The following is a 119,312-nucleotide window of genomic DNA, read 5'->3' as shown; positions in this document are numbered from 1 at the left end:
AGTACATACAACATTTTGGTATACGTTACCGTTATGTGTATGCCAAACAACAATGTCTAAGAACCTTAGATGAGATCCTAGAAAAGTGTTCTAAAATGTGTTGCAAAATAGTAGATAGTAATATGACAGTTTCAATTATCAAACATTTTTTTGTAGTATCTGAAATCTGATTAATGTAATATGTATCTAGTCAGCGATGTATGCAACGGAGGGGAGAAAGGAATTGGCCACTCTTACTCATTACCTCCTGCTCTGATTGCCCCATGAGTGTTACTTGTAGGGTCCAAACCTGTTTTTGGACAGTTGACTAAATAATAGTTGATGGGTCCAGGCAGACAAGGGAACAAACCATAAATTTCGATACGTAGGATATCTCATTGGAATGTGAAGAAATATGTTCTAACTAAACTATATGACAACACATTATTCAAATGGTATCATTTACATCTGTAAACGAGCACAGATGGCAGAGCATTCCAAGATATAAATATATAGATGTGGCTTTTTCTCTTATCCGACTGGGCCCCACAATTTCAATTATTCAATTTGTTGCATAGACTTTACCAATGTACTACACACTAAATATGTAAGTGTATCTGTGTGTATAGGATTACCAGATGTTCTGGATTTCGCTTGACATGTCCTGCGTCCTGCCAGGGTTCGTAAAAATCAGAAATTGTCCTGCTTTTCTTTCTTGCCAATTCCCAATGGACAAAAGAGAGTAACTATTGAGTTGGGGTCCATTAGAGGAATTATGTTTGTAAAATCCTTGCTCAAACAAGTCGAGTCACCAGAGAAGTATTAACAATCCGAAAATTAAATAAGGTAAAAGCTAATTTAGAATCCGTATACTTCAATTCTATTCATGATAATAGTTTTGTATCAGTTTTATTATACAAAGACAAACAAATTACCTTATTATATAACAGAATGTAAAAAGACGTCACGTCAAGTATCAAGTTAGTCCATTATGCCCTGCTTTTATATGGCAAAATTCTTTTTCATTTAAAATGACCTGCTTTTAAATTGTTACAATCTGGTAACCCTAGTGCACATGTAGTGTATGTTAAACAGTGATATGATGGACCTTGTCAAAATTGCGTTGTTAAATGTATTATAAAATAGTATACTGTAATATAATAATTTGATCAGTTCCCTAGATATCACATGAAAATTTTATTGGGGGATTTCAATGCTAAAGTAGGACGGAGGATATTTTTAGACCAACTATTGGAAAAGAGAGCCTACACGCAATTAGTAGTGACAATGGAGTTAGATTAGTCAACTTTGCCACATCGAAAAATTTAATTGTCAAAAGTACAACATTCCCCCATAAGGATATACATAAATATACTCGGACTTCTCCAGATGGATTGACACACAACCAAATAGATCACATCTTGATAGATAAACGGAGACATACTAGTATAGTAGATATTCGAACTTTCAGGGGTGCAGACTGTAATTCTGACCATTATTTGGTGATTGGAGAATTAAGAGAAAGATTATCAGTAGCCAAGCGAGTAGAGCAACAAGTTAATATTACTAAATTCAATATTTTGAAATTAAAGGACGAGGAAGCTAAGCAAAATTATCAGGTCGAAATTTCGAATAGGTTTGCCACTTTAGAAAGTTCCGACGAAGTTGAGAAAGAATTAGATGTTAATAGCGTGTGGGAAAATATCAGAGATAGTATCAAAATTGCAGCTGAGCAGAGCATAGGTTATTATGAAACTAAGAAAAAGAAACCGTGGTTTGATGAAGATTGTTGCATGGTAGTAGAAAGAAGGAAACAGGCAAAATTGAAATTCTTACAGGATCCAGTTGAGGAGAAGAGAGATAATTATTTCAATGAAAGACGGGAAGCATGTCGTACACTTAGGAATAAAAAGAGAGGTTACTTGAAGGAAAAACTGAATGAGGTAGAAACAAATAGTAAGAATAAAAACATTCGAGATTTATATAAGGGTATAAAGGAATTTAAGAACGGAAATCAGCCAACGGTAAACGTGATCAAGGATGAGAATGGCGACTTGCTTGCAGACTCTCCATCAATCCTAAACAGATGGAAAAACTATTTTGCGCAATTACTAAATGTACATAGGCTAAATAGAAATGATCGGGACGAAATTGAAATACAAACTGCTGAGCCATTTATACCCGAACCCACGCTTTCAGAAGTCGAAATTTCGATAGAAAATCTGAAAAAGTACAAGTCTCCAGGTATCGATCAAATTCCAGCAGAATTAATACAAGATGGTGGAAGTGCATTATATAGCGAAATTTATAAACTTGTACTTGCTATTTGGGAAAAAGAAATTGTACCAGAACAATGGAAGGAGTCTATAATTGTACCTATTTTTAAAAAGGGGGACAAAACCAACTGTTGTAACTTTCGAGGAATATCACTTTTGTTGACGTCGTACAAAATTTTGTCCAATATTCTTTTGAGAAGATTAACTCCGTACGTAGATGAAATTATTGGGGATCATCAGTGCGGTTTTAGGCGTAATAGATCGACTATTGATCAGATTTTTTGTATTCGACAGATAATGGAGAAAAAATGGGAGTATAAGGGCACAGTACATCAGTTATTCATAGATTTCAAAAAGGCATATGACTCGGTTAAGAGGGAAGTATTATATGATATTCTTATTGAATTTGGTATTCCCAAGAAACTAGTTCGATTAATTAAAATGTGTCTCAGTGAAACATACAGCAGAGTCCGTGTAGGTCACTTTCTATCTGATGGTTTTCCAATTCACTACGGGCTAAAGCAGGGGGATGCACTATCACCTTTACTTTTTAACTTCGCGCTAGAATATGCCATTAGGAAAGTTCAGGATAACAGGCAGGGTTTGGAATTGAACGGGTTACATCAGCTTCTTGTCTATGCGGATGACGTGAATATGTTAGGAGAAAATACACAAACGATTAGGGAAAACACGGAAATTTTACTTGAAGCAAGTAGAGCGATCGGTTTGGAAGTAAATCCCGAAAAGACAAAGTATATGATTATGTCTCGTGACCAGAATATTGTACAAAATGGAAATATAAAAATTGGAGATTTATCCTTCGAAGAGGTGGAAAAATTCAAATATCTTGGAGCAACAGTAACAAATATAAATGACACTCGGGAGGAAATTAAACGCAGAATAAATATGGGAAATGCGTGTTATTATTCGGTTGAGAAGCTCTTATCATCCAGTCTGCTGTCCAAAAATCTGAAAGTTAGAATTTATAAAACAGTTATATTACCGGTTCTTCTGTATGGTTGTGAAACTTGGACTCTCACTCTGAGAGAGGACATAGGTTCAGGGTGTTTGAGAATAAGGTGCTTAGGAAAATATTTGGGGCTAAGCGGGATGAAGTTACAGGAGAATGGAGAAAGTTACACAACACAGAACTGCACGCATTGTATTCTTCACCTGACATAATTAGGAACATTAAATCCAGACGTTTGAGATGGGCAGGGCATGTAGCACGTATGGGCGAATCCGGAAATGCATATAGAGTGTTAGTTGGGAGACCGGAGGGAAAAAGACCTTTAGGGAGGCCGAGACGTAAATGGGAGTATAATATTAAAATGGATTTGAGGGAGGTGGGGTATGATGATAGAGACTGGATTAATCTTGCACAGGATAGGGACCGCTGGCGGGCTTATGTGAGGGCGGCAATGAACCTTCGGGTTCCTTAAAAGCCATTTGTAAGTAAGTAAGAAAGTAATATAATAATTTCAATTATGTAACTAGTTTTTGCAGACTTAAAGTGCACTATACACTATTACCTAAAGAATAAAATCCCAATTATCTAACCTTGTTTTCATTTATTTTCTGTCCCTGTTTGGCTGTATTTTAATTAGTTACATTATAAGGTAGTGTAAAATAGACCGTCTCTTCCAACTGTTGGCTCCAATAACAATTTTCAGAGAAAGATGATGTGAGGAATAAAAATTTTAAAGTTCTACTTTAAATTGAGGGGTTTGGGGCGGGGGGGAGGAATATTTACTGCATATAGTTCAACTTTTCGCCGCCAGGTGCGGTGCTAGATGCGCGGAGTAATTAGTTATTATTTTTGCAACTTGGGTGCGCTGCTGGATGCACGGAGTAGTTACTCTTTTCGCTACTTGGTGCGCTGCTAGATGTAATAACGCCTCTAACCGCATATAGATGGCAGCACGATCAACTTCTACAACAGCGCCTCCAGTATGTGTTACGGGAAACTCAGTAAGTTTCGCATCCTATTATATATTTAACCATGCCCAGGTCGTGGTCTCATGGCTTTACAATTCCTCTCCTGAAACCAGGAAAGGCTAGCGATAAGAGCGTGAATTATCGGCCTATAATATTATTTAATGTCCTGCGGAAAAGTTTTGAACAAATTCTTGCAATTCGTATATCCCATTATTTAGAAAGGATAGGAATGTGGCCACGTAACCAATACGGTTTTCGCGAAGGATTTAACACCAATTATAATTACTTCAGTTACTTACAGAAATAGATATGGCGTGGCATAAGAAACAAGTTCTTTTTACTGCATTCCTTGACAAAGCTTACGATCCAATTCAATTAGGGATCCTCAAAGAAAAAATGACACAACTATAACTTCCAGAAGAAATCATAGCTATAGTAGATCACCTATTCACAAACAGAATAGTAAATTTACACCCTCGTTTTAACAATCCCACACAGAGAATTACATCTATTGGCCTTGCGCAAGGTTTCCCACTCAGCCCTATTTTATTTATTATTTATATACACAAATTAAGCTTGATCCCCTTTCTCAAAAGCAACTTATTATTATTTGCAGACGACATGACGCTAATTGCAAGAACTCCACTGCAACAATTTATCACTCACCCAGAACACATCCAAGAAGATATATACACTCTGATCTCAACCCTTAATAAGTTAGGATTGACAGTAAACGGTCCTAGGAGTAAGGGTATATTGTTTAAAAAGGGAAAAGTGTACACAAACCCCCACTTTCTCATAGAGGGCGAATATTTTACGATGACAAACAAAACAAAGTTTTTAGGCATCTTTTTTTTATTTCAAATTAAATTAGGCAGAACACGCAAAACTAATTAATGCTAAATTGACAACTGAGAAACAATTATTTACTTATATAAGTGGCAAACGATGGGGAACACACCCGAGGGACCTCATGCATATTTACAATTCATTAATACAAGCCACAATAGATTACGGCGCCATCGTATTCTCTAAATTCACAAAATATTGGAATAATAAAATACAATCTCTCCTATACCAAATCCACAAAACGATCTTGGGAATAAGAGGCAAACCAGATAAACAAAAAGTAGCACAGGTTCTACATATGCAACCTTTTGGAGTACGGAAATATAAAGCAACCATAAATATTATAGGGAATCTTTGGAACTTCTCGGATAACCTATTATATCCGAAATTACAATTAGCCGCTAAACTTACCCCTCATACAACAAATACCAACATTACATATGAATACATCGGCATTTTTCAAAAGTTTCAGGAAACCACAAACGTCCAAAGATTCATGAAACCCCTCAATTTATTGTAAGAAATATGCTATTCGCATTACACCATGGGCGGCACTTGATAATTACTTCAATAAAAACGAATTAAATATACCACAAAAATGGAACGAACTGGTGGATTAACTCTTAGGTAAAAGGATGGACCCCACGATCGTAATTTTCACTGATGGATCGAAAAATAATCAGGGAGTGGGCGCGGGATTTTTTAACGCCACTTGGAATCAAGGTCAACAATTTAAAGTATCGCCTACTTGGTCAATATATTCCGCAGAAGTATTGGCGATTAGGCAGGCCCTGATAGCCTATCTCTTAAACATATCACACATCATACAATACTCATATGTTCTGATTCACAAAGTACTTTACACAATATTGGAACGGTAAAATTATCACCGAAACTAGGATGGCTAGAGATAAACTGCAAATATCATCTACATAAGCTAGACCAACAGCATAGGCCTAATCATATTCAATTCATTTGGACCCCGGGGCATTCGAACATACCCGGTAACGAAAAAGCAGACGCTCTAGCGAAAGATGCAATCAATTTACAAAATGAAAACAACTTCATAATTCCTTTGCAAGATATAATCAAGTTTTGGAAAACAAGAACACCACAACGGGCTTATACAAACACAACTTTTGATTATGCTACAGAAGCTCCCATTACCCAACCATGGTTTACCAAAAATTATAACGCTATACGAATGGAAATTGACATTATTCATAACATTTTATTTCAGCAAGCTCTTACACCGTGGCATCTTTATAGAATAAGAGCAGAAACAAACCTATGTACGTGTGGAGATGTGGGAGACATAGATCATATAATTTTAGGCTGTGCACGTAATAAAACCCAGATTACTAAATTTCTCAAAATAATATATACCGAAATTGGCCTCCAAGTAACTAGAAGCCTACTCACTAGTAACATACATTATGTAAAGTGTCGGCGCTGCGATGCAAGATTTCTCCGCTTGAAGCGCCACAAGCAAACCTCATTTCATGAAGACCTCTTATGGAAGCAGAGAAAATGATGACACGTTTGCGAATTATTCTTCTTTACCACTACGAGTCCATCTGTTTCTTGACGTCGAGAATTATAGTTCATGTCATAATCTTTATTTTACAATGACAAGAAAACTGTTCTGTTCATATTAATATATTATAAATAATGTAATGAAGAGACGAAGTGCGCGGGTTGTCCACTGAGCCTAATTAATAGGAATTGTCTTAACACTTTTCCTGGAGAGCTTCTTCTCTGAATTTTCTTTTCTTTTCGCAACATAGTCCCTGCGAAACTGGTCCGTCAAATTGTTGGTGAAATTAGTTATATATAGTCGCAGGAATTTTTGCAATATTAATTTGCTCAATATCTCTGAATGAACATCTTTACCACACTGCAAAAGCGGATTACGACTCTTATAAGGCAATAACATATCTGACAGTGTACGCAATATTCTTGGTTGACCAATCATTGATTTCAAAGCCTCATCAACTACACGTTCCAGTCTTGTTAGGAGCATTACGAATATGGGTTTCGGATGTCGTAAACCACCCCTATCTTTACCTTTTATTAGGGCCATTATTAGAGAAGGAGATTGTGCAATACTGACTCTGTTCACACAGTCGTCGATATCCTCCGATATAAGCAGCAGCAGTTGTTATTGAAACAGAAGGCAATTCTGTTGGTTCTTCTTCCATATATTTCAATTGTGCAAGCATTTGTGAATTTAACACTGGAACACAGACATCCTGGATTTCCTCGCTTACTGACTTACGTGTGGATGGCATCCAACTACTACAGGCGGAATCAAGTCTTACATTTCCAGGAAATGACGAACTAACAAGGCCAGTTACTAAAATTTTGTGGAGCGTCTGAGTAGCACTTCCTGCGTTTGTTTGGTCGTTACTGCCTGCAAGCTGCCTGATACAACTAAACAGACTTTCTATTTCGTCAGAAGAATATTTGCATGTGAGTACAAAATGGAAACCATTCTGGAGAAGGTACTTAATGCACTCAACAGCAGATTTGGTTGTGAGACAAGCTGCTTCAAATGTTTCACTGCTAATGAACTCGGCCTTTCTAGTTACTGACTTCTCCGACCATTCCAAATACGGTATGAAGTCATTTCTCAACCCGAAGAGTCTTGCGTCATCAACCTAAAAAAATTGCATTGCATCATCGTTCCTTTTGTGTACATAATGGTGAGTGTTTTCCACATTTAAAATGGCAAACCATTTGTTTACCATTTTCAGGAACTCGATCGTTCCTTCTGCATTTTTAAATTCGGAAATTCCGAATTCAGGTCAATGCTCCTTCAAAAATTGAAGAGCAGAAATTATATCTGTAGAGAATATATCTACTGCCCTGTCCACGTGCATTTTCTCGAAATTAATAGGATACACATGCTTGTGTGTAAGGCGCCTAATTAATTTCAAGTTTTTTTTTTCTCTCTGCAGTTCGTAGAGCCTCCTAACAAACCAGCCAGTGACAGGTTTCCCACAATTACTCAGCTCTCTTTTTACGTCCAGTAAAGCATTTCTCAGATTCTTCAGGATATGACATTGGTCATATGACAGAAAAACGTGACGAGAACTGTCCAGTGGGTGTGGCACTACAGGTTGGGGGGCGTTATCAACTGACAGAATCCGGAACAGCTTTACATTTGTGGCATGGTTGTCTGCTACAATCCGTAAAACAACGAGCGATGCATTTTCAACTTTTTCAATTACTTTAATTGTCAGTTGATGCAGCTCCTCTGCTTTCACGTCTTTTGTGAAGAAATAAGCAACCGGTATCTTGAAATGGGAAGCTAAGCCAACAAACACAAAACACAACAATTTTGTTGCAATCACTTTTCCCTAACCAAGGTTATTTTCAAGCCCATTCATTGAAACCAGTCCCAGAACTTCATCTGTCGCTTTACAATAAATCGAGCGTGGTTGTAAAGCCATTTCGTCTAATATAATGGAGCCACATATATTTATTCCTTCCGAACATTTTGCTTCCGCGTGTAGCCTCTTTTCAATTAGACTCGACACAATTACACCAGTAGTACTACCAACATACCTCGTTAAAGTAGATTTTGATGGTAAGCTTAATATATGCGCATTTTTTACAAATTTACATCCTGCCGGTGATTTGCTTTGCCACAAAATACAATATCTTATAGTTGCGTCGCTCCAGCGAGGTTTAATATGGGAGAAGACTCTCAGCTGCTCCAATACAAACATTGCCTTAATATTTTCTTCTTCACTTGAACTTTCCTTTTTATTGATGTTATAGTGAGCAACCTTTTGTTCTAATTCTTTAACTCTGTCTTTGAGCTTCTTCTGCTCTTTTTGTAGTTCAGATATCTTTTGTTTTGCACGCTGACGAAACCTTTGCAGCGTTTGAAGTCTTCTATTTTGCAACGAAATACTGCGTCCATTTATATTTAATTTTTTTTAACTCCAAAGTCATTTTTTAAGCTGATGTGAAGTATGGCTGTATTGGCAGGATTCGTTATTCATATTTCGATGATCTTCATCAAGATTATCATGGTTATTAGATTTTAAACGTTTTATTACAGCTCTTATGATTACTCTTCTCGTTTCATTCAATTTAATTCTTTTACTTGGAGGGTAATCTTGAAAAGCACTAGGAAGTGCATCGGGCTTCAATTTCCTTATCTTCAGACCAATTTTATAGTCCGTGGTAAGAAAATGATTACTGCATACCACAGAATGATCATTAGGCTGCCATAATTTATCCTTCGTATCACCTACATAAGAGATAAAATGAAAACTATTTAGATAGGAATTGAATATAAACATTTAATATATTTCTTTCAGGAACGTACATACATTGTCTGCTTATTGTTTTAATCTATGGTTGTCTAGTGGAATCTTGACTAGGGAATTCATGAAAACTTACGCCAGGAGCTTTATTTCGGGAGCCCTGTTTACAAAATGGCACGCAGCAATATACCATTTTTCACAATACACTACTAAACGCACAAGGAACTACAGCATAGTACCCGCTTTCGTCATGTACACATGCAATATCTATATATAACATAATACTGTAGCAGAAGCCGACACAAACTGCGCGAGGTAGAGTCACTGTATGTGAGGTTGTCTTGCAGCTCCTCTATCGGTGCTTTTAGGACGAGCAAGCCGACAAGGTGTTTACTGCTAGTGAGAGGGCTTTAAATCTCTTTGGAGGCTAAGCTTGGAATACCCGAGCATTATGCCATTCGAAAGAATGGTTTATAGCAAAAGAGTTAAGGAAACACGTAATACGATGTAAAATGAAAATATAAGACATACACGACTTCAAACTTTTAAACGACAATCCTTTTTCCTTGAATTACTGGCTACGCGGGAATGCCAAAATAGCCACCTTGCCAGCCAAGAGGCCCTTGCCCTACAGGGATCCTACGGGCTAATTCTGATTCTAATACACTACGTATATCCTCAATGTTTATATACTGAAAAACAAATGTACACGCAAAGCGCATCCCTCAAAGTACGCGTGCGCTATCTGTTGGTGCTAATTCAGGATATCCCTATTGTAATGTAATGTATATAAAATATAATGTATGCTTTTTTTTCTACAAAATTCATTATGATATTAACAGGTTTTTTCAATCCTTTCGACTCGACATGCCTCTTTTGTGCGATAAACTGTACGTGTTTGAAAGAGAGTGAGATAGAGATACTATACCTCACTCTTTCTTCTAACGGACATATTTCGGACACACCGGGGACTCCTCAACAATATTAATGCACAATTCATTTGTAACGAATCCCATTAAGTCTTCTTTTGTCTCACTGGGTTCCACAACACTTGTAGATGGGCCACTTATTTCTTCGGAGACTGATGCACTTACGGATAAAGGTTCCGCATTTGCATTTCCCGACAACAACAGAAGCCTAACGCGATTCCTTACTTCAAAGGGAGTTGGAGGTGCTATAAAAAACTCCCAACCCACGGACACGAGTTTTCTGAACAGTCTTGACTTAGTCTGGATTTTAACACGTAAGAAATCCCTTGTCCTTTTAACTTTTCAAAAAGTCCAAGTAAAGATTTAATCGAAATTACAAATCCTTTTTCAAAAGGCAATAAACTTGATCTCTTCCCCGCCCTTATGTGGATGATTATGTCCAGAAACCTTGTTAAGGTATTTTCATGACTACGGAGAAGCAGTCCATATCCACTTCTCAGTGGTGTTTTATCATCCCTGGGGAACCTTGAATTCATGACGTCGAAAACGTCGTTAACCAGCTCAATGAAACTGCTTTCCTTTTCTTTATTTAGAAAATATTTTACTGCCTGAGCAGTTCGCCGAGAAAACAACTGAGCGGCTAATCGTACACTTTGACGTGATCGTCCAGTTACACTGAGATGAGCATCAGTGATGTGATGCGTAATTCTCAAGTCACCACTTTGGTGTCCTAACAAGTTCTGTATGATTCCCTTATGAACCTCAGTGCCGTCATGCAAAACAAGACCTTCATCTAAGAAATGGTTGCGCAAAAGTTTTAGAAGATGAGGCACGTCACAAAACACCCACACTTTTCTTGAACTATCCACCGGATTATAGAAAAATGTTTTCTCCATATGCACATCTAATTCTTTCCACACTTTCGTGTTTTTTCCACCCATATCACACATTACGGCAACTACAGAAATATGACAGGCTTCAATGTTTGTAATAATATCCTGTAGTAGCCCTGATGTCATTGTTATATCAAAATCATAAAATATAGGCTGCTTCCATTGGGAAAACAGACCTCGAACCATGACAACTTGGACGTTACTGTGGGGACCCAGTATGATATCATCCGATATAACGTAACAAATGCGTGAATCGATATTCATTTCATCAAAGGTATGGACAGCGAATTTTTCTAATCCTTCAAATTTCACTGCCTTACACTTTAATAGACGGAGCACTTCCTTCAAAATGCCAGGTCTACATTTCAATTACCTTATCCATTTTTGTAAAGTTGAACGAGCAGGCAAAGGGATGTTTCGCTGTCTCAGATATTCATAAGCCCTCTTAGAAAGCGCTCTTAACGCAAGGGCATTTGCGATGTCTTCTGAGGACCATTTCACTCTTTTATTTCCACTTAGAAGACAACGAATCTGCCCCGGCGTGAAACATTTCGCAAGGACTTTATCCACTTCTTTCCTAACGTCATCTCGTTTTACTTTAGGCGGCGATGGTCGTCTTTCTTTAGACACGACAAACCGCGGACCCCTAATTTTTTTCAGAGCTGCATTTTTTTCATTTAGCGCCGCCAAAGTAACTGCATTTTTCTTTTCTAATACTTTAATTTTTTTTTTAGAATTTCTATTTCTTTGTCCTTATTATCTACAATTGGATCCGTTGTAGTTGACTGATCGAGCTTTCTTTTCTTTGGTGATAATGAGTCTTTATTGCTTGTTTTCTCACGTTTCTGGCTTCGTGTCTTACATCTCGAGTGGAAATCTCTAGAACGAGCAAAAACGTTAATATTAGTATAAAATATTCAATTACCCATAGGCCCTATTTGAATTCTAGAAAATATTAAGTAATTAAAGCGTCATTTAATATTATCGTACATTTAATATGAAAGTAAGGGATGAATAGCTGTGGTGTGGTTTCACTTGTGCTTGTGCTAGGATCCTCAGCAAACATCTTTCCGTGGCAATTCGGAATGAACTGCGAAGGCAAGGAGCGCTAATCAAATGCATACAGCCACTCTATAGTACTACAACTCGTTGGTAGCAATTCAAATTGAAACTACTGATAATTCACTTCTTCACTCTACAGTGACGAAGTTCCAAATATCGAAGAGGGACATAAGGAGCATTGGTATGAACAATAGCTCAGAAGAAAAATAGGGTTTCCTTAATCAACATGTGCGAAGAATGTCGCAGTAAATGTGCTTTAGGAGAGGGAACTATAGAGAGATTAACGGAAATTATTTTCCAGCTCCAAGCAAAAATTGATAACCTAGAGAACAACTTGAAGGAGTCAATAGTTCAAGAGATAAACCGGGTCCTATCAAAAACACAAACGATAATGGGCACAGACAGACTATGAGACAAGGCACCAAACATCAAGAAGCCAAGAAAACTAGAAAAGAAGAGTACCCATATATCACAGAGAAGCTGATCAATGAGAAGGCAACGGAGGACGAGGGAACACCTATGTCTACAAATACGGAAAACATGGAAAATATTAGGGCAAGTCAAGATCCACGACGCGAATTCACAAATGGAAACAAAGAAGACACTCTGACGAGAAGAGGGATCATGAGGTCTTCAGATGAGGCAGAGGACAATCACTGGCAATTGGTAGACCGGGGAAGAAATAGAAATTACCAGGCGACACAAAGAGGAGGAACAATAGGTAGAAAAGAGGGAAGTACACCCGTACAAGCAGCTGAAAGCTGCATATGGCTGCATGTGTCAAGGATAAAGTCACATGTAAAAGAGAGAGACATGGTAGACTATCTTCATGCAAACGGGGTGGAAGGCGACGTGAGCTGTCAAGAAATAAGTAGCTGGCCAACGAGCAAAGCATTTAAAGTTGGAATACTACTGCGATATAAGGAATTGGTGGAGGAATTCTGGCCAATTGTAATCGTATTCCGACCATTTCGTGCTCCCTGGAAGTACAGAGGAGGGAGATATGAGAATCGACAAGAATATTATAATGAAGGATTTCAATCCTGGCAGCACTAAGCAAATTATAAGAGTGCTCAACTGGAATGTAGGAGAGCTCAGAGGGGTAATAGAATTAACGCCCGAAGACTTGTTTAAAAATTCAATATTTGTATAGTGACAGAAACGTTTGTAAAAGAAGAATCAGATATCAGTGTAAAGGGATTCTATAATGTGCAAGCGTATGCAATACAAGAAGACAGGGGAAGACTGTCAGGAGGGGTAGCATGCATATTGAAACCAGAAATGGTCCCATTTGCTGTGTTGAAGAAGCAAGAAAATGTTGTAGCTGTAATGTCGACAGTGGGAGTGATAGTGGGCGTATACTTCCAACCGCAATTGAGTGCTGCAGATATAGTGGACGAACTGAATAGTGTAATCAATCTAATCCCAAAATCATCTAGAGTAATACTCGCAGGGGACTTCAAATGTGCCATAGATAAAGATACACTGAAAACAAGGCAAGTTGTGGACTATCTCAAGAGCGAAGTCCTGGAGTTAGTGAATAACCGACAGTGGACGTATATGTGCCACAACGGAGGTAGTGCATTGGATTTGGTATTTGTAAGAGGTTTCTATATCCAACAACAGGAAATGCTAGTAAAAATAGAAGCGTCGCTTATCAGAAAGCATAGCCCAGTCTCAGTGACGTTAGTAAATAATGCTCGGCGGTCCGATGATATTAACAAAGAAGACAAAAAAAAATTAAGGAAAACTCTGGACATGGCAAGAATGAGGGTAATAGCAGACAAAGTTACGAACATCAGGCAGGCAGCTCAGGAGGGGAGACTGGAGGAGGCAGCAGAAGGAATTGAAATGTGGATTAAGGATGCTACACCAATACGTGAAGAAAGGGTAAGGAAAGGGAAGAGATGGTTTGATAAAGAGTGCTACGAAATGAGGAGGACAATCACAGCCCTACACCAAGCCAGGGAATCCCAGAAGAGAACATTATTACTAGAATACAACACTATCGGAAGAAAATACAAAGATCTACTAAAACAGAAAAAGAAGTTTTCTCTAGAAGAACAACACAATAAGCTAATAGAAGATACTGAAAAGGACCCCTATAGAGCCTTAAGACCACGGCAGCCCAGATTCCCTGCATACATACCAATCCAGACCTGGGAAATGCACATGAGCGAAACAATATGCAACAGGGAGACAAGACTGCAGAAGATCAGTGGAAAGGAGATTGAAAAGTGTGACTTATTTACAGAGCAAGAACTAAGACGGGCGACCCTAAAGGCGAAAAACAACAGAGCACCTGGCCCAGATGGAATCCGAAATGAGCACCTGAAGCAGTCTATGCAGTACCTCTTGCCAGTTTGGGTAGCGCTGCTAAATAAATGTCTCACAACAGGAGACATACCTGCAGAATGGAGGAAGTCCACCATAAAACTTTTATACAAAGGAAAAGGAAACACAACTGATCTCAATGCCTACAGATGAATAGCGCTGGAAACGGTAGGACTCAAGTTATTAACAAGAACACTAACGATGCGATTAAGTGAAACCACATAACCATATTTACCTGAGGAGCAATTCGGATTTAGGCTAAAGAGATCTACGATAACAGCAGCAGGAAATCTCATTGCGGACATTCAGCAGACGCTGGAGGGTGCAAAGGGCAGCAAACTATATGTTGTGTTTGTGGATTATTCCAAAGCATTTGACATGATAAACCGCCAAACTGTGCTCCGAAAACTCGAATCGCTAGTGGGGATGAACTGGATGAGAAGGCTCATATCCAACATACTGGCAGAGAACTATGTACAAGTAGACAATAGCGTGGGGAAGACAAATTGGATTGAACAAAAGAATGGTGTACTTCAAGGAGATCCCCTCAGCCCCCTCCTGTTCAACGTATTGACACACGATGTAGGACTGAAGATAAAGCAAAACACACAGACACGAATATATATTTATGCAGATGATATGACTCTGGGGTCACAAAGTATAAACGACCTGCAAAAAGCAATCGACAATCTGTCACAGTGGGCAATAGAAAATGAAGTCAAAATCAATGAGGATAAGAGAGAACTTGTGGTGTTCAGAAGAGGTGGAAAAGTCTCCGAGAGAGATAAAGTGACATGCAATGGGAAAATTCTCAACATTAGAAGTCACTGCAAATACCTGGGGCTGACAATCCAGACGACGGGGAAGTCGTTCTCAATACATCTTAAGGACAGATTAATAGCGGCAGTTAGTGCAATCTATGACATTACATCTCCAACTCTGTTGTCGCTAAATACAGCTAAGAGGCTTTTTGAAGCGAAAGTGTGTCCTACACTCACGTATGGGCTAGAGCTTATATGGGATCATCTAACGTTAAGCCGAATGAGGGCAATGGAGGGTCTCAAGGCCAGGTTCCTGAAGAGGATAATGGGGATTTCAAAATTTGCACCATCGAGATTGACCTACACACTAGCCCGAGAGACATATCTAGTGGAGGATCTGAGGATCAACCTACAGCTGCCATCTACAGATTGCACCAAGAAGCTGCTAGAAGAATTGCGGAGGAAGAAGGATGAAGTATGGGAGGAGTTTTACACTACTGAGGCAATGACGCCACGTGAGTGGACTGAGACAAAGTTTCAGATGAGACACTTAGTAACAGGACTAGCTTTAATGGTTTCCATTTCAAAATGTGTGTGACAACAAGTTTTCATGATCCAAGGGATACATGTGTGTAAACTGTGTGCTTAACCGTGCGACAGATACCATATCACGAGATGTCCAGCAAGAATATGCTGCATCAGTGAACTTGTAATTGTTATATAACTCAAAGCACATTGTGCGGAATTTATTTCTATTATTATTAATCAAGAAACTTTATTTTACAAGTGAATTACCCTGGCTCAAAAACAATAAATTACCAACGGGTTTGATAATAAAGTAGTTTTGTCGATCCGTGGGTTGTTCAGAAGATATAAGATATTTAAAATTTTGTATTGTTAACACAGGAATTTTCTCTGGAAGCTCCGGTTCCCCTGTCACATCCAAACAAATCTCTATAATCAATTCATCTCATAGCGAATGTAGCGTAGAACAGCCTCCTATGGCGCACCCTGGGCAACGACTCTATCGGTAAATTAGTCTACATATGGGTGAATGACATTAGTCAAGTACACGCCATTAAAAAAAATGCTCTCTTTCTTCTCATATGGGTGGGATGATGGTTTCCCCAAATTGGCAGGCAGGCGATCTTGTACCATATTACGAGGATATCCAGTGTGTGTCTGTTGATCGTGAGTCAAGGTTGTTTCTATTCAGTGCAGTTTTATCGCAATGCCAAGATTATCCAACTCAGAACATCTTGATATCATTTAATTTAAGCGAAACGAGTTGTAATGCCCATATGAATAAAGGTAATGACCGCCGTTTATTTAGAAAACAAACTAATGACGATAACACAATATGGCTACAAAATATTGTGCAATCGGCAATTTCTCACAAATAAATGATGAAAATGCAATTAATCGTGTTTCCAATCATCCTGTCGTGTACGATATGAGCTCCAAAAATAGAGATAAAAAGGAAATATTGTGGAAGTTGAATTGCAGGCAAGATTGGTAAAGTATCTGTTATTCAACATAGGCTAATCCTCAATATATTAGACATACAATTAAAATATTGAAGTTTCTTAAAGACAGTGTTTATATAAAAATCTGAATTTAGTGTTGTTAGAACAGGGACGTACGTATATAGTGTGTCAAGGAACATCTTCTCCGAAATTGCAACTTTGAAGATGGCTATGATGTAATCAATGACCTTCCTCAGATTTTACTAAAATCGTAATGAAGTGTATTTTACAACTAGTATCAAGTTGTTTAACTTGGAGAATATAGTAACCTATATTATTTATAACGAAAGTTGTAACTCAGTCTTGTGAAAGAGGTCTGTCGCTCGGAAAATAATTTAAATACATCTCTATTTAAAGTAGCACAAATAGAACAATATATCTAATATAATTTAGCTCTTCATTATGCTCTAGAAAAATAAGCCCTAAATCTATTTCCAATTCAAACTGCTTAAGCATTATTAATGTCTTGAAATTAGTTAGGGTCCTCAAATTTTCTAATGGCATATACTTTCAATAACAAAAGGGGACTATGTTTGCTGTAAGGAAACCACTAAGCTGGTGTTAAACGCAGAGCTATCATCGCCAACACTATTCGTTCGGCAATGATCGCCACACAGGAATCAATGCCTTATACCTGAATGCGATCTACTTGTATGGTTGAGTTCATGAATTTTAAGATTTCTTTGTGTGAGAAACAATTACCACAAGAATCACAGCTCAATAGTATGTCGTCAATATGATTTGAGTGCAGCACTTAATAAACGTAACTTAAAAGAGAGAAACGTTTTAGACACGACTTTTAAAGGTTTCTTGCCTGTGCTAGCAGCCACGAAGATTTAGGTTGTAGATTTCAGAGAAAGACATAACACAGACATCGCATTACAAAATTTTCTCGTCAGTATGTTAGTGTAAATGTCTTCCAAGTCAAACAAGTTTCACAAAATACAGTTTGGAAAGGTTCTCGCCTGCAGGCGTTCATGACCTTTTAGGCAGGCAGACCACGTTTGTTAGCAAAATCTTTGAGTACTCAATTACTTTAGGCCAGAGAGCGAAACACTTTTAACAGACATTATATTTAAAAGGCTTTCCCCTGTATGGAGTTCATGCCTTTTTGTCTACTTTAACTCCGAGAAACACTCATCACGAACATCGCATTTGAAAGGTTCCTGGCCTGTGTCCCGGCGTCCATGTAATTTTAAGTTACAGGACTTGCGAGTGAATATCCAGAAACATCACATTTGAAAGGTTTCTCGCATGTGTGCAAACGTTCATGGTTTTTTAGATTACAAGATTTTGAGAAGCGCTTACCACAAACATCGCATTTGAAAGGCTTCTCGCCTGTGTGCCGTCGTTTATGGATTCTTAGATTACTCGATTGCGAGAAGCATGTGCCACATACATCACATTTGAAAGGTTTCTCGCCTGTGTGCAGGCGTTCATGAGTTTTTAGAACACTCGATTGCGAGAAACACATATCACAAACATTACACTTGAACGGTTTCTCGCCTGTATGCAGGCGTTCATGACGTTTTAAGTTACTTGGATTCGAAAAACACTTACCACAAACAACACATTTGAAAGGTTTCTCACCTGTGTGCCGGCGTTGATGGGATGCTAGATTACTCATCTGCGAGAAACACATACCACAAACACCACATTTGAAAGGTTTATCGCTTGAGTGGACACGCTCATGGCATATCAGTTCATTCGACTCCGAGAAACGTACGCCACAAACATCACATTTGAAAGGTTTGTGGCTTGAGTGGAGACGCTCATGGCATATCAGTTCATTCGACTCCGAGAAACGTACGCCACAAACATCACATTTGAAAGGTTTGTTGTTTGAGTGTAGGCGTTCATGGCATTTCAGTTCATTCGACTCCGAGAAACGTACACCACAATCATCACATTTGAAAGGTTTATCGTTTGTGTGGAGGAGTTCATGACGTTTTAGTTTATTCGACTCCGAGAAACACATAAAACAAAGATCGCATTTGAATGGTTTGTCGCGTGTGGTAAAGCATCCATGGGTTTTTAGACTTATCGATTTCGAGATACACTTACCACAAACATTACATTTGAAAGGTTTATGGCGCCGTTTATGGTTTCTTAGGTTACTCGATCGAGAGAAGCACTTACCACATACAACACATTTGAAAGGTTTCTCCCCTGTATGAATGCGTGAGTGCGTTTTTAAACTATAAGACTTTGAGAAATGCTTACCACATACATCACAATTAAAAGGTTTCTCACCTGTATGTTTGGATTCATGTCTTCTTAAGCTACTTGATTGCGAGAAACACATACCACAAACATTACACTTGAAAGGTTTCTCGCCTGAATGTAGGCGTTCATGAGGTTTTAAGTTACTCGGATTCGAAAAACACTTGCCACAAACATTACATTTGAAAGGTTTCTCGCCTGTGTGCTGGCGATGATGGGTTTTTAAGTTACCCAACTGCGAGAAACACTTACCACAAACGTCACATTTGAAAGGTTTCTCGCCTACGTGCATACGTAAATGCTTGTTTAGTTTTGCCGAATTCAAGATACATATTTTAGACACTCCTAATTTTAATTGCTTCTCATCTTCATGAATCTGCACAGATGTTACCGAGAAAACTGCATTCTTGGGAATTTCACACACAGTCTCCATCCCTTCATGTGCAATACTGCCAAATTCTGATGATATAGTCTTTTCATGTGTAGCTGGAATCCTGACGAAAATATTATCATAAGTCTATGAAATAGCCACAACAAATATAAATTCAATTACTGAAACTACAACAAACTTACTTCACCAGGGGGTACATTACCATTAGAAACACATCACTGTAAATAATTTAGAGAAATGTTGGAAGTATGAAAATTGTCTCAATATTTCGATCATCATCTACACAACAAATTTTATGAGGAAAGCATCATGTCTGTCAACTCTTAGTTGAATTCTATACTAAAGAAACTTCTCTGATCAAAGTCGTCTGGTATTTCGGCTGACATGGAAACAGTTACTATTTTTATATACATTATATTTATAATCAAGGGTAAAAGAAAAGTTTCAAACCACGTTACCGGAAAATGAAGGTGACTTTGGACACAACTATTTTATCAGGAACTGTATATTTAGAATTTTGGGGTAAAAATAATTATTAATGTGTCAAGGTTCTTAAAAGTAACTCAAATTACATTTTGATTTAGAAATTACATTCTCAATCTTAGGAACATTAAAACAAGTGTATCAAACTTCATCAGCACTACCTCAGGCGAAGCACATGCTATACAAAATTTTCGCTTTACGATTTTTGGACCTCATCGTATAATTTCGTGCGAACGTTTCCAAGTATGGATTGAAAATGTGGTATAATTTATTTTGAGCTTTACTGATATTGTATAAAATGTTTTTATACAGTTTGTTTATTTCTTCACTTTAAATTTATTAAAAATTGACAGTGGAACATTCGCTAATGAGCATACTTATTTACTTATGGCTTTAAAGGAGTCCGGAGGTGCACTGCCACCCTCACATAAGCCCGCCATCGGTCTCTATCCTGTGCAAGATTAATCTAGTCTCTATCTATCATCATATCCTTCCATCCTCAAATCCATTTAAATATTAACCTCCCATCTACGTCTCAGCATCCCGAAAGGTCTTTTTCCCTCTGGCCTCCGAACTAACACTCTATATGCGCTTCTGGCTTCTTCCATACGTGCTATATGCTCCGCCCATCTCAAAGTCTGGATTTAATGTTCCTAATTATTTCAGGTAAGCTTTTATCATCCAGTCTGCTGTCAAAAAATCTGAAAGTTAGAATTTATAAAACAGTTATATTACCGGTTGTCCTTTATGGTTGTGAAACTTGGAATCTCACTTTGAGAGAGGACCATAGGTTAAGGGTGTTTGAGAATAAGATGCTTAGGAAAATATTTGGGGCTAAAAGGGATGAAGTTACAGGAGAATGGAGAAAGTTACACAACACAGAACTGCACACGTTGTATTCTTCACCTGACATAATTAGGAACATTAAATCCAGACGTATGAGATGGGCAGGGCATGTAGCACGTATGGGCGAATCCAGAAATGCATATAGAGTGTTAGTTGGGAGGACGGAGGGAAAAAGATCTTTAGGGAGATCGAGACGTAGATGGGAAGATAATATTAAAATGGATTTGAGGGAGGTGGGATATGATGATAGAGAATGGATTAATCTTGCTCAGGATAGGGACCAATGGCGGGCTTATGTGAGGGCGGCAATGAACCTCCGGGTTTCTTAAAAGCCAGTAAGTAAGTAATTATTTCAGATAAAGAATACCGGTACAATGCGTCCAGTTCTGTGTTGTATAACTTTCTCCATTCTCATGTAACTTCATCCCTCTTACCCACAAATCTTTTGCTAAGAAACTTATTCTAAACACCATAAATCTCTTAATAATTTGAAGGGAAAAATTGTTCCGGGCCGGGTATCGATCCCAGGACCTTTGGCTTAGGACAGAAAGTCTCTACCGACTGAGCTACCCAGGAATTACACTCCACGCCGTTTCAACTTCTTCCTTTATATCCACTCACCTCCAGTGGGCTGACAAGACGACAGGAAACCAACCTTGAGTGCACACAAACTCTGTGTGACTTGAATTGTGGTTTTCTGTTAACGTACCTACAGTACCGTATATATTATGCAAATCTTCTTTCAGGAAATTATTCAAATCTGCTTCATTGGGACCTATACCTGAAAGCCAAATTAGCGTAATATATACATTGCTCTAAGTACATTACCAGAAAACCACAATTCAAGTCTCACAGACTGTGTGTGCGCAAGGAGTCGGGATTCTGGCATCTTGTCAACCCACTTGAGGTGTGTAGATATAAAGGGAAAAGTTGAGGCGGTGTCAAGTGTCATTCCTGGATAGCTCTGTCAGTACAGTCTTGGTCCGCTAAGCCAAAGGTACAGGAATCGATACCCAACTCTGGAACAATTTTTCCCTTGAAATTATTTAAATCTGCTTCATGGGAAGCTACACCTGAAAATCAGATTTACACCCTTAATCTCTGTTCCTCTCTCAAAGTGAGAGTCCAAATTTCACAACCATACAGAACGACTGGCAATACAACTGTTTCATAAATTCTAACTTTCAGATTTTTTGACAGCGGAAGAGACGACAAAAGCTTCTCATCTGAATAATAACAGGCAATTCCCATAATTATTCCGCGTTTATTTTCCTTCCGAGTGTCAATTATATTTGTTACTGTTGCTCTAAGATATTTGAATTTTTGCACACCTTCAAAGGACGAATTTTCAGTTTTTATATTTTCATTTCGTATAATATTCTCGTCACGAGACATAATCATATACTTTGCCTTTTCGGGATTTAATTCCAAACTTATCGCTTTACTTGCTTCAAGTAAAATTTCCGTGTCTTGTCTAATCGTTTAACGATTTTCTCCTAACATATTCACGTTATCTACAAAGACAAGCAACTCATGTAACCCATTCAATTCCAAACCCTGTCTGTTATCCTGAACTATCCTAAAGGCATATTCTAGAGCGAAGTTAAAAAGTAAAGTTGATAGTACAGCTCCTTGCTTTAGCCGCAAGTGAATGAAAAAGCATCCAACAGAAATTAGCCTATACGGACTCTGCTGTACATTTCACTGAGACACAGTTTAATTTAATCGAACCAGGTTCTTCAGAATAACAACTTTCTATAAGAATAATATATAAAACTTCCTTCTCAACACAGTCTTTTTGAAATCTATGAATAACTGATGTTCTGTGTCCTTATGTTCCCATTTTTTCTCCAATATCTGTCCAATACAAACAATCTGATCAATAGTCGAGCTATTACGCCTAAAACCGCACTGATGATCCCCAGGAATTTCATCTACATATGGGGTTAATCTTCTCAAAAGAATATTGGACCACGTCAACAAAGGTGATAGTTACTACATTATTTTGCTACCTTCTTAAAAATAGGTACAATTATGGACCCATTCCATTGTTCTGGTACAATTTCCTTTTCCCAAATAACAAGTACAAACATATATTTCACTAGATACCGTCAAATGGGCAAATTGGAACTGTGTTTTAACTTGGAATATTATCATAGAGTATTTTCGTTTTGTCACAGTAACACAAAACTGTAATAGAACCAATGTGCTGCACAACAAAGTAACAAGTGAGATTATGTTGCCACTGTGACAAAATGAAAATACTCTATCATAATGTTCCAAGTTAAAATACTGTTCCAAGTTGGCCCATTTGACGGCAATGAGCTTGCACCCTCTTGTATTAATTCTGCTGGAATTTGATCGATACCAGGGGCCTGTTTCTCAAAAATACTAGTTTAGTAGTTCACCAGTTACTAGTTACCAGAGTATATTTCACCAGCTCTAGTAGATTCTGTTTCTCAAACTATTTTACCAGTCTAGTAACTTGTGACAATTTTTCACTAGTCACATGATCTCTTTCACTAGTCAGCTGATTGAGTTCATTTGTTTATACCCATTGGTAGGTATTGTTATTTGAGGTTAGGAGGCTAAGTTGTTTGTGTTTTGGTTCTTACTTCTCTCTTCTCTTGAAATTCCATCAATTGAAAGCAAATTAACTATACTCAATATGATTAATGACTCAAAGGATATATCATTCGGTGCGTTTTCAAGCATAATAACAAAAATGATAAAGTAAATGACTGGACAAAAAAATTTGTAATAAGTGAGGCTATGGAACTGATACTTCAGAACAAAGATTATGCATACGTTAGGGACACTTACTGGCCCAACATTAAGAAAGCAACTTTGACGAGTACCAATTCAAGTTCATAGTATCATAATATGAACACATTATGCAAGTGAGTCTACTGGCGACATGGATGTCACTTATGACTTGAAAAAAATCGCTATTTTTTTTTTTTCAGTTTTAGGTTTGATCTATTCATAAATTAGTGTCGTTTTGTATTTAATTTGTAGGCTAAAGTTGACAATGTCAGAAGAACTGGCAGTGGAGGAGGAAAGCCAGCAAAAATTACTGCAGTTGATGAATTGGTATTAGATTATTAGGAAAAAAATCTGCATGTGTTGCTGGTCTAGGGCAGAAAAACCAGATGGCATTGGAAAATAATCAACATCCCGATTTGTATTTGTATTTGAAACTTTGCTGATAATGCATGACTTCTATTTGTTTGTCTTGTTATGGCAGGTCCCACTATATTTAACAACTCTCCAAGCTTTTCAGCACATTATTTAAACCGTTCATTATATTTAAACAATGCTCCCGTAAAGGAATAATAATTGTTCTTTCTCGATATAGTTTTAGCTCTTCTCACAACAACTTCTTTACTACTTCATTTGAAATCACTAAACCACATTTATTAAAAAAATAACTACAATATTTTGTTTTGATTATCTGAGAAAGATTGCCACTGGTAACTGATAATATAGAAATCACCGTCTTTAGAGTCTTGTAGGAATATTCCTGTTAAATACTAGTATAATCAACTACATTAGCATTTTGAGAAACAGAATCACTTTTGAACTGGTGAAATCGACCAATATTACTAGTCTGTGAACTGGTAACTACTACTTTACCCTTGTAGTTTCTAGAAACACAGACTTGTAAAATAAACTAATATTACTACTGTACAGACTAGTATTACTAGTCCGTGAGTTTTGAGAAACAGGCCCCAGGAGACTTGTACTTTTGTCAGATTTTGTATTGGAATTTCGACTTCAGAGAGTGTGGGTTCGGGTATAAATGACTCAGTAGTTTGTATTTGAATTTCGTCCTGATCATTTCTATTTGGCCTATGTACATTTAGTAGCTGTCCAAAATAATTTTTCCATTTATTCAGTAGTGAATGAGAGTCAGCAAGCAAGTCACCATTCTCATCCTTGATCACGTTTACCTTGCCTGATATCCATTCTTAAATTCCTTTCTATCTTATTCATCTTTTCCTTCAAGTAATCTCTTATTTTATTCCTAAGTGTACGACTTACTTCACATCCTTCATTGAAATAAATATCCCTACTCGCCTGGTCTGGGTAAGAATTTCAATTTTGCCTGTTTCCTTCTTTCTATTACCATGCAACAATTTTCATCAAACCAAGGTTTCTTTTTCTTAGTTCCATAATAACTTATTCTTTGCTCAACTGCAATTGTGATATTATCTCTGATCTTTTTTCAAATGCTTGAAATTTCGATCTGAGAATGTTGCTTAGTTTCCTCGTTTTCTAACCTTGAAATATTGAATCGCCTAATATTAACTTGTTCCTCTACTCACTTGGCTACTGATAGTCTTTCTCTCAATTCTCCAATTACCAAATAATGGTCTGAATTACAGTCTGCCCTCCCCCCTGAAAGTTCGAATGTCTACTATACTAGTATGTCTTTGTTTATCTATCAAGATGTGATCGATCTGGCTGTGTGTCGATCCATCTGGAAAATTCCAAGTATGTTTATGTATATCCTCATGAGGGAATGTTGTACTTTTGACAATTAAATTTTTTGATGTGGCAAAGTTGATAACCTAACGGCATTGTCATTACTAGTTATGTGTAGGGTCTCTTTTCTAATAGTCGGTTGAAACCGCAGTTATCGCATAAACTGGAAAGTAGGAAAAGTGAAGAAAATCATTGGCATGGATTAATACCGACCAGCCCAACTAAACAGATGTTAAGCAAAGATCGGAATTCGAACTGGGGCAAAATATACGTGACAGATGATGGACAGTCTGCTCAATCAGCAATTGTGGTGGAAAGTGATTATCAAAACAAGATCGTTGACCAGGTATGTGTAGACGACAGAGAATTAGCTGAATTGCAAATCACGCAGGAGGAAGCAAGACAGAACAAAGGAATGCTGAGATCAAGAATTCAGAAGAAGAAAACATATGCGAAGGCAATGAAGGTTAATGACACGAGTAAAAATACAAGTGATTTGGGAAGGGATTCAACCAGATTAGTGGGAAGGAAGGTCAGTGCTGAGAGGGGAAGTGAAAGTGTTTCTGTGAGTGCAAGATCTGAAATGGTGAGAAGTGAAGTGAAGAATAAGAATGACGAGTTTAATTCAGGACCCAGAACCAGCATTTGACAGCCGCCTGCACCTCTCTGTCGATCCCATGATACGACAAATGTTTCAATTCCTGTGGGCGATATGTTGAAAAATAGCTCAATAATTGCTGTATCCATTCCCATCAATTTTTCCAATGAAACTGTGTTTTCTTTCTGTTAATGGCTTCTGGTGAACTTATTTTTTATGGCCCTCGTAATTGTGATCGAGTGGCCAAAATTTGTATAAGCACTTCTTTTGACGCCATTAGGAAAGTTCAGGATAACACAGAGGGTTTGGAATTGAACGGGTTACATCAGCTTCTTGTCTATGCAGATGACGTGAATATGTTAGGAAAAAATCCATAAACGATTAGGGAAAACGCGGAAATTCTACTTGAAGCAAGTAAAGAGATAGGGCTGGAAGTAGATCCCGAAAAGACAAAGTATATGATTATGTCTCGTGATCAGAATATTGTACGAAATGGAACTATAAAAGTTGGAGATTTATCCTTCGAAGAGGTGGAAAAATTCAAATATCTTGGACCAACAGTAACAAATGTAAATGACACTCGGGAGGAAATGAAACGCAGAATAAATATGGGAAATGCCAGTTATTGTTCGGTTGAGAAGCTTCTGTCATCTAGTCTGCTGTCAAAAAATCTGAAAGTTAGAATTTATAAAACAGTTATATTACCGGTTGTTCTGTATGGCTGTGAAACTTGGACTCTCACTTTGAGAGAGGAACAGAGATTGAGGGTTTTTGAGAATAAGGTTCTTAGGAAAATATTTGGGGCTAAGAGGGATGAAGTTACAGGAGAATGGAGAAAGTTACACAACGCAGAGCTGCACGCATTGTATCCTTCACCTGACATAATTAGGAACATTAAATCCAGACGTTTGAGATGGGCAGGGCATGTGGCACGTATGGGCGAATCGAGAAATGCATATAGAGTATTAGTTGGGAGGCCAGAGGGGAAAAGACCTTTGGGGAGGCCGAGACGTAGATGGGAAGATAATATTAAAATGGATTTGAGGGAGGTGGGATATGATGGTAGGGACTGGATTAATCTTGCTCAGGATAGGGACAAATGGCGGGCTTATGTGAGGGCGGCAATGAACCTCCGGGTTCCTTAAAAGCCAGTAAGTAAGTACTTCTTTTGACATTATTAACATGGTGCAAGGAAAAAAATTAACATTTTTATCTGCCCCCATCAGAATGTTTGCTTGTGAGACATTTGTCATATCATGGGACCGACAGAAGGTGCACTCGGTTGTTAAACGTTGGTTCAGATCCCAGGCGGCTGACTTCTATGACACAATGATACAAAAATTGATCCCGAGTTACGACAAATGTCTCAATTCCAGTAGAGGATATGTTGAAAATAGCGCAACAATTGCTGTATCTGTTTCAATAAATCTTTCCATGCAAATGTGCTTTTTTCTGTAAATGGTCCCAGGGAAAATCACTTTCTCGACGGTCTCGTAATTGCGGTCGAATGGCCAAAATTTGTATGAGCACTTCTTATGACATTATTAACATGGTGGAAGAAAAAAAATTAACTCTTTTACCAGACCCCATCAGAATGTTTGCTTGTTAGTGAGAACACTTCTCCATTTAGATTTTAAGCCTCTCTAAGCATGCAACATGGAGGGACTGTGTAACATGTGTGGTATTAGGTAGCAAAAGTCAAAATATAGTATTTTGCTTCCAGGAAGATATCACTTGCAATGGCTGGCCAAGATGTCGCCAATTAAAATTTTTGGAATTTCTCTTGGCAAGGTTCTAAAATATTCTAATCTTATTCTGAAATAATATTCTTCGAACAGTTCAGTTCTAAACCAATCATTTCCAGACTGGATATACCTTGTTTCTTCAGGCCTCAGAGTAGTCCAGCTTCCATATAAGTATTCTACCTTAAAAACAGTGTATGAATGCAACCACTGACCAGAAGTAGTTTCTGAAAACATCACTGAATATGACAGCTTTGATGTGTCGATGATTTTCATTGGATGTTTAGAACATCTTTTACAGATTTTTTTTTTGTCTAGGATAATGTGTTAAGTTTATTTTCTGTGGTAATTTAATGATTGCAGTGAATTTGTAAATGTGATGAATAGTTCAGAGAAAAACAACTGAATGTATTCAAAATGGTAATTCATAATTTCCTAGGGAATTACAAAGATTTCAATAATTATAAAAAAATTTTTGAAAATATGTTGGAGTTTCAAAATCCTGGGCTGCAATATGAGTCTAAAGTTTCACTTCTTGCTTTCCCATGTAGATTATTTTCCTGAAAATCTAGACTTTTTAGTGAAGGATATGGAGCAAGATTTCAATGGGACATCATAGAAAAGGAAACTAGATACCGAGGGAAGAGGAATGTGAATATGATGACTGATTATTGCAGGATGATTTAAACAGACAGTCCTGAAGGTGCTTCTAGACAGTCAAGCAAATGGAAATTTCAAACACAATGAACTCTCTATGTGAAGACTCACACACCACACTTACCTTTCAGTGAAGACTTCGCTGTCGTCTGCCATTACTTCCAGCTTTGGCTCCTCCTTCACTGAGTCCAAGTCACTCTGCCCTTCCTAAAAATACAGAGCAAACAAAACATAAACATAGCACAATTTACATAAACAAAAGCTCATCGATTTTAGATGGCACAGAACTGCATTTAAATTGTACCTGGTCCTAGTAGAATTTTAACTAACAGAAGTCAGTTCTTCGGGCAGCTATTTCATGGGATACTTCTTTTCCTCAAAGAAGAGAGTTTTTCAACATTTTTCAACATATGGCGCACTGAAGGTGTAATTTAAAATCCCATGGAACTCTCATATAATCTAACGTTGTTTTGCCCAATCAGGAGGGAAATTTTTAGGGTTTTAGAAGCAAATGAGGTCTATAAAATACAAAATACTTACTTACTGGCTTTTAAGGAACCTGGGGGTTCATTGCGCCCTCACATAAGCCCGCCATTGGTCCCTATCCTGAGCAAGATTAATACAGTCTCTACCATCATATCCCACTTAACTCAAATCCATTTTAATATTATCTTCCCATCGACGTCTCGGCCTCCCCAAAGGTCTTTTCCCCTCTGGCCTCCCAACTAACACTCTATATGCATTTCTGGATTCGCCCATACGTGCTACATTCCCTGCCCATCTCAAACGTCTGGATTTAATGTTCCTAATTATGTCAGGTGAAGGTTGCAATGCGTGTAGCTCTGCATTGTGTAACTTTCTCCATTCTCCTGTAACTTCATCCCTCTTAGCCCCAAATATTTTCCGAAGAACCTTATTCTCAAAAACCCTCAATCTCTGTTCCTCTCTCAAAGTGAGAGTCCAAGTTTCATAGCCATACAGAACAACTGGTAATATAACTGTTTTATAAATTCTAACTTCCAGATTTTTTGACGGAAGACTAGATGACAAAAGCTTCTCAACTGAATAATAACAAGCATTTCCCATATTTATTCTGCGTTTAATTTCCTCTCGAGTGCCATTTATATTTGTTACTGTTGGTCCAAGATATTTGAATTTTTCCACCTCTTCGAAGGATAAATCTCCAACTTATATAGTTCCATTTCGTACAATATTCTGATCACGCGACATAATCATATACTTAGTCTTTTCGGGATTTACTTCTAACCCTATCTCTTTACTTGCTTCAAGTAGAATTTCCGCGTTTTCCCTAATCGTTGGTGGATTTTCTCCTAACATATTCACGTCATCCGCATAGACAAGAAGCTGATGTGTCCCATGCAATTCCAAACCCTCTGTGTTATCCTGAACTTTCCTAATGGCATATTCTAGAGCGAAGTTAAAAAGTAAAGGTGATAGTGCATCTCCCTGCTTTGCCCGCAGTGAATTGGAAAAGCATCAGATAGAAACTGGCCTATACGAACTCTGCTGTAAGTTTCACTAAGACACATTTTAATTAATCGAACTAGTTTCTTGGGAATACCAAATTCAATAAGAATGTTATATAAAACTTCTCTCTTAACTGAGTCATACGCCTTTTTTAAATCTACGAATAACTGATGTACTGTACCCTTATACTCCCATTTTTTCTCCAATAATCTGTCGAATACAAAAAATCTGATCAATAGTCGATCTATTACGCCTGAAACCACACTGATGATCCCCAATAACTTCATATACATATGGAGTTAATCATCTCAAAAGGATATTCGACAAAAATTTTGTACGACGTCAACAAAAGTGATATTCCCCGAAAGTTACTACAGTTAGTCTTGTCCCCCTTCTTAAAAACAGGTACAAAAATGGATTCCTTCCATTGTTCTGGTACAATTTATTTGTCCAAAATAGCAAGTACAAGCTTATAAATTTCGCTAGATAATACGCTTCCACCCTCTTGTAATAATTCTGCTGGAATTTGATCAATACCTGGAGACTTGTACTTTTTCAGATTTTCTATCGCAATTTCGACTTCAGAAAGTGTGGGTTCTGTTATAAATGGCTCAGCAGTTTGTATTTCAATTTCGTCCCGATCATTTCTACTTGGCCTATGTATATTTAATAGTTGCCCAAAATAGTTTTTCCATCTGTTAAGGATTAAATGAGAGTCTGCAAGCAAGTCACCATTCTCATCCTTGATTACGTTTACCCTTGCCTGATATCCATTTTTAAATTCCTTTATACCCTTATATATCGAATGTTTTTATTCTTACTATTTGTTTCTACGTCATTCAGTTTTTCCTTCAAATAATCTCTCTTTTTATTCCTAAGTGTACGACTTGCTTCCCGTCTTTCATTGAAATAATTATCTCTATTCTCCTCAATTGGATCCTGTAAGAATTTCAATTTTGCCTGTTTCCTTCTATCTACTGCAATGGAACAATCTTCATCAAACCATGGTTTCTTTTTCTTAGTTTCATGATAACCTATGCTCTGCTCACCTGCAATTTTGATATTATCTCGGATATTGTCCCACATGCTATTAACATCTAACTCTTCCTCAGCTTCGTCAGCAGTTGCTAAAGCAGCAAACCTATTTGAAATTTCAACCTGATAACGTTGCTTAATAAAATATAAAATACATTAAATAAATATAAATGCTTTAATATATATAATAAACTGTGGCGGATCTGTGCTTACGAAAACTACATTGGATATTAGATAATCAGTTTTACGATTCGAGTACCCACATTTTAATTTTATTTTATTTTAAACATTTGATTCCAAAGACTGTACAATGCAGCATAGGAAAATGTCATGATTTACAAGTAAGCAATAAGTTCATAAGTTACATACAATGAAATAATCACATTATAAAATATCATATGGACAATTCTCCCTGAAAGTTATACTACTATATAGAGTTAAAATGCTCACCAATATTATATAATGACAAGTCTATTAATTTATTTTTAATTTCTTTCTTAAAAAGCCTCAAGCTTAAATGTCTAATATTGCCGGGTAAAACATTATATAACTTTTTACAAATCTCTACAAAGCTGCTATTAGTAGTACTGCAGTTACATTGTCCTTTTCTTAAATCATTTTTATGCCTTGTAGAATAGCTATGTACTGAGCTATTTGTAGTAAAATTATTAATATTTGTTTGTACATACATTAAACAACTTAAAATATACAAAGACGGTACAGTTAAAATTTCAAGTCTCCGAAATAAAGGTTTACAATGTGTACGGTTATCAACATTACAAATTATTCTTACTGCCCTCTTTTGTAGTTTCAATAACTTTATTATTTTAGGATCATTACCCCAAACTATTATTCCATACGTCAGATGGCTATGGATATAAGCATAGTATATGGATTTTAGCACTTCAACACTAACATGTGTTTTTAATTTCCTTAACATAAAAATACCTTTGTTGAGTTTCTTAGATAGTATGTCAATATGACAGTCCCATTTAAGTGTAGATTGTATATGCACTCCTAAAAATTTGACAGAATCTTTACAATTGATTCTATTGTTTAAGGAAAACTCTAAGTTCTGTATCTTCTCTTTGTTTAAGCAAAGAGAATTAGCTGAACACCAATCTTCTATTTTTCGGTTGATTGTATCAAGATCATAAATAATTTTCAATCCATCATATCCAGTAATTGTTATAGCAAGATCATCCGCATATAAATATGACTTTATGTATTTGCCATCAATTGACTTTATGTATTTGCCATCAGGCGTTTGCTTATCATCTATTCTGTAACTTCGCATACGGAGCTGGTGACACAAATTGGCCTATAATGAAGGATCCTTTCTCAGTTTCTGCACTGGAATTACAATGGCAGAACGCCAAGAACATGAAAATACACACTCAGTCCAGATTCTGTTGTATATTGACAGAACAAAGGATTTTCCAGATGGCGGAAGATGGCGAAAAATGCGGTTATGGATGTTGTCAGGGCCAGGGGAGGTGTCAGGGGATGTGTCTAGTGCCACCTCCAGCTCCTGCGATGTAATGGTGCATTATACTCTTCAGTGTTATCAATTTTAAAATTTAGGTTCCGTTTATCTGCAACATCTTTGATTTTCAGAAATTCCGAATCATAATTCCGTGAGCTGCTTATTTGTTTAAGTTAGTCAGTGGGGTTTAAAAAGGGCGCGTCAGCGACTATGACTATGTCCACCCTTATCTAAAATCCTTCACAGAACAGAGACACAATACAATAATCAGAATTCTTAAAAGAACTAAAAATCGTTGTCACGGTTAAAATGAGGTTCACCAATGCAGTTTCAACAAGGTGATGCATAAATATCATAAAAGTGAGCACTTTTCAGACTCTAACTAGTATTTCAAAAGAAACAATAAAATAATAAAACAAATGCTACCAGAAATAAATTAGCTGGGGTATTTCTAAAATACTCCAATGTAAAAGGTCCGAATGCCAAGTTTGTTTATATATATATGCTAAATAACAACTGTAACCTCCGGATGTAAAGGCTCCGGAGCATAGGTAAAACGGGTCAAAAAAAAAAAAAAAGTAAATCACCCTGTCAAGTCCAGTACTCGATAAAAATCTCAGAACTGCATTTGTACAATTAAAATCATTTCCAAGAGCATCACATAGACTCGGCGAATTCCATATTGTTGACGGACACGGTCATATTTTCTACAATGCAATAAAAACTGTTCCACCCTAAGAGGAACACGGCATATATCACACTCTGGCTGAGGCACTCCACGTAGGAGATGGCCATGTGTCAGATGACAGTGGCCAATCCTCAACCAGGTGAGTAAAATTTCTTCGTGTCGTGACGCTCTTGTGGACGAATCCTAAACTCGAATACTATTCTTTATTCTTCGTAATTTGTTTCCCTTTTGTGCAGAAAGTTCTCCTTCCCATTGCCATCATATTCTACATTTCAAGTGATTTTGTAAGTCTTGCCACCTCTCGCGCCAATATACCAGAGTGCCATTTGTAGCACCATCTTTGGCTGCAACATGTATGGCCTCATTCCCTGGAATTGCGACATGGCCAGAAATTCACACTACTCCAATCTCGGAGTCAGAGATTAGGAGTGTGTGGAACAGCTGCTGAGTTCTTAACACAAGGGGATCATCTGAATAGAGAGACTGCAAAGACTGAATGGCACTTAAAGAGTCGGAGCAGATTAGATATCTGCCCCGAGGTTGTCTAATTAAAAACAATAAAGCTCTGTAAAAAAAAAAAGTATAATTCTGCAGTAAAAATACTGGTATATTCGCTGAGTTTATATTTAAATATCTGTACATTTGCATCAAAGGAGCAACCAACAGAATCATTTACCCAGGATCCGTCAGCAAAAACTAAAGAATAATTTGGAAAGCATGATAAACGTTCGCTAAAACGAAGTCTATAAACAAAAGCTGGTGTAAAATTCTTAAAACTTTGGCTCAGACTTACATCAAACATGGGACGTCGCATAATCCTCGATGCAGTGGTGGTATATTCCAGTGTGCGAACAGATGGTAGATGGATGTCGAGCTCAGAAAGAAGTTCACGAAATCCCACGCCTGCTGGACGAAGTCTCCGCGAGTTTTCACTGTATCGGCCATAAAGAGACGAATGATGGAAAGAGTCGTAAGAATTGTGCTCAGGCTGCGAGCGGAGCTTAACCGCATATGAGCACAACAGGACATTACGTCGCCAATACAGTGATGGTTTCCCTGCTTCACAATACAGGCTCTCTATCAACTTGTTCGGTAGGCTCCTGTAGTGAGTCGTATCCCATGATGATGGATAGTGTCTAAGAGAAATAGCTTAGATTTATTTGCTGAGCCATAACTAAAACAGCCATAATCCAGCTTTGAATGGATAAGGGCACGATAAAGACGTAAAAGCACTATGCGGTCTGTATCACAGCAAATCCCTGAGAAAGGGCGTAAAATATTTAACGATTTTTCACAAGGCCTTCTCAAGTCACGTATATGCGCCTCCCACATCAATTTGTAATCAAAGATAAGGCCCAAAATCCTCGCAGTGTCTGTATATTGCAACTCCACTCCATTAAGATGCAGTTCAGGATGTGGATGGAGTCCATGATGGTTGTAGAAGTGGACACACTGAGACTTTTCAGTGAAGATTTTAAAGCCATTGTGAACAGACCACTCTGACAGCATGTTGATGAACAGTTGCAAATGTCGACCGATGGATGGAGGTATCGGGAGGTTTAATATAAACCGAAGTCATCAATTAACAACCCACACTTTGGGTAATGCCATTGATCGCAATGCAGAAAAGAACGCTTAATACAGATACCTACGGAATGCCGTTTTGTTGGAGATGTTCGTTGGAAAGTGTGGTGCCTACTCGAACTCAGAAATACCGCTCTGCCATGAACTTTGTAATAAACGTTGGTACACTGCCATGAAGGTCCCAATCATGCAGAGTTTACAGAATCCCATACTGCCGTGTGGTATCGTAAGCCTTTTCTAGATCAAAGAAGACCACCACAAGATGCTCCTTCTTGAGGAAAGCATCTCTAATGGCCGTCTCCAGCCGAACAAGATGGTCTGCGGCAGATCTGTGCTTACGAAAACCACATTAGATATTAGATAATCGGTTATCCGATTCGAGTACTCACATCAGGCGTTTGCATATCATTTTTCCATAATCTTGCATACACAGCTGGTGAGACAAATTGGTCTATAATTGTCAGGTAAAAAAGGATCCTTTGCCGGTTTCTGGACTGGGATAACAATGGCGGAACGCCAAGCAGATGGAAATACACCCTCAGTACAGATTCTGTTGTATATAGACAGAAGAAAGGATTTTCCAGCTGGCGGAAGATGGCGAGGCATGCGGTTATGGATATTGTACGAGCCAGGGAAGGTGTCAGGGGATGTGTCTAGTGCCACCTCCAGCTCCTGGGATGTGAATGGTGCATTGTCGTCTTCAGTGTCATCAGATATAAAATATAGGCTCCGTTTGTCTGTAGCATATTCGATTTTCAGAAATTCCGGGTCATAATTCCTTGAGCTGCTTATTTGTTCAAAAGTTGTAGCAAATATATGACAAATTTCTATCGGACTGGTGGTCGTTACTCCATTGTTCAGAAGGTCCGGAGTTACAGAACTATGTTTCCCCATTATTCGAAGGACTTTGTCCCATACAATGTTAGCTGAGACGTTCTTTTTAAATGATGTGACGTAATTTGTCCAGAACGTCTTTGTGGCATCGCACACAGTGCGACGAGCTTTGGCTTGAAGACCTTTAAACTGGACAAAATTTTCTTGGGTCGGATGGTGCTCAAACTGGCGTCTGCTGTCTTTGATTGCATCTCTTCAGGCATCCGTCCACCAGGGGACAGAGAAGTATTTTGGCCTGCAGGACGACTGGGGGATAGATAATTCGGCTGACTTTTTAACCACATTTGAGAAATGTTCTACTATGGAGTCCACACTTTCAACTCCATTATCACTGAATGGTATGGACTGCGAAAATCCGAATCAGTCTGCTTTTTAATATCCCAGTTTGGATAGCGAGATTCTGCAGGGCGTAAAGCAGACATACGCATACGAATGGGGTAGTGGCACTGCCATGTTGGTCGTGAATCACAGACCATTCGAAATGCGTGGACAAAACTGTGCTACAAGTGGAGCTATCATGGAGTAACTACCATAAGCTAAGGAAATGTGTGTTGCTTCCCCTGAATTCAGGGTAATGGGATTTAGACGGGTACATAACTCTGCTATTTTATTTCCTCTGTCATCATAGGAATTTGAGCTCCAAGAGTGGTGGGATGCATTGAAATCCCCCAATAACAAATATGGAGGAGATACCTGCGAGAGAGTATGTTCAATTTCATGCACTGTGAAATGTGTATCTGGGGGCATATAAACGGAGAATATTGAAAACTGTATGGAAGGTAAAGTTACTCTAGTGGCTATGCATTGATGTGGGTGTTAATGTTGATAGCAGAGGAAAAGATACTTTGGCGGAGTAGGAAAGCACAACCTCCATTGGCACGAATACCGGCAAGGTGATCATACTGGTGAACGTAGTATCCCGAGATATTCAGGGAGTGTTCAGGTCGGATGTGTGTCTCCTGAAGACATAAAACATAAAATAGCAGGGTTCTCATGATGGATCAATTGCTTTAGTTCTGTATATCTGCTGCATACACCGCTCACATTCCACTGTACAATATCAGTCATAAAGAGGAGCTAAATAATGGTGGTGACTTCACTGGGGATCTTCTCTTCTTATCTTTTCTATGGTTTGGTGCCTTTCACTGAGACTGCTTAGCCCTCGGCAGAGGGGACTCACTCGCAGATCGTCGCACAACTGATCTTGATCTTAATCGAACACGGGATCGAGTGTGTGATCTCGACCCATCACCCAAACAAGGAGTGCGACGTCACGGCGCTCTACCAGGCCTTGAATCTTTGTCTGTCGCCATGGTAGTGATCTTTTTTGAACGCAAGGCCTGGTATCAAGACCACACGTGTTGTCTGACTCAGCAGTCTGAGTGGCAACGTCCACATACGTCTGGGTTGCGCTCTCAATACGCTTCCCAGGTATATTAGCAAGAGGTGGAGTTTGCGTGGATACATCTATTGCCTCTGCTGCATTCTGCAATACTGCTGCATAGAACTTTTTCGTAGCCTTTTTGTGTTGATCTAAAATACGCTTACGCGCCTCGAAAAATGTAATATTTTCCCGGACTCGGAGCTCTTGAATATCCTTCTTTACCATTTATTTCGGGCAATTTTTAGAATTAGCGGCGTGGTCACCAGAAAAAATTCACACAGTGCTCAGTTCCGGCACATGGGGAATCATCATGGTCAGCACTGTCGCACTTTGCACATATGATGTTGTTAGTGCAACGTTTTTGCGTATGTCCGAACCGTTGGCACCTAAACACCGCATTGGGTTGGGCACATACACAAGAACTGGGACACGCTGGTACCCGATAAGGATCTATTCTGGTAGGACAGGCTTTTCGAAGGTCAACAAAGACAGTGTTCAGGGGAAGTCTGTCCGTCCCGCTTACGTAATAAACGGTAAGCCTTGGACATGGACTGCTCCGCCAGTTCTAGTTGGATCTCTTATCAGACACACCGTCCAGAGAATCCGTATGCACTACTCCCCATGTGGTGTTCAGCGAGGAGTGCTGTTCGACTTTAATAGGGTAAGACCCCAGCATATTCGCTTTCAACAGCGTCTCACCCTGTTTTGAAGATATAGTCTCGACGAGGAGACTACTGTTGCGTAGTCAAGTTGCATTTTTGACATTCCCAACGAGTCCGTCGAGTGCGCATCCCACGTAAAATGGACTGATGTTTTTCATAGTCTTTCTGTTCCGTCAAAGGTGATACTAAAAATCTTTGGAGGCGGCACTTCATCAGTCACTGTCTCAGGGTCCAATTCCATTGCAATGTTTGCCATATGACCACCAGTCGTGTCTATTCCTGTCTTGTTTTTTTTATAATTTTTTTCTGATGGAGGGGGAGAAGAGCACGAGGACATTTAAACCCGCCCCTCCTACGGAACCGTCGGCATCAGCCTGCCACCGGGGGGGGGGGGCGAAAGAAAAAGATACCTAAAAAATTCTTAGCAGTCTGTGCCGGTTATGAGGACCCCCCCCCCCCACAGCCCGATCCCAAGCAACCCACCTCACGCAAGTTAACCTTCAAACTGGACATTACACACTTAATGGCAAGTCTTACACCAGAGGCATGTCGCAGATTTATGCTCTACTACGGGAATAATCGCCCGTGGCTTCCCACTCTACATTGAACACAACCGCCAGACCACTCGTCTAAAGCCGGAGCAATTAGGCACTGCACGCAGCTTCAGCGGACTTGTGGTTGACACCCATATGCCAGCTGTAACACGTTGGAGTGATATATTGATATATCTCCCTGGCAAGCAGAGTCGGTCACCAGGACATTTAAATCGCCCCGGACCCCCATTGGGGCTTTATGTGATTGTACTTGACCTCTGGTCCGGGCTCGGCACCTAAATTTGCATATAGGGGCATTGTGAATGGTCTACTAGTGCTCCGTTGCTGGGCGCCCTGATGGGCTACACAATTCGGAAGTCGCGCTCGAAACAGTAGGACAGGACCAAGGAGATAGGAGATGGCGAGACAGGAGTTATAAGCCTAAGAACCTTAACCTAAGAATGAATATAAATATCTAGAAGAGGAAGAAGTATGTGTCTCACCAGGCATTCGTAACAAGTCCCGTCATGTAGGCAGACATGGCAAAAATTAACAGCAGGGATGGAAAGGTGAAAATGGCTGAGATGACTGTGGGTGGTGTTCGGCATACAATGATGGCCAGCAGTGAGAAATATAGAGATGAAAAAGACGAGAGAGTGAAGGGTGGGTTATAGTAAAGTCGATAAATGGTCGAAAAGAAGAGCACGAGAGCCACCATTGCACCCCCCAGTCACCAACTTGGAGGAACCCACTTCGACTGGGAAAAGGAGTATGTTGCAAAAAAGATATGACAAGAGAACAAAATACATATTATGCACAAATTGAACTAACACAGTTTTTCTACTTTTATTTTATGTTTATGACAGAAATGTAAAATTTAATGACAGAAAATTATTCCTATAAAATATTTGCGTGATAATTATGGTATTATGCATGTTTACTTAATTTATTATTTAGGAAACATGAAAACACACTTTATATTACATGTTTTGCTAAGGTATTTAATGCACGATATATTCTCTCCCATAAAGACAAGTAAAATACGATATTTTTTAAGGGTGGCACAATATTCTAATTATACTGATCTGGCAAACCTAGCTGCGTATCAGTCATTCTCTTCTCTGCTGCTCCCACACCTGCACTGTGTTTACTGAAGGCTGACTTGTGCCATGTTCACTGAAAGTTGACTGCTGTGGACTCGCTTTTTCACTACTCTTTTCATTTTCACTTTTCCGATTTTGGCTACAACAATCTTTCCTGTTTTAATTTTTTCGCGGCACACCTGTGGATCATTTGAGTGTGCTGTGGCATGCTAGTGAAATATAGCTGTTATAGAATAACTACTTGACTGCAGTACTGAACCAAAAATTATTTATGCACGAATAATTCAATTTCTAGTCATGAATTTGGTGAATTTTTAAGTGGTTTATTTTAAGACACACTATCAGCTGCTAAAGTTATCTAGCATCTGAATGACCTGTAGGTCATAATGCTAGCAAAATGAGTCCTGGGTCCAGCGCCGAAAGTTACCCAGCATTTGCACTTATTGAGTTGAGGGACAATCATGAAAAAATCTCAACCAGGTAACGTGTACAAACCAGTGTTTGAAGCCGAGTCTGTTAGCTTCACAGTCAGACTGCTAATTGCAACTCCGTATCAGTGGACAAAGTTCGTGGAATCCACCTTTTTCTGACAATGTCTAATACTATTTCATTGCATGCCTACAAATTTTAACATTACTGGAAATATAATGGTCTCGTTTTTTTGGATTTTGACGGTATTTTTGCGCTCATAATCCAAGCAGTTAGCAAACTAATTCAGTTGATAATATAATTTTGCACACATGTGGATAGCAATGATGATAGTGACTAAATTATTCCAGTTTAGCTTCATAATTTCTGTCAGGCAAAATTATTAACTATATTATGATATGTACTAAAGCTCCAGTACACATTCTTTTCCTATGAATGTAATGATTATCATATCTGAGAGATAAAATTCGTTAGAAATTTCGTTGAACCATTTCGTCAACTTCAAAACTAGTCCTAGAATTTAAATTGAGTTGGAGTCTACCCATAATAAGGTCAAGGAAATTCAAACATTTCATACCATCTGTTTCGTTTTCCTTTCCAATTTCCGTCCTTTTTCCTTAATTTTACTGTACCCCCTAACAGAAGGCGCCCTAGACCATGGCCTAGTTGGCCTATTGGGAAATCCGGCCCTGGGCCCATGGATCCAGACATTTCTCTATCTGCATCGGAAATCTGTAGCACATCCAAGATTTCATCTGAATCTCCTTGTAATTATTTCAAATGATAGATGTAATAATGAGAGGATATATTTGAATGCTTAACATGCATGTTTGAATTCCTTTTATTGTTAATAAACGTACATAAATTAAAGAAATTGCTTCAAATATTTTACTGATTAACTATATAAAAAAATTAAGAATTAAATTTAATTACAAAAATTTAAGAGACACAAAGTTTTGGACATTTTTTTCTTCCATAAGTAGATTTTTGCATTTGTCTTTACAATAAAAAGTGTACAAAACTGTGTTTAGGAAATTCACTCCTCATATAGGTAACACCAATAAATTAAGAGATATTCAAGATGGTAACATGAGGGGCTTAACCCTATATAGCAAGATCTCATTCCTTGTCAAAAATAACTGTATTACTTAGACTTCAACAAACAAAATTTAATAACACAATCTCAAGGGAAAAAATGGAACTCTCTGCATCAAAATCCACAGTTAATTCCCGATTTACCACGAAAATCGTCTGTAGCTGCATTTAGATTGGCAACAGGCCATGATTGTTTGGCCAAACACATGCATTGAATTGGAATATATCAGTCCCCTAACTGTCCATTGTGCAACTCAAACCAAGAAATGGATTCGGAACATCTCAAAATCTGTGCTTCAGTGGCTGGTCATCATAATATCTTTGAAAAATATTGGAGTGCAAGAGATCAAATGACTTCATTGTCAAATGCCTGGCATTAGAAAACAACAACAACAGCGATTGAAAGAATTTTCTTCAAATCTTAAACGTAAGATCCATATCGCAATTCAAATTTAGGCTATTCTGAAATAAACAATCAATAGCATGCAGATAGCTTTACTGTCCCCACTGTCAACCAAAATTCGCTGTCACCATAGCTGTACAGAGAAGATTCTGTGACGAACAGAATACAAGCTAAACATTGGAAAGAAGACACAGCAAACTCAATTAGCTTCACTCACCTCAGCTTCACACTTCAGCACGGGACAGTTAATGGGCAATGTCATTTCTTCACATTTTATCTCTGTGTGATTATAGGTGTCGTCCAAGTATTCTTCCTTTATCTTCGTCACGTGTAGATCCAATAAATTCCCTTCCTGCAGAACACAGACACATTCTGAATGAGTAATATATAACAACATGACATAACCTGATCACAAGTGTTACAGATTGCACTCTGGGTCTGCATGCCAATGCTTCAATACTACTTATAGCACAGGCGAAACATTATGGAAAAATTGAAGGAAAATGGATAACACATTTTAAGAGCAGAATATGTCAGAGAGAAGGTAAGATTTCACGTATGAACGTGAATAAAATGGAGCCAAATCTGTAATGGGGTCCAGTTCACATTATGCCAACACAAGATAAAATATTGTCATTACAGTGACTAATTTTTTCTTATTCAATTTGAACATTTTATTTTGGGGTTAAACGAGCGCAGAGCGGATTCCGCCGATTTTGGAATAGACACCGACGCACTTAGGTTGGGTTAGGTTAGTTTAGGCTTTTATTATCCCGTCAAGATGAAGGTGAAAGCAATTGAGTGTGATTTTTTGTTTTCTATGTTGGCAGTTCAAGTACGTCGGTGTCTATTCCAAAATCGGCAGAATCCGCTCAACGCTCGTTTCATCTATTTTGGCACACAACTTGTCCTAAAAGTAAAGTTATAAAGTACATATCGACTGAAAAAAAATCTCAACACATGCTATTGGCGCTCAAGTGCAATTGGAGAAATATGACTTATTTGTGGCATATCAACGCAACATTTCATCAAGGCGCAGTGCATTTCATGACAATTAAGTTCGTGAAGATGCCACCGCGCGCTTACATTGGCAGCACGGTACAAACAGCTTGGTAAGGTTTCATAACCTTAAGTAGACCTACCTATGTATGTATGTATAAAATTGTATATTTTTAAGTGAATGAAAACCCGGAAGTCAATGCTGTCACTCAACATCATAACGCATTGCAAACAAATAAATAAAAATAAACAGTAATATAGGAATCAGGCAGTAGACAAGGGAGTTGAAAAATGGTCTTACATCTAGTGGAGGATTTTCCTCTTCTTTAATAGCGTCATCACATGGCTGTATTGCCAGAGGATCGACCTCATGTTCCGTCTTGATAGCATCCATTACAACTGAAAGAACAGTGTCAGAAAATTACCCCCTTGCTCTTAATACAGCTACATGTGTGATCTGCTAAACTTCAATAGCAATCAGTCTGAGACAGAAAAGTGATTAAGGTTACACATAAATTAATTTTGGACTGAAATCGTAATTGTCAAATGCGAGAATTGGCTACAAATTTTCTCTATTTCTAGCTCTATCGTTATTTCATAGTGACAAATACATGCACATTGTATATTCTATGTAGAAAAGAGTGAACCATTCGAAACGAGACATAATCTGCTGATATTCTGGTAATTTTTTTTGCATTTGCATTACAGTAACATTATAATACACAGCTACAGAAAGTAACACAATAGTGCATGCACTGGCTTGTTAATAGAAGATAATTAAGCTATGATATGATAACAATGATTTTACTATGAGCCACTAATAAGCCCGAACAATGTGTCCTGTGTTTCACAACACAGATACTGTATATTATTAAAGGCTAATTTTAGGACTATTATGACGATTACATTCAAAATCTGTTTGTTACGATATTAATGTTGTCGTAAATGTTATACTAGGCTACATTTCAAAGTCAATTGCGTAATATATCATAGTTCTGTTTCATACAGTTGAATACTCAAAATATTTAAATTTGTCTGCTTTCAGCACATTGTATTCCTCCTTCAATTCGCTGTGCTAACATGTTATATGTTTGAAGACGTCCATTTTCTTTTGGTGAACTAAAAAACTCGCCACTATACAAGCTAAACACTGCACTTCACTGCTGTAGTCAACTCTTAAACATTATAGCCACAAATTTTACTAGCGAATATCATTACTCTTTTGTTTAACATGGTTCGCTATGGACTGGTAATAAGTGATGAGCATAGTCAGCGCTGTTGTTATATATGATGATGTTCCTTTGTTCCGAGGGCATTACTTCTATATCTAGATTATACAACAAAAACAAAAGGGTATGCGGAATTGAAGTAGATATTTTTAAAAAGAAATATTTCTACTACTTTTTATCTCATCAATTCCGATATATTTTCGTATATCAAAAGCTACAGAAGTATTCATTCTTCAGTAAACGACTGCTGTAAAATTTCGTACTTGTGCCATTCATGCTCTTACTATTCTCAAGAAAAGTCTAAAAACTGAGAAGCGGCACATGCACATGCACGCAAAACTAACCTAACCTAACTTCTCACTAAAATCCTAAACTAACCCAACCTAACCTGCCACATATTTGCCTACACAAGGCATAACAAAAGCCTAAACTATCCTATCCTAACCTAACCTCTCACTAAAATCCTAAACTAACCCAACCTAACCTGTCACAGATTTGCCTACACAAGGCATAACAAAAGCCTAAACAATCCTAACCTAATCTGTTACAGTTTCGAATATGCAAACTACAATAAGTATAAATTAACCTAACCTAACCTAACCTGTCACTGAAACCCTAAACTAAAACCACCAATTCTGCCACAGATTTGCCTACACAAGGCATAACAAAACCCTAAACTATCCTAACCAAATCTGCCACAATTTCGTATATGAAACCATAAAAAACACTAACCTAACCTACCCTACCTAACGTAACCTGGCACTAAAATTCTAAACTAACCTAACCAAGCCTGTCACTAAAACTCTAAACTAACCTAACCTAATCTGTTACAGATAATTACGTAACGCATAATAAAAGTCCAAACTAACTTAACATGAAACTAAAATCCTAACCTAACCTGTCACTAGAACCCTAAACTAACCTCACCTAACCTGTCACAGATAATTACGTAACGCATAATAAAAATCTAAACTAACCTAATCTGTCACTAAAATCCCAAACTAACCTAACCTGTCACCAGAACCCTAAACTAATCTAAATTAACCTGTCACAGATAATTACGTAACGAATAATAAAATTCTACACTAACCTAATGTCACTAAAATCCCAAACTAACCTAAGCTGTCTAAAAAAACCCTAAACTAACCTAACTTGACCAGTCACAGATAATTACATAACGCATAATAATAAAGTATAAACTAACCTAACCTGTCACTAAAATCCTAACCCAACCTGTCACCAAAACCCTAAACTAACCTAACCTGCCACATATAATTACGCAACGCATCATAAAAGTCTAAACTAACCTAACCTGTCACTAAAATCCTAAACTAAACTAACCTAATCTAATCTAACCTAACCTGTCACTAAAATCCTAAACTAACCTAACCTATCAGTCACAGATAATTACCTAAGGCATAATAAAAGCCTAAACTAACCTAATCTGCCATAACACTTCATTTGCTTACCTCTACACACTTCCCTCAAGTATGAATACCAATCTGCGATCGTTGACTCCGCTACATCTGGTACATTCGTCTCATCGCACGAAAAGTTTACAGCAAAACCGTACATTATAAGAACAACTCTCATGGTTGACAATCTCGCACGACTGAAAAATGTGTTATTTGCAGCAGACAACTTAAATGTTCCATAAACCTCATGCCCGGCGTATTTATTTATTTATTTATTTTTTTTTTTTTTCACAAATAAAGAAACCGTATTTGACTCTCCTACGAAATTGAGGATACAGCAATTCCCCACAAAGTGGACACTCCATATTTGCGGGAAGCAGACCTTTCTCCCGGCACCACTGTTGCGCTTCACTTTCACTATTAAGAATGCTCAGCTTTCTAATATTAATACGATCACCTATTGCAGCCATTTCCACAACTACGAATATATATTTAAAATTCTCACTTTAACATTACAAACTAGCGCAAAACATTCGTAATGTCTTGGTATAACATGTAAGACAGCTGAAGGTGCATATCCGCAATAGGAACAGAAGTCTCTCAACGCTCCTCCCGGCACCATAGTTGCGCTTCATCTTCACTTTTAACAATGCTCAGCTTAGTAAGATTAAGACAACCACATACGGCAGTCATTTCGATAGCTATGAATATATACATTTTAAAATACCCGCTCAAACATCTCGCTGGAACATTGCAAACTATCGCGGAACTTTTGCCATGCAAACTAGAGCGAAGCGTTCGCAATGCCTTGTAAGTTATGTTGGTACGACATGTAAGACGGCTGAAAGTGCAGGAAGAGAAGTCTCTCAATCCTAGTTCAACCGAAATTTGTTTTAGAACCACGGCAAATAACCTTTCACCTCAATATAACTGCAACGATTTTTATTAATATTTGCTTGCAAAACCTGAGTTGCTGAATACAATATTTTTAACAAGTATAATTTGAAATTATCATTTGTTTCGTCTTTTAGTGTTAATTACTTTCATTTGGTATGTGTTTGTTTAAATTTAAACCAAATAAATACTGAATTTTATATAAACATTATGTCCCACTTTTTTACTGGACAGTTATTGAAATCGAACTTAAGGGCTATTACATCTCAAATCGATCGAAATATAGAGAAAATTGATCTTGCAATTTTTAAATACAATGAAACTTTTTCTGTCCGTTGACAACTGTGATACAATGCTTTGTGCAAATTTGAGGCATTAGAACTTCATAATGTTTAAATTTAAAATATTTAAATTTATCGTATTTTCATAAAATTAGCAACTTTAAACTGTTTTGGCTCCGAAACCCTTTTACCCAATGATCAAAATCATGGTTTATTTTGATGCTGAGAAATTATAGTTTATATTGACATGTAAACAGTTTTTCTTACCTTTTATGGAAATGGAGAAATTTAGATTTTTCTTCATTAAGACGCCTTTGCCCACGAAAAAATATTTTTACGGTCTTACTAATAAAAACTCTATATACAGACGTTTAACTGTCTTATACTTATACAATGAGTAGCTCGTTTATAAGTTGTGTGTAAATTTCTTACTAATAATCACTACATACGTCGTGTATAGCAGTATAACTGTTACACAGCTACGTCATAGTTTCGTCATTACTTCGTTACGAAAGGTAATAGAATATCAGAGATTCTCTATTGCATCCGATAGAGCGCTCTAGTGTGGCGTGTTAAATATCGATAGTACAACTGGCTCTAATCGATTACCACACTACATTTTGGTCAAAGAATACAAGCTACAGCAATATTATTCTAATAATTCTATGATCTTTGGTTTGTTATTCTGTAGTTACAATGTAACCATCATCATAAAATGACAGTCGATACGAACAGCTGTTAGAGGGGCGGCCATTTTTTTCGCTATATACAACGCTTAAACAAGGAGTTTCGTGTATATAACTACTGCAAAGCAATTCCCATTGTATAGTTACAGCCTGTTTACACGTCCATAGCTTATTCACGGTTTATTAGTAATGTTTTCTGTTTCAACTCTGCATAAATCTCGTATAAAAACTATACACGGTTTATTAGTAAGACCGTTAAAATATATGGTTAGATTCCGCATTGCAAGTACAAATAAACACATACAGTATTTTTTACTGGTGCACCGTTGATAAGAAAGTATTGAAAATATCAAATAAAGAAAATAAATAGTACGCGCGTGAACTAACCAGCTGACTGTAGGTAGTCGAGACAAGCAAGACCAGGAGACAAATACGTGATGTGTCGTCTAGCAGTCATGACTGGGCTAGCTTTATCACAAGTTTTCATAAACACAGGAGTAAAATGACGCCCAATGCTCGCTTATCTTCAGCTCTCGGCCATTGCGTGGGGTACTGCGCCGTTCAAGTCTAGGCGTGTTAAAATAATCTATTTAATACTCTCGAAACTTATTGCCGTGCCTGTAAGCAAACAATGCCGAATCCCTCTTAATAATGCAAGGTTTTTTCTCAATATTTTTTACATTTTTACAAATGGGCAAAAAGCCTAAAAGTAAGTAAAATCAGAGTATCTGTCTCTGTATACAATACAAATAAGTATTACTTCTTATCATAACCTACTAAATGTCAGCTTCAAAATGAGCTCCCGTTCAATGTTCTGCAGTAAATGGTTCCAGAGTTCTGAGCGCTGAAAGAGGCTTGTTTTTATAAAATACGCTAAATTTGTCGCTCAATAGTACGAAAGCCGTTTGACTTTCAATAGTATATTTTTGAAAATTCACTCTCCTTAGCACCTTGTATAAATATGGAAAAAATTAGAGTATTAAAAAAATGCGAGGTTTTTTACTGATCGATTTCATATGGAATAGCCCTTACACTCCAAGAAATTATAGTCATTCTACCCACTAATCTTGTTACAAACCTTGAAAATGACCGGAGTCTTCGGAAATTACCCAATTTAACATATACTTACCTTTGTGGAAAAATGTAATGGATTTATATAGCCTTATGTTTTTCACTGAAGCTTTAACAATTGCCAATACTAACACACAGTATTAGGAAGATTAATATTGCAACTTTAACTGCATAGTCAGAATGTGGCGATCAAGGAAGCCGAGATACCGGTTTACATTAAAGACTGTCACGCAATAATAAAAATAAAAAGGGCGCTTAAGGGATTTCGCAAAAAAAAAATGCATGATGGTTTTGTATAACTAGGCTGTTGTATATTAAATTATAGAGCTTTAAAGTGAGATATTGCAAAGACGTCTCTAGCTCGCTTCAATATTTATTTGCATCTATGGCTAATCAAAAACTGCACAAAGGTCCTTTTTTATACTGTTTTTTTTTATTATTATTATTATTTATAGAAGGGAAACTACTAAAGTCTGTGTGATGTATCTTGTCTCACTGAGAAAAGAGAGAAAAAGGACATATGTCTTACTTCGTCTGTATTGTTATGGCAATAGGGGAGTGAAGCGATGCCGTCCATCCATCCAGTGGCGGAAAGGACCAGTTGATATATTCTGTAGCGCAAAATAAAATTACAAACTATCTCTCTTCGTACTGTGTAGTTCCGTCACTGAGCTTGTCTTCTATGAAATTGATATCCGGTAGCCTGTACAATAACAAGGTTTTGAAAGGAATCCTGAAAATTTACAACCCTTCTATAATCTCCACCCTCATTTGAAGGGACTTGGTTTTATTGCTACTGAGACAAGATAAGCCTTACCAGTTATAGTGAAAGAAATCATAATAAAAAATTCAGGCTGTGCTTTTGTCGTCTATTCAAGAGACACAGAAGTCTTCACATCTACATACAAACTGGCTCCAATATGCACTATCTTTCAAGCTGAACTTTATGCCATTCAACAAGCAGTTATATGGTGCATAGAAAACAGAGCTGATTCACACATACATTCAGATTCTCAAGCAGCATTGCTCTCCATTAAAGATAAATTCAATTTAAATCCAATAGCCTCAGAAATAAGAACCAAAGTCTCAAGATATAATAACCATATTTGTCTCTCTTGGATAAAAGGACATGATGGTCACACTGGAAAGAGCTGATGAACTGGCGAAATTAGCAGCATCCAGCGAAGGTGATTTTTCATACAAAAAGTGTCCTTTATCTCGTGCAAAGGCTGAGTATATAAAACAAATAATAAATATGTGGAATTCACAGTGGAAGAATAGTAATAATGGCTCCACCACAAGAGATCTATTCTTCCCCGATGTACATAGCCGCTTAAAGTGCACATTATTTATACCTGATTTCATACTCACACAATTTGTATCCGGCCATGGTAAATTTCTTTCATATTTCAGGAGATTTCATATTAATGTAGAAAACGGAAATGAATGCATTTGTGGAAGTGAACAAACAGTAGAACATTTGTTATTTGATTGCCCACTTTATGGATATAGAAGATACAGCATTGAAATGCACCTAAATAAATGTAATATGAGCTACAATAAGCCATTTTACAACATTTTCAGTAGAAATTGTTGTCGCAAAATATTCATTAATATTTTTAACCACATCAATAGAAAATTGTAAGTGTCAATATTGTTCTTGTATTGTGTGTATTGCTATTTAAAATTTTTAACCCTAAAGTAATATGAATTGTCCATCTATGCTATGCTATAAAAGGGTGTGTGTAAATTACAAATTTACTTGTGTATGAAATATTTGTTTGTATGATTATGTCTGTATATTCCACATTGCTCTAGGACTCGGGACAACATCCTCTGTCGGCGATGCCACAGAGAGCCAGAAACACTTGCACATGTCCTGGGCTCTTGTCCGCACGGTGAAGTACTCCGTAACTCACGACACCATAGAATTCGTTCGATAATCGCCGAACAGTTTAGATCAATAAATTTTCAAGTGTTCGAAGAAGTTCACGGACTGGCAGACAATGGCAATACAAGAAGAATAGACATGATTGTCATCCTGCCAAATAACAACAATGGCTACATCATCGATCCCACCGTTAGATTTGAAAAACAAAAGAGCCAACCTGAAGATGTAAATAGGGAAAAAAAAACGACATCTATGTACGTACCGTTCCATATTTCATGGACAAATACGGTCTACAACAAATTGAAGTAATAGGCCTTATGGTTGGAGCGCGTGGAACTATTCCCGGTTTCTTCTTCCAGACCTGGCAACGTTTCGGCCTACAGAGGAAGGCAATTGATGACATCGTTCTTGCAGCTCTGAGAGGATCAATATTTATACTCCGCAACCATCAGTATGGTAAACAATGATCTTCAACTAATTAATTAGTAGCTACTTATTTATTCAGTCATTTCTTGTCATTGTTGTAAGACTCCGTTCAACTTAAATACATGTATATTATTTATACTTCCAACTGCCTATTGCTCAATATGCTCTGTCTTTGTGGCAGCCTGTTAATACAGGGAGCTGTTATCTTTTAGATAAATAAATAATTCATGCCAAATTTTATGTTATTGTTATTCAATTATGTTTTGTATTTACAGATATAATTTTTTTAATGTATTTTGTATAATTAAGCGCTTTTTTATGATTGATGTAGACTTCTCATGTTTTTGTGTTGCTAGTTGTAACTGTCGTAAAATTAAGTTTACATTTTTCTTATTCTTACATCGACAGAAAAAAAAAATGTTAAAAATATATTTATATTATATTATCTCAAATTCATTGAAAACTGTAACCCTAATACACTTATGTAAAATAGGGTTTTTATGTGGAAAATAAAAAAGGTCTTTTTTTGTACTTTTTTTTTATTTATAGAAGGGAAACCACTAGTGAAAGAAATCATAATAAAAAGTTCAGGATTTTTAATTATTATTTGTAACAACTTAAAAAGAAAGAAAAACTAAAATCTGAGAAATGAAGGTCCTTTCAAAATATTCTTCACTGAATGATTTGAAATGCAATCGGCCAATAGGTTGGTAGACAGAGAGGGAAACTGGCAACCAACGGACCGAGAGGACAGTACACATAGATATCATTATAAGATTGGATATGAAAAATGTATATACCGGTATATATTACTACTACTGTTTCAGTACCGTACATACCCGGTTTGTTGCTATGTGGTAACTGATGACAACATTGAAAACTATAGCAATCAAGACTTACAATTATAATAATAATACTGAAATAAACAAAATATGCATGAATTAACACATCACTTGTTGCAAAATTGAGTCACAGAAACTTCTTAGCCACCGGCGTAGCTATGTCGGCTAGGGTGCTTGCCTATTGAGCTGAAGTTGCTTTCGGGCGCGGGTTCGATTCCCGCTTGGGCTGATTACATGGTTGGGTTTTTTTTCCGAGGTTTTCCCCAACTGTAAGGTAAATGTCAGGTAATCTATGGCGAATCCTCGGTCTCATCTTGCCAAATACAATCCCGCGATCACCAATCCCATCGACGCTAAATAACTCCGTAGTTGATACAGTGTTGTTAAATAACCAAGTAAAAAGAGGATGTTCTTCTTGTGCACAGCCTAGCATGATATATTTCATATGCCTTCAGACAGAGTTCACAGATGCAGTCTTCTACTGGCTGGTGGTGGAAACCATGCACAGCGAAACGTGTCATCATTGTCTGAGCTCGTACCCTGCAGACATCCATTCTCTTGTCATCATCGCGTCTGTGCTGTAGAAGTCGATCCCGATTTGTCTTCTTTTTCGTTCAGGTCTGTCATAGCCTCTGCGAATGCCAGTGTGGATGGCAGTGGCGGCTGGTGGTTTGAAAATATGGTGGTGTGCAATGGATATCGAAGAGGAGTTAAACATACTTTAAAGTTTAAAACTGTGTATACCTGTGGGTGTATACATATAAAGCTAATTTATATACAATTAATAAGTAAAATGACTAAATGTAAGCATACCTATTTATACAGAAAGTCCAAAAGTGGAAGGGGTCATGGGCGGAGCTCTCTATATTGCGATTTACCCTCGTGAAAAACATTTGAGCACAAAATCGTCATCAGAATGCTACCAAGTACCAAGTGCAACGTTTTCGTTCATAAAATTCAAGTGCAGCTTTCGTAGGCTGTCGGGAGATAGCAGCACTTATTGTCAGAACGACAACTCTTAGAACTTTAAAGCAAAATACAAGCTCCTTTATGTATTGTGCCGTTTGTGAACACGTAGATTGAGAAAGTACCATAATATGCGAAATATGCGACTGTTCGTTGTACAAGCCGAATTAATAAATTTTTCATGCTTATTACTTCGGACAAATGTCTAGTTGAAACAGATACTTTCCCAGTGAATTTAGTTTCTTCTGCACTGACGTTGGTGTCCATGTCAGGGAGTGCGACAAACCGTTCGCAATGAGGAAAGGAGTAGACTACGCCTCTAATCCCCCTGTCCCCGCACTAGCCGAACATCTCTATAAACTACCTTCCCTAGGTTTTCAACATCTTTGCAAACCAAGAGGCTCAGACGCTCCTGCAGACATATAAAACATGACACCAGCTGCAGATAGTCATGAATGAAAATTGTAAAATTAAATTATATTTTTAATAGTAACAATGCCGGAACATTACTGGGGGGTGTACAAACCTGTAACCCCCTTGAGAAGCCGCCACTGGTGGATGGTAACTGTAGCTCGATCCGCAGTTCCTCTATGTAGAAGGGTTCCCTTAGTAGCAAGAAAGCAGTCTTGATGGGATGTATTTTGACACACACAGGACTCTCAGTGAAACATACAGCAGAGTTCGTATAGGTCAGTTTCTATGCGTTTCCAATTCACTGTGGGCTAAAGCAAGGAGATGCACTATCACCTTTACTTTTTAACTTTGCTCCAGAGTATGCCATTTGGAAAGTCCAGGATAACAGAGAGGGTTTGAAATTGAACGGGTTACATCAGCTGCTTGTCTATGCGGATGACGTGAATATGTTAGGAGAAAAATCCACAAACGATTAGGGAAAACACGGGAATTTTACTGGAAGCAAGTAAAGAGATAGGTTTGGAGATAAATCCCGAAAAGACAACGTATAGGATTATGTCTCGTGACGAGAATATTGTACGAAATGGAAATATAAAAATTGGATATTTATCTTTTGAAGAGGTGGAGAAGTTCAAATATCTTGGAGCAACAGTAACAAATATAAATGATACTCAGGAGGAAATTAAACACAGAATAAATATGGGAAATGCCTGTTATTATTCGGTTGAGAAGCTTTTATCATCTAGTTTGCTGTCAAAAAATCTGAAAGTTAGAATTTATAAAACAGTTATATCACCGGTTGTTCTTTATGGTTGTGAAACTTGGACTCTCACTTTGAGAAAGGAACATAGGTTAAGGGTGTTTGAGAATAAGGTGCTTAGGAAAATATTTGGGGGCTAAGAGGGATGAAGTTACAGGAGAATGGAGAAAGTTACACAACACGGAACTGCACGTATTGTATTCTTCACCTGACATAATTAAGAACATTAAATCCAGACGTTTGAGATGGGCGGGCATGTAGCACGTATGGGCGAATCCAGAAATACATATAGAGTGTTAGTTGGGAGGCTGGAGGGAAAAAGACCTTTAGGGAGACCGAGATGTAGATGGGAAGATAATATTAAAATGGATTTGAGGGAGGTGGGTTATGATGATAGAGAATGGATTAATCTTGCTCAGGATAGAGACCAATGGCAGGCTTGTGTGAAGGCGGCAATGAACCTCCGGGTTCCTTAAAAGTCAGTAAGTAAGTAAGTACAGGACTCTTTTTAGGTACGTTGCCTTCACTCTTTCCATGGCATTGAGATTTCTTCTTCTCAGATGCTCACATATGAGTTCTAGTGCGTATGTTATGATTGGGGCGATTTTTGCTTTTAATAACTTAATTGCTGTTTGTACTGAGATATGGTCCAACTGTTTGATATCGATCATAGCCTTCATCACGGCAATTGTTCTGTCCTTCACGTGAAGCATAAACATGTTTCCTGTACTCTGCAGCGTGATACCTAGGTATTTGAAGGGGTTCATTCTCTGCAGCAGTTCTCCTTCTAGCAAGATAACGTCATCTGCTGGTGGTCTACCTCCTTTGTGGAAGATCAATGACATGGTTTTCAGTAGGTTTAAGAGCATCTCGTTCGTACGAGCCTACAGCACAAGCCTGTCTAATGTGTTCTGCAGTTTTAATTTCGATGGTGACGTGACGACCATGTCTGTGTATACATACAAACTTATGTTCTCTGAAGGTAGAGATGTGACAATGTGAGCTGACGCCAAGTTGAATAACAACGGGCTCAAGGGGTCGCCCTGGAGTATGCCATTTGTCTGCTCAATCGGATCTGACTTATTTCTACTTGGTTGCTCTGCAGTACATTTCTGATGATTCGGGCGATGTATTGATTTCTTCCTATCATTGCTTCCATTTTTGTTGCCAAAATTTGCCTCTTGATGAGATCAAAAGCCTCGGTATAGTCGATAAATGCTGTATGCAACCTTCCTTTTGGACAGCTGAGCATGTCGGTGATGTCCTGCAGACATTTTATAGCTTGCATAGTTGATCTGCGATTTCTAAATCCGAATTGAAGTTCCAGAATTTTAGGTTTGACTAGGGCTGTGAGCCTCTCTTTCACTATTTTTCTGAATAGGCTACTTTGTATAGGATTACTTTGGAGATCTATACGTCTATAGCAGTTTGGGTCCCCCATGTCGCCTTTTCCTTTATACAGTATCTTCGTTTTGGACTTCCTCCAATTTTCAGGTATGCCCCCTCACAATTCAGACACTATAATGTCAACTAATCAAGATCGGCCGGCAGACCAACAAACATACAATTAAACAACTACCTGAAAATGTACATTACGGCATTTGTTATAGTTGGGTGAAAAGACATATTACATAGAAATATAAATTGGTATAATCTGTATTTCTTTATTTAACAAAAGTTTAAAATTTATGGAGACATATTAGCATCTGTGGAGAAATTCCCACAGTAATGTAAGTAGGCCCTACTGGTGATGAAAATTACACTTATATGGAATAGAATGTAGCAATATCCCATAAAGCTGTGGCTTTAAAGGTGTCATTAAAAAAAATGTCATATTTTGAGAAACCAAAGTTACTAAATATGGCAGAAAACACAAATTAGGTTTCTAAACCCAAATTTAAAAAGTTACAAAATCCAAATTTCACAAATAGCTAAAATCAGATAATTTGTAAAACAAAAAAATATAAGAGAAAAGAACAAGCAAAATATCTTCCTCTTAACAATGGTAACACAAATACTGGTACATTTTCTTATTTTGGTAATTCTGTATTTTAATATTACAAAATATCCACATGGTACTGACATGGACTATGATACTATGGACCTACAGACAGTGACATGCTACCAACTTAAGAAGATAGGTAGAAAAACAGAAAAACTTATGCTACAGACAATAATGTTCACAACTAAGAGAAAACTTTAATCGTACACAAGAAATTAAACAAGACTAATTCTACACTGAATAATTTTAACTGAGTGTAGTAATGAATTCCACAAAATATTCTGTTCTTGTAATGAGTTCCGGTAAACAAACTCATGCAGGTACAAAGGAAACAAACCTGCTAATGTAGAGGTAGTGGTGCAAATGTGGAAGCCTGCTGGTAAAGTGGAAACGTCGACTATATAGCTCAATAGGTGCTGCAGACTACCGGAAATCGTGGAAAACTATTCTTACAGTTCAAAATAACTACGGTAGAGTGTTAGCAGGCAGTTGTATTGTGTATTGTGAATGGAACATCACGCAACAATTTTCCAGCGTTTTAAAAACTTTTAGAGGTAAGTTTTAGCCCTCAAATTAAATAAGTTTATTTCATGCAATTAAATTAAACACTTGATATTTTTGGTTAACGGTTTAATTTAGCAGTTCTTTACGATTTTAAATCAAAGTTAAACATTTAAGTTTTAACCAATAACGACTCAGATTCCAATATGGCGCTGTGCTGGTAATGTGGAAATGTACAAGTGAGTCAACAGTGGAAGCGTTTCCACATTACCCACATCTAAAGCATTGTTTATAAAAATGCTATTTGCATGTTTTAGATGCCACGGACGCATATTGGACCTAAACCGAAGGCTGTTTTGAAGAAGTGGGATACCAATGACATGATAAAAGTGATAACGTCTGTAAGGGAAAAGAAAATGGGATTGAGGAAGGCTGTAAAGTTGTATAACGTGCCACAGACAACACTTCAAAGATTTGTTAATAATAATATGTCACCTGAGGAGTGTGTCAAGTTAAAAATAGGGCGTAAGACAGTTCTTCCAGCTGAACTAGAGAAACAATTGGTGGAATTTCTAGTCGAAATGGACAATCGTTTCTATGGGCTGACAAGAACAGATGTCAAAAGGATGGCATATCAACTAGCACAGGGGAATAACATTCCACATCCTTTTGGCTCTAACGTAACAGCAGGTAGAGCTTGGTTCGATCTTTCCATTAGGCGACACAAGAATAAACTCACCATCCATAAACCCATAGGAACCTCTTTCTCACGTGCTAATGGATTTAATAGAGAAGCAATAAACAAGTTCTTTGATATGCTGGAAGCAGAATATGATAAACACTCTTATCCTGCTGATCGGGTCTACAATGTGTACGAGACCGGACTCACTGTGGTTCAGAGCAAGATACCACACGTGATTGGACTAAAAGGTAAACGGCAAGTGGGTGCCATCACATCAGCAGAACGAGGATCTCTGGTGACTGTGATATGCTGCATGAGCGCTGGTGGTACGTTTGTACCACCAATGATGATTTTCCCCCGGAAAAACTGGACCGACACGCTGATGAAAGGAGCACCACCTGGAGCAATGGGCAGGTGCCACCCTTCTGGCTGGATTCAAACAGAGCTTTTCACAGAGTGGTTTGATCATTTTCTGAAAAAGACGAATCCAACCCAGGAGTCTCCTGTACTGTTGATACTTGATGGGCATAACAGCTATTCAAGAAACCTACATGTCATACAGCGCGCACGAGAGAAGTGTGTCACAATCGTGAGCATTCCTCCCCACACATCTCACAAAACTCAGCCCCTGGATAAGTCTTTTATGGGCACTCTTAAGACATACTATAGTGAGTATATCCGTCAATGGCTACATCTCCAGAACCGTCCTTTAGGACCATATGATGTTGCAGAAATTTTTGGGAAAGCATATCTTCAATGCCAGACAGCCTCTATTGCTTCCAAAGGATTCTTGGAGATAGCGATTTCATTGCTTCCACCCCTCCCCTGACTTCGCAATCTGCAGAAGACCCTCTGCTATCAAGTGATGAAAGTAGGTCTACTGTGCATAACTCAGTGATAGAAATGAATTCTGCCACGGCTAGTACAAGTCAGGCTACATTAGCTGTTGTGATTAAGCCATCTACGTCAAACGTCAATCAGCCTCGAACCGACCCACATCAACCAAGTGAAGTTGATTTACGAGAAGATGGTTGTTCCAAGTCTGCTAACAGTGACTCTCAAAAGGCATGCGTGTCTCCCAAAGACATAATGCCAGTACCTCAGCAGAAGAAGAAAACATCCAACAGAGGTCGTAAGCCAGGTTCATCAGCTGTCATTACATCTTCACCCTACAAAGCTAAACTCGAACAATCTCTAGTCAAGGCTAAAGGGATAATTGCTGTGAAACCTAAGCTCACAAAAAACAAGCCCAATAAAGGAAACAAGATTAATACATCTAAATCATGCAAAAGACGACTAATACTGGATCAGAAATCGGATGAAGAATCAACTCCATCAAACATTTCTTCAGGAGAATCAGAGTTGGACCTTCCAGTTGGCGAAACTGCTCCAACCGAAGAAGATGCCACTTGCATATTTTGTGGCAATGCTTTTTCGATCGATGTTCGAGGAGAACTTTGGATACAATGTTTAGTCTGTGAAATGTGGAGGCACTCAGAGTGTGCTGGAAGTGAAAATGAACATTACATATGTGATTTTTGTAAATAAACACAAAGAGACAAGTAGTTAAGTTATGTTCTCATAAAAGTACTGTCTTTGAGTTATACAGTGATTATTTGCTGTTATTGTATTTGTTTCATTGAAATGAGTTTTTTTTTCAGTAATGTTTAAGCGTTTCCATATTATCAGCACTTTTTAAAAATTCAAAAAAACCCAGACTTTTGTGTTTCAATTTTTTGTCAGCACCTATATATTATTATTGTGATTTTGAGTGCGGTTTTAGGTTAAGGATATATCAAAGTATGTTTGTGCAAATTTTCATATGCAAAGAGTCATATATAAATTTCCTGTGTAGAAAAAACAAACAGGGTTTCCACATTTGCACCACTATCTCTACCAAATTACCACTTAAGTTTCTGTTCGGCACGCATCCACATGTTTTCGACATTCTGTTTGTGCACATGTGCATTGTCTGAATCGACGAAGTTATTTTCATGTATGCTCACCAACAATCTGAAATTATGTGCCTTCTTCATAGAACATGCTCTTTAATTTTCTCCTCCACGGTGGCAGCATCTTGATTCTGTATTTGCAACTAAAAACACTTTTCACTCCCACTCTCAATGCTTCCGAAGACCCAATGACCCTCCCTCCACTGGTTCCTATGGTACTTCTTGTGAAAGTACTTATTTTCGTCAATTTCCACAACAATCTCTTTGGTGTGCTCGTCGAATCCCCCAGTCTCTTCAGGGTTACGTTCCAAAAAAGTCTCGCACTTTTCCATGCAAAAGTTGAAACAATGGTGTGGTCTTGGTCAACTTCTATCTATAGTAGGCAGAGTTGCCAGATTTTAGATCTACCAAAGAGGGACATTATTTTTTTTCGTCATAATATACAGTACTTACGTTTTGTTTTAAAGAACGAATGGTATGAATATGGGCAGAGTTGACATTTTCATGACTATAAATAAATAAATAAATAAATGAATAAATAAATGAATGAATAAATAAATAAATGAATAAATAAATGAATGAATAAACAAATAAATGAATAAATAAATGAATGAATGAATGAATAAATGAATGAATAAATAAATGAGTAAATAAATGAATAAATAAATGAATGAATAAATAAATGAATGAATAAATAAATGAATAAATAAATGAATAAATAAATGAATGAATAAATAAATGAATAAATAAATGACTAAATAAATAAATATCCCTTTACATACAGATGAAGAAACTAATATGAATCTCAAAATTGAAATTTTAATTTAAAAAAAACATATTGTAGATACATGTTTCCAATACAAAGCAATATTTATCTGGCTGTAAGTTGCATCATGTTTCTCTGACATCTTTCTGAAGGGCTTGTGGCAGTAATATGTTATGGCAAATTATTAACTTAATGGCTTAACAGTAGTTCTCACTCATACACAAACTGTTTTTTATTAATTGTAAAGCACAAATTCCAAAACATGGCACCAGATGTAACAAAATATTTAAATTTTAATGTTTATTAATTGATAACAATAATATAAAATTTACTGAAACCTCAATTCATATTTATTTTATGCCACCATAGGCCTATTACTGCTCGAAACCCATAATTTAACATACAGTGCAGTATACATTTTCACAGCTTCCTACATATATATTACTGGACTTTAGCATTTTCAACAAGCTTTCTTCCATTCTCTTTGCCATGAATTTGGGATGAACGTCTCTTTTTAAAGGTTTACAAATGTTACACTCACCACTGAATTAGCTGTTACAAACCTTACACTTACCAAAATATTCTTTTTTTTTTTTTTCATTTTTAAGAAAATTAATTTAAGTTTGTTGTAATTATTTAGGCCTAGGACAAAATAGTTACTAGGTAACGATACAATTATACAAGAGAAGTTAATTTTCTAAAGGAGGGACTTCTTGTGTCCCGCATCGAGCTGAAGCGGGACTCGGGACTCTTATATGAAAATCGGGACATGTCCCGCCAAATCGGGACATCTGGCAACCCTGATAGTAGGTTATTTTACGACTCTGTATCAACATCTTAGGTTATTTAGCGTCTGAATGAGATGAAGGTGATAATGCTGGTGAAATGACTCCGAGATCCAGCACAGATAGTTACCCAGCATTTGCTCATATTGGGTTGAGGGAAAACCCCGGGAAAACCTCAACCAGGATGCGAACCCGAGCCACCAGGTTTCGCGGCCAGACGCGCTAACCGTTACTCCACAGGTATGGACTGGTCAACTTCGGCTTCGTGTTCTCTTGAGGCATATCATACGACCAGAAGTACACAGTTATAATTTGTATCAGCAACAAATCACTATTGCTGAAAGGTTTTGATATGCCTTGCATATACGAATCTGTGGAGGATTTTCAAAGCCTGGTAATTTTTTTTTAGTGATGTTGTCGGTACTGGCCACCATAATGCAGTTTGCATTGTGTGTTGCTGTGTTTATTTAATTATTTTTTATGCCTCACTACTTTTGAATGGTTATTCAATTAATACAATTTTGCGTTCTTCACATTACATAGTATGTGTATCTCTGCGTTCCTTTCCTTTGCTATAGAGTGCGACAGTGAGACATGACGGTTTTTATAGCCCTGTTGTAGGACACTCAGGACAAATTAAAAGAAAACACATATACTGGAAGTGAGGACAGAATAGATAGGACTTTTGAAAGGTTATTAGCGAAGAAGAAGAGTGCTAAAAAGTGAGTGCAAGAAAGTTAGGAGTGGCAAAAGTGTAAGAAAAGGAACAGAGAAGAAAGTGTTAAGTGTAAGAAGATAGTGTAATAAGATAAGACTATCAGACAGTGAATACAAGAGAATTAAAGTGAAAAAAAAATCTGAACAAATGAGAAGTGGAATGAGAGAGAAATTGCAACTGTAATTAAGTGAATTAGATATTTCAGGTTTTTCAATGTTATGGGTTGGGAGTAGTATCAGGGGTACTATAACTGTAGGAGTAGTATAGAAATAAATATATGGAAAGAGATAATAAAATAGGAAATTTAGGAGTGAAGTGAAGAGAAAGAGATCAGTACATAAATAAACAGAGGATAGAAAAAAAAAGTGATGTAAGTGTTGTAAAATAGAGTAAACGGAAAAGTTAGCAAGTAATATAGGAGAAAATACCTGGAAAATAATGATTAAGAGTAGGTAGGATTTGAGGGTAGAGAAGAAAATAAATAAATAATGCAAATTATTAAGGAAGGAATATGCAATATTTAATAGGTGAGCGAGAAATGGAAGGGAGACAGCCTAGGTAGGAGGGAGAGAATAGAAGAGGATAGAGAGGGAAGGACATAGAGCAATTCAGTTATAACAGAACATTAGAAAGTAATCAAGAAATACTCGGCAAAGAACACATTAATAGAAAAGAGTTGTATGTATTAAAGGGATGGTGGATCGAAAAACAGAAATGTGAAGGTCCACCATAACTGTGAATTGTAAAATTCACTGACAAATAAATATATTAAATATTAAATATACTGGAAGTTATCTAGTACAATGCAAATTATTAATGTCTGATTACTTTTAAAAACTACATTTCGTAAGTAGCCTCCACAACGAATACATTCCTGCAATCTGCTATGAAAGTTCTGTATAACTCGCCTCAACAAAACAGGTTCGATGGCACTAATTTCGTTCCTTATGTTTTGTTTCAGCTGGATTATGGTGCGGGGCTTGTTGCGATACACCCTACTTTTGAGATAACCCCATAGGATGTAATCAGCACACACTGCTCATGGTTCAATGAAATGTGTGCGAAACATGTTTCCAGGACGAATAATTTCATGATTTGGAGAAAATGTCTGGCCGCCAAGATCTCCTGACCTGACTACAGCTGATTACTTCTTATGGGGTTATCTAAAAAATATGGTGTATTGCAACAAGCCTCACTCAATCATCCAGCTGAAATAAACATAAGGAACGAACTTAGTGGCATCGAACCTTTTTTGTTGGGGTGAGTTATGCAGAACTTTCATAGCAAAATTGCAGGAATGTATTCCTTACCATGGAGTTTACCTACGAAAAGTAGTTTTTAAAAAATTATCAGACATTAATAAATTGCATTGTACTAGTTTACTTCCAGTATATGTGTTTTCTTTTAATTCGCCCTGAGTGTCACACAACAGGGCTATAAAAACCGTCATATCCCACTGCCACACCCTATAGAAACCACAACGTTTGGACTTCCATTACCACGCACCTATCATTTCACACGTCTTTTATTATACTTCCGAACAATTTCCTTTTCTTAAAATATTTCCGTATTAAATCGTAAGTTTTCAAATCCAACTCTAGAATTAATTACTTGCCAACTTCAACCATTTTCACTTCCATAACCATCGGAATTATCTGAGCGCTAGTTCTTCCCTTAGGCTACTTGTAATACAGTGCAACATTTTCTGATGTATGTGAGAGAAAAATAATGTATTTACATACAGGTACGGTATCTGTTTTCAACATACAACAAAGATAGAGGGGTCCTGGTCTACTGTGCAGGGTATCAAAATTGGAATGGCAAGTCACGTCACATTGGTGAGCTGCAGACAATTCTGTAGTGTTTCTTAACAGGATGGTTACAAAGTCCCGTTACTCCCTACCAGTATCTATGTTATACAGTTTTTTGTAGTCTTAGGATGTTTATTGGTATGTGTAATATGTGTTTCAGATAATTAATACCCAGTATGGCCGATAGTACGTTCGCATTATTTTACTCGACTTGTGCTTGTATAACTACATAAATTTTTATTCGTGTTCTTCAAATATTAGTCTGTAAAAGTGAATCAGATTCTTTTGTTTCTGGCTAAGTGGAAGAGAAGGCCTGATGGCCTTAACTTCGCCAGAATAAATAAACAGATATATTATTATTATTATTATTATTATTATTATTATTATTATTACTACTATTATTACTATACAAGTGATTACACCATCGAAGATCGCATTATGGCAAGCAGTTGGGTTCGCCCATATCATGGTATGAAGAAGATTCTGCTCCACTCTTCTTACACCAGTACACCACTCTCCGGGACCGAGAGCTTCAATATGGCACACTCGTCACTATATATCACCTTACTCCGCTTTGGGATGGTGTCTAATGTTGTCAGCAGAGCTGCGCATGTATTCACCCTTCGCACTAAGTCAGTGTCCGATAATTCGTTCACACACATTGGTCCGTATGGGTGTAATTAGGTATGTTTTCATGTGCTTGAGCTTGACGTCTGAATTGCTGTTGGAAGTCTCTGCGCACCTCTTCTATCGTCTTTCCAGTTCATAGCATGCCGTGAGCCCAACTGCTTGCTATAATGCGTTCTTCGATGGTGTAGTCACTTGTATCGGCCATGTTGGGTATTAATTATCTGAAACACACATTAGACATACCAATAAACATATAAACGACTATAGACCAATAAGCATCCTGCCAGCCATATCAAAAGCACTGGAAAGAATCGTACACAGATAAATTACAAACTACATGAACGAACACAAACTATTCGGCAAGCATCAGTCAGGTTTCAGAGCTGAACACAACACAAGCCCTGCTCTACTTAAAGTGACCGAAGACAGTCGTGAAGCAATCGACTCTAATAAAGTAACAATACTAACACTTCTTGACCTTAGCAAAGCTTTCAACTGTGTAAATTTTGACCTGCTCATCCATAAATTGAGAAATCTGTATTTGTCAGAGACTGCTGTGAGTTGGTTCGAATCCTACTCATGGGAAAGACAACAATGCGTTGTATACGGGAATCGAAGCTTCTCCTGGCTTGACATAACATCAGGTATTCCACAGGGGTCGGTACTCGGACCATTGTTGTTCACAATATATGTCAATGATATTACATCTCTTATAAGGCATTGTAACTATCACTTGTATGCTGACGACCTTCAATCCTACATCTCTTCACACTTAGACCGAGTAAACGACGCAATAGACAAACTGAACGAAGACATTGACTCGATTGTGACATGGACAAAGAAATTCCATCTTAATATCAATCCTGGAAAGACACAAGCAATTATATTAGGACACAAACGGCAAACCAACGCTGTAAAGCACCTCGACATTTCCCCCGTTAAAGTACAGTAAGTACAGTGCATATCCCTCTCAGTTCTTCGGTTTGGCATTCACATGGATAATAATCTCAACTGGGACATGCAAATCACAGAAACCTGCAGAAAAGTATATTCTATTATCCATGTGCTAAAAAGGATAAATGTTCATCTTCCCTCTTGCTTAAAAAAGTCCCTTGTGCAGACGCTTGTATTTCCCTATTTTGACTATGCTGACATTTTACTGACTGACCTTTCCAGCGACAACAAAACGAAACTTCAACGTGGTCATAATTTGTGTGTACGTTTTGTAAGCAATTTTCGTAAATATGATCATATTACTCCATCCCTGGAAACAATAGGTTGCTTAAACTAGGTAAGAAAAGAAATTTACATTCACTTCTCCTTCTCTTCGAAATCCTGAACTCTTCTATTCTTCATACCTGTCGTTTCGCTTCACTTACCTTTCTTCCCACCACAATCTGAACACACGCTCTCGCCATGAAACAATACTAACAATACCATCCCATCGCACCTCCTCATACTCATCCTCTTTCACAATAGCCCTGCCAAGACTCTGCAATTCTTTACCTGCTAGCACCAGGGAAGGTCGAAATAAAATGGAATTCAAACGCAAACTTACTAGGCACTTGGTTAGTAATTGAGATTCGTTCAGACATGGTTTCTAGTAAATAGTTCTCTTAATCTACCACAAAATATTTCAATATCCGGTAATTTCATCACTATAGAATTTTGTTACTCTAGGTTTAATTTGTAATTCAGTAAATACAAAAATATTCTTTGTTCTTAACTTCTATGATAAAATGTTTAGCTTTCATTAATCAGGTAATCTTGTCGTACTTTAATTTTTATTGTAATTGTAATTGTAAATTTAATATTGATTGTAATTTTATTGTTCATATTAAAGTTGTAATCCCCTGGTAGAGGGGTAGAGAAGGCCTGACAGCCTTATCTCTACCAGGTTAAATAAATAAATACTACTAATACTTCTACTAAACATCATAAGACTACAAAAAACATGTATAACATAGATACTGGTAGGGGGTAATGGGACTTTGTAAACACTCTGTACTTGCGATCTTGCTTGTGATTCATTAATGAAATGTATTCAAAGTAAGATAATAAGTTATTATGTACCGATTATAGCCACAGTGGTGGCAAACTACTTCTGTTGCTATGGATGCAAGGAAAAATACCTGAAAGGAGGAAACATCATTTCATTCTGTAGTATCACACACACTTAACCCCACTTATAAATTTAATATTGAAGATTTAATTTCTAGTTCTCACGTAACTTAAATGATTTGTTACCCTTATATCCTTAATTTTTATAGTTCTCTAGAAATTTATTCCAGGATTTCTTTTTCATTTCCATGATGCTTTTCCATAACATTTATAATTTTTTCTTTTAGTTCCAATTCTTTTATGAGTTTCCTCCTGTTATTCTTCCTTGATCCCTACTTCTCCTTACGTCTTGTAATTTATAAGTTCAAAATGGACATTACTATGCATAGAGCACTTCCATTTTTAAACAAAAAAAAATAAATAAATAAAATATTTAAACCAACACAACTGTAGTTTCATTCCCAACACTGGATGAAGAATTCTACATGCCTATGTATTGTATGAATGCATTTCCTGATTGAATTTTTCTTTTCAAGTGATCCCAAAGGTTCTTTTTTTTATATACTCTTAAAATAATATTGATATACAAGTTACTCAGGAATGTTCCATATTAAGCATTGCTGCCACAATACATATCACTGCACTACATTTTGTGGAGCAAAAGGCTAAATTGTTTACTGAAAATGACTCATTGCATGACCAAGAATATACCGTAAGTTACAATAATCCATGATGCATGGAAGGAGAGGATTCACGCCTTTGAATAGGAACAAAGACAGAAATTGTATCGTTTATCAACAGTGTGTGCCTGATTCTGCTTGTTTTTCTTTAATATATTGCAAAAATTTCACTCGAAAATATATCATAACTAAATTGCTTTTCACTTGCATATACGAGTGCATGTTTTTATGAATTAATAATAATAATAATAATAATAATAATAATAATAATAATAATAGCTGGCAAAGTTAAGGCCATAAGGCCTTCTCTTCCACTCAACCAGCTAAAAGTAAACATACATATGTATGAACTTACACGCTACAAAGAATACAATTTGATTTAGATAAAAGTTAGGTGTATACAAGAGTTACTTATGAATTAAACAGTAAAATACTATGAACTATTAACTAGACAATGAAATACAAACTGTGTAGCAGAATTAAAGCAAAATACTTAGAATGTTAATATATTTCAAATAATGTTAGATAATAGGAAGAGATTAATGAGAGACAATTTTGAAAGTACAGCATTATCAGGATGCATGTCTAAAGAAAGAAGTTACCATATAGTCAGTATAATTAGAGTGAACTGGTAAAAAGGTTATTCTTCAAGCTATTTTTTAAAATGGTTATTGTCTTGCAGCCTCTAATACTTTGTGACAAGTTATCCCAATGTCTCGAGGTGGATACTGTAAAAGAAGATGAATAACAAGATGTTCTAAAGAGGTCATCATCATCATCAACCACAGGGATTAGGCCTATTGGCCTGTTCCGTCTTCAAAGTTTATGTCGTCTATCCATCTTGTTCTTGGTCTACCAACATTTCTGTGTCCTCTTGGTTCATAGTTCAGTATTACTTTAGGTAACCGGTCGTCATTCATTCTTCTTATATGTTGGTACCAATTATGTTTTTGTTGTTGTATTTTCTCAGTCAAATTAAAAATATTTAGTTGTTGTATATTTTTGTTCTTTTGATGATCTAAAAGAGTGAGACCAGCAACACTTCGAAGGAATTTCATTTCGCTGGATTCAGTTTTCTTTTTAGTTGCTCGGTTTATAGATCAATTTTCTGAACCATAGGTTAATAGTGGGACAGTTAATGTTGTATAAAATTTTAGTTGTGTTGAACGTTGTGTTTTATTTTTTAAGGTCCTTCGTATTGTTCCACACATCTGTTGGAATTTACTCATTTTATTTTTGACGTCTTGTTCTTTTAAGTATGATATATTGCAGCCTAAATAGTTAAATGAGGATACCTGTTCTATGATTTCATGATTTAAAACTATTTTACATCTTCTGTGATCAACTCCTTCAAATGCCATTGTTTTTGTTTTACGATTAGAAATGTTAAGATTATATTTTTCCATTATTAATTGTAGTTGATAAGCTGCCACCTGTAAGTCATCCTCCGATTCTGCCAACAAGATCTGATCGTCAGCAAAAAGCATGGACTTCAATAATGTCGTGCCTATATTTATGCCGGTTGTTATTTTATTCTGCCATTCTTCTGTGGCTTTATCTATGTATATATTGAATAATGTTGGAGATAATGGGCAGCCTTGTTTAACACCCTGATTTACAATTATTGTATCATCGTTTTGTTTCCTATTCTTACTGATATTCTTGTCTCGTATAAACTTTTAAACGTTTTCACTAGGTGTGTTGGATATCCTTCTTTGGACAATATATTCCATAACTTATTTCTTAAAACCTTGTCAAAGGCTTTTTCGTAATCCACGAACATTATGTATGTAGGGAGATTAAATTCTCTTCTTTTCCGGATTATTTGTTGCATCACAAACACACAATCGGCACAAGACTGTCCTTTCCTAAATCCACGTTGTATTTCGTCTAATTTTGTTTCACTAATGGTGTTCAAACGGCGAGTAATTATTTTAGCGTAGTTTGTAAGTGGAGTTCAATAGACTAATGCCTCGATAATTGTTGGGATTTCCGCGGTAACCTTTTTTATATATTGGGATTACTATTGCTTTTGACCATTCTTCTGGTATTTTATATGTTATCCAACAGATGTTTAATATATTCAGTAAGCGTTGTTTTATTCCCACTGGGGCATATTTCAAAAGTTCTATGTTCAGATCGTCGCTACCTGGAGATTTATTATTAGAGAAAGACTGTAGAATTTGTTCCATTTCTTCATATTCTATAAGATCAATATCACTTACAGGTACAGAAGTATCTTTGTCGACATGTAAATTTTCTTCATAATGTTGAGTTGTCCATAATTCTTTAAAATACCGAAGCCAGTGTTCTGTCCTTACATTATTCAATGCTACTGTGTCTCTCTCTTCTTTATTTAAATGTTTTAAAGCCTTATATGTCATAGTCTGTGCCCCATGTATATCATACTCTATATTACTTATGTAATTATCCCAACTTTGTCTGCTTAATTTTCGTGTTTCTCTTTTAACTATAGCGCATCTATATTTATATTCTGCTCTATCTGCTTCTGATTTCGTTTGGAGAAACTTTAAGTATGCTTTCCGTTTTTCTTCTACAATATGTTTCGTCTCTTCACTCCATATTTTAATACCTCTTTTACTTCTTCTTTTGTATCTTTTCCCCAAGGACTCATATGCTGCTTTCTCAATTATGCTTTTTAAGTCTTCCCATTCTTGGTTTACATCCATACTTAAGGCTCTATGGTCAATATAATTTTCCAATCTCTTACAGTACAATTTCCTTATATTGTCTTGTCTTAATAGATTTACTTTGTAGCAGATCTGTGTTAATTCGGGTGTAGCGCTCTTTTTACTTTTTTGCCATCTTGGTGGAATTCTAATTTTAGACGTTACTAAATAGTGGTCGGACTGTACGTCTGCACCTCTATATGCGCGAGTATCCAGAACAGTATGTTTCATTTTCTTGTTTACGAGTATATAGTCTATTAGCGACCTATATCCTCTGGCTGCCCAGGTATACTTGTGAACTTCCTTGTGCTTAAAAAAGGTATGGTTCTAAAGAGGTATGTATACTTATTATGCCACAGATAAGTGATCTGCTATTTACGTCGTGGTTACGGTATAGATAAGAGAAACGAGACGAAAGGTAATTTGGTGTTGAAGTGTGCAGAATTCGAAAGAGTACAGACAAAGAGTGTAAAATTCTACGTTCTTTGAGTCGGAGCCATGAAAGACTTGCGAAGGACAGTGATATGTGATCATATCGTCGAATGTTGCATACGTATCTGACACACACATTCTGAACTCATAACTTGACTGACAGTTCAGAACTTAGGTCACTTAACAGAACGTCATAATAATCGAAGCGCGGCATTATTAGGGTTTGTAATAGGGGAGGTTTTAATTGCTGGGGCAAGAAGTTTCTTAAGCAACTCAAACAGTGAATGGAGGAACAGATTTTTTCTTTATTTTGTTTTTTTTTTTTTTTTTATTTGAAAATTCCAATTTAGGTTATTACTGAGAAAGAAATCAAGATTTTTTACGACAGATGAATAAGGGATTGGTGTGTTAAGTGTAACAACTGGAAGATTACTGTTATTAAGAGAGTTAACTAAACGCTTATATCCAATAATTATACCTTGAGTGTTACTTGGATTAAGTGCGAGTCCGAAATTGGCTGCTCAAGTGGAAACAGTGGCTAGATCACAATTCAACTTACCAATTGATTCATTGATCGTATTGGTCTGGAATGTATGTAAAGTTGTACGTCGTCATCAGCATAGAGGTGATATCGGCAATACTTCAAGTTATTTGATACGTCATTAATGTAGATTGAAAAGAGTAGTGGTCCTAATATGAAGCCCTTCAGCACTCCCGCCTTTGTGCATCGCCATGGGGAGAAGTGATTATTAAGTGAAACACAGTTGGCAGTCACGTAGGTAGGAGTCCATCCACCTCAAGGTATTGTCTAACAGGTGCAAAGTCTTCATCTTTATAAGAGGCAGGTCGATGTCAACAAAACTAAAGGCATTGCTGAAATCGAGAAGAGTTAGTGCCGTTACTTCACCCTTACCCATAGCTTCACGGATATCCTCAGTCACTTTAAGTTGAACTGTAGTAGTGCTGTGTCCAGGTCTAAAACCCGATCGATAGTCATCAAGGAGTTTGTGTTCATAGAGATAGTCCGTAGGTTGTCTGTGTACAATATGTTCTAATGCTTTTTAAAGACTGGGAAGAATTGATATCGGTTTGTATTGGTTTACTGTAGAAGGTGTGTTAGATTTGGGTAAAGGTTTTATAATGCCATTTTCCAGAGTGAGGGATAGGACCCAGTCATAATAGATGCATTGAATATATGGGTAACAGTCGACAGGATCACATCTATTATTTTACACAGGAGAGTGATATTTATATTGTCTATACCTTGGACTTTAAATTTCATACGTCGCAGCGTCTTCATTACGTCAGTCGTGTTAATGTGTTTAAAGAAGAATTTATCCCACACAGGTTGGGGATAAGATCAGAGGAATTCCAGAGTCTCTTGTTTATGTAAGGCCAGATACACACAGAATCAGACGCGACGCTACGTTTTGCTTTAGGCCGGGTGCACACAGAATCAGATGCGGCGTGGCGCAATGCGACATTTTGTCTCATGGTACTTGTCTCCCATTGATTTTTTATTATGTGGTGCACATAGAATCAGATGCGGCGCGACGGTCACGAGCAGACACAAAGAGACACAGAGAGGCAACATCGAATGACTAGTCGACCTGGTTGGCGAGTTGGTATAGCGCTGGCCTTCCATGCCCAAGGTTGCAGGTTCGATCCCGGGCCAGGTCAATGGCATTTAAGTGTGCTTAAATGCGACAGCTCATGTCAGTAGATTTACTGGCATGTAAAAGAACTCCTGCGGGACAAAATTCCGGCACATCCGGCGACGCTGATATAACCTCTGCAGTTGCGAGCGTCGTTAAATAAAACATAACTTTTTTTTCGAATGACTGCTAGACGTTCGTCGCGAGGAGACTGTCTGATAGCTGCGTTGTACTGCGCATGCGTTAGTAGTGGCTATGATTGCAAGCTTTCACTATCTACAGACACTATTGTTGTGTAGTGCACATTATTCATAATGGAGCTCGATGAGGATACATTAGTTGTTTTAGTACAGGAAATATGCGTTCTATAAAATCTTTGTAACAATATCACGACAATAATGTGGTTTCTAAAAATATGTGAGACATTGCAAATGAGATGGAAGCACCAGGTGGATAGTAATATTGATTATAATAATTTGTAGTAAGCCTACTTCTCTTACTGTACTCTATACCATCATTCATTATTGATTTAATATACTATTTTTATTTATTTTGAGTTGTGAAGTAGTCATAAACATACAAAATGACGTTTGTTCACTATATTAGTAGTATTTAATTTCAATTCTAAGATTTTTAGGCGTATTAGGCATCCTTAGGAAATAATAACCAAAAACACAATGGAATTTCTCACAGAGACAGTCCTCTTTCATTGACGCCATTTTCTAGCCTAGGTCAGTTTTCTAAACCCACCCAGCCAGCAAATCAGTTGTCGCGAGCAGACCGTGTTAAGGTCCGCTCCCACTTAGCGGAATCGAATCGAACATAATTTATCTTCACAATGTATTTAAATGGAAATTTAGCAGAAAGCGACACGTCGAAGCGAATCGAACAGAACAGAATTCATGAGCTAGAATAATTTTTCCACTGCCGGAATAGAACTTCTTGTTTCGGGTATGATCGTAAGTTCTCGTGAAGCCTTCGTGAAAAAACAAATGAACCACATCCATTCTTGGCGGCTTAATTTGTTTACTTTGGAAGTTATTGCTGAAATAGTACGTATACAAAAATCAGAAATTAATATGAACGAAGAAAAATTAATGAATCTTGTGTAGAATTCTTGTCTTTTGTATGATAAAAGGCAAAACACAAAAGTACTGTTCGGTTCGATTCCACTAGATATGAGTGGCAGCAGACTTTTCGTTTCGATTCGGTTCGATTCTGCTAAGTGGGAGTGGGCCCATAACCTGTCCCGAGGCATTGTAAAGCAAAACGTCGCGTTTCGCCTTGTCGCGTCGCGTCGCGTCTCATTCTGTGTGTACCCGGCCTTACAATGCCTCGCGACAGCTTAAAACTGTCTGCTCGCGTCAACTGATTTGCTGGCTGTGTGGGTTTAGAAAACTGGCCTAGGTTAGAAAATGGTGTCAATGAAAGAGGACTCTCTACATGAAAATTTCTATTGTATTTGGTTACTATTTCCTAAGTACGCTTAATACGACTAAAAATCTATACGATTGAAAGTCTTAAAATTAAAATACTACTAATGTAGTGCACAAACGTCATTTTCTATGTTTATGACTACTTCACGAAAAATAATGTATTAATCAATAATGAGTGATGGTATATAGCAGAGAAGTAGGCCTACTACAAATTATTATTATTATTATTATTATTATTATTATTATTATTATTATTATTATTATTATTATTATTCACCTAATTCATTCATCTCATTTGCAATTTCTCACATATTTTTAGAAATCACGTTATTGTTGTGATATTTTTTAAAAAGATTTTACAGCACGTATATTTCCTGTACTATACCTTGACCAAAACTACTTCCGACTTGACAGTTTACAGAGAAGGGGGAGCAGTGTTGTCATGTTGCCCATCTATCCTGTAAACGAGCGCGCTGCCGATAGAGTGCAGTAATGAACGGCTGACACGAACGTATACATTTCCAACCAATTTCTTGAACACTAGGCATTAAAATTTCTGTACATTATTTTATTAGTCTATAATAATAATAATAATAATAATAATAATAATAATAATAATAATAATAATAATAATAATAATAATAATAATAATAATAAATTATTAATTTATTATTATTATTATTATTATTATTATTAGTAGTAGTAGTAGTAGTAGTAGTAGTACCGGTATTATTCAATGTAATACCGTTAGAAAAGCACCGAAAGGACTGTGAACTGTAAAAACAGGTTTAAATTTAATATGAAGGCTCTACTTTTATGAATGCCGGTATTCTCCAATGTAATATTGTTAGAAAGACGTTGGAAAAATTGTAAACTGTAAAAATATTTATTATTAAAAATCTACACGGCCTTTTTCTTTTCCAATATCGATAACAGTGCTATTATTAATTGTAACACAAGCAGCAGTTCTCATTACGACTTGCGCCAAAGGTAAAAAAGGCCCGCCATTATCTTTTTCCCTTTCAAAATACTCTCTTACATTACACACCATCTCTCACGCTTGACTCTTTAACGGGGCACCTTGTCCAATATTCTTTGTTCTCCGCCTGCCTTTTCTTCCTTCCGACATTGCACAAGTCACCTGTTCAGAAACTTTCGCAGAAACTATAAAACGCACACTAGTCACACACTCCACCAATAACAACGAAGATAATACGTGTCATATAATTTAAACACAATACAGTAATTATCGATACAACTAACCAACCCAAAATCATTCCGGGCACTGTATTCACCACTAGGCCGTGGTATTCACGTGGAACTTGTAAACATAGACATGGCAACACCCAGTGGCGTATACTGGTTAAAGGGTTTGGGCTACTGCTGACCCTATTATTACACAAAATATATCTAACAATTACTTTAATTTTAATTACTATGGTAAAACTAATAATACAAAATTATTACATTATGTTATATTATAAACTTTTTCTTTTGTAATTTCCTTGGGCTACCGCCGGTAGCCCCGGTAGCCCGCAAAATACGCTCCTGGCAACACCGTCCCGTTACCATGGTTACGCGTCTCTCGTGATTGGTTGATTTGAATGGTTGCCATGGTAACATGCTAAAGGCGCAATATGCCAGGTCGGAAGTTGTTTTGGACAGACCATAAAACAATTAATTTATCCGCATCGAGCTCCATTATGAATAATGTGCATTACACAACAATAGTATTCGTAGATAGTGAAAGCATACAATCATAGTCACTACTAACGGATGCGCAGTACACTGCAGCTATCAATCACCTCGCGACGAACTTCTAGCAGTCATTTGATGTTGTCTCTCCGTGTCTCCCCATATCTGCTCGCGACCGTTGTGCCGCGTCTGATTCTGTGTGCACCACATAACAAGAAATCAATGGCAGACAAGTACATGAGACAAAATGTCGCGTCGCGTCTGATTCTGTGTGCACCCAGTCTAGTAGTTCAGGTGGATCAGTGACGAAATGTTCATTTAGACTACTGAGTGACAAGTTGATGTTATCTACTCGAGGCTTTGCTTTTGTTAGACCCAGGTTATTAAGATTACGCCACAGTTCTTTCACACTAACCGAAGGTAGAATAAGAGAATGTGCATGGCATAATTTAGCATTTCTTACTGCTTGATTACATTTATTTCTTAAAATTTTGTAATTATTAACATCTAATTCGTCCTTACTCGTCCTTAGCAGTGTTTCTGTCTGTCATGAGTAATTTTATGCCATCGTACATCCAGGGCACAGGCACTGCCATCGTGATCTAGACCAGGCCGTAATGCAGGTTGTGTGACGTCACTCGATGAGTCGGGCTTTTCTATTTGAGTATATGGAGCTGAGTGAAATATATTACTTTATAGCGTGTCAGCGCTCAATTTTATTTAGTGTAATGTGTGTATAAGACCCCTTCACACTTCTTATTGCATAATATGTTGCAGAAATAATTACAAAACTGTGTTATTTTAATGTGAACAGAGTTTTACATGGTGACATAACCTGGTTGCATCAATATTTAAGTTTGGAATGGAAGCTATTTTGAGATTTAATAAAGAAGAATTATTTACATTGTGATTTTAATTTTGCACATCTACCTTCCTTACTTGTAGGTATAAAATTTACCACAGTCCCTCCTATGAAATAGTGTATGTACAGAAGTGTGTTAATCTGGTAGGTTAGGTAAATACAATTCATTACAACCCAATATAGTAGGGAACAAATAAATAATACAATTAAATTTTTATTCAATGTAATATGTGCATAAGTTCCATTTATGTGTTGCACAATGTGGCAGGAATAATAAATAAAACTGTGTTATTTTTATGTGAAGAGAATTTACCATGTTAACATAAGCTATCTGCGTCAACATTTTAGGCTTAAGTTGAGAACGAAAACGGTTTTGAGATTTAATAAAGAATATATTTTTAGGATAAACTTCAGAACACGGTTACGTCCTTACTTATAGGTAGAAAATTCACCACAGTCCCTCCTATGAAATGTACATACGTTATATTACTTAGTAGCGCTGAGGTATAGTTCCGGTAATTTCTGAACTGAAAACAGTTGAATTTATTTTTTGTGGAGAAGCATTTGATCCTATAAGCAAGGCATATTAAGATCCTGAACGAACCGAACTAATTTGTATATGCAAGATGTATGAATACGAAGAGAACTACCTCAGCGCTAGTTTAGCCCTAGTAACATATTAAACTAATCAGACTTCAGACTGGAGTACCGTCTGAAACGAATAAATACAATTGAAGTGTAGACAAATTGCATTTATAAGTTATACGTAGCGTTATGCTTAATTATAATGCATAATTCCGAACATGGAAATAAGGCAAGTACTGATAGAATAAACATAACCTATAACTTCAACACATTAAAATATGCGTGCGATGCAACTCAAAATTGTTGAAACGTGCATAAATGAATGTGCAAGAATTTCGTAATGAAGCATGAGTGCTTTATTTCAACTAATTACAATTCTAGATACTGTAACAGTAATGAAAACTATAGGGTATAATTTTTCGGAATATATTATATGTATCTCGTTTTTAGTTCAAATTGTGTATATTATCAAACGTCGTATTATTTACCCGTATAATGTAGGTTATTCACAAATAAAAAGGGGCAATAATTTAAATTTAATAAGACAAATACGGTAAACTAACAATAATGGATTAGACAAGAGTAACATCGGTAACGCTGCACTTAGGCCTAATCACAACTTACTTTACATGCCAGTCAATGTTTCACTTTCACGTATATATTATTACACATATTTAGCCTACTGTTTATAAGACCAAAATTTCACTTAACCACATAAGGGCGCAATATTTAATCGAAATAAAGGCAGGTATTACACATACGAACTTTGCCTGCAACAACGTAATTTTCACACCAAAAATAATATTACACCTTAAATTTCAAGTGAATTGTGTCTCAAGTGTATCACAATCACTGTTTAAAATTTTACTGACGCAATTACACTGCATTTCAGATAAATATATGTTATTCTTCATGCACTGCAACTAATTCATATGGTTGAAAGACCGCCTTTCGCGAGCAGCTGTTAAGCGAGTCACGTGGTCTGCCTTACGGCCTGTATTAGATCACGATGGCAGTGGCACAGGGCATCTACTGACTCGTATGGTTTTCAAGGGTGCGTGTTTATCGTACAACTGAACTAGTAGGCCGTTAAATTTTTCGATTTTGTCGTCAATGTCTGATAAACTCCACACTTCAATCCAAGGTAGGCTAAGTGAGTCATTGATTAATTCACCATGCTCAATATGCTTCAAGTCAGTGTATGATGTGACATAAGGTTTATATTTTGGACAGTACAAGGAATATTCTAGAAAGATTACGTAGTGAGCTGAAATACCCGGCACTGATAGTTATTCTTCGTTAATACTAGCTGAGGAACCGCCAAAAATAACAGTATGGTCATTAAGCAAGATTAAGCAAAGGTGTTTCGAGATCACTTAAGAAACCCGACTTAGGAGATTTGTAAATAACTCCAAGGAGGCACTTTTTGTTGCCTGGACCGACTTCGATGAATATATATTCAGGATGTTCTAAGAATTCATTCGAAGACTGGTGGAAAATTTTAAACAGTAAGTCCGAACACACATATATCGCAACACCACCTCCGCGTTCACTGATTCGATAATTTCTACAGAGAGTGTAATTATTTAAACTTACAAGAGAAGATAATAAGAAAACGCTTCAACCACGTTTCAGAGATAAAAATTGCGTGAAGGGACAAAGGGTAGAAAATAGATTGAACTTCGCTGAAATGACAGAGAAGGCTTTGGGCATTTATGTGGGCTACTTTTATAAGTGTTAGGATGCGAGTTGTAGAACAATTTTAACAGAGCACTGGTCGAAGGGGCAGATAGTGGGTTAAGAGTGACTGGGGTGGATGGGTGGTGCGGCTGTGGAAGGGGATGTAGAAAAGTGAAAGTCGTTTGTGTGAAGGGGCTTGTCATTAACCCCGATGCAGTCAATACTGACAACTTACAGAAACTAAATTAATATAAACTAATAGTAATATAATAATGACACAGATTAATAATATTTATATGGAATAACAGTAATGCTGAATACTGCAAGTCTACCACTAAAAATTGAATTATGAACTATGAAAATCTGGTAGTATGTGGTATTATGAACCACTGTTTGCATAATAACTATGGCAGATCAGACGCTTTTCCAATTTTATGTTTCACATTTCCAATTTTAACACAAATAATGCCGTCTGTGATCCAGACATTAGTTAGTCCATATCTCGTGATGTAGTCTTTCAGTAGTGCATGCTGGGATTGCGTTAAATATTCTCTCAACGTTACACCCAATTTTTAAACGGTTTTTTAATTAATGAACACTTCTCTTTTTAAGCGGTAGCTTACAAATTTGACGATCACCGACCGAGGTCGATCTCCTCGCCTCCCAACCTGATGACTCCTACCGACGTCACTCACCACCAGGTTGACTCCGACTTTTGCCGCGACTTCGATGGCGATCTGATTTGTATCCTCGTTGCTTTTTTCCGGAATTCCAAATATCCGAAGACATTGCCTGCGCTGATAATGCTCTAGGGCATCCTGCTTTTCTTCCAACTTCCTTTCTAGGCTAGCAATTTTCTCATTTTTCTCACGAAGGGATGTCTTCAGTTTTTCGATCACCTCCATGTTGCGAGAGAGGGCTGACTTCAGCTCCGACACTATCGAGTCCTAGATGAGGTTGGCAAGACCCGCCAATATGGTGGGAATGCGCCAAGAGTCCTCAAACACACACTTCACACAATCTTCAATACTTTCATCTTGTTGCCTGTTTTTTCCACGACCCATAATACCAGGTATTTTGAAAAAACAGAGGTAGGACAATAAATACTAAAAATAACAGACGAAATGCAAGTAGACCTCCAGAGAAAATATGCTAATGCACGAGTTCAAACGTACGTTACTACTCACTGTCCGCCATAACACATTACTCGATTCCGAAAAATTCCTTCCCCATATGTCACAACAAAATGGCTTGTCGCCTTCGTGTGCGAGTGCATTCCTTCTGGACTACTTCAGTGGGAATATTTCTTTCGATGAATATCATAACTGACTGACTTGTAGCGTGTGTGTACGAGTGCATGCTTTTTAGAACTACTCGATTCCGAAAATTTCTTTCCACGTATGTCACAACAGCATGGGTTTTCACCTATGTACCCGTTCATGGTTTTTCAGATGAGCAGATTGCGAAAATTTCTTTCCACATATGTGACAACTGAACGCCTTCACCCCTGTGTGCAAAATTTCATGCTTTTTCAGATTAGCAGATTGCGAAAATTTTTTTCCACAGATACCACAACTGAATGGCTTCTCTCCTGTATGTATTCGTTCATGCGTTTTCCGACAACTAGATTGAGAAAATTTCTTTCCACATATACCACAACTGAATGGCTTCTCGCCTGTGTGTATTCGTTCATGTATTTTCTTGCACCAAGAGTCCAAAAATTTCTTCCCACATATATCACAACTGAATGGTTTCTGCCCCGTGTGTACGAGTGCATGTTTCTTTAATTTACTCGATACCCAAAATTTCTTTCCACATATATCACAACCTAGTGCCTTCTTGCCTGTATGTGTAACTTCATGGTTTTTCAGATCTTTCGATACCCAAAATTTCTTTCGACATATATCACAACTGAATGCCTTTTCCCCTGTGTGTATTCGCTCATGCCTCTTCTGATGAATAAGTTGCGAAAATTTCTTACCACATATTTCACAACTGAATGACTTTTCGACTGCGTGTATGAGAGAATGCGTTTTTAGATTGCCACATTGCGAAAATTGTTTCCCACATATTTCACATCTGAATGGCTTTTCGCCTGTATGCATGAGTATATGTTTTTTTAAAGTCCATAATTCCAAAAATTTCTTTCCACATACATCACAACTGAATGGCTTCTCACTAGAATGCATAAGTGTATGTCGTTTTAAATTTCTAGAGTTCGAAAATTTCTTTTCACATAATCCGCAACTGAACGTCTTCTCCCTTGTGCATTCATGCTTTTTCTGATTAACACATTTCACATTTTTTTTCCCACATATATCACAACTGAACGCCTTCTCCCTTGCATGCACGCGTTCGTGCTTTTTCTGACTAGCAAACCGCGAAAATTTCTTTCCACATATATTGCAACTGAATGGCTTCTTGCCGGTATGTACAAGTGCATGACTTTTGAGAAGATTTAACTGCAAATAATCCTTTCCACAAACATCGCAAATGTACGGTCTCTTACGCTTGTGTAAAATACGATGCCTTTTGAGACTTGCCGAGTCGAAAAACGACTTTCCACAATCATCACATTTGAATGTCTTCCCACCTGTCTGCTGACACTCATCTTCCGTAATATTGTCGCAGGAAGGTGCCACTGCAATGCTGGAAAGAAAACCTCAATAAATTAACTTGTCCCAACCTGGCAACGCTACTTTTACGGTCAGACGTGGAAACCGTTACTCCACAGCCATGAACTGTAAGTAATGTTAGAATATAAATAATTTTTAAGTACATATCATAACAGTACTCTACTTTATGACATATTTCGTTCATTCGTTCATTTGGGTTATTTTACGACGCTGTATCAACATCTAGGTTATTTAGCGTCTGAATGAAATGAAGGTGATAATGCCGGTGAAATGAGTCCGGGGTCCAGCACCGAAAGTTACCCAGCATTTGCTCGTATTGGGTTGAGGGAAAACCCCGGAAAAACCTCAACCAGGTAACTTGCCCCGACCAGGATTCGAACCCGGGCCACCTAGTTTCGTGGCCAGACGCGCTGACCGTTACTCCACAGGTGTGGACTATGACATATTGGAATTATAAGTGATGGCTAGTACATTTGTGGTTGTTAAGAATATGATCTATGATATGAAAAATAATTATTACAATAATGCAATATATTTTCTCTTCAATGAAATTCCGATATAAATCCCAGCTCACATCAAAATAGTTCAATACGGTTTACCCAAAGCGTATCATTCGTTTCGAACACAAATATCGGGGGGGGGGGGGGGGGGAAGAGATAAAAATTGCGATTTTTAACGTCTCTTTATTTCGGATGAGCTGAGCTAGGTTAGGCTTCAAACATATATGTTTGTTTACGAATGTAAAGCATTCAATTCTTAACAGTCTGACACACTGTTGACATAGCAACATCGTAACATAAACATTATAGTTTACTATCAACGTTATTTTTAATCAGAGTCAAGGCAGGCTGGAAAATTGGAATGGTAAGCAACGTGCGTTTGCCTTAAAAGCATACCACAAAAGTGGTGATAGTTCCGTTGTCGCACAGCGCTTGTTTCGGCAGCATTACAATATCGGTCATAGTGATCCAATCAGTGTTGCCAATTCAGCGGTTTTTCCGCTAGATCTAGCGTTTTTCAGTGTTAGTTTAGCGGGTAAAATTTTTGAAATTTGTATTGCTGATATAGGAATTTAGCGGGTATTTTTAGCACTGACAACAGCAAAATAATTTAATTTTACATTGACAATATAGCAATTTAGTGGTTATTGCACGATTTCATAGCGGGTTTTTAAGAATCGAATTGGCGACACTGGATCCAATACCATTAAAACGTCGCTGAAAAATTTCGAAGAGACGGGTTCTGGTCTAAAGAAGAAGCCTACAGGGAGAATAAGACGCGTGCAAACACCAGAAAACATCTGTTCCACATCACTCTGTATCTCTTTGGACATCGCATTCTAGTCTGTGCCGAATATTGCATAAAGACTTGCATCCATAAGCAATACAAATGAATGAAGCAATGCAGAAAGCTGACACATCACGTCGCATGGACTTTTGCAAGCGATTCTTAAAGCTGATAAATGATAATGAGGAGATTGTCCATAATCTAATGAGCGACGAAGTAAATTTTCATCTATTAGGATATGTTAACAAATAAAATTTGCGACACTGAACCGGAAATTAACCCCATGAATTACACCAGGAACCATTACACAGTGCCAATGTATGGTTCGTCGTGTTGTCATTTGGAATCATTGGGCCTTTCTTTCATGAAGGTGATTAGTTGCAGTAACTGCACAGTGTTATGCAATGATCGATAACATTTTGATAACTCAGATTCCCGAGCACCGGAAGTCAACAGGAACACATGGTTCCAGAAAGATGGAGCAACCAGCCATACCGCTGAAGAATCAATGATATGCCTCAGACACTTGTTCCCAAATCATATCATACGGATATATCCCATGGCCAGCAAGGTCGGCAGACCTAACAAATTGCTATTTCTTCTATGGGGCTATTTGAAAATCAAAGTCTTCAGTCGTCCTCCACTACAATATCGAACTGAAAGAATCAATTCATCTTCAAGTGTCTTGAATCCTTGAGCAAATGTTGTGCCATGTGATGCACTCTCTATGATCGAGAATCAAAGAATGTGTAGCACTGAATGGAGGCCATCTTAGGAACGTGGTATTCAAAACATTGAGAATTTTTTTACAACAAAGCAAATGGTATGCTAAGTACTCAGTATTAATTATAGTAGGTTATTTTACGACGCTTTATCAACAGCTTAGGTTATTTAGCGTCTGAATGAGATGAAGGTGATAATGCCGGTGAAATGAGTCCGAGGTCCAGCACCAAAAGTTACCCAGCATTTGTTCATATTGGGTTGAGGGAAAACCCCGGAAAAAACCTCAACCAAGTAACTTGCCCCGACCGGGAATCGAACCCGGGCCACCTGGTTTCACGGCCAGACGTGCTAACCGTTACTCCACAGGTGTGGACTATTAATTATATGTAACACTGAGACATATATCGTAGGCTGCGGATTTTGCATATTTTCATGTTCTTTTCCTTAAACTTGACGATATGCAGGCAAAACATAAACATTTTTCTCGTTGTTAGGAATTAGTATGTTGAATTTTATTGTGCATATTCGAGCATATCTGTAAAGTTATGGCATGTTTATATTTTTAGAGCATATATTTCCATATTTATACTAATTTAATACAGAAAGAAATATTTTATTCTGTAAAAATATAAACTGCGACAATGTCTACTTCATTAGCACAGAGTACATTGTTATGCAGCACGTCGCGCACTGTTTCTTTTTCTTTTTTTTTTTTTTTTTGCCTCTTTAAAACTAGAGCGGGCTCACAGCATTCCCTTTCAACAATAGAATGAATTGGTTTATATTTTAACAGCAAAGTTCAAACTGACTGCCAACGTTCCATACATTTATTTGGTTCGTGTGTTTCATTGTGGTTTGTTGTAATATTCGTTATGCCTAAAGACAAAAGTTCAAGTAGTACTCTTCTGAAAAACTGGATTGATGGAGAGAAGACATTAACATCAGACGGAAAACGTATATTTTGTCAAGTCCGTTCAAAGAAAGTAACCTTTTGTACTTTGTTTTATATTTATTCACAAACACTTTTAATTATCTTAATTACAAAGCCACATTATATTACATACAGTTGCGCATTTTAAAGTTTAATAATGTTTTAATTAATAGGAGAACTGCACAAAAAAGTTCGAAGTGGATCAACATTTGCTGACTGCGTCTCACATAAAAAATGCAACGAAAAATAATTATCAGCCTTTGCTTAATTCGAATCCAAAACAACATGAAAATGATACATTTAGTGAAGCCCAAGTAGCAGCTAATATACCTTGGAGGAAACTGGACAACCCATTACTTCGCGGAGTTTTGCAGAAATACACTGAAAGGCAAATTTCGTGGCGAGTCCACATTGAGAAAGAATTACTTGGATCCACTGTATGAAAAAGTAAGTTCAGTTATTTAATAATGTTTATTAAAGTTAATTGGTTAAAACATTTGTGTAATTGATGTGTACTTTAAAATAGTTGTTTTCATAACTAGTAAAAATTAATTGTATTTTACGTCCTCCAAGAAATTAGAAACGACATAGGAGATTCACTTATTTGGGTTTCCTTAGATGAAACTACAGACTCCTGTGGAAGGTAAGTAGCTAATGTAGTTGTGGGGAAAATGGACTCCATAGACGCCGGAGCTCCTCATTTGATTATGTGCACTGTCTTAGATAAAAACAATCATGCTACCATTGCAAGGACAGTGAGAGATGTAATGCATAAGTATATTATCCTGAAAATGACTTAAAAAATAGAGATATCACAGAATGACTTGAGTGTAAATTTTAATTTCTTTTTAGGTTCACTCTGGTCAACCAAAAAAATGAAGAGAGATTCTTGCATTCTTAACTGACAGTGTAGCATATATGCTGAAAGAAGCGGGAGCACTTCAAGTTTTCTACCCCAAAATGATCCACATCACTTGCATTGTCCACGGCCTACATCGTGTTGCTGAAGAGATTCGTTTACAGCATCCTAAGGCTAACAATTTGATTTCTTCGGTTAAAAAGGTGTTAGTAAAGATTCCGGCAAGAACTGCACTATTCAAAAAAGAATTACCAGAAATTCCCCTTCTACCACAGCCTGTATTAACTAGATGGGGAACCTGGAACAATGCTGCCCTCTACTACTGTACGCATATTGAAGATAATAAGAAGGTTGGTATTCTGAGTTATATAATTTCATCATCGTCATCATCATCATCATCATCATCATCATCATCATCATCATCATTCACCATCATGTATTATACCCTTGTGGATCTGTTACGGTCTCGTGTCACCTATTTTTGGGTCTTCCACTTATCTAATTTAAGTTTAAATATTTGTGTTTTTCATTGATGCATAGAGCCAAGTTTCACTGTAAATAAATTTCTATAATTTAAATAGATAACTTATATAAATAAACCAAATAGTAAGGGTTTTTATCCACTACACTGTATTTAGTTTACATTTTCCTTGTTTACTAGATAAACAGCAATTTATTTTTATTCAATTTCAACAATAAATTTCTAGAATATATTGAAATACTACACTTTAATACGATGGTTCTTATTTTTTTCATAATTAATTTACTATATGTTTGTCCTTAGGTGCTTCATTTACTGAATCCAGAAGATACGGCCTGTATTAATTCAGCAATATTGGCAGCAGATGATGTAGGAATTCAAAGTGAACTTTCGTACATTGAAGATATCAAGACACTTTCTGAAACAATGACCAAACTTGAGGAATGTGGTCTTCAGCTGACTACTGCAGTGAGTTTGTTGAACACTGTCACATCTTTCAACAAATTACCAGGGTCATTGGGGAGAATTCTAACAGAGAAGATGAAGAAAATTGAGAAACGAAATCCAGGATTGGAAACAGTGAAAAAGATTAGTGGAATTCTACAAGGTGAGCCCCAGCCTGTTCGGAATTACACACCTAAAGAAATAGCAGCTTTCAAGTATTGTCCCCTAAATTCATGTGAAGTTGAAAGAACATTCTCTGTTTATAACAACATAATTCCTGATAAGCGAAAGAGATTTACATCTGAAAATTTGGAGAAATATATTGTAATCCGTTGTAATACTAATAAGCAATGAAGTTTAATATTAATGCAAATTTACATCCTCCAATTTATGGCCGGAACTTATTGAGTCATTACTTTATTGTTGTAAAATAAAATACTTTGCATATTTTCAAGTTTTAATGCATAATTTTTTTAATTTTTGAGCATATTTGCATGCATATTTTCACGATTTTTAGAGCATACAAATCCGCAGTCTAATAAATGCATGGGTTATAAACAAAGTAGTGACAACATTGTCGTGAATGGGTCATGCGCAATTGCAAGCGATGCAAGAGAACTGGTGATCATAATTTAAGTCACACAGAGTTAGTGTGCACTCAATGTTGGTTGCTTGACAGTTGTCAGCCCACTTTGAGGTCTGTGGATGTAGAGGGAAAAGTTGGATCGGTGTCTGGTAGAGTTCCCGGGTAGCTCAGGTGGTAGAGCGTTGGTACGTTTAACCAAAGGTCCCGGGTTCGGTACCCGGCCCCGGAACAATTTTTTCCTTAAAATTATTCAAATCAACTTTACAGGGAGTTATACCCGAAAGCTTGATTTGCATAATACACGTCACTGTTCGTTAACAGAAAACCACAATTTGAGTCACACAGAGTTAGTGTGCACTCAATGTTGGTTGCTTGACAGTTGTCAGCCCACTTTGAGGTCTGTGGATATAGAGGGAAAAGTTGGATCAGTGTCGGGTAGAGTAGAGTTCCCGGGTAGCTCAGTTGGTAGAGCGTTGGTACGTTTAACCAAAAGTCCCGGGTTCGATACCCGGCCCCAGAACAATTTTTTCCTCAAAATTATTCAAATCAACTCTACAGGGAGTTATACCTGAAAGCTTGATTTGCATATTACACGTCACTGTTCGTTAACAGAAAACCACAATTTAAGTCACACAGAGTTAGTGTGCACTCAATGTTGGTTGCTTGACAGTTGTCAGCCCACTTTGAGGTCTGTGGATATAGAGGGAAAAGTTGGATCATTGTCGGGTAGAGTTCCCGGGTAGCTCAGGTGGTAGAGCGTTGGTACGTTTAACCAAAGGTCCCGGGTTCGATACCCGGCCCCGGAACATTTTTTTCCTCAAAATTATTCAAATCAACTTTACACGGAGTTATACCTGAAAACTTGATTTGCATAATACACGTCACTGTTCGTTAACAGAAAACCACAATTTTAGTCACACAGAGTTATGTTGGTTGCTTGACGGTTATCAGCCCACTTTGAGGTCTGTGGATATAGAGGGAAAAGTTGGATCGGTGTAGGGTAGAGTAGAGTTCCCGAGTAGCTCAGTTCGTAGAGCGTTGGTACGTAAACGAAAGGTCCCGGGTTCGATATCCGGTCCCGAAACAATTTTTCCCTCAAAATTATTCAAATCAACTTTACAGGGAGTTATACCTGAAAGCTTGATTTGAATAATACACATCACTGTTCGTTAACAGAAAACCGCAATTTAAGTCACAGAGAGTTAGTGTGCACTCAATGTTGGTTGCTTGATGGTTGTCGGCCCACTTTGAGGTCTGTGGATATAGAGGGAAAAGTTGGATCGGTGTCAGGTAGAGTAGAGTTCATGGGTAGCTCAATTCGTAGAGCGTTGGTACGTTTAACCAAAGGTCCCCAGTTCGATACCCGGCCCCGGAACAATTTTTTTCTCAAAATTATTCAAATCAACTTTACAGGGAGTTATACCTGAAAGCTTGATTTGCATAATACACGTCACTGTTCGTTAACAGAAAATCACAATTTAAGTCACACAGAGTTAGTGTGCACTCAATGTTGGTTGCTTGACAGTTGTCAGCCCACTTTGAGGTCTGTGGATATAGACGGAAAAGTTGGATCGGTGTCGGGTAGAGTTCCCGGGTAGCTCAGGTGGTAGAACGTTGGTACGTTTAACCAAAGGTCCCGGGTTCGATACCCGGCCCCGGAACAATTTTTTCCTCAAAATTATTCAAATCAATTTTACAGGGAGTTATACCTGAAAGCTTGATTTGCATAATACACGTCACTGTTCGTTAACAGAAAACCACAATTTAAGTCACACAGAGTTATGTTGGTTGCTTGACGGTTATCAGCCCACTTTGAGGTCTGTGGATACAGAGGGAAAAGTTGGATCGGTGTAGGGTAGAGTAGAGTTCCCGAGTAGCTCAGTTCGTAGAGCGTTGGTACGTAAACGAAAGGTCCCGGGTTCGATATCCGGTCCCGAAACAATTTTTCCCTCAAAATTATTCAAATCAACTTTACAGGGAGTTATACCTGAAACCTTGATTTGCAAGAATTAATAAATCGCTAATTCTTTATATTTAAGTGATGAGTTTTTAGATTTGAAGAAACATAAATATATCAGTTTTTAATATAGTATAAAATGATTGTAAGATGTCGAAAACTTTAACTCTAAATGTTTTAAAACAAGATTGCATGGGTTAGCTATAAATTCACAGTCTCTTGCTAACGTATTTTTAAATATGAAGATTAAAAATATGTAGTGATATTGTTATTCAGTTTGTATATATGTATTTAAGTTTGACATTGTTTATTGCTTGTATGGGGCTTAATCACAGTAAAGATAATAAATTACATTACATTACGGATATATAGGCGGAATCCACACCTGTGGAGTAACGGTTAGCGCGTCTGGCAGCAAAACCAGGTGGCCTAGTTTCGAATCCCGGTCGGGGCAAGTTACCTGGTTGAGGTTTTTTCCGGGGTTTTCCCTCAATCCAATATGAGCAAATGCTGGGTAATTGTCAGTGCTGGATCCGCCACCGACTCATTTCACGGGCATTATCACCATCATTTCATTCAGACGCCAAATAGCTTAAGATGTTGATACAGTGTCGTAAAATAACCTACTGAAAAAAAAACAAAGGTGGAAGTATGGAGGCAGAAACACAGACAAATATCGGACGTTATGAATAGACTGGGAGGCAGAAAAATAAAGAGAGATAAACAGATTAAAAGCAACTGAGCCTAAGACACAGATGTATAAACAAAAACAAACAGAGGCATAAGTTACACAGAAACTGATAGGTAGACATTCGAATTAACAATATTGAGTCGTTCATATGAACAATAATAAAATTCAAACTAATTGCAAATTTCTATTATTCGACATTACTATTTAAAAAAAGCAGTGAAACCAACAACGAAGTAAAGCCTCACACACTGCACTCACCTCTCAGTTAAGACTTCATCCTCTTCTGCCATTACTTTCAGTTCGGCGTTCTCTACTTCATTTAACTCATGTACCTCCTCCTGCAAAGGTTATGTAAAACACAGATATGGGAAAATAATAGGTGAAGAATCAATGCACTGCAGTTTATATGCTGAAGACATGATTTTATATCCTTCTAAATCCAGTAAACAGATCAAACAAACTCGGTGAATAATAGAAAATAATTTAAAAAATACAAACACAAAATAATATGATAATTTGTAAGAAATATCGCGTTTACATAATAATTGATTAGTTAATTGCAAGAGTAAATAGGAATAAAACTCGAACCATATTCTGAGATGGTCTTAGTGACTAGGATTCAGGAAGAGCAAGTTGATTACTGATGGAACTGTTACGGTAAAATTGATAATGGAAAAAGTTTGAAACTATTTCAGATATTTCTGGATTTATACCAAGCATACGACTAAACTGAACGAAGAATGTTAGTTACACTCTAAAAGGAATTGAAAATCCCGGCAAATAATTCGCATTGTGAACAACAATGGACGTAATTACCTCATGTGTGAAGAGTCAGGGGGACTTTCCGACCTACAGGCTTGGCCAAAAGTTTAGAGCACCCCCTTGAAAAAGGCAATTTTACTCAGTATATCATGTCACAACCTTAAATAATTATATGATTTTAGTATAGCTGAAAAGAATAGTCTTTTTCATGTATGTTATGTCCAAATCAAAAGTTATATGTCATGGAATGAGCAAAATTGTATATTTTTATTTTTTCTATAAAACACAAATCCAATACTATAAAAATTTCTGTAAATTGTAATTTACACTTCTAATAATTAATATTAATTTCCAATATTCCTAAAATGTAAAGAGACAATTAAAAAAGAAATTTGAATTAATTGTCGCCATTTTTTCAAACAACACACAAATTAACACAATTTTCCAATTAAAAAATAAAGAGTTAAAAGTCATATTTTGATTTAATAACACAAATATTTCTCTCCGAAATCCACTTAGAACTTTGTAGCAGCACCTTTTGCATTGTAACAGCATGTACTCTCTTTGGCATTGAGTTTATTAGATTCTATATATAACCCCTTCTCAGGGTTGTCCAACATGCTGCTAACAGCAATTTCAATTCTTGAAGATTTCTTACGTTCGTTTTATTATTTCCTTCCCTAGAACCGCCCAGATATTCTCAATGGGGTTCAAATCTGGACTTCTAGCAGGCCAAGACAGTAGGAGTATACCATTCTCGGTGAACCATGCCTTGGTTTTTCGAGAAGTGTGACAGGGGCATTATCTTGCTGATATAACCAAATCTTTCTTGGATAAGAACTTATTCTGACGAACACAACTAATCAACTGAAGCTCTCAAATATTTTACAAGTATCTTTCATCTATCTATATTTACAATACACACAAGCAGCTTGAAGAAACATATAAACAAAACATCTTCCACCCACACTACTGTCATCTAACCCTAATAAAAGGGACCACTCCTAACAATAACAATTTATGACAGGCAATAAATCACAGTTGTCACTCTGTGGCTTGAAGAAAACATAAGAAATCTCTTATTTTTCTTGATATTACAATTGATCCACCTTTAAACTGTTTCGTAACCACATTTTCGTTACTTTTGAAATTAATTTATATTATTGAGAAATTCGTTTTATCTGAAAAATGTAAAAAAATAAAAAACGCAAAAATATTTTTAAAACAATCATTTTTGAAAATAAAAAATTAACGCTTCATACATTTTCAGCTGGAACCAGTATATTTTCAGTACTAATAAATATTCAGGAAATGATTTCCATATAATTATTATATTTAAAAAAGTATCAATTTTTGAAGGGGTGCTCTAAACTTTTGGCCACGACTGTATCATTATGTTGAGTTACTTCACTTACGGCCTTTATCTTTTTATTTTTCCAGAGTCCAGTTTCATGTTATTGTTTCCATTTCTGTCTCTAAGTTTACTGCAGGAGTCTGAACTCAATGAAATGATTACATGGTTCTCCTCATCTAACAGTGTGAAGTTGCTACTTCAGAGTGGAAGAGGATGGCAAAGGAACTCTGATGCAGACGTGGGCTTTTGCTGTCACAACTCCGAAATGTCAAAGCTTCGGAAAAATCGCTGTGATAGATAATAGCGATTTTGTCAGGGAGCTATTTTTGTGTTCGGATGATTCTTGACGATTGTTGGGCTATGTTTCCAGCCTGTAGATTTCAGAATCATCTAGAAATCAATTTCACTGCCATCTACTTATCTCTGAATAAGCCACGAGGAATACTCATTTTATGTTTATCACTCTTCTGTGAATTGAATTGATATGTCGGTGCCATGTCTTATATCAACAATAGTGATTAGCGCAGACTGTATACTGAAAATGCTCTGAGCTGCCATCGCAATGTGTGGGCATATATATTCTTCGGGTATTTTTGTGAGTGATAAAGCAAAACATTTGTAGACGAATATAGAGTGTGCATAGCTTCAGTATCAAAGAGTAGTCGACGTTAACCATTTGAATGGGACAATAATTAATTAGATTCCAGTTGTGCCATTTTATTTCGGCACGTCTTTCTTTTCCTTTCTATTTCTTTTACATTTTTGTATCTTTATACTTTTCTCTGTTAGTTTTAATTATTCTAACTCTTCATAGATGGCTTGTACGACGACGACCTTCTTCATTTGTGGTATTATGATTGTTCCGGCTTCATGTAAGCCTTGACAATTCTTCTTTTTCCAGAATATTATAGCCAATTCATCATGCACAGCAACTCAGATATAAGTTACTGCTGTACTATTTTACATTAAAATATGTTTTGGAGTCCTTTGTTTGTGGTACATTGCAGCATTATAATTTCAAAGATTCGAGATATATTTGTTTTCATTTTCCTTGGCAGTATGGTAAAAGGTTTTCGAAACTATTTTGATATATTCAGGTATAGTTGATATTTCAAGGTCATCATGCATTTGAATTTGAGTTGTGTAAAAATCATATCCACCGATAATTCGTAATGCCTTATTTTGAACAACTTGCAAGTGATGCATAGTAGTTCGGGGATCAAACCCCCACGCAGGAGCTGCATATGTCATTTGGCTGCGTATGTACACTTTGTATAATGTCATTTTACATTTCAAGGATAAATTTACACTTAATAGAAGTGGTATAAGTTGTTTCAGGCGATTCAGTGCTGTATACTTATTTCTTAATATATGATCTTTCCAATTTAGACGTGGGTGAAGCAGAATGCCCAAATATTTAGTTTTCTGTACATATGCTATTCTAAATTTATGGAGCATTAGCTGTGGTGGTGGCACTGGTCGACATTTAGTAAAGATAATAGCGTTTGATTTCATGTTGTTTATTTTAATCTTCCAGGTTTTTGCCCACTTATCTATTAACTGAAGATGTTTCTGTACAGCTCTATATGTAGATAATATGTTTATTTTTCGGCTGAAGATGACAGTATCATCAGCATACATTGCCAATTGTGTGGCATTATGATGAGGAATATCTGATGTATATAAATTGTAGAGCATGGGAGCCATCACTGAACCTTGAGGAACACCAGCTGAAATATGTTTAATTGGAGAGTATGCCTTACGTACTCAGACTCTGAATTTACGATTAGAAAGAAGAGAGGAAATTATAGATATGAGATTATCCGGAATTTGTAGAAGGATGAGCTTTGCTAAGAGGCCATATGGCTTGTAGTTTTTTCTTTTCTGATCTAGTTCTTCTTACTTCTCGTAGATGGCTTCTTTCCTCTCACCTTTCTGTTTTCCTGTAGTCTATGGTGTTCTTTCTTGTAATCTGTGATGAGTTGAAAACAAGGGCCTAGCCTAAGGCTGGCGAGTGATTGGTTGATTCCCTGGGGAGAATTTAGTATTTATTGCTGATTGGTTGATACCCTGGGGAGAATTTAGTATTTTTCATTACGTTATCCGACTGGTTGAGATAGAGACGCCGTTTGGTATTTCGCCTGTGAAGCGAGTTGTTCAGGCTAGTGGCGTCAGTACACTAGAGGGATGGCTTGGAGGTAGAACGTGTGTTGTGAAGGGCACGAGCTCCTATGTAGGCTGGGGATCGAATTGGGTTCGATAAGTCTACTAGTAGCTGCGTAGTCCAACGTGCTGTGGGAACCTGCGAGTGTATTGCAGAAGACATTCGTGTGGAGTTTAGCGGAGAGTTTTGTGATGTACTAATTATCTTGAACTGCATTCATTTTTCTGTCTGACTAGCGTGCAGTCAACTCTGGTTAAATACCGGGCGGTATTTTTATTTCAGATTATTGTTTCTCTAGCTGTGATACAACTAAAAGTCTACCACAAACTACAAGGAGTTCAGTGAGTTGGTTTTGGTTTACGTTTTACTTAGTTATTGCAGTAGAACGAATTTGATGAGTATGAAATTCACAATGAAGGCACCCATTGTTGTGTGACGTTTGAGGGGTGGCCAATTTGAGTGTAACAGCTATGTGTGTGCTGAGTGTTGGTTATGTCAAGGTTGTATGACAAGATGGATGCCAGCGAGGGGGAGTACCTACCTACGTAAGGTAATTAGCTGGATTTGATTAACATTACTCTGTGAAGAAGATATTTTCTGTGCTACGAATGTATTTTGTTGTTTATTCTAAATAAATGGTTGTGTTTAACATAGGGAGTGTGTGTTGTCACTTAACTACCTCGACACGTAGATTACCATCCTGGTCATAACGTCTCATGGCAGGGTTATTTGGTATTATTAAGATATTTACCTTTTATTTCATTAACAAAGAAGAGGCTTGAAACCAGTGCTCTAACATTAAATACCTTACTCTATGCCGATGATCAAGTCATAATTTCCAATTCAGAGGATAATTTACAAAGAGGATTGTATACATTAAATGAAATATTAAAAGATTTTGGGATGGAAATTTCAGCACAAAAATCAAAAGTAATGGCATTTTTAGGACAAGACCCAGTGAGAAGTAAGATAATACACAATAACCAATGCCTCGAACAAGTGCAAAATTTCAATTATCTGGGTTGTGAAATATCTTATCAAAATGAAAAAGATGTGAACAAGAAAATTACCAAATTTACACAAATTCTAGGAATAATAAACAATACATTAAAAGCTAAATTAGTACAAAAATCTACAAGAATAAAAATATATAATACACTAGCATTACCCACCCTTCTATACGGAAGCGAGATTTGGACATTAAAGAAAAAAGACATGAACAGAATCAAAGCAACGGAAATGAAATTTTTCAGGAGAACAGCAGGATATACTCTTTTAGACCGAAAAAGGAATGAAGAAATTTTAGAACAATTAGAAGTAGAGTCAGTAGAAGAAAAAATCACCAGATACAAATTCAATTGGCTAGATCATGTAAGAAGAATGGAAAATTCAAGAATCCCAAAAATTATGATGCAATATAAACCTAGAGGACATCGTCGATCAGGAAGACCGTTAAGAAGACTGCTAGATGGGGCCGAAACAGGTCTACAGAGGCCTAATTCGTGAAGGATGATGATGATGATGATGAACAAAGAAGAGCAACCAGACCCAGCGACAGCACACAGTTACGTTGCCCTTCGAGATATTTTTCTGACTTACAGCTAGACGAAAATAAATATCAAAGGTCCTTTAATAACTGTCTATTTTTTAAACCCAATGCACAATAAAAAAAATTACATCAGGTTACATACATAAAACACATATGCGACTAGCGCTTTCGCTATTAAGATAGCGTCTTCAGGTCTGAATTGCATATTATTAAGTTTTCCACATAAAGACATAGATGGAAAAGTAACATATGAAATTAAGGTACACGACGTGAGAGAATTACAATATTAAAATAACAGTGCAAAAAAGGCAAAGTAAAAATGACTTGAAAACAGTCGAATATTTGTAGTAATTCAAACCTCTATAAGGTCTAGACATTAAGATCATAAAAAGTATGCCTTGAGATAAAAGACTGCAAAACATATGTGGAGCTATACAATGTAACAGACAGTTAAAAGAGTAAAAAATTAAAATATTATTTGCATCAGTCATCACGATGTATGAAAAGGCAGCGCGTAGTGAAATCTGCAAAAATCAATAAAAAAAATTATAACGAAGGAACCTATGCGGATCAAAAAGATAATGTAACGATAAACCACTTACGAGAAATTTGAAATAGTGGAAAGAGGCGATGTTGTCTGGTCGGTTACGTGGTGGTGACTGGTGTTAACTTGTCGGACCAACATGCCTTTCAAATTCAGACTTACAGCTATCAAGACTCTGAAACTTTCACATGCACTTACATAAGTCGCCATCAATGTGAGTCCCATATTCGGCAGAGATAGCAAGATCTCGGAACTGAGATTTTGGAACTGTACTCCTAGTCGGAACCAGTGACAAATCCATCACAGCGTCAAAATCACAAATCTTCAAATCACACCCATATACTGAAGTAAACATCATGAATTGTGAGGTTCATGCATATTTGCTAACACCTAACGTCACAAGAAATAGTCACCAAACATCAGGCACAAATCACAAGTGGACTCACTTGCCACCTTAAGTAATTGAAATTGACGCCCAACCTAATATGAGCTGTCAATTACATCAGAAGAGGATATTGTAAGAATTATCATTAGTGATTAAAAAACTCAAAGCCGATATTTTGTGAACGTAACAGAAGAATTGGGAGAAATAAATTCACGCTGGACTATAGGATGAAGACTTGGACAGCATAAGAGCAACAATCATTTCCCCTGGTGATGCCACATCAGCCAGTAAGGAAAGAGAGAACTACCGACCAACAAACACACTTCATTAAATGCACTCACCTCAACTTCACTCTTCATGATGGGAAAGTCGATTGGCACAGGAGTTTCCTCAAATGTCATCTCTGATTTGAGATCGTAGCTATGGTCCATACATTCCATCTTTACTTCAGTCATGTGCAGATATAAAGAATTTCTTTCCTGCAAACACAAACCGTAACAATTATGTAATAAGCCATAACTAGTAGTTCTCGAAAAACCAGGGACTATTTTTAATATCTCTCCACTATATTATTACATCCCCGTGTTAACGAACACACATACACTTACTCCAAAGTCAGTAATAACAAAATTTTATGACAAAGCTCGTTTGTTTGTTTTATTGTTCACAATCCTGTCCGTTCTTTAGTGAAGAAGTTGGATGCGAAAACAAGATTCACTCTCCTTCCCATGTAACTAGCAGTCAGTTTGAGGATGCTACTGGAGAATGCACGAGGATGGAAAAAGAACTAATGTAAGTAGTAGTCTTCGTGATTTGTGTTTTTAAATAACAACTGGTCCCAAGAAATAGACATAAAATATATCGAGTTTCACTTAATAAAGTAATTTAAAAAGAATAATCTAAGTAAACGCAATTAAGTATCTTTCCTAAACCAGGTGCAGTCCACATCTGTGGAGTAACGGTCAGCGCGTCTGGCTGCGAAACTGGGTGGCCCGGTTCGAATCCCGGTCAGGGCAAGTTACCTGGTTGAGGTTTTTCCGGGGTTTTCCCTCAACCCAATACGAGCAAATGCTGGGTAACTTTCGGTGCTGGACCCCGGACTCATTTCACCAGCATTATCACCTTCATATCATTCAGACGCTAAATAACCTAGATGTTGATACAGCGTCGTAAAATAACCCAATAAATAAAAAAAAACCAGGTGCAAACCGTAGGTTTAGCCACATTACACAGGGTTATCTAAGAGTGACCTACACTCAATACTAGATTATGAATTAAATTAAAACCAGATATAGCAAATATTATCAGTATGGATGAAATCATGGAAATGTATCAGATTTAGTGGATACTGAGCATTGCTGTTCCTGTGATAAAATCGGGGAGGAAAAGATTGACGAAGGATATAAGATGAAGAAATGGACAGCATGGGAGGACCAACAATCGTATCCCCTGGTCACTGAATGTAGCTGCCATATCAGCAAGTAAACGATGTAGAAAGAACTACCGACCAACAAACTTCATAAACCACACTCACCTCAACATCTCTTTTCACGACGGGAAACTCAATTGGCACAGGAGTTTCATCAAATGTCATCTTTGATTCCAGATCATAGCTGTGGTCCATAGATTCCGTCTTTATTTCAGTCACATTAAGATCTATTATATTTCCTTCCTGCAGAGCAAAGAACAAAATATTTTTAAAATGGTATCATATTACGTAGTTCTTCACGGAAACTCAGTGTTTCTTTTTGAAGTCTGTCCACTCAGTTCTTATTAAAATTTATGTCAAAGAATGCATCAAAGAACGCACGTGTACCCAGTCCAAAATCAATAGCAAAAGTCGGCCTGGGTGGTACAGTTAGTATAGAGGTGGTCTTCTGTTCGCGAGGTTGCGGGTTCGATCCCGGCCCAGGTCGATGGCATTTAAGTGTGCTTAAATGCGACAGATTCATGTCAGTAGATTTATTGGCATGTAAAAGAACTCCTGTGAGACAAAATTCCGGCACACCGGTGACGCTAATATAATCTCGGCAGTTGCGGGAGTTGTTAAATAAAACATAACATTTTTCAATAGCAAGACTATTACTGCGAAAAGCCTCTAAAGCAGAATCTAGAAGAATAACTCTGTGACATGATATTGTTATGTTAAATTACATGGTTACTGCTTTTATATTTCCACATAGAAACACACTTCACTTCCGAATGATTTAGGCCTATGTTATTAAAGAAAATGTACGTCAGGAAGTGTGAAATATGTTTCAAAACAAGTTATTGCATTAGATGTTTCTTCTGAGAGTAATCAGTGCGAGAATATAGTAGAGTTGAATCGAGCAAATAATTATGTACGACATCTGATAACTTTCCTTATATTACTACAATGAGGCAAGTTCGAATGGACGCTATTTCCTACTCTGTAACTCAAAGTTATGACCAAGGTAAGAAATAAATCAGTGCCATATTTTAAGCAGCAACATCTCCTTGCCGATGAAACTAATAGCAAGCCACCGCAAACAAGCTATTCTTCCAGGTTAAGAACTGAATTTGCCAAATGCAATATCCGAGGAGTCTGCATGGGGGAACAAATTTGATCATGAAACTTTAAACATTTATGATACCACAGACCACCCAGCAATCTGATGAATTACAGCAACAAAATAGGTGGCGAAAACTGGTTCAGCGGACCAGATTTAGTGTCCAGTAAATATCAGACTTTGACAATCATCGCATAAAATGCGTTCAATGGGATTAATGTCCTAAGTGCCAGGATCCCTCTGCTTTCTGTCTTCGTGAAATCAATCAATCCGCAGAAAGATTTTTTGTTCATTTTAAAGTACGCAGATTATACGAACTTGACATTGCAATTTTGCGAAGTGGTTGCAAAATAAAATACAGTACCTATGTTCCGAATTAAGTTTTGTAAAGATTAGTGTTAATGTAGACTTACCCAATACACGAGCATCCCTTACAATTATCTATTAAAACACATTTTATTGTGCTAAGACTTGAGTTGGTAACGTTTAGGTCAACTTAAAAAAATAATGTTTGCAGAGGATAAGCGAGAATTATCCGTTAATATCCCATTCAGTGGTCATATATTGATATAAGAACGATGGATATGAAATAACTTGTTCCAATCTACGATACAGATAAACAATTCTTTGTGGCAATATACAATACATGAATACGAGTAAATGAATGAATGAAACAATGAATGAATAAATGTATGAAAGAATGAATGAATAATTAAATGAATAAATCAATAAATGAATAAATAAATAACTAAATAAATGAACGAACTAAAAAAAATAAATATATAAATGGATCAATAAATGAATAAAAAATAAATACATAAATAAATAATTGAATAAGTAAAGAAAGAAATGAATAATTTTTTTTCAATAACTACAGTAAATGAATAAATATATAAAAAATTGAATAAATACGTGGATAAATTAATAAATTAATTTACAAATAATAAATAATTGAATAAATAACCAAAGGAATACATAAATAAATAAATTCATGGGTAAATAAATGAATAATAAATGAATAAATAAAAAATAACTACATAAATAAACAAACAATAAATAACTACATACATAATTTATTAAATAAATGAATAAATAAATGAATGAATAAATAAATAATTGAATAAGTAAAGAAATAAATTAATAACAAAATATATCAATAACTCAATAAATGAATACCTAAAGAAATAGATGAATAAATAAATACAAGAATTTAATAAATAAATAAATTGATTAATTAATATATGAATTTATAAATAAATATACAAATAAATAAATAAGTGAATACATAAATAAATACATGAATAAATGAATGAATAATGAAATGTAAATAAATGAATAAATGCATGAATGAATATATATATGAATGAATTAATCAATGAATAAATGAATTTTTTTTATTTTAATGGGTTATTTTACGACGCTTTATCAACAGCTTAGGTTATTTAGCGTCTGAATGAGATGACGGTGATAATGCTGGTGAAATTAGTCCGGGGTCCACAACCGAAAGTTACTCAGCATTTGCTCATATTGGGTTGAGGGAAAACCCCGGAAAAAACCTCAACCAGGTAACTTGCCCCGACCGGGAATCGAACCCGGGCCACCTGGTTTCGCGGCCAGACGCGCTAACCTTTACTCCACAGCTGTGGATTGAATAAATAAATGATTACGTGATTAAATACACGGTGTAACAAAAAGGATGGGGGGAAACTTACATTGTTGAATGTATACGATAATAGAAGCAAAAAAGTCCCAGTAAACATGAGTCCGCAAACGAGCCATTTGCGAGAAAATTAGGACTATGGTTATAAGCCGCCACCTTTCTGATACATCCTATATATGAATGAATGAATGAATGAATGAATGAATGAATGAATGAATTTTTTAATTTAATTTTATTGGGTTATTTTACGACGCTGTATCAACATCTAGGTTATTTAGCGTCTGAATGATATGAAGGTGATATTGCCGGTGAAATGAGTCCGGGGTCCAGCACCGAAAGTTACCCAGCATTTGCTCGTATTGGGTTGAGGGAAAACCCCGGAAAAACCTCAACCAGATAACTTGCCCCAACCGGGATTCGAACCCGGGCCACCTGGTTTCGCGGCCAGGCGCGCTGACCGTTACTCCACAGGTGTGGAATGAATGAATGATAAGTAAATAAATAAACAGCTGACACCACTGTTTACAAGAAATATCACGGTTTAGTATGTTTTGCTCCAGAGACTCCTATTTTCAAACAATGAACTGATATTTTTCAACATCCATTGCAGTAGTTCTGACGAATTGGGATCAAAATCAAACACGTTTGGACGACAATCTCGTTCTGACGTATTTGTGCGGCAACTAAAGAAGAGAGGGCACTATAACTGCTTCCATAAGATAGCACGCAGTTGTTTGTTCTGAATGAGAGTTCTTCAGAATAAGCATCCACTGTAACCATAGCCTAACTTCACTTATGGCCTTTTAGCTTACTTCCCAGAATCTGCTCTGATAGTATTGCTCCAAGCCAGTCTGTAGGTTTATTGTAGGAGTTTGGACTTGGCAAGTTCTCGAGTCATGGAAGCTGGGATTCCTCAAGGATCAGTTCTGGGACCTACTTTGTACTCCATTTACGTACAAAATCTTCCAAAGAAACCTGAATACTTACATATGCTCTATGCCAGTGATCACCAAAAGCTGTGTCGCGACACATGCTCCTGTCTCCACTCAAGTGTAACCATGGCATCATACCCCCACCCTCTGTTTACAGCCTTCACTTCGATATAAAACAAGACATTTATCAGCAGCGGACGTACACATGTAATGTTGCAAGTGTGTAGGATAATATGTTTCGATATTTTTTCCAAAACGGATGATATTTAAAAACTTAATTTTAAGGAGCATGGGAGCAAAATTATTTCTTTTGTGCAGATGACAAAAATATGAGATACTTAAGTTGTTGTAAAATTTTAAATGAATTATAAAAGAACAATGTGCGTTGTCATCTTGATATAAAGACTACCACGCCCTTACCTGTAAATTGAATATTTAATTAATAAACGAACAATAAAAAGTATCGGCTTCTATGTTTTAATCGGAGTAAAATACTTCGATGTTTCTTTTTAAGTAGGCCTATGTAGTGTAATTTGCTATTTCGTGACCAGCCTGGTACGTTTTTTCTAATTTAAAATATCTGCTGATGTAAAGTATACGTTCTTTTTATGGTAAAATAAGAAAGTATATTATATTTTATTAATAATACAAAAATAATGAATAGGAGGATAAAAGTTAACATGGAAAAAAAAGTATGTGTAGTTAATAAATGGAAGAATGTTATATTGTTTTTGGTTTTTGGTCACAGTCCGTCTCTGCACTGTTATTCGCTGCATTACCTGAGGAGATACCCACTCCACCCCTCTTCCTGCGATAGTGGTGTGCGGGTTGCATTTCTATTACGTCACAATTTCGTGGTATTTGGCAACAACTGCTCTATGCAGATGACACAGTTCTCTATACAAGACATTATAATATTATTTTCGCCTGTCAACAAATGCAAGAAGCTCTTGATTTACTTACACAATGGTCTACAAAATGGCGAGTAAAGATTAATGGAACTAAGTCACAGGCAGTGGTTTTCACTAAAAGATTCCCACACTTACCAGAAGAACTCACAGTTCAACAACAAAACATATCTTTCAATTCGGCTGCAAAATATCTCGGTGTTTATCTTGATAGAAGACTGACTTAGAGACAACATATAAATTTAATCAGAGACAGAGCTTTTCATCGTTTCATGCTGCTGTGTCCTCTTTTCAAAGGTCGCATCTCTCTTAAAGTCAAAATTTTATTATACACTTGTCTGATCCGTTCATATATGTTATATGCTTGTGAAATTTGGTCAAATACTCATATACGTCATATTAAAAGACTGGATGGAATAAAAAGATCAGTATATAAAACAATCACGGGAGCAGACTATATCAGTAACTCTCAACTATATGAGTCACTAAATATAATGTTATTTAGTGATTATATTGAAAATGCCAGAACAAAATTTATAAAATCTGTAAGAACACATCCAAATCCATTGCTCAATAGTTTAGTAATTTCTCGTATTTAATGAATGAGTGATTTCTTGTAAAACACTTCACTCTTGGTGAAAGTGTTTGAATGTAAATTGTATTTTTTATACTGAATCATGTACTATGTTACGTACATCTTGTAAAAAGTATGAGTCCATTTTGCGACCTGGTACTTAAATAAATATACATTTCTGAAGAAAAAAAAAAAAAACATCATTGAAAGTTCCTCCCCATGCAAACAGACAGTCAATATGAGGTTGTTATTACAGAGTCGAAGAGGATGGCAACAGAACTCTGAAGATACCTTTGCGTATTTACCACCAAATATGTCCCAAGAAGTAGACACCAATCATGAGCATTTTAGCTATCAAAGGAATTTAAAAAGAACATTAAATAAGATGTTGACCTCCTAAACATTACCTGCGATAAATAAAAAATTCAAAATAAAATTATTTAGTGAACATTCAACATCTCAGACTCTATCAGAAAAATTGGGTGAGGAAAACTCAAGGACTACAGAATGAAGAAATTTATAGCGTGAGTACAAACAATCGTACCCATTGATCACCTGAATGTAGCAGCCACCCCAGCCAGTAAATAACAAAGAGAGAAATAGCGAGCTGCACTCACTTCAACTTCACTCTTCACAACGGGGAAGTGGATTGGCAGAGGAGTTTCCTCAAATGTCATCTCTGATTTCAGATCGTAGCTGTGATCCTTACATTCTGTCTTTACATCAGTCACATGCAGATCTAATATATTTCTTTCCTGCAATACACAAATCATAATAATAATTTAATAAATCATATGTACTTGTTCCCGAAAAACCAGGGACTATTTTTAATATCTCCCCCACTCTATTATTACATCATCATGTCAAACAATACACATATACAGACAGAAATTACATAATTTTATGAAAGGCGTGTCTAGTTTGATTTTATTGTTCATAATCCTGTCCATTAGTGCAAATCACAAGTTTAGACACCTCACACGAGAATACTGTACGAAATGGAAATATAAAAATTGGAAATTTATCTTTCGGAGAGGTGGAGAAGCTCAAATATCTTGGAGCAACAGTAACAAATATAAATGATACTCAGGAGGAAAATTAAACACAGAATAAATATGGGAAATGCCTCTTATTATTATTATTCGGTTGAGAAGCTTTTATCATCCAGTCTGCTGTCAAAAAATCTGAAAGTTAGAATTTATAAAACAGTTATATTACCGGTTGTTCTGTATGGTTGTGAAACTTGGACTCTCACTTTGAGAGAGGAACTAGGTTAAGGGTGTTTGAGAATAAGGTTCTCAGGAAAATATTTGGGGCTAAGAGGGATGAAGTTACAGGAGAATGGAGAAAGTTACACAACATAGAACTGCACGCATTGTATTCTTCACCTGACATAATTAGGAACATTAAATCCAGACGTTGAGATGGGCAGGGCATGTAGCACATATGGGCTAATCCAGAAATGCATATAGAGTGTTAGTTGGAAAACCAGAGGGAAAAAGACCTCTAGGGAGGCCGAGACGTAGATGGGGAGATAATATTAAAATGGATTTAAGGGAGGTGGGATATGATGATAGAGAATGGATTAATCTTCCTCAGGATAGGGACCGATGGCGGGCTTATGTGAGGGCAGCAATGAACCTCCGGGTTCCTTAAAAGCCAGTAAGTAAGTACGTACCACAGGATTAAGTGAGAGTGGCTCCATTCCACACTGGACTGCCAATTAAATTAAAGCAGACATGCTAAAAATTATCAGTGGGAATGATCTCATTAAAATGTATATGATGTAAAATGCGGTTGAAAAGATTCACGAAAGATATAGGATGAAGAAATGCACAACATCAGTGCGAATTTTATATTCCTGGTCATCTAAATGTAACAGTTACAGCAGAAAGTAGATAACATAAAAAAACTAGCAACCAATTCAGTTCATAAACTGCACTCATCTCAGCTTCATTCTTCAAAATGGGAAAACCAATTTGCATAGGAATTTCATCAACTGTAATCTCTGATTTTAGATCATAGCTGTGGTCCATACATTCCTTGCTGATTTTAAGTCACGTGTACATCCAATATATTTCCTTCCTGCAAAGCACAAAACAAAACGATTTTTATAAATTACAACATGTGGTTGTACACGAAAAGGCAGTCATCCTTTTTGTAATCTGTCCACTCTATTATTATTATTAATCTTGATGTCAAAGAATGCACATGTACCCAATCTAAAATCAACAGCGAACTATTTCTGTGAACAGCCTGGTAACGGATAATGTAAAAGAACAGCTCTATAACATGAGATTGTTATGTTCAAGTACATGCCTATTCTTTTATATATACTAATGGAAATACAATTCACTAAGAATGACTTAAGTGATCACAAAAAATGTATGCCAGGAAATGTGAAACATGCTTTCAAATGAGTTACTGTAGGTATTACATGTTTCTTCTGAAAGTAATCAGTACTAGAAAACAATAGACTTGTTCTCTTAAATGCTGTTTCAAACAGACATTATCTACATGTGACATCACTCCTTCCATTAATATAGTGAGACAAGTTCGGATGGACGCTATTTAATCTATAACTCAAAGCTATGGCCAAGATAAGAAATTAATGAGTGCCGTGTTTTAAGCAGCAACATCTTCAAAATGAAACTAGTAACAAGCCATAGCAAACAAATCATTCTTCCAGTCTATGAACTGAACTGATCACGCATAATAGGCTATCAGTCTTCATTGGGCAGACATTTCGTCATGAAACTTGAACCATTGTATGATACCGCAGAACACCAAGCATTGTGATTAATTTGAAGAGCTACAATAGGTAGCAAAGTCGGCTAGGGAGATCATCTCGATAATAATGTGATACCCCTGTACTGTAATGGTTAGACGAAAATGCGCCAGTGTTGAGGCCAGCAGTTGGCAGGTTGGCATTCTCCCTGTGTAAGCTGTTGCAACCAGGGATATTATACGATGTTTTTCCGCCACAGGATAACTTACATTGCTATGAACTGCGCATTCACAAATTAAATTAAAATAAGTAATTACTATCAATATAGGCTACCTCAGACAAAGGTTTCTGCTCTTCTATATCTGTATTATTACTTCTTTCTTTCGTAAGAGGGGCCATGTCACGTTCCATCTTGATCACGTCCATCACAACTGAAAAAGAAGGTAACAAGGTGCTTAAATTGGCATGCAATATGCAATAGTTAGTTAGTGGGTTTAAAAAGAGCGCATCAGCTACTATGCCTATTTGCGCCCTTTCCTAAAATTCTTCAATAAACAGAAACACATCACAATAACCAGAATATTTAAAAGAACTAAAAGCGTTGTCACGGTTAAAACGAGGTTCACAAATGCAGTTTAGCAAGGTGATGCATAAAAAACATACAAAGGAGCAGTTCTCAGACCCTAGGTAGTATTTAAAAACAAACAAAAAAAATAATAAAACAAATGCCACCAGAAATAAATTATCTGGCGCATTTATAAAATATTCGGATGTAAAATGTCCGAAAGTCAAGTTTGTTAAAAACATATACTAAACAAAAGTAACCTCCGGATGTAAAGGATCCGGAGGATAAGTAAAACGGGTCATTAAAAAACTAAATCACCCTGTCAAGCCCTGTATTCGATAAAAATCTCAGAACTGCATTTGTACAATTAAAATCATTTCCAAAAGTGCAAAGTAGAGTTGGTTGAATTCCATACTGCCGACAGACCTGCTCATATTTTCTACAGTGCAATAAAAAATGTCCCACCGTAAGTGGAACAGGCCCTATATCACACTCCGGCTGAGGCTCGCCATGTAGGAGATGGCCATGTGTCAGATGACAGTGGCCTAACCTCAACCGGGTGAGTAATACCTCCTCGTGTCGTGACGCTCTTGTGGACGAATCCCAAATTCTAACAGTATTCTTTATTCTTCGTAATTTATTTCCCACTTGTGCAGACCATTCTCCTTCCCATTGCCACCATAACGTATGTTTCAGGTAATTTTGAATATCTTGCCAGCTCTTACGCCAATACACCTCGGAACCATTCATAGCACCATCCCTTGCTGCAGCATCCGCTGCCTCATTACCAGGAATGCCAACATGATCCGGAGTCCATACTACTCCAATCTCATTATCAGAGGTTAGGAGAGTGTGGAAAATTTCCTGGGTTCTCATCACAAGCGGATCATCAGAATTCAAACGCTGCAGGGACTGAATGGCGCTTAAAAAGCCAGAGCAAATCAGGAATCTGCCTCGGGATTGTCTAATTTAAAATAATAAACCTCTATAAAAAGCATATAGTTATGCGGTAAGAACACTAGTGTACTGGCTCAATTTATATTTAAATATCAATCCATTTGCAACAAAGGAACAACCAACACAATCACTTATTCGGGAACCGTCACTAAAAATTAATTAATAATTTCGAAACTGTGAATAAAGTTCACTAAAACGAAGTCTATATACAAAAGATGGTGTTAAATTCTTAAAACTTCGGCTCTGACTTACATCAAACATGGGACGTCGCATAATCCACAGTCTAACCACCACCTGCGACTACAGAGACGCCATCACAGTACATACGATATTGAATCACCTTCATTCTAGTCGGCATTGGACACTACCACAGATGGTCCAACATAGAGTAATTGTAACAATATTGCACATGTTTTAATATTTTTGTATTTTAATAACCTTTGACCATGACTCATATAGCCCTTGTTTTAATATTTTAATCAATTTATGTTCAATATTTATCACCATAGAGACATATAATTTCAACTGATTCATCTATTTTGTACTATATACACATGTACCAATTTCATTAATGTAATTAGGCATATAACTTTTTTGAAAATGGCTTATTCAAGCCGAAAACGTTAAAAACTGAATAAACTAATGTGACAAGTATTATAACAACCAATATTTGTTAAACAGATAAGCACACACGGATCCTGATTACTCCTAATGTTATTGTATTAGCTTATCGGTCCTCACTATGCCTTTTAAATTTAACCTAATCTAACCTGTCACTAAAATCCTAAACTAAAGTCATCTGTGAATAAAATCCTAAACTCACTAACATAACCTAACCTATTCTGTCACAAAATTCTAAAGTAACCTAACTTAACCTGTCACTAAAATCCTAAACCGAAACTAACCTAAGATAACCTGTCAATAAATTCCTAAACAAACATAACTAACGCTAACCTGTCACTAAAATCATAAATAATCTAACATAATCTGTAACTAAGATTCTAAACTAACCTATCTTGTCACTAAAATCCCAAGCCTAACCTAACCTCTCACTAAACCCATAAACTAATCTAATCTCTCACTAAAATCCTAAACTATCCTACGATAACCTGTCACTAAAATCCTAAACAAACCTAACCTAACATGTTACCAAATCCTAAACCAACCCAACCTGTCACTAACATATGAAACTAACCTAACCTGCCACTAAAATCCTAAACTACCCTAACTCAACTACCTAACTACCCTAACCTAATGTCACTAAAATCCTAAACAAAGAACCTAGCCTGTCACTAAAATTATAACCTAACCTAACATGTCACTAAATTCCTACATTAACCTAACCTAATCTGTCATTAAAACCCTAAAGTAATCTAACTTGTCACCAAATCTTAAATTGACATAACCTGTCACTAAAATCATAAACTAACATAAACTGTCACTAAAATCCTAACCCAAACTAAACTGTCACTAAAATCATAAACTAACCTAACCAGCCACTAAAATTCTAAACTAACATGTCACTAAAATCTTAAAATAAGCCAAATTAATAACCACTAAAATCCTAAACTAATCTAACCTGTCACTATAATCCTAAGCTAACCTAACTCAATCTGTCTACTTAAATCCTAAAATAACCTCACTTGTTCCTAAATTCCTGATCTGTAACTAAAATCCAAAATTAACATAATCTGTCACTAAAATTCTAAACAAACGTCACCTAACTTGTCACTAAAATTCTGAACTAACCTAAATTAACCTCTCACTAAAATTCTAAACTAACCTAAATTAATATATCTCTCAATACATAAATTAACCTAACATAAACTATAACTACTACTCAAAACTAAATTAACTTCTCACTAAAATCCTAACCTATGCTGTCACTAAAATCAAAAACTAACCTAATCAGTCAATAAATCTTAAACTGACATAAATGAACTTAACCTGTCACTAAAATACTAAACAAACCTAACATAACATGTCACTAAAATCCTAAACTAACCGAACCTAACATGCTACTAACATCCTAAACTAACATAACCTGTCACTAAAATCCTAAACTAACCTAACCTATTACTAAAATCCTAAACTAACCTAATATATCACTAAAATCCTAAACTAAGCTAACCTGTCACTAAAATCCTAAACTACCCTAACCTAACCTAATGTGCACCTAAAGTCCTAAGATAACTTAACGTAACCTAATATGTCACTAAAATCATTAACTAACAAACTAACCTCTCACTAAAATTCTAAACTAACCTTACATGTCACTAAAACCCCTAACTAACCTAAACCAATGCCACTAAAATCCTAAAGTAACTTAATTTGTCACCAAAACTCTAAACTAACCTAAGCTCCTAACCTGTCACTAAAATCCTAAACTAAACTAATCTAATCTAAACTTTCACTAAAATCCTAAACTAACCTAACATGTCACAAAAATCCTAAACTACTCAAACCAAAACTCTCACTAAAATCCTATACTAACCTAACACAATCTGTCACAAAATCCTAAACTGACCTAACATGTCACTACAATCCTAAACCTATCCATACCTGTCACTAAAACACTAAACTAATCTAACCTAATCTGTCACAAATCCTAAACTAACATAACCTAATCTGATCTATCACAAATCATAAACTACCCTAACCTGTCACTAAAATCCTAAACTAACCTAACCTAACCTAACCCGTCACAAAAATCATAAACTAAACTAACCTAACTTAAAATGTCACTAAAATTCTAAACTAACCTAACCTATCACTAAAATCCTAAACTAATCTAATATAACCTATCACTAAAATCTTAAACTAATCTAACCTGTCACTAAAACCCCAAAGCAACCTAATCTAACCTAACCTTTCACTAAAATCCTAAACCAACCTAACCTGTCACTAAAATCCTAAACTAACTCAATGTCACTAAAATTCTAAACTAACCTAACCTAATGTGGCATTAAAATCCTAAACCAACCTAACCTAACCTGTCACTAAAATCCTAAACCAACCTAAACTTAATTTGTCACCAAAATCCTACACTAACCCAATCTAACCTGTCAGTAGAATCCTAAACTAAACTCATCTGTGAATAAACTAAACTAACATGTTACCAATATTATTATGGTGCTCTTGGGCAAAGTTCTGTACAGCAAAACACATCAACTTTTCATTTTTAAAGATTCATTCTTTTCTTATGTAAGGAACACTTTTCTTCCACCAATTTACAAGACTCTTTGCTTAAGGAATAAGTACGTCCTGTCACTGTAGTAACATCCACTTCACACAGAACATCACAAATGTCATTATCAGGCCACACCTGTGGAGTAACGGTCAGCGCGTCTGGCCGCGAAACCAGGTGGCCCGGGTTCGAATCCCGGTCGGGGCAAGTTACCTGGTTGAGGTTTTTTCCGGGGTTTTTCCTCAACCCAATACGAGCAAATGCTGGGTAACTTTCGGTGCTGGACCCCGGACTCATTTTCACCGGTATTATCACCTTCATTTCATTCAGACGCTAAATAACCTAGATGTTGATACAGCGTCGTAAAATAACCCAATAAAATAAAAAAATAAATAAAATGAATGGCATTTAGGACCAATTTCACATTTTGATAAATAGTGCATGCATGTTTAGAATGTGATGTTCCTGCAAATGCACATTGTTTCGGCCAGAGAGTAGCAAATTTAGAAAAGCCTATTTTGTTTTGAGAAAATTTAATGTTATAAAGAGAGTGAAGTTCTGCTAAGTTACTTACAGCCAGACGTTTCTATTCATATACAATTTTGCTGATGCTAATTTTGTCTTTGTGCTCAGGCATTATTCATCATCTAAATAAAAACTGTGTGTTTGTCAAATGTTTCCTGTGGTAGAGGCTTTCCCCTTTTTGTTCAGACATTGATAAAGTGCCTTTTTTCATTGTGCTTGTCCGACCATGTATTCTCAAACTTGGAGCGTTGCACTAACTTTCTGTCGAGACCAACTTTGTGGCACAAGAGTAAGCAACTGGATTTTTTCATGATTATTTGTATGTTATATTTTTTTCCTTAATTTTATTCATCAAGATATCTAGATGTTCCGCCTTTTCTTTCAGTGTATCATTGTCAGCCTCATCACTTATTTCGGCAGCCACAGCAACATCACAGACTTGAGCACTTTTGGTTTTCAATGCTCCAGTTGCTGATTCGTGTTTACATTTGACTACTGCAGATCTACTATGTCGAGCACTAGAATGCAACATTGCAGGGGAAACTCCTAAGTGGGTGAGACTAATACCAAGATTAGCTTTCTCGGTGTCTTCACTGTAATATTGTCCCTCAGATCATCGTCTGAAGATGTGCTTTTACTTGTGTTTGTTGGAGTTTCAGTCACAAACTTCCTACATGTTGAGCATAATTTTTCACCAGGAACAATGCTAAGTCCTTTGGTTTTTAGTTCCTTAACTTGTTCTGATGTAACTTCACGCAATCCAGGGGAAACTTTACGTTTATGACGCTTCAGAGGTTCACTGCACACTTGCTTGTGGAGGAAGAATCTGCGGAGGTATTTGTCTTTGTGTTTCAAACACAAATAAGCATCATGAACACTGCTGCGCCATAACAGAACTTCTTGTTCGTCATCACTACATACAGCAATGACTGTCACAGCACAATCATAAGTATCTTCAAGTGTTGTCCAATGCAACACTACCTATATGTACACTTAGCGGCAAAAAGAATGGGCCGACTCTTGGTCGATAGAAATGCTAAGTTCTATCGCGCGTTTCACTCGTGTAAACATAACCCACTGCAAGGCATTGCTGTGGTGTCTCTTCATTGAAAGTCGTCCGTCTATAATGTAGTAAACCTTACGAGCAGTGTGTGGCCCAGTGGTAAGAAGTCTGACATCTGTACCAGAGGTTGTGAGTTCGCCTCCCGGTAAGGTAAAATCATTATTTTTTTATTTTAACTTTTACTTAATTTATTAGTTTAAATGTGAATTGGCATTTGTTAACAAACTTCGTTATGCCTGTCTTGTAAAAATATTATTGCCCATCACTTGTGGGCTATTAATAGGTGAGACTGGCCTGTATAAACAAAAATACTTGTTTCACATCCTAAAAAACCGGACGCATATCAAACACAAATAAATAATTAAATTAACAAAAACAAACAATTTTTTAATATATTAACAAAACAAGGCCTGTGGTGGGGACTAGTATCTCGTCCACAAACCACCTGCATCAACAACTGCCCTGTTTCTGCGGGGCATGGAGTCCACAAAATGATTATTATTATTATTATTATTATTATTATTATTATTATTATTATTATTATTATTATTATTATTTAACGACGCTCGCAACTGCAGAAGTTATACCAGCGTCGCCGGATGTGCCGGAATTTTGTCCTGTAGGAATTCTTTTACATGCCAGTAAATCTACTGACATGAGCCTGTCGCATTTAAGCACACTTAAATGCCATCGACCTGGAGCGGGATCGAACCCGCAGCCTTGGGCATAGAAGGCCAGTGCTATACCAACTCGTCAACCAGGTCGACTCCACAAGATTATGGAACAGGTCTAAATTCTTGGCTATCTCCCCCCACGCATCTAGAACCCTGTCCCACAATTCCTCAAGTGTCCGAACTGGTGGTTGTTCTGCCCAATTAGAGCATAGGGTCCTTTTGACTGCAGCCCACAAATTTTGAATCGGATTCATATCTAGTGAATTTGGAGGCCGGTCGATTGGGTCGACATCACGCCTCCTCGTAACCATCTTTGATTCCGGTTGGTGGTGTGTATTGGATGATTAACCTGCTGTAAGAAAAGTGTTCCTTCTGGATATCGTTTTCGGGCGGAAGGGACCATTACATTTGCCAAGATGTATTCGTAGACTTCTGCCGTAAACCGCCCGTGGATGAGTTCCAGAAGTCCTGCCCCATCGTATGACAGCCACCCCCAACACGCGACCCTCACGCAACCCGACTAGTTAATAATTCGTCTCACGAAGCCTTCATCGTATCGGTGGCCATTCATACAATAAACTAGGGCAGTACTATCGTTCCTATTGGAGACAATTACCTCGTCGGAGAAAATGACATTTCTCCTATCGAAGTCCTGTCGGAGAGTAGCATACGTAGAATAACCTATGCGAACCAGGGCAATGAGTTATTGTTTCTGTGCCATCTTCAAGCGTAATGACGAGACAGAACGTTGTATTAACAGATAGCATTATTGAACAATTTCAAGGGAAAAATTGTTCAAGTCTGCTTTACAGGGAGCTTCATCTGAAAGACTAGATCTGCAGATAGCATTATTGCTTGAAAGAGAGAGGGAGGTTTATTATTTATTAGTGTTTGCGCATATTCTAAGAGATATCGTCACATAATTATAGCTTTGCGAGACACATATGATGGCAAATTTGTAATAAAAAAAGAAGATTGGGGGAGATTCGAGCCTTGAGCTACTACTACCAACTTGTTCAATAGATCAATGCCGTAACACCTTACGCTACTGTGACTGTTAATATCGGTTCGGCATAATACGTGGTTTTCCTGTTCATATTCGCTCCGGTGTATTTTGCATTTAACAATTTTATTATTATTTCACTCTTCAAGGGCACTGATGTATCTAGAATCAACCCGCCATTCGATCTTATTACATATTTAGACTCTTAAACAAAATACGGCAAATTTAAATGATTTAATCATGTGTTATCTGGTGAACTATGACTTTGACAAAACGAGCATGTGCAATGTTATGTCTCTGGAACTTAGAAATTGTCGGCCAGCCCATTCTCTTTGGCGCTAGATGTACCTTTCACCACAGTCTACTATATACAGTCGCGAAGCTTGAGGTGTTTTTTTGCAAATCTCGTGATAAAGCGCTCCAAGCGGTTAGCAACTAGAAACAATAGACTGTCCATGGTCGATTTTGGACTGTGTCGTATTTCTATCAAGTGCTAGCTCGTTGCGTATTTCACATTGATGCTTGTGAAATGTTCGTTATTGGTTGTAATGAAAATGTTAATGGCTAAAATATAATAATTGGAATAATAATATGGGACAAGGAGGAGACGTTTGTAGTGCTATAAATTGTAGCAACACTAAGAGAAAGAGGCCAGAGTTATCCTTTTTCCGATTTCCGAAAGATTCAGAAAGGTTCCTGGGTTTCCACAAGAATGCTGTGCAAAAACAAAACTGTTAATCTGAAGTTCTTTGTGACTGTTAGAATAAATTATATCCTTAAATTTCACAATGAAATGTTTCAGTCTAACCGAAAAGACATTAGATACCGGTTAAAGTTCTGTCACTTAGGCTGCTAAATTTCCAGAGAAATAAAGGTTAGGTTTCCTTTTTTTTTTCAGAGGATATATTTTTAATTGTAGCTATTAATTTTGTTATTATTTTTATGTGTTATTTTACTAAAGACGTAGAAAAATTAAGTTTGTTTTGATGAAATTTATTGATCACGTTTTATTTTCAATTCTGGTGGAATTATTGCTTAGGCCTGCTTTTTTCTTCAAAGGATATGTTTTTAATTATAGCTGTTAATTTTGTTGTTATTTTTATTTGTTGATTTACTAGAGACGTAGAAAAAGTCTGTTACAATAAAATTTATTGATCACGTTTTATTTCCAATTCTGGTGTGATTATTATTGCTTAACCTCATCCCACTTTGTTCACTACGTAAGCCTACACTACAAGTACCGGTACACGTAAGTTACTCCATTAATTCATATTTCCATTATTATTGTTGTAAAGAGAAATGCAAATTAATATTTATTGGTTTCATAGTTAATTATCGCTATAATCTTGAATGAGTGAAGCTATTATAGTACATTTCAGTTCGTTTTGCACAAACAAAAATTATATTAACTTATTTCTTGCAGGTATCTTCGAGTTTATGGTGGAATTTAATATACTTCATTAAAATAATAAATTAACTTTATGCATTTAATATTTCAATAATGGAAGGAAAGTGTTAATTTTTCCAAAAGAACACGACAACGAAAGTGTAACATATTTTGTCGGCTACTACGAAAGAGATCTACGATGATGAGGCGATAGTAGCGATCCTAGTGGTGGACAACTACCCATGTTTGCATATTTACTACATATTGAGCTTCGCGACTGTATATAGTAGACTGTGCTTCCACGTTATATAGTCTTAAAAGGTCCAAGGGACATAACTTCTAAAAAGAATGAACGAAAATAATTTACCTTTTCATTTAATCTAAATATTGAGACAGATGATAATATAGACGTATCAAACATTGTTCATTTACAAGTACATGAAGTACATAATCATTTCACTTATTTTCAGTAAATATAATTTCACAGTTTAAACTCCCAACAAAAATCAAGTATTTCACTTACCAGTATCTCTTACTCTCTGTTACTTAATTAAAATGTAATTTAATATTACTTCGCAAAGAAAATATTAACCAGGTAGCTAAAAATAGCTAACAGAACTGCAAGAACAAAACATGATTAACAAGTGACTTATGAAACATTATAAAACTAAAATTACCTAAATGGTGGGAAAAATATAGTGTCTGAAATAAAATATACCTTATACAGTCATTAAGCTTGGTATACTGGTAAGTGACTATGATTAAGTTTTCTTTAAAACTGAGATTTTTCGCACTCTCTATGATTTCTCCAACCCATTTTTTCCCGTGTGACATAAACACAGGTTTGTAATGATACTGTTAAAATTTCAAGATAATGAATGCAGAGGCAATATGTAAAAAAAAAAATCATATATAATTTATTTGCAGGTAATATAGTTATCGATTTCCTGGGGAAAATTTCAGTATACGGATTCCTGACAATTATGTCTGAAAATACTGAAAAGAGCAGATTTGTCTCAAATGAATTTGGTTGAATAATTCCAGAGCTGGAATTCAAAGTCATGGATACACATGCTCAGTTTTACAGTATTAAGTGACCTTTTACCAGACATAAAATGCCATATCTCCCATACTTTTTGCAATAAAACTTTGAACTTTTTTTGCGGATAAATTTCAGAGCACGGTCCTTCCTTTCCCTCTTACTTCAAAATTCCAACCTTATGCACACAAAATAAATTATTGGCACTGAAAAGTGCCTTTTCAAAAGCATTGTGATGCGCTTTAGACAAACGCAGACAAATCTGCTCTTTTCAGTATTTTCAGATATATTGTCTGTAACGAATCCGTATACTGAAATTTTCCCGATCATGGAACCATTCATATAGAATACAATGTAACAATATATTTACCGTTGTTGAAGAATATAATGGACTTATATACCTGTTTCATCTGCCCGTCTTCTGCATTAGCTATGACCAATATTAACACAAAGGAAGACAAATAACATTTCAACTTTATTAGCCAGACCAGAATTCCCACAATGAAGTGATCAAGGTTGCCGTGACAGAAGTTCCGCAAGCAGCGATCAACGAGTTAGAAAGAGAATATCTTTAGCCTTGGTTTTTCTGCACCGACCAGGATTGCCATATGTACGACTATAGTCGTACACATAAAACTATTTTGACTAATTGTACGAGGTACAACTGAACTCTATGTCGTACGCAATTTTGTACGACTATTTCACTGAAGGGAAAAAATATTTTGGAACGTATAATGTTGGTTTATAATTATTGAAATAAAATTGATGGTTAATTAGTCCCTTTTATACAAGTTTTCTTCATTCAGTAAGTCCTTGTCTAATGTGAAAGAAACATGCTTTTGGGGGGAGGAAACGGTTTGAAACTCTATCTGATAACTATGCTTGCCATGCAAGTCATAATTTGTCATCTTGAGCTCTAGGTTTCACGTATACTGCGCGGTTGTATCAAAGCAATAGGCCTACATGTTTAATTTTATTAACTTCCTTGTTTGTTCGACAAAGGAAGTCTTTTATCAATGAAATAGTATCGCAGTAGCATTAATAAGTCTAAACGCGCCGACATTATATAGGTGTCGGGTCTGAGTCGACTGTAGATGAGTTAATTTGATTTAATTTTCAGCCGCCGCATTTATTGATATTAAAATATCTGCCGCCGCGCCGGCCAAAGATCAAATTTCTGCTGTCTTTAAATATAACAATGTTGTTTCTAACCAAGCGTCATCGTGCACGCTTTACGGAGATAGTGTTGATGAAGAAATGGGTACTGATTTATTTTGAATGTCATTGTGGATGTGAACAATAATATTACACAGTAGTAAATTCTTTAAGGTGATAATTCCAACGAAATACTCCAGCGCCGAAAGTTACCCAACATTTGCTCTTAATGGGTTGAGGGAAAACCCCGAAAACAACCTCAACCAGGTAACTTGTCTCAACCAGGATTTGAATCCTGCCCCGCTCGTTTCACAGTCAGACATACTAATCATTACTACACAGCGGTGGAATAGAATTTTATATATATATATATAGAAGCCATAGAAACCACTCACTATCTCTCATGTAGTCCGGATTTGTGCGAGGCGGGCATCGCATGTCGCATGCGTCGGCTCAGAAAAACCAAGGCTTTTCTAACTCGTTGACACCTACTAAAGACAGGAACGTGTTCCACTAAGTACGCATGCACGGAAGTGACATATATATATATATATATATATATATATATATATATATATATATATATATATATATATATATATAGTATACTAACTAGAGCCGGGCAAACAGCCTCTTCGGGCAGACTATCTCATAATGGGGATAATATTGCAATAGGAATGGGCGAAAAATAACGTAGCTGTTACTTTGTAACAGTTGCTTAATTGTAACGGTTAAAAATAACTTGGGCACGAAATAACTAGTTACTCGCTGTTACACTGTTACTTTTGGTTATTTTACGACGTTGTATCAACATCTAGGTTATTTAGCGTCTGAATGAAATGAAGGTGATAATGCTGGTGACATGAGTCCGGAGTCCAGCACCGAAAGTTACCCAGCATTTGCTCGTATTGGGTTGAGGGAAAACCCCGGAAAAAAACCTCAACCACGTAACTTGCCCCGACCGGGATTCGAACCCGGGCCACCTGGTTTCGCGGCTAGACTCGCTGACCGTTACCCCATAGGTGTGGACGCCTGGATGTATCATCTGCAAAAGAAACTATAGGTATCCCACAAACAAAACTTAGGTCATACTCCTCTTACCCCCCTTCAGGAGGCGGGCTCTTTAATAAGCGGCTACTGGTATAGCTATAATGACTACGGTTGCGGACATGTGTACTCAAAGAGCAGCTGTAACAATAACCAATTAAGTGAATATAACATTACAAGATGTCAACATCGTCTATTTCTAAGTCACAATCGGTATCTATCTTCACTGGAACTGTCCTCATATTTAAATTTTAAATATTTAAATTAAATTAATATTTAATATAAAACACTATGCGACTCCATGACTCTGTAGCAATAACACGTGTTCAGTTGAGCACAAGATAATACGTGCGCATGCGCATAGTGTCGGTGGTGTGATTGGAGACGGGGAGCATGCTGGGTAAGGGAGCATACGTCATTTGCGCGAGACAGTCACGCACTACGCACTGAGTTTTGTTTGTTGGAAACTGTAATGTCATTACGCAGTGTTCAACCGGTCATTACTAATGTGTTTCACCATCTAGTTACAAAAATATCAATTAAGTCCGTTCCCTAGAACAGAGCAGTGAGAGCACGGTTTCGATCAGAGGCGAGAATATGATATTTCACAATATTATTGTTAATATATCTGTAAGAAAATTTATTAAAAGGGGCTACAATCTTAATAAAATATTTCCACCCGAAGTGGAATGTGTATATGCAATCTAAACCATCACAAAACAATTAGTCATGATGAATAAATCAATTTTGTTTATTATATATCATAAGCTATTGATGTCCTTCGTAATAATATAAAGTTTTCAAATTTTTAAATTAAACGATTATTGCATGATTTGTCGTATTAGGGGCCTACTAATTTAATAGGTGGATCAGCGAAACTAGAAATACATATCCAATGCGAACCGGTGGAATTAAAAATAAATAAATAAATAAATAAATAAATAAATAAATAAATAAATAAATAAATAAAGTAACCCATATGGTAGCAGCAAAATTAGCAGTAATTCCATGATTTTTTATAATTGCAGTGTTTGCGTGTAACATTACACGTAGCTAGTTATAAAATTGACAAAATGTATTGTGACAGCGACGTGAGATTCGAACTCACGACCAGCGTCCCGCAAGAGAGAAGATCGCGCGGAGCACTTTGGGATGGCGCGCGGCGGAGAGGGGGAAGGGCCAACGCGGCGAGAGAGTGCGCGCGCATCTGGTGCTGGTAGAGAGGAGAGGGCTCTGGATTTTTCTGGAGTGCCATCTCTAGAGACGCGTGGAACTTTCGAGGCTACGTCGCTGTGGTTATAAATTAAGGACGCGAAGGAACGACAGCAGTTTTTCAGTTGATTAGTCAGCCAGTCAGTGAGAAAGCCAGAGCAAGCAAGCCAGTCTTGTGTACCGGAGTTCGACTCGAGTGTGCGTCCGCATCTGCGTCAGCATCCGAAGGCCTGAGTTCGAGTGCAGTGGACCGCAGTTGGAGGGACCTGAGTTCGAGTGCAGTGGACCGCAGTTGGAGGGACCTGAGTTCGAGTACAGTGAACTGTCTCTGGAGGTCTGTGGTTCGAGATACTGTGAACTCGAGTGACTGAGCTAGAAGAACTGTGAACTGAGAACTGATAGTTCTGATTTGTAAATAGTGCTTTGTAAATATTAGTTAAGATTAACAGTTCATTGTTGTTCGTACTAGTCCAAGTAAATTGTCATTGTCGTCGGTGGAGTGCTATAACGAATACTGTGTTAAGTGAGAATCCAATTGTTGACGAGAGCGTTCAAGGCGAATTGTAGAAAGGAATTATTGTTGTGGCGAATAAATTACATTGTTGTTACTAATAAAATTCACAGTATTATAGTATTGTGTACCACAGTGAGTGGAATGTGGATGTCTAACACAGAATTTCAATTTGTTTGTTATGAGTGTTGAAATCTGCATTATTGTCCTTTCTGTTAATATTTTTACATATGAAGTTCAATCAATCCAATATTTTATGATACAGTATTTCTGCTACAAATGTACTTGTCAACGTTTTCAATCATTTTTACAATGTAAGTTATTTAATATTCAAATGTAACTTGTTTGTGGATAACTAACTGCTTGTGTGTCCCTGCTAGTTATTTAACCGTTAAATATAACTTCTTATGTGACTACTCAGGTAGTGTCAGACGAATTATTAGTACTCTAGTGTTAAATAAAATAATAGAGCCTTTCTGCTCTGGTCACAGGACCCAAACGACGTAATGAGTCATCAATGTTATCATGGTCTTAGTTGAAGAGCGTGTGAAAGGTAACCATTGCACCATTCCAGACTTGTATTACACACGTGTGCATAATTCAGTGAACTGCTGTTTTATGTTCTGACAATCCTACAGTACGAACGGAAGAGGAAGGATCTGAAGTAGTAGGTCTATGCTTCATAATAAAATCAAAATTTAACTGGTTTAATTTTGTGTATTTAATTTAAAAATTAGACAATGAAAACTGAAAAAAGTTAGAAATGGCTAAACCAGATAAGAAAAATGGCTTGGAATGCCACTAGTAAGCCCAGTTCTGGACTGTTAGGTACATGAGTGTTAGAGGTAAATGGTCTCCCGCAACAATGCAGATTGCAAGAAAATTCAAAACTTAACTTATCCCAGAGAAGGCTATTACTATGGTTGCAGTTGACAAAGAAAAATTCAGAAAATATTTTATATACAGCATTTGTTTTACTTTTATAAAAATGTTAGAAAATGGTTATTAGAGGAAAAATTTTGTCCCGCAGGAGTTCTTTTACATGCCAGTAAATCTACTAACATAAGCCTGTCGCATTTAAACACACTTAAATGCCATCGACCTGGTTGGCGAGTTGGTATAGCGCTGGCCTTCCATGCCCAAGGTTGCGAGTTCGATCCCGGGCCAGGTCGATGGCATTTAAGTGTGCTTAAATGCGACAGGCTCATATCAGTAGATTTACTGGCATGTAAAAGAACTCCTGCGGGACAAAATTCCGGCATATCCGGCGACGCTGATATAACCTCTGCAGTTGCGAGCGTCGTTAAATAAACCATAACATTTAACATTTAAATGCCATCGACCTGGCCTGGGATCGAACCCGCAACCTTGGGCATAGAAGGCCAGCGCTATACCAACTCGCCAACCAGGTCAACGTCTGGGTGAATCGTTTTAAAAGTACTGAAGGAGAACTCTCAAATTTGAAGAGGGTAATAGAGTTCATTATGTATATCCCTGGTACACATATGTGTGTCGAAAGATTATTTTCTCGCAAGAACGCTCTATGGCATGATGAGAAAAAACCGTAAAATCAATGCTTGTTGTAAAATAATTCTTCATTGAGGGCAATGTTGCTTTTCATAACATGATTATTCAAAATAAACAATTAAGTGAAATTCATTCTTTAGAGAAATATTGCAAGGTCAAGGCGAATTGATTTATAACAATATTGTCACGTAAGTATCTTAGTGTATTTTGTAGCTATATCTATAACTTAATAAAAACA

The 119,312-nt window shown here is 36.9% G+C and overlaps 2 protein-coding genes across 3 annotated transcripts; both read right to left on the bottom strand.

Moving 5' to 3' along the window:
* Positions 1-13,983: 13,983 nt before the first annotated feature.
* LOC138693274 (zinc finger protein 665-like) lies at positions 13,984-47,794 on the bottom strand. Its single transcript, XM_069817125.1, has 5 exons — positions 47,673-47,794; positions 42,340-42,437; positions 41,257-41,391; positions 28,380-28,462; positions 13,984-19,544 (listed from the first exon to the last, which is right to left on the bottom strand). Exons 2-5 carry the CDS (start codon positions 42,430-42,432, stop codon positions 18,023-18,025), a joined length of 1,833 nt encoding a protein of 610 aa, XP_069673226.1. The 5' UTR covers positions 42,433-42,437; positions 47,673-47,794; the 3' UTR covers positions 13,984-18,022.
* A 25,182-nt stretch (positions 47,795-72,976) lies between these two features.
* Positions 72,977-103,650, bottom strand: LOC138693407 (zinc finger protein 235-like). Of its 2 annotated transcripts, XM_069817353.1 has the most exons (6): positions 103,556-103,650; positions 101,112-101,249; positions 95,424-95,561; positions 94,231-94,368; positions 87,390-87,469; positions 72,977-79,185 (listed from the first exon to the last, which is right to left on the bottom strand). In XM_069817353.1, the coding sequence occupies exons 1-6, from the start codon at positions 103,646-103,648 to the stop codon at positions 77,958-77,960; spliced, it is 1,815 nt and encodes a 604-aa protein (XP_069673454.1). In that variant the 5' UTR covers positions 103,649-103,650; the 3' UTR covers positions 72,977-77,957. The 2 variants fall into 2 exon arrangements, with proteins under 2 accessions (XP_069673454.1, XP_069673455.1); XM_069817354.1 differs by lacking the exon at positions 95,424-95,561.
* Positions 103,651-119,312: the final 15,662 nt, after the last annotated feature.

Source organism: Periplaneta americana, chromosome 17, assembly GCF_040183065.1.
Source record: "Periplaneta americana isolate PAMFEO1 chromosome 17, P.americana_PAMFEO1_priV1, whole genome shotgun sequence".
NCBI lineage: Eukaryota > Metazoa > Arthropoda > Insecta > Blattodea > Blattidae > Periplaneta > Periplaneta americana.
This window is presented reverse-complemented; position numbering and strand designations above follow the sequence as displayed.

What these genes read in the sequence shown, in the direction of transcription:
- LOC138693407 (XM_069817353.1), bottom strand. Translation starts at nt 103,648, where the DNA reads ATGGACGTGATCAAGATGGAACGTGACATGGCCCCTCTTACGAAAGAA. An exon ending in TTGTGAAGAGTGAAGTTGAA is followed by an intron (nt 95,562 to 101,111) that starts GTGAGTGCAGCT and finishes TTTGCTCTGCAG; the next exon opens with GAAGGAAATATAATAGATCT. An exon ending in GATGAAGTCTTAACTGAGAG is followed by an intron (nt 79,186 to 87,389) that starts GTGAGTGCAGTG and finishes TTTTCTTTCCAG; the next exon opens with CATTGCAGTGGCACCTTCCT.
- LOC138693274 (XM_069817125.1), bottom strand. Translation starts at nt 42,432, where the DNA reads ATGGATGCTATCAAGACGGAACATGAGGTCGATCCTCTGGCAATACAG. An exon ending in AGGAAAATCCTCCACTAGAT is followed by an intron (nt 41,392 to 42,339) that starts GTAAGACCATTT and finishes TGTGTTCTGCAG; the next exon opens with GAAGGGAATTTATTGGATCT. An exon ending in TGCTGAAGTGTGAAGCTGAG is followed by an intron (nt 28,463 to 41,256) that starts GTGAGTGAAGCT and finishes CTGTATTTTTAG; the next exon opens with GAAGGGCAGAGTGACTTGGA.